Raw genomic sequence first — 144,179 nt, forward strand, 5'->3', positions numbered from 1 at the left:
TCTGTGTTGGTGCCACCTTTGTGTAAGGGAAGAATGAATGCTTTTTTCCAGATGTCTGGGACAAGGGATTCTTTAATTGATCTGTTAATGAGAATGCTGATGGGATAAACTATAGAGTTTGCTGCTAGCTGCAGGAAGTGTGGGGGTAGATTGTCAGGGGCCAGAGTACAGGGTTTTAGCTTAAGTAAAAGTTTTTTTATTGTGCTGGTGGGTATGCGGGAGAATGTTAGGTTAGGATTAAGGGTAGACTTTTTTTCTGGGATGATTTGGTCATCAGCTGTCTTGGTGGTGGTGCTGTTAACTGTAGGAAAGGTGGTGGTTAGGTTAGCTATGGTGTCAGTGAAGTAGGAATTGAAGAGGGTAGCAAGTTCAGTGGGAGTTTTTTGTGGGTCAGGGGATGGATTGCTTTGAGAGCCTGGGTGTAATAGTTGGCTGATGGAAGACCAGAATTTTTGGGGATTATTTTTATGTTGGCTTTGTAGGTGGAAGTAGTGGTCTTTTTTATCAGTGGTTATTAGACGTTTTGCCTGGTTACGGAGTTGCTTGTAATGTAGTAGAGTTGAGGGGTCTTTGTTTTTCTGCCATGATTTCCAGATTTTATCCCTTGTGGACATTACTTCTTTGGTGGATTTTGAGAGCCAGCATGCATGGTTATGTTTTATTCATTTTTGGCGGGTGGGTGCTTGCCTATTTAGGATATCTAGAAATGTTGAGGTAAAGAATTCAACAGCCTCATTATTTTTTTTTTATTTTTTTTATTTTACATTTGGTGACCGGGCTAGTCTAGCTGGACAAATATCCGTTTTCAGTAGAGGCCCGGGGAGAAAAGCTCCAATTACAAGAATTACAAGAATTAAAACAATCATTAACAATAAAAGATAATAAGCAACATAAAATAGGTACAAAGTTATACATTTGTATGAATTTAACAATAATAAAGCCAAAAAAGCAGAACCAAAATCTGTCAGAGAAATAGTTGTTTAACAGTCATGGATTAAGGAACACATACAGTTAGATACTAAACAACATTCAATATGTGCTAGAGAGAGAAAAAAAAAATGTTAGAGGCAATCTAAAGATAAGTCTGTCTACAATAAAAGTTAGTTTTATAGTGGGAAAGTTAGGAGTAAATGAAAGGGGGAAGTTGTGAGTAATTCAGAAGTAATTTCAGTCAGGATTAGTACAAGGACATAGCCATTGAGTTTTTAGATGTTCTTTGATATGTTTCTTGAAAAGGAATGTAGAGTCTAGGTTTGCTATTTCCTGAGGTAGTTGATTCCAGATTTTCCCTACAGCATTTGAAAATAATGAGTCTCCAGCTTTATTCTTTGATTTGGTTAAGGCTACAAGGAGTTTATTAGCCGACCGTAGTGTGGCTAGGTTTTTATAAGGTGAAATCAGTTTTGTAAGGCTAGGGGTAGCATCTGGGAAAAAGAGGGTCTTATGAATGATTATTAATTGTTGATAGAGTAAGTGGTTGTCGAGTTCTAACCAATCTAGTTGCTTGAGGTTAATACAGTGGTGGGTTCTAAAAGGGGTAGCAGTAATGAATCTAGTAATACTATTGTAGCAGGTAGAAAGTTTGGTGATGTTGTTTTTAGACAGGTTTGTATATATAGCAGAGGCATAGAAAAGGGTGGAGATCAGGTGGCTCTGGGCTACAGTTTTTCTAGCAGAAGGGGTAAGAAAGGGTTTAATTCTGTAGAGAGTACCGATTTTTTTATTAACTGATTTAATGGTGTTGTTAATGTGGTCATCAAAATTAAGATGATTGTCAATTGTTACACCTAATAGGCGAGTGGACATATCTGGACTAATACAGGTAGCATTGTTAGAGGAGATAGTGAAGAAAGGTGTCGGAGATTTGTGTGTAGGGGTAAAGAGAAGAAGTTTTGTTTTTTTGGGATTAAGTAGGAGGGAGAGTTCCATAAACCACTTTTCAACATTATGGAAGACTGTTTGGGTGAGGGACTGGAGGGAGGAAACATTATTGGCAGCACAAATAAGAGTTGAGTCATCAGCATATTGAATGCAGATGGCTTGGGGTATATTCAAGTGAAGGTCATTGATAAATAATGAGAAAAGAAGGGGACCTAGGATTGATCCTTGTGGAACCCCAATGTTTACTGGGAGTAAGGAGGATAGGTTGTTGTCCCAAAGCACTGCTTGTTGCCTATGTTGGAGGTAACTCCTGAACCATTGGAGAGTATGTGAGCCAAGTGAATAGAGATTTAGTTTGTCAAGAAGTATATTATGGTTAACCATGTCAAAGGCCTTTGACAGGTCTAGAAATAAAGCTGATGAGAAAAGATTGTTGTTTCTATTATTATTTATGGCATCAGAGAAGGAAAGGAGGGCAGTTGTAGTACTGTGGGAAGGTCTAAAACCATGTTGACTATTGGCTAGCAGTTTGTTTTGTAGAAGGTGGTTAAGAATTTGTTTATGTATGCATCTTTCCATAATCTTTGCTAATGGGGATAGTAAGGCAATAGGGCGAAAGTTTGTGAGCTCGATAGAGGAGCCACCTTTATGCAGAGGTATTATGTGAGATATTTTCCATAGGGTGGGTATTTTTCCTTCAGAGATAGTCCTATTGATAAGAATGGATATGGGGTAGTCAATAGCTTTTGCAGCAATTTGTAAGTATTCTGATGGGAGTTGATCAGCTGATGGGGTGCAAGGTTTAAGTTTCTTAATAAGCTTATAAATAAGTGATGTAGGCACTGGTTGTAAGTTAAAGACATTGGATGAAGTGTTAGAGGTTTTAGGTAAGGAGGTAGTAGAAGAGGGTAATGAATTAGCTAGGGTTTGAATGGTTTCTATAAAGTACTTGTTAAAGGCATCTGGGATCAGAGTGGAGTTATTGAGATTAAAGCCTGAAGGGATAGGAGTAGTTGAATGTCCTGGTTTAAGAAGTTTGTTAATACCTGACCAGAATTTTGAGAGGAATGCTGGCTAGTTCGTTGAATGTGAAGGTAGTAATTCTTTTTATCTGCAAGAGTATCTTTCTTAGTGGCATTTCTTAATTGTTTAAAGAGTAGGTGATCAGATGAACATTTGGTAGTTCTCCATTTAGCCCATATTTTATTTCTAAGGAGCATCTTTGTTTAGTTTGTTTAGTAAGCCATGGGGCTGATTTGGTCCTTATCCTAGTAGAGTGAATAGGAGCATGATAGTCAAGGATTTGTAGAAAGTTGGTATTAAAGTAGGCCACTGCTTCGTTTAGTTCAAGGGTAGTCATTGGAGACCAGTCACATGCTTTCAATTCTGCCAGAAACTTATCTGCGTTAAAGAATTTGTTTGAGCGAGACACCTTAACTTTATGGGTAGTTGGGTTATGCGACTTTTGTCTAATAACAAATGTGAGCATATGGTCACTAATATTATCAGGAAGAGTTCCTGGAGAGTACTTGTTTAGGTGGTTATTAGTAAGGATCCAGTCAAGAGTTGTTTCTTTATTTGTGGGTTTATGGATTCTAGTTGGAGTATTAATTAATTGAGAGAAGCCATAAAGATTTATATGGCTGGTGGGGTGTTGGGATGAACAGGTCATCCAGTCAATGTTGAAATCCCCAAGTATTATGGTTTCCTGAGGTAGTTGGCTAGAAAGTGAACTAAGTAAGTTTTCTAGGATATGAGTATTATTTCCAGGCGGAAGGTACATACAAATGAGATAAATTGATTTGTTATTGTTGATGCTTAGTTTGATAGATAATATTTCGGCTTTGGAGTCAAGTGATGGAAGTTCATTGTAGAGAGTGATTTGGAGATTAGATTTATAGAGAATAGCTATGCCTCCACCTTTCTTATTTATGCGTTAGCGTCTAAGTATATTATAGCCAGGAGGGTGATTTCCTGATCTTGAATAGAGGGTTTTAGCCATGTTTCAGTAAGACATAGTATGTCGAATGCATGTAAGTCAAGAAGAGAGTGTAGGTGATGAATTTTATTATTTAAACTTCTTATATTGAGTTGTGCTATTAGTAGGGAGTTAGGTGTTTTGGTACATGATGATATTATAGGTGATGTAATACTATTAAGATTAAAATTGTTATTAGTGTAGGGACCAGGATTAGGATGAATATCTCCATGAAGGAGGAGGTTTTGCTGGGAATTCACAAGGAATTTCAGGGATTTTGGTGAGTTGTAAGAGTACTTTTGTTTAAGTAGAAAGATATATGAGTTGTTCTATGGTATTTTGGGAGTAGAAAGTTAGAGTAACAGGTTATGTTACTATGAGTCAAGATATTGAAAAATGCAGTTGGTAAAGTTTGTGGGAGGTGAAGGTTTTGTTCATGTAAAGTGATATTTTCATAGAAGGTATAATAATATGGTATGGATAGGGAGGCTATAGTAATGGTAAAAAATAGGGTATATGTGGAATAAGCTTTGAGTATTGGAGACATGATAGAGAGTAAGTGTCAGGTAAATACTGCTTGTAAGAGAATGTGAGCTCAAGACTAAGTAGAGAAGAGCTTGGTTACAGAGAAGGGTAAAGGAGCAGCGAAGAAGAGCAAGGGGGAAAAAAGTAGTTATGTAGAGGTTATAGTTAACATTTATGAACTATAGAGAGAGTTACAATAGTGGAGAATGAGGTGGAGATAAAATAGATAGTTATAAAGTATGGGAGGTAGTGGTGGAGATAATGTTTGATGGTGGTTGGCTGAGAGAAATAGGGGAGTGTCTAGTGAAGTATAAGGGTAGGACCCCTGGGGGTGGGTGGGAATTGGGGTAGGGAGGGGAGCGGAGCGGAGCGGGGCCAGAGCAAGTAGAGACAGAGAGAGCGGAGACAATCAGTAAGCAGCAGGATGTAGGGAGGAGTAGCAGAGCAGGCAGTTCGCAGGTAAGGAGAGCAGAATGGGGAGTAGAGCAGAAGGAGAGTAAAACTATAAAGCAGTAGACTATTGTAGTAGATAGGAGAAGAGGAGGTAGAACATAGATATAGGGAGGAAGGTAGAAGTTAGGAGAAGTCAGGCTCCTAGGGAAAGGATGTAAAGGTATCAGGAGGAGAGAGATGTTCAAAGAGCAGATACTTTGAGGGAATAAGAAAGAGAGGTAGGGCACAGGCCTATTGTATACCGCCACCTAGTGGGCAGCGTTAGTAATAACAGCAGGTATCCAGGGTAAAGACACCATAGGTGAAAGGATATGGAAGGTAGCAAGGGGTATATCCTTCCAGAGGCTAAAGACAGGGAAGGATGGACTGGCTGCAAGCTTTCCTGATCCAGAGGCTACTAGTTTCTAAACATGTACTTACAGTTTAAATTATACAGATTGGCCTTCAGAACGGGTCAAGTGTAACAACCAGAGGCTACTAGTTACATAACATATAATTACAGTTTAAATTATGCAGATTGGCCTTCAGAACGGGTCAAGTGTAACACATACTTTGTAACTGTAGTACAAGCAGGTGGAAGCACAGGGCAGGAGAAAATAAAGGACGGTCCACTCAGGTAATGCTTGAGGTAGTTCAAGGTTCTTGGTGCAGTCAGGACACTCAATATAAGGTTGAAAGATAGTTAGCTAGGGGGGAAAAGGTAAGAAGAAGGAGATTAAATAAGTAATACAGTTGTAAAAATAACAGCCTAGAGTACATATGCAGAGAGATATCCCACCTAACACATCAGTCTTAAAGAAGCACAAGTAGTACAATGCAAAGTTTGACCAAGATTCAACAACTCTAATAAAAAACACTTCATAACACATTACTTCAAAGATACATTAAGAATAGCTTTAGCAAGACAGTTTAGCAATATAACACATTCAACAACTCTGGTAAGACACACTTAATAACACATTACCTCAAAGATGCATTAAGATTAGCTTTAGTAAGTCAGTATGGCAATATAACAGGCTATAAAACATCCTAAAAGTATAGAACATGTACAAATACCCAGAAACAATCGTCTATGAGTAAACCTGCCACTGTCCGTTTTAAACAAGGGGAAGATAGTAATCAAGTCTGATCTAGGGAATGTCGTAGCGCCAGGACGATCGTTTAACGATCTGCATAAAGCAAACGCTGGCCACGTGCAGGGAACCAAAGGTAGGTTCTTTACTACCCTACAATCACCATTCAGTTAAAAATACACATAGATGAGGATATAAAGCCCTAGTAAACTAATATAATACAGCAAAGTGTAGCGTATATCTCAATCTAAAACCACATTCAGTTGCATGCAGAGTGTAGTGCGTATCATACGCTACAGCTGATGTGGAGTGGGCAATGTGCTTGGATGCAGAGCTAATTCAGGCGGCAGGAAGACATACTATTGTTACTTGTGCTGCTAGCTGTTCAACGAAGCTAGGCAGGATACAGATTAAGTCATGCCTGTCTTACGTAGAAGCACATAAACCCGGTAAAGCAATTGTTACAAGTAGACAAATAGGAAGCGCTACCTTTAAGCAATAGATTATTATATGATATGTCCACAGAGAGGATTCCGGCAGAGCTGTGACAGTCGCAACTAAACACAAGCGACCCTAATGCTTTGTGGACGGAAGATACAATCCATACAGTCCGCCCAGCAGAAATAAAACAGTACGGCGAACAACAAAACCAAACGCTTCATTAAGCAGTGAAAGCCATCGCATGTTTTAGAAGCACAGACATAATGTGAGAAACACTTATCCATCAACAACTATCGAATAGTTTATACTTACAGTTAGTTAGCTTTGTAGTGTAGTAGCATATCCCAAGGTTCAGGGCCCGCAGCAGCCAGGTAGAATAGGGGAATGGTAAAGGAAGGCGCCAAAAAAGTTCAAGCACTATATGCCCTTGAGGCAGGAAGTGAGGTGAGTAGTGGGAGGGGGTAGCATAAGAGGGACAAATGAATAGAGGAGGGATTAAGTGATCCCTTTAGGGTGGAATAATACCAGTCAGCTGAGAGTACAGTAAGTACAGGATGGAAGAGCAAGTAGAGACAGACAGAGCGGAGACAATCAGTAAGCAGCAGGATGTAGGGAGGAGTAGCAGAGCAGGCAGTTCGCAGGTAAGGAGAGCAGAATGGGGAGTAGAGCAGAAGGAGAGTAAAACTATAAAGCAGTAGACTATTGTAGTAGATAGGAGAAGAGGAGGTAGAACATAGATATAGGGAGGAAGGTAGAAGTTAGGAGAAGTCAGGCTCCTAGGGAAAGGATGTAAAGGTATCAGGAGGAGAGAGATGTTCAAAGAGCAGATACTTTGAGGGGAATAAGAAAGAGAGGTAGGGCACAGGCCTATTGTATACCGCCACCTAGTGGGCAGCGTTAGTAATAACAGCAGGTATCCAGGGTAAAGACACCATAGGTGAAAGGATATGGAAGGTAGCAAGGGGTATATCCTTCCAGAGGCTAAAGACAGGGAAGGATGGACTGGATTTGAGAGGGAAGGGAGCGGAGTGAGTTTAGCGAACGGAGCAGGTTCACCCCACAGGGAGAAGACCTGAAAAAATTATCAGTTTAAATGTGAGTACTGAGCTTAAAATATCAGCATCTAACAAAAGCTTAATTGAAGTAGCTCTGAAATACTTTAAAACTGCCAAACAGCCCTGTTTATGTGCCTGTAGTGTAAATTAGAGAGAGTTGTGATTAGTCTAGAGACTATGCTGAAAGTAAAAGCAAAATTTACTAATGTAAATAGTAAAGGCTTGGGACTGTGTGTGTGTGTGTGTGTGTGTAAGGCTGATTCAAGGTATTGGCCCAATCTAGTGTCAATTGGCTGGAACCCTTCACTGATGTTGTGCATACACCTTTTAAGCCTTAAAACCTAACAAAAACTAAGTTGCAATTCACCTATTACAACAGAAAAGCTGTAGGGTGTCAGGTTCTTGCTTCCTGGAGTTTTATTTAGTTACGATAGTCACCTTCAGTGGATGAAGTGGAAAATGTGTATTGTAGTTAATCCCAAGTGGGGGTGGGAGTCACGCATGAAAGAAACCCATGCAACTGATAAATAAAATTAAATAAGGCAGAATTAGTGCAAAGGTTACAGAATGTGAAGTGCAAAGCATGCAAGGTATACAGATAAAAAAAAAACTGATTAAATTGCATACATTATCAGCATTAACATGCAGCCTCTGACTGATAACAGCTGTACAATCCAGCAGTGAATACAGACAGGATATATTGCACAAAGCAAGTATGGCTGTTCTAAGGCAATAATTTTACAGCTACGTTATACAATATGAACAGTAACATGAACTACACTCATTTAGCCTTCCATAAAAGCAATTAAAAGTCCAGCCTCTGAGCCTTCTAAGAGCAGTAGCATACAACAGGAATGCTTACAGATGCAGTCAGAACACAAATAAGATTTGCAAGCAGTTAGAAGGATGCCTGGCAGATATATAATTTAGCTCTACTATCATGAAATAATATAGACATACAAGTAGTTTGTCAGTTAATGCAATAGCTAGCTCTCAAAGGATATAGGAGTTCTGAACATCAGTTACAACTCAGCACCATCAAATGACTCAGCAGTTAACAGAAATAACCAAATAAGTCAGAAGTTAAACAGTAATGCATATCAACTCTAATAAATGTAGCACTGCTCTACTTATTAGCTGTGCATGCACAACAAACAGAGGAGCAGGGAACCTAAAGCAGTAATAGGATGGAAAATAAATGTGAGTTAGGTAAAAGTTGAGATGTACTTTCTTGTTAAAAGGAAAAGATCCTATTCATTCAGTCCATCTGATCCAACATATGGGTCATTGACCCCATGCTCAGATCCAATTCGGCCATATCAGTACTCCATCCTTCAGCCCTTCCAAACTCTTTATCCCATAGTGGTCTGCTTCCCCATGACTATCATTATTGTGTCAGCCACTGTTGTGAACTGTGGGAGGATTCTTCTTCTATTCATCCACTCAACAAGGAGTCTCAGCCCATGGGTAGACAAGGGAGGCAGGCTTATGTATTTAGTGCCTTCTGTGTTAGGGCTGTAACTATGCCTCTCATATGACCAGGTTCCAGGGAGATGTAGCACAATAGACTACTTCCGCTCTGAAAAACCTGTCAGGCCCGATTCTCAGAAACAGCTGTAGGCCATTCTATCAACCATGGCCAGTATTACTAATCTGTCCATATGCCTTCTTCACAATTTGGCAGATGAAGCAGTGATGGCCACCAGAGCAGGGGTAGCTATAAGGCACCATGCTTGGCAGACAACTTTAAAGTGTCCTTAACAAATGCCCACCTGAGCAAAGCTACCTGTTTGTTAAATCAGTTAAGGAATACACGTAGAAGTTCAAGAAAGATGGCAAGGTGCTCTTTGCAGTAGGAGTGAAATTTGAGGCACCACAGCATACATTTAGTGGGAACCAAAAGGGTGCTTGATCACTTTGGTTTCATAAGTTTTTCCATTAGATCTGATATTGTCATTCTCATTCATTCTTCAACTGATGGGTTCAGACTTGAGACCTGGATCTGACTTGGCCGCTTCTTCCAGAGTGTCGGATGCTAGAACACTTGAGCTCTTCCCTTTCCCCATAATGCCTCACAAATCTAATGTACCTCAGATCTCATTTGCTGCCAGTAGGTATGGATGTGGATTGTGACCTTGAGCATTGTGGTGCATTTTATTAATTTCTACCTTGTTAGCTTTTACGTGAGTCTTGCTCTTTTTCATATTCTACCTGTCTCTTTCCTCCTTCCCATAATATTCTGACCACTGCTCCTAATTACTGCTTTTTGGGTAATTTTTATAGCTATCCTTCATTGTTAAATTTTTGTACTCCTTAAGTACTCTTTCCTACCATAGTTGGTAGTTTTTATTCCTCAAAAAAAAAAAAAAAAAAAAAAGATTGTTTTGTTAGTTGATTAGGTACCAGGTTTTTTTTGGTGTTTGGTTTCTGCTGGTTTTAGTGGTGCTTAGCAATATGTTGGAAAAACCTTCGGGTTTTAAGAAGTGTATTTCCTTTGAACATAAAATCCCAAATTCTGATGTCCACAGTGAATGTGTTTATTGTTTGTACCTGGCTTGCTTGGTTATTGACCATGATATCTGTGCTGATTTCAATTCTTGGGCCCTAATTGATCACAAAAACAAACTGATTCTAAGGGGTCTCTTACCTTCTAAATCTTCTTCTTCAGTATCATGATAAACCTAAAAGTGATCCTCAATCTAAGGCCAGTGAAATTAGAAAAAGATCTCCTGACCGTCCTTCAACTTCTACCTCAGCTCCTTACATGGTGCCATCTGCCAAGGTCTTAAAAAACATTGGATCCATCTTTATTGGATTTGACTTCTTGTGCTGCAAGATCTCATACTCCTCCATGGCCATTGGAGTCTGTTCCAACCAAGCTTCCATGTCCATTTCTTGTGAAGTCACCCAGAAGGTATTCTAGACCCCCTTCCTCTATCTCCTCTCTTTAGTCCTCCAGAAGTCTTTCTGAAGCAGACATGGACAGGATGATGAGGAAGTTCCTCAGAAAACAGATGCAGATGAGAGTCCTTTCAGCTCCTACACCTTCCAGGCTTGAGAACTGACCACAGACCACTTCCCCTTTGATTTCTTCTTCTCCAGCCCGCACTTCTGTTTTGGAGCCATCAGATCCAAGATCCTTGGTGTTGTCTTCTTCAGATCAGAAAAATATTGTTTCTTTGACTCTGAGTTGACTGCCACTGGGCATCTCAGAGCCAGAAGACTCTCAGAGCCAATTGGCACTGGGTCCAAGGCCTTGGGGTTGACGCCAAAGCTTTCAGAGCTGTCTCTCCCCCTCAGAGCCTTGGTGCTAGATAGCTCAGGTCTGACTCCCTCCTTGGGTGGAGTGCTGATGGGGAAGCAGAGGACAATGATACAAAAAAGTTCAGTTTCGCATCCATCAACTTCTGTGTCTCCTAGGAGTTCCATGTTCGAGGTGGTGGAGAGAGTCTTCTCTATGCCTAGAAAACAGACATCCCTGTCTCATCAGATCAGACAACTTTACCTCATTCTGTTCTGTGTCCTGAGGCTTGATTATCTCTTCCACTGGGACAGCCAGCCCAAGCAAGCCTTCAGTCAGTCCATCAGTGTATTGTATTTCCCCAGAATACTCCACAGAGGAAGTTCCTCGTAAGAGAACATGCAAAAGGAGGCAGTTAGATTCCCTGCAGAAATCTTTCACTGAGGACACTGAACTGATTTTGATGATGGGGAGGTGTCCCCCAGATCACCACCTGATGGCATCTCCTTTGGAGATATCCTGGAGCTCCTCAAACAAAGAGGTGGGTGATCTTCTGATACTCTTTCCTAAGAGGAACTGGTGCTTCTGGAGGATTTCAGGACTGGTCTATCTACCTCCTGGGTGACCCCCCTCAGTCAATGTCCTTGTAGACCTGGTCTCTCTGCAGGCATAGAAGGAGCTGAACATGGCTGAGACAATTCCTAAGAGACCGCATAAGATTCTTTCCCCTCCTAAAGACCATGAGTATTGGAGTAAGGGAGTCCCTGCTGATGCCGTGATTGTTGCTGAGGCTACAAGAAAGGAACTAGTGGATGACAGGGAGTCTAGGGCGCTGGAAAGATTTGGGAAGTGTGTCTATACTTCAGTGACCTTCACAGTTAGGTGGCTAAATTATCTGACACATTTTACAAGACTACAAAGAGATTTGATCAAGGGGCTTACCAAATCTCTTTCAGGGTCCATGTCCTCTGAGGATGGGAACAGAATATCCTTGCATCTGGCCACCCTCCAGTCTGTCTCTAATTCATCCATGAAGTTGATCTCCCATGCTGCGGAAGGTACCTCATGGGTGGCGGGTTCAGGTATAGCCACTAGAAGACATACGTGGATTCCCTTATGTGACTTTATAGAAACATTCAAGTCTTCATTTGTCAATGCACCCTTTAACAGGTTATCACACACTGTCCAGGCATGAACAGGAAGGAAAGACCATGTCTGCTGTGTATGTACATTTTCCACCCCTCAAAAGCCCTACTCTAGTAACCAACGAGGTGGTAGAAAGATGTGGTTTAAAAAGTCTCAGGGTCCTTTCCAGGAGTCATGTGGAGATAATTCCCCCAGGGACAGAGCAAGGAACTCGAATGGAAGATGCCACTCTCGTGGCAGCAGTGGTTCACAAAACCAGGTATCTAGAGATTCTTTCTCAGATAGGTCCTGTCAATGTCCCTGAAAGGAGGCCTGACTGCCTCTCTTTGGAAGCACAAGAAAGCCTGGCTTACTATCACAAAAGACTCATGGGTGCAGAGGATTATATACAGAGGTTATATCATACCATTTCCCAACCCCCCATAACAATTTGGAAAAAAATCCCTGATGTTCTAACCAGTCAGAGAGAAGCAGCATCTCTAGAGATAAAAAAGCTGCTAGATAAAAGACTCACCCAAGAGGTCCCCCCAGACCAGAGAGGGTCCAGAACATAAGATTCTTTTTTGGTGCCAGAAAAGACAGAAAACTTGATAACAATTCTGGATCTCAGCAACTTAAATCAGTTTGTGCAGTATACAAAGTTTAAGATGGTCACAGTTCAGTCGATTCTGCCTCTTCTACAGAAGGACGATTGGATGTGCTTGACAGATCTTCAGGATGTGTACTATCACATCAAAATGAAAAGGCTCTGCAGGAGATACCTATGCTTCTATCTGAGAGCCAGTTGTTATCAGTTCAGAGCACTGCCCTTTGGTCTCACCATAGACCACAGGGTTTTCATGAACTGCATGGCAGTTGTAGCAGCACACTTGAGATTGCTGGGATTCCAAGTGTTTCCATATCTAGATGAATGGCTCCTAACCGCTTCAACCAGGCATGAACTGATACAAACAAGGGACTATTTACTCCAGCTGTGCTCCCATCTAGGAGTATCAGTCAATTACAGCAAAATCTCAACTCACACCAACACAGAGTCTGCAGTTTGTAGGTGCTGGTTTGGATAGCTTCTCTTCCCTCAGCTCAAATAAATATTCTACAATCCCAAGTTAAGAAAGTGATCCAGAATTCATCCCTTCCAGCCTGACATATACTTCAAGCTTTGGGTTCAATAACAGCAGTTATCAACCTTGTTCCACTGGCCAGGTTTCATATGAGAATTCTTCAATGGACCCTATCAACTGAATGGTCTGTTCTATATCATCTGTTATCCATGCCAGTCAAGATAACTTGAGAATGTAAAAGATACCTTTTTATGGCTGATTCACTCAAACTAGCTTCATGAAGACCGTCCCTTTGCTCTTCCCCTCCCCAAGGCCACGGTAACCATGGATGCCTCCCAGCTCAGGTGGGGGAAAGCAGTACTTGGGAAGGATGGTCCAAGGTAGATGATCTCCTGTAGAGGCTCAGGTGCATATCAGTGTCCTGGAGATGAGAGCAGTTCTCTTAGTGTTGCTGGCATTTCAAGGCATTCTCCCATCCACGGCAATTGCGGTATAGATGGCCAACATGTCAGTAGTCTGGTACATCAGCAAACAGGGGATAACCAAATCTTACCCTCTTTGTCTAGAAGCTATGAGAGTATGTCAGTGGGTAATCTCTTCCAGTCATGTTCTTATAGCAATGTACATTCCAGGTAAATCCAATGTGATTGTGGACAAATTACACAGGTCCATTCTGATGCCTAATGAGTAGCCTCTCACTGTCAACATGGCAGAGAAAATTTTCCATCGATAGAGCCAGCCATGCTGCAATCCTTTTGCTTCTCCCCTCAACATAGGTTCTTTGCCCTGATCCCTCCACCAAGGTAGTCACTGACAGATCCTCTGGTTCATGATTGGCCCTCTGGTCTCCTTTATGCCTTTCTACTCTTGCCTCTAATTCCCAAGTTTCAGTTTGTTGAAGAGTGCAGTTATCCTTATTACAACTTTTTAGCTTTTTAAGATTTGGTTCCCATTCCTCTGGCCTCATCTTCTACATCTACCCTGGATTCTGGATCCATCTCCAGACCTCCTGTCTCATCTGACAGACATGACTCACCTGGACATATCAAGCCTCTAGCTGACTGCATGGTTCCTCTAGTTCCACTGATTGCTTGACAGCCCAGGTTCTCCTCCCCCGTCCATCACATTTTTTTATCTTCAGAAAAGACTTTACTAGAAAGAGCTACAAGAATAAACAGAAGAGATTTGTCTTTTGGGCCCTCAGCAAAGAATTGGACACATTTTTCAGCACCTATTCCAGCTATCCATGAATTTTTAGCTTTGATTTTCAATGAAGGGGCTATTTTCTCAACAATTAAAGTTCAATTGACTGCCATTTCTAAATTTCACCTGTGTAAAAATAACGCTTCCTTAGCTTTTTCTAAACTTTCCAAAGCCTTTCTTAAAGGAGCTTTTCTGCTCAGAGCTCTATTTAAAGACCCTACACCACCTTGGCATTTAAATATAATGCTTCAGGCTTTAACTCAATCACCTTTTGAACCTTCTGTCAAAGCTGACATCAAATTTTTATCTTGGAAATCCATTTTTTTAGTGGCTATTACATCAGCTAGAATATTATCGGAACTCCAGGCTCTGTCTTCAAAGCCTACTTATCTAATTTTTCATAAGGACAGGTTTTCACTGCGGACTAGCGTGTCTTTTTTGCCTAAGGTAGCTTCTGAGGCAAATATTAACCAAATCATTAATCTCCCAGTCTTCTTTCCAAATTTTTCAAACAAAGGAGAATACTTCTTACACCTGTTGGACATGCGTAGACAACTTCTTTTCTACCTTCATAGAGCCAAAGACTTTAGGAAATCTGACAAGTTGTTTGTTTCCTTTTCTCTTTAGAGATTTTGCATGCCAGTGTCTAAAGTTATATTAGCCAAATGGTTGACTGATTGTATAACCTTTGTCTGTGGAAAATTGGGTTTATCTTTACCAAAACCTCCTAGGCATACATCTCAACCTCTTATAGCAAGAAATCTGGACAAAGCCATCAATAATGGGGGGAACAAAGGCCCAGAAATAGGGACACTTTTTAAATATTACTCTTACAAACTTAGAAAATTGATAGAATAACAGGTTTTGCTTTAGCATTATTTTTTTCAAGGGTATCATTTCTGAAACTCAAATGTTTGTCATTATTTTCTGACTTCAGCCCTCAATAATTTGCTAATAATTTGCCAGAAAACCACGATTTTATGTGAAATGGACCAAAAATATGAGGCAAAAATCTGGACATTCTGCGAAAATCTGTACAGTTGAGAGGTATACTCCTAGGCCCCATTCCACCAGATCTATGGCAGTTTCTTCAGCCTTTTGGTCTAGAGCATCCTTAGATGATATTTGTACAGCTGCAACCTGGGCTATTCACATACCTTTATTGCTCATTACAAGTTGGATCTGGTCTCTAGGAACAGAGCAGCTTATGGCTCAGCAGTGCGCTGGAATATCCTTCCTTAGAGTCCTCAAAGGGTTGTGGTAGCTGGGGACTCTGTCTCATCAGTGGAGGAATGAAAGAAAATTATAACATCAGACTAAAAAGTTATGTACTTTGCATAATGTTTCATCTGTGTTGTACATTTTCATTCTTCCTCAGCTCCGCACCCACCTACATCCTCCTTTTATATACATTTGAAGAGATCTAAGCTTTCTCTTTTTCTATTCTACCACTATTCTTTTACATCTAGGGGCAGCAAACTCGATCTGAGGTATTTTAGGTTGGTGAGGCATTATGGATAAAGGGAGGAGCTTGAGAGTTTTAGGATCCTACGTTCTGGAAGAAGCAGCTGAGTCAGATCTGAGTCTCTGATTCGAACCCATCAGTTGAGGAAGAAAAAGTGGACAACACAGATGGAACATTATGTTGAGTGCATAATCTTTTATTCATCTCTGGTTCTGACAGATGTGGCCAAGGGAAAGGAAGTCACTTCAATAGATGAAGGCCAAGAGGCTGAGGGTATCAGAAGAACCAGGGATCACATATTGTCAATTTTCATTCATTCCTTAACAGTTGGGTTCAGATCCAACTCTTGGATCTAACTCGGCTGCTTTTTACAGCTCTTGGATACTGAAAACTCTCGAACTCCTCCCTTATCCATAATGCTGTGGTCCTCTACCATACCTCGGATCTTGTTTACAGTCTTCACATATGGAAGTGGTAGCTGTTAGCTCTCGAGCTTTAGTATTTTTCTGGGGGATAAGTAAATAGTTTCTTTATTTGTTTGTTGTCTTTATATCTTTTTTTTCCTTTATAGCTCTTTTATTCCTCCCTTATTCTACACTTTTCTTAGAGTAATTTAATTACCATTGTTGGCATTATTTCTCCCTTTACCTTTCCTTTGTGGTTATTTCTTTAATTACCACCATTGGTAATTTTCCTCTTTTCTTTCTTTCCTAATTTAAAAATTCTTAGTGTTATACTGTTTTTTTTTAGATGGCTGAAAAACTTCCTGTTTTCAAAAGCGTAGAGTGTGGGCATAAGATCCCTCTGTTGGATGCCCATGACTCTTGTATTTATTGCTTGGGCTCAGCACACTTAAGGTGTCGTGTGAAATTTGCAAAGATTTTAATCCACAGACCTTAATTGACTGGAAAAAATAAGCTGGCATTGGAAGGTCTTCTACCTATGACCTTTTTTGAGTCTTTATCTGGGGCTCAAACCTCTAAACTTGACAAAAAGGAGTCCAGAAAGCATCTGATGGACCCTTCCAGATCCTCCACTCCATCTTCTGATCCGATCATAGAACCAACCTGTAAAATTTCAAAATGGTTGGATCCGAGACTAAATCCTTGGGTCCATCTATATCACATACCAGATCTGCTTTATCGGATCCTATACTTTTGGAGCTGAAACAGCTCCCTCAGACCAGGTATCTGTCCTCTCTAGACTTTGCACCCTTTCAGCTGCCATTATCCTTTTTAGAGAGACACTGCCATTCTAGATCCCCTTCAGTGGCCTGTTCTTGTTCCTCCAGGTGCCTGATGGAAGCAGATCTGTATAGAATGATGAAGAAGCTTCACTCAGCACAGATACAGATGGGAATTCTCCCAGCTCCTATGCCTTTGGGTCTGGAGACCTTTTCCAGTTCTACTTTCCATCTTGGCTTCTACTCCAATCCGACCTTTGGCTTTAGAGCCATTGGGTCGAGTTTTTTGGGACCGTTTGTATTGGATCTGAAGATTGTCTCATCTTTTGCTCCAATAACTTCTCTGAGTGAACCGACTCTGAGTGTGTTGGAGCTGGATGACCCTTAGAGCCATAGCATCATTGAAGGATCTGAGGTGTTAGAGTTGACCCCAAAGTTTCAGAGACAGCTCTGCCCCTCAGAGCCTTGGTGTTGGACAGCTCAGCTCTGACCTCTGCCTTGGGTGGAATGCCTTTAAGTCAGAGGGAGCTGATGATCCAGAAGCATATCTTCTTGGTTCTATTGGCCTCCTTTTCCCTGGAGCATTCTGCCTTTGAGGTGGTGGAGAGAGTGTTCTCTACTTCTAGAGAACAGATGATTCCACCCCTTCAGATCTTCCTTCTGAATCCCATATGCCTTTGTCTGTTGAGCCTCAACATTCTACTTCACAGGGACAGCCAGCCCAAAGTCTCCAGTCTACCCAGCAGGGTATACTTATTTCTTCTGATACTTATCCAGAACATCCCACCGAAAAAGTCCCTTCGAAGAGAATTGCAAGAGGAGGCACTTAGACTCTCCTCAAGAGTTGGTCACAGAGGATACCGATTTTGATGAGGAGGAAGGGTCCCCAAGATCACCACCTGATGATGTCTCCCTTTGAAACATCCTGAAGACCCTCAAGCAAAGGGGTAGTTGGTCTGCTGATACCCCTTCCCAAAAGGAATTGTAATTCCTGGAAGCCTTTGAGTCTGGTCTGTCTACTTCCTGGGTGACTCCACTAGCCAATGAGCTCATTGATTTGATGTCTAGGTGGTGTGGAAGGAACCTGATGGTGTTGAGCTGATCCCCAAGAGACCAAACAGGATCCAGGCACCACTGAAAGTAAGAGAAGTCTAGAGCAAAGGAATACCAATAGATGCTTTGGTCATAGAGGTGGCCAAGAAGAAGGAACTAACGGAACTGAGTTCATCTGTCCATCCTCCTAACAGGGAGTCCAGGGCTTTGGACATATTTTGGAAATGTGTATATAGTTGAGTTGTCACGGAATTATTTGACACGCTTTACCAGACTTCAGAGGGATTTTCTTAAAGATATTCCAAATCCCTCTCTGGGACCATTACTATTAAGGCAGAAAACTCTATTGCCTTACAGTTGGCTACCCTACAATTCTTCTCAAATTCATCCATGAGGCTCATCTCACATGCAGCTGAAGGTACCTCAAGAGCGGCAGGGTCAAGAATTTCCATTAGGAGGCATGCTTGGATGCACCTGTGTGATTTTGTGGAGCCTTTCAAGTCCTCGTTTGTCAATGCTCCTTTTGATGGATGTTCTTTGGCCTTAAAGTTAAAGACACACTCTCCAGGTGTGGGCAAGATAGTAAGACCTTGTCTGCAGTGACCGTATGTGTTTCATCTCCTCAAAGAACCTTCTCTAGGAATCAATGAGGTGGTCAAAAACTGTGGTTCAGAAAGTCCCAGGTTCCTTCCATTATCCATGTGGAGAAGTACGTCCAGGCGTAAAGAGGGGAACTCTAATGGAAGATGCCACCTGCGTGGCAAAGGATGCCTGTAGGGGTCCAGAGATTCTTTCTCGGACAGACCCTACCACTGCTCCTGAAAGAAAGCTAGATTGTCCATCTCTGGAGGCAGATAGGGGTTGTCTATCCCTGCACCAGAGAGCCTGGCTAGACATTACAAGAGATACATGGGTACAGAGGATTATCTCCAGAGGTTATATAATGCCCGTTTCCCTTCACCCCTTAACAGTAAACAAAATTCCCAATGTTCCACCCAATCAGAGGAAAGCAACAGCACTAGAAATAAAAAGCTGCTAGAAAAAAAAAGAGTCATCCCAGAGGACCCCCCCCCCCAGACCAGAAATAGTCCGGAACTTACTCAGGGGACTGGCAACCAATTTGGGATCTCAGCAATCTGAACAAATCATTTCAGTATACAAAGTTCCAGATGGTCACAGTTCTGTCCATTTTGCCCTTCCTGCACAAGGATGACTAGATGTTCTCACTAGATCTTCAGGATGCATACTATCACATAAAAATGAATAGACAATCCTGAAGATATCTGTGCTTCCAGCTGGGACACAGTCATTATCAATTCAGAGCCCTGCCCTTTGGCCTCACCACAGCCCACAGGGTGTTCACCAAATGTATGGCAGTAGTAGCAGCTCACTTGAGACTGCAGGGGTTCTGGGTGTTTCCGTTCTTGGATGACTGGCTCATAACCATTGTGACCAGGCATCTCCTGATAAAATCATGAGAGTATGTACTCCAGCCTTGCTCTCATCTAGGAATTACCATCAGTCACAACAAATCACAGCTAAAACCATCTTAGACATTAGAATTCCCAGGGGCCTTGTACAATATGATAACCGTGACAACATCCCTTCCCTTACAGAGAGTATAAACTATTTGATTTCAAGTCAAAAAGATAATTCAAAATTCTTCTCTATCAGCTTGATTGATTCTGCAATCTGTGGGATCAGTGTCCCTGCAATAGTTCTGTTTCCGTTAGCAAGATACCATATCCGAATTCTTCAATGGACTCTAGTAACTTAGTGGTCCATTCTGCACCAAACTATGTCCACTCAGATCAGAATAACTCAAGCATGCAAAAAATACCTCTGGTGGTGGACTCGATGAGATCAGATATTTCAAAGCTGTCCCTTCATTCTTCCTCAGCCCAAAGCCATAGTGACCACAGACTCTTCCCAAATGTGGTTGGGGGGGCACTTCTTGGGAAAGACAGTTCCCTGAAGAGGCCAACATGTATATCAATGTCTTAGAAATGAGACCAGTACTTCTAGCATTGAAGGCTTTTCAAGACTCCCTCCCTTCTGGGACTATTGCTATTCAGATGGACAACATGTCATTGGTCTAGTACAACAACAAACAAGAAAGAACCGTATCGTGTCCCATGTGTTGAGAAGTTGTCAGACTGTGGCAATTGGAGATCTCATCCAATCGATTTCTGATAGCAATGCACATTCCAGGGAAATCCAATGTGATAGCAGACAAGTTGAGCAAGTCCATGTTGTTGCCTCATGAATGGTCTCTCAACATGAGAGTTGTGGAAAGGATATTCCACTAATGGGCCAACCTTGCTGCAACCTCTTTGCATCTCTCCTCATTAAAAGTGTAGCAGGTTCTTTGCCCTGATCCCCTCATTGGAAGAATCACTGAGAGACTCTCTCCTCCATAATTGGCCCCCTGGTCTCCTCTGTGCTTACCCCAACCCCTCTAATCCCCAGGTTTCTACAGAAAGCATCTCGATTGAAGAGCAAAGTCATCCTCATTTGGTTCCCCTTTCTTTGGCCTCATCTCGGTAACCCTCTATGGGTTCTGAATCCAATTCCAGACCTCCTGTCTCACCCAACACACATGACTGACCTGGACATTTTAGACTTAAAGCTGACTACCGTTGATAGCTAGACAACCCAGGCTCCGCTTCCCTGTCTGTCAAATTCTTTTATCTTCCCATAAAGCTTCCACTAGGAAGATTTACAGAAGTAAATGGAAAAGATTTTTTTTTTGGGCATAACAGAAAGTCACTGACCCTTTTTCAGCACTAGTACATAAAGTTCTTGAGTTTTTGGCTACAATTTTTAATGAAAGGACTAGTTCCTCCATTATTAAAGTACAACTAGTTGCCATTTCTAATTTTCATATAGAAGTTAACAATTCAATCTTAGCTTCTTCAAAACTTTGTAAGGCCTTTATAAGGGGTACTTTTCTTCTGAGACCCCCTTTTAAAGATCCAACTCCACCATGGGATTTGAATTTAGTTTTACAGGCTTTAGCTCAATCTCCATTTGAACCATCAGCAAAGTGTGAACTAAAATATTTAACCAGGAAAATGATCTTTTTGGTAGCTATAACCTCTGCTCAAACAGTCTCTGAACTTCAAGCCTTATCTTCTAAGCTTCCTTATTTAATTTTCCATAAAGACAGTGTAGCATTACAACCAACCCATCCTTTCTTCCTAAGATGGTGTCCGAATCCAACATCAATCAGTCCATTAATCTTCCAGTTTTCTTTCCAAATTTCACGAACAAAGGAGAATACATGTTACATTTGTTGGATGTTCACAGGCAGTTAACATTTCTATTTTCATAGAACAGTGACTTTCAGAAAAATAGATCACTTATTTATTTTTTTTGCAGAATCGAAATTGAGCAAGCCAGTTACCAAAGTAATTATAGCCGAGTGGTTAACTGATTGCATTTCCTTTGTCTATAACAAATTGGGTTTGTCTTTGTCAAAACCATTAAGAGCCTACTCAACCAGGTCTATGGCAGCTTCATCAGTACTTTTATCCAAGTCTTCCATGGATGATATCTGATTGGCTGCAACTTGGGCTAATCCTCATACCTTTATTACTCATTACAAATTCAATCTGGTCTTGAGAGGAAGATCAGCCTTCAGCTCAATAGTGCTCAGGAATATCTTTCCTTAAAGAGTTCTTCCAGGATTCAAGTAGCTGTGGACTCTGTCCCAGTTGTTGAAGAATGAATGAAAATTGACATCAGATATAGAATTTATGCACTCACCACAACATTCCATCTGTTTTGTCCATATTCATTCTTTCTTAACTCCCCTCCCTCCAACCCCCTACTAGATGGTTTGTGACTTCTGGAAGAGCGAGAAGATAATAAAGAAACCAATGTTCCTGCCTTTGAGCTCCAGATATTGTTTTTTCATCTTAGTGCTGTTTCTGTAGTTCTAAGAAATTATAAGACTAGTAAACAAGATCTGAGGTATTGTAGGGGATGACAGCATTATGGTAAGGGAGAAGCTTGAGAGTTTTCAGTTTCCACGTGTTGTTAAAAGTGGCTGAGTCATATCTGAGGGTCAGATCCAAACCCAATTGTCGAAGAAGAATGTAAATGGATATTACAGATGGAACATTATGGTGAGTACATAACTTCTTTTTTCCAAGGTCCCTTTTCCAACAGGCCAGCTCAGAATCTCTGAAGGGGTGCCTGAGTGTCCCATGACAGGACATGTATATCTCTACCCTCCCTAATTGTTCACCATTACCTGAGACAGATGGGTAATAGGGGTAATATCCAGAGGTTAATAAATTTCATTTTTGGAAAAAAAAATCCCCCTTCATTCTTGTTGCCAGATGTCTCAACCAATTATATATGGGCCACTATGTCAGGGATTCTCTCTCTCTTACAAAAAAAAAACAGCTATTCAGGAGGTCCCACCAGCCCAGCAAATATCATGATTTTATTCTTGCTTCTTTTTGGTTCCGAACAAAACAAAAAACTCTGGCCAATTTTGGACCTCAGTTTCCTAAATTCTTACATCAAAAAGGCCTTCTTTCCCATGGTCTTGGAGCAATCTATTCTTCCATTCCTGCAGAAGAACAAATTGATGTGTTCAGTATATCTCAGTGATGCATGCCTTCACATAAAGATATAGAAGGGATCCAGCTGATTTATTCATTTCTGTCTGGGAGCCAGTTACTTCCAATTCAGAGTCCTGTCCTTTGCTCTCACCATAGCCTCCAGGGTGTTCACCATATGCATGGCAGTTGTAGCAGCTCAACTACATGTTCAGGGATTCAAAATTTTCCCATGTCTAGATAACTGGCTCCTGGCTGCCGTATCTGAGGAGCCCTTACAAAAGGCCAAGGATTATATCCTACAACTGTGTGTAATCTTAGGAATCATGCTGAACCTAAGTCAAATCCAATAACCTCTCAGTATATACTTTTTCTAGGTTGCCTTCTGGACACTACAATTCACCGGATCTCCCTAACATATGAAAGCATCCTGCCATTGAAATAAGTGGTTCAAGACCTCCTAAACTCTGACCATCCTCCAATACAACTGGTCCTGAAGGTGCTGGGCTTGATAGTGGTGTTGGGAGCTTCTGTCCTTTCCCATATGAATAACACCAAAATGTCGATCTCACCTGCAGTGGTGGCTCCAGTCTCCCTTCATAGCAGCAGGTAGACCTTTTCTAGTTGCTCCTTCAGTAGCTATTGTAACCATATGCACATCCTCCTTTGGGGGGTGGGGACATTGCAAAGGGAGAATGGTCCAAGGTACATGATCCAAATCAGAAGCTTCAGTGTTCTAAAAATGAGGAAAGACCTCCTTGTGTTGCAGGAATTTCAGGACTATCTTCCTGAAGGTGTGAAAAATATTGAAATAGACAACATGACAGTAGTCTGGTATATAAACAAGCAGGAAGGACCCAGATCCTACCATTCTGCAGAGAAGCCATGAGGGTGTGGCAATAGGCAATGGCCGCTCACCGGTTTATGACAGCAACACACACATCCCTGATAGGCTCAATGATCTTGCAGACAGGTTGAGCAGAATTCTTCAGTTTCTTCACCCATGATCTCTACATCTGGTGGTAGCAAAGGAGATCTTTGGCTGCTGGGGAGAACTCTGAGGTGATCTGTTTGCAACCTCACCGAATGCCAAGTGCAGTACTTACTTCTCCATCCTCCCATATGTGGGATTGAACCCTAGGGACTTTATGTCCAGTCCTTGGCTCCCAGAGCTACTTTATGCCTTTCGCCCTCTTCCCTTCATGACAAATTTCATACAGAAAGTGATTCTGTGCAAGGCCAAAGTTATCCTCATTGCTTCATTTTAGCCCAGATTTGGTTCCCCATCCTCAAGCCATACCTGAAAGAATCCCCTTGGTTCCTGGATCTGATTCTGGCTCTTATATCTCACCTGTCCAGACAACCTCATCCGGACCTTGCCAGTTTAAGACTAACCTCTTGGTTTCTCCAATTCCGATGATGGCATGGGATAAAACTGTTTTCTCTGATGTCTTACAAATCCTTACAGCTTTTCAGAAATCTATTACCTGGAAGGTATATCATGATAAATGGAAAAGATATTCTATATGGGCTGAGTCTCTTCACACAGACCCTGTTACAGCCCCAGTGGCAGACAACTTGCATTTCTTATCCTCCTTGTTTGCAGAGGCCTCTAGTTTCTCTGCCATCAAGGTGCAACTAGCTGTCATATCATTCTTTCATGTGTGTTTTTAGGATCATTCCTTGGCCTCCCACAGGTTGTGCAAAGCCTTTTTCAAAAGTTTTGTTATGTTTTGTTTAATCTGAGATCTCATGTCAAGGATCCACCTCCCCATGGGACTTGAACTTAGTAGTAGAAGCATTATCAAACCCTCCATTTGAGCCAGCCATTTCCATGGATTTAAAGTTATTTTCATGGAAAACAGTGCTGTTGTTGTTGGCTCTCACATTGGCTAAGAGGGTGCCAGATCCCCCAGCCTTTTTATCCATATATAGTTTTACACAAAGATAGGGTTACTCTTAGAACTAACCTCACCTTTCTTCCAAAGATAGCCTCAGAAAACAGCTCTTCTCAATCTATTCACTTCCCAGCGTTTTTGAATTATCAAAATAAAAAATACATCCTGCACACCTTAGATGTTCACAGGCAGCTCTATTTTTATCTTCATAGGACCGCCCCTTCAGGAAATATGAACAGTTATTCATTTCTTTTGTGCAAAACAGACTAGACAAGAAAGTGTTCATGGTTTTGTTGTCACGATGGATGTCAGACTGCATTGCCTTTATATATGCCTCCAAGAACAGGTCACTGTAAAGTCAAACCCAAAGCTCATTCTGCCAGAGCAATTTCTACTTCAGCAGAATTTTTCATATTGTTATCTATGGATGTGATCTGTCAGGCAGCCACTTGATTTTTAGCCCATACATTTGTCAAACATTAGAAGTTTTATTACTCCTTCAGGGCCAGGGTTTACTTTGGGGTTTCCATCCTGAAAGGTTGTCTGTCATGAGGCCACCCAGGTTTCCGGTATCTAGGGATTCTCACCCATATGTCAGAAACATAGGACTGGCTAAATAGGATACGAAAGTTATATACTTACCATAATGGTAGATCCTTCCATTCCATTCTGTCCAATATGACAATCCACCCTCCCTCTCTCTGTCATTATGCCTACCAGAAATTCTACCTTCTAAGTCCAAGACAGCATAGACATCTTCCTTAAAGGGGCTAAACTCGATCTGAGTTATTCAAGGGAAAGTAGGGCATTATAAGAAGAAAAGTTTGGAATGGCTCGAGGCTGGAGCACTGATAGGGCCAGATTGGACCACAGTAGGGGCTTGGGGACCAGGTTGGATCAGGGCAGGGGCTCAAGGATCAATACGTTGTATCAGGAGACTAGATAGGCAACAGGAGGAATAAGCTTATTTTGAAAGGCCTCCTTCCTACTTCAGCTCCATCTTCAGGGACTTCTTCTTCAGGAGCTGAAATCCCCTCTCAGAAATAGAAGGAGCCCAGGGAGCACTGTAAACACTCATCAGCCTTGTCTCCTTAGTCTATGCCTGCTTTAGAACCACCAAAGAAGGTTTTTAAGATCTTGGATCTGAAGCTTTCAGTTCCAGCACTGTTTACTGCTTCATCTCCTTGGCCAAGTGCTCCCAGGTTTTCTCTGAAGCTGTATCCTCAATATCAAGGTCTCCCTTTTTACAAGAGACTGCCAAGAAGTTGTCAAGGCCATCTTCTACATCCTCTTCCATTAGGTTTTTCCATAGTCTGTCTGAGTCAGAGGTGGATAGGATGATGAGAAAATTCCTCAAAACACAGATCTAGATGGTGGTTTTACCAGCTCTGTCTCCCATTGGATCCATGAGCCACCAAACTTCTTTCCAACCTGTAATTGCTGCTTCTCCAATCTGACCAGCCATTTTGGAGTCCTTGGATCTGAGTGTCCCGAAAATCGAACCATCATATCTGAAGGTTATTTCATCTTAACTCCAGCTACTTCCCTGATTTGACTGGCTCTGACTCATTGGAGCAGAACAGCTCTCGCAGCTGAAGCATTGGTGTTGGATTCGAGGGATTGACTTCATCTCCGAAGCTTTCTGAGCTATCGCTTCCTCTCAGAGCTTTAGCACTGGATAGCTCAGCTCTGATTCCTCCCTTGAGGTGGAGAGTTGGAGGGGTTCAGGGGTTGTCTGCTCCAGGATCCTCAGCTCCTGTAAGATTGTCCTTGGCTTCACCATATCCTTCTGCATTTGAGGTTATGGTGAGGGCATTCTCTCAATGCATAGTAGTTTCAAATCTCCCTTCTTTGGATCCATGCCCTATTCCCTCTTTGGGTACCATGTCTGAGTCCTTGCATCTTACACCTCAGGGACAGACAGCCCAGATAAGCTTCCAAGCAGTTCCCACCATGGAAATCCCAGTCTCTTCTGATACCTTTCCAGAACATCCCACTGAGGAGGTCTGTTGGAAGAAGGCATGCAAGAGAAGGCAATTGGATTCCCCACAGAAATCCCTCACAGAAGACACCAATTGTGATGAAGGGGATGGGTCCCCTACATCTCTACCTGAAGATATGTCATTTGGAGACATATTAGAGATCCTTCACCAGAAAGGTGGCTAGTCTTCCAATGCCCCTTGCCAGAAGGAATCAATGTTTTTTGGATGCCTTCGGATCTGGCCTGTCTACATCTTGGGTTACCCCCCCTGCAGTAGACCTTGTCTCCCACAGGTCATGGAATGAACTGGATTCTTTGGAACCTTTTCCTAAATGCCCCGACTAAGTCTTAAATGACCCTGCTGTCCAACCCTGTAACAGAACGTCTATGGCTTTGGACAGGTTTGGGAAGTGAGTCCTTCAGCAACATTTATCCTGCTATCGCTGAACTACCTGGCACATTTCACCAGATTACAGAGGGACTTGGTAAAGGAACTCTCAATTCTGCCCCAGGGTCCATGTCCACAGAGGAACAAAAGTCTTTTTCCTCATGAGTGACCACCCTAGAATCGATTACAAATGCGTCCATGAGGTTAATCTCACATGACATGGAAGGTACCTTGACACCAGCTGGTTCAGGCATAACCATAAGGAGACATGCCTGGATGAGATTGTGTGATTTTGCTGATCCATTCAAGGTGTCATTCATCAATGCTTCCTTTGATGTATCATCGTTTGACCCAACAGTGAAAGAAACTCTCTCCCACAGTGAACAAGAAAGAAAGACCTTGTCTGCCATTGGAATCCACTTTTCTACCCCACAGAGACCATTCTCTAGGAATCAACACAGCGATAATAAAATGTGGTTCAAAAAATCTGAAGGCTGTTCCAGGAATTATGCTGGGATTTTTCCCCCAGAGGCAGAGGGAGAAATAACTACAGTGGTAGATATCATCCAAGAGACAAATGGAGTCCGTAGAACCATTGATCTCTAGATTCTTTCTCGGACAGATCATTCCAGCATTCTTGAAAGATTGCCCAACTGTCCCTCTCTGGTGGCAGTCAGGAGATGCTTATCCTTGCACCTAAAAGCCTGGATAGCCATCACAAATTACTCTTGCAAGCAAAGGATCAAATCCAGAGATTATTTCATTCACATTTTACAAATTTCTGTAAAAACAAGGAAAATTCTGCCCAATGTTCCACCCAATCAGAGGGAGCTAGCAGCTCAAGAAATCAGAAAGTTGCTAGACAAAAGAGTCATTCAAGAGGTCCCTCCAGACAAACAGGATCTGAAATTTACTGAAACATCTTTTTAGTGCCAACAAAGACTTGGGACCTGAGACCTGTTTTGCATCTCAGTTATCAGAACCAGTTTGCAAAGAATTCCAGATGGTCATGGTTCAGTCCATTCTGCCTCTCCTTCAGAATGATGACTGGACATGCTCAATTGGTCTTCAAGATGCATACTATCACTTCAAAATGAACATGTGCTTGCAAAGTTATCTACATTGCTGGTTGTGAGCCAGTCATTATCAGTTCAGAGCCCCGTCCTTTGATCTCACCACAGCTTCCAGGGTGTTCACCAAATGGATGGCAGTGGTAACAGCTCACCTGAGACTGCTTGGATTCGGAGTGTTTCTCTATTTAGATGACTGGCTCCTTACCACACCAACCAGACATCTACTAGTAAAAGCCAAGGAGTATTTGATTCAACTATCACTCTCAGTGGAAATCACCATCAACATGCACAAATCTCAACTTCATCCAGTTCAAGTTGTGGATTTTATAGGAGCTCACTTGGTCACACTCAATTGTGTAGCTTTTCTGCCTCAAAACAGAGTTCTCACATTGAAGACACACATCAGGCAGATTCTTTCTCTTCCTTCTACCCCAGCAAAACTAGTCCTCAAAGCTCTAGGGTCAATGACTACAGCAATAACTTTAATTTCCACTGCTCTTTTCACATGAGAATTCTGTAACAGACCCTGGCAGTGCAGTGGTCTTTTAATCATCATCCCATAAAACATCCAATAAAATTGTCTCAGGCTTACAGAAAGTCTCTTCTTTGGTGGATACCCTCCAACAAGATCGATCAAGGTCATATATTTATCCTTCTTCTCCCCAGTGTCACATTGACTACTGACACCTCCCACTCCCAGTTGGAGTGGGGGTCATTACTTGGGACAGACTGTTCAAGGCACATGGCCCCCACAAGAGAACAATTTGCATATCAAGTCCTAGAGATGAGAGTGGTGCTTCTAGCATTGTAGGACTTTCAGGGCCTTCTTCCTCTAGGGACTATTGCAATACAAACGGTCAACATGTCAGTAGTCTGGTACATCAACAAACAGGGGGAAACCAGATCCTACCCCTATGTCACGAAGTAATGAGAGCATGACAATGGGCGATCTCATCCAACAGCTTTCTTGTGGTGATGCACATTTGAGGAAATCCAACATTCTAGTGGAAAAACTCAGCAGGACCATCCTCATGCCTCACGAGTGGTCTCTCAACCAATTAATGGCAAACAAGCTCTTCCTCAAATGGGGTTAACTTTCCTGTGACCTATTTGCCTCTCCCCAAAACAGCAAATAGAGCAAGTTCTTTGCCCTTATTCAACCTCTGGAACAGTCACCGAGAGATGCTCTAGTCCATGTTTGGACCTCCAGTCTCATTTATGCTTATCCTACCCTGCCTCTCATCTCCAATGTTTCTTCACAAAGCACTTCAGTTGCAGAGCAGTGTAATCCTTATTGTGCCTCTCTGCCCTCAACAGGTTTGCTTCCCCTTCCTTTGGTCTCACCTAGTACATCCTCCTTGGACGCTGGACCCCAGTCCAGACCTCCCATCTCACCCATTAGGGATTCACCCTTACATTACAGGCCTCAAGTTGACTGCATGGTTTCTTCAGTTCCACTGATGGCTAGATATTATAGGTTTTCCTCCCCAGTTAGAAATATCCTAATCTCTGCTCATAAACCTTTGACTAGGAGAATTTAGAAAAGTAAATGGAAAAGGTTTTCCTTCTGGGCTCATCAGAGAGAATTAGATCCCTTTACCACCATGCTTCCAGCTGTTCTATATTTCCTTGCCTCGATTTTTCAAAGCAGAGCAAGTTTTTCCATTATTAAGGTTCAATTCTCCTTTAGCATCATATAAATTATGTAAGACCTTTCTTAAGGGTACCTTTTTACTTACACCTCTATAAAGGACCCTACTCTACCTTGGGACCTCACTATGGTTTTGCAAACCTTAGTACTTTCTCCCTCTGAATCATCAGCTAAAATGGATCTGAAGTTTCTTGCTGAGAAAACTGTTTTATTGGTGGCTATAACTTCTTCAAGATGAGTATGTGAACTCCAAGCACTATCTTCCAAACACCATGTTTGATATTTCACAAAGATGGGGTTACTTTACACACAAATACTTCTTTCTTACCAAAACTGCATTTGAAACCAATATCAACCAAGCCATCCATTTGCCAGTTTTCTTTCCCAAATTAGAAAACAAAGAATACACCATTCATCTTCCTGATGTACATAGGCAACTTCATTTTTACCTTCACAGGGCCTGGGAATTTCGAAAAATTGGTAAATTATTTGCCTTCTTTACTAGCAAAAAATTGGGAAGACCAGTTTCAAAAACTACAGTGGCTAAATAGACAACAGATTGTATTTCCTATGTTTATTATTTGAGAGGCATAACCTTACCAAGACAAGCAAAAGTGCATTCAGCCAGATCAATATGTACATCAGCTGCCTTTTGGACAAGAGCCTCTATTGATGACATATGTGCAGCTGCCACTTGGTCTAATACCCATACATTTATTGCGTATTACAAATTGGACATAATTTCCAGAAATAGAACTACCTTTGGTTCCCCAGTTCTCTGGAACATCCTTCTATGAGGGCCACCCAAGGTTACCATAGCTCTGTCCCATTCATTGAGGAAAGAATGAAAATAACAACATAAGATAAAGAAGGTATGTACTCACCATAATGTTTGATTTGTGTTGTCCATTTTCATTCTTCCTCAACTTCTCTCCCTCCTTCCCCCTGTCCATGACTTTGGGAAAGACTTTACAGAATTGTTGTTAGGAACCATAGTTCCTGTTTGAGCTCCTGATCTTTCAGCTGTCACTTTTCTGTCATAGCATTGTTATTGTATTTTATTATTATAGTGCATATAATAGCAGCAAACTCGATCTGAAGTATTGTAGTGATCAGGGGCATTATGGGTAAGGGAGGAGCTTGAGAGTCAGATCCTAGAATCTTTAGAAAGTGGCCAAATCAGATCTGAGGATCAGAACTCATTTGTTGAGGAAGAATGAAAATGGACAACACAGATGGAATATTATGGTGAGTACATAATGTCTTTTTATGGTAAGTATATAACTTTTGTTTATATGTAAGTTGCACACATTGCACATTGTGATGTAAAAATAAAAAAAAAAACTATAAAAGTGCTCATGGCTTACATTTTGGTATCTTCAAAGTAATATAAAGTAGATAATACGTGGCAATTTCATTTTTGAAACATGTTTTTCGTCTGACCTATGTCCCATACCAGTGTATGTATGTTGTGATTTTGAGCCAGATACTCCTAAAAGTTTGATATATAACTTGTTGCAGGGCTGCTGCTGTGCATGAATGCCTTTTTCTACTTTTCTTAGAATTTGAAATGCAAAGTTCAGTATTGGGAACTGACAGAATTGAGTGAGAGAGATCAGAAGTTTTCTGGTTTGGTATGAATGCTGAAATGAATTTAGAAAAACAAAAGAAGCACTCCACGGCTTGACGGCAACTCTTTATTGTAGAATAAAAAAAACAGTAAGCGCTTTCACGTTACGATGAACGTTTCTTCAGACTTCAAAAAACACATACCCTGACTGCATTTAAATACCCTTCCATACACTTATTAACCAGCCACTACGAGCAAACTATTAAGCAATCAAGTAAATTAATTGTAAGTTGATTGTATCTTCAACAATTATATATGCATGCATCTAAGGGAAACTCTTATGACCTTATATAACAAAAAACTTCCTATCTATGTATTATGTGAACAAATGCTCCAAAATTCTAAGGATATTTCCAATGTTGTATCAATGTGTATTATGTTAAAAAATATACATATATATAAATAATATGAATATATGTACACCGTATAAATTTTATATTTTATAAATAGCAAATAATAAAATAAATAATTGATTCCATTGATATAAAGATGTAAATATAAATACATATATAGAAAAAAATGCATGAAATACACATTCTATGAATTCTATGGATAAAAATACTTACAATAAAATATCCCTATCTATAATATGGTATAAAACTACATTTCCAAACATATATACACATTCATATTTACATTCGTATCATATGAATGTATACAAAAAATATTCCTATAATAAGTCTTAAAACTCCTAAAATGTATACAAATATGTATACAAAACTAAAAATTAATTTCAAGACATGCTGATGTTACTGACATTATAATTGATATAAAGATGTTTGTAAGAAATTTGGGTTTGAAGTTAATGTTTGAGAATGATGAAAGAACTGTAGAGAATGTTTTTAGAAAACCTTCCATTTTTGTACCACAAGCAAATTCAATATTAGAAGCATTTGAGAAAGCATGTGAAAGGGACCTATTAGAGTATTATATGAAAGCGAATGAAAAACCTGAATTTTATAATTTGAGTCATAGTGAAAATGAAGCCTTAAAAAAGTTACAGGTTAATAAGGAGATAGTCATCAGACAAGCAGACAAGGGAGGTTCTGTCGTAATATTAGATAGATGTATGTATATAGATGAAATGAATAGTTTGCTAGGGGAAGTTGATACATATCAAGTTTTGAACAATGTGACATCAGATAAAATAATTAAAGGTATACATGAGATGTTATATGATTTACTTCTTTGCAATGTTATAGACAATGATTTGTATGTAAATTTTTTGGTTAAAGAACCAGTAATCCCCAGCTTTAGGGGGTTACCTAAAATACACAAAAGTCTGACTAATCCCCCCTTGAGACCTATAGTCTCCGGAAAGGGATGGGCCACGGAACCATTATCTATTTATTTAGAGAAAAAGTTTAGACCAGTAGTCAATGAAATTAAATCCATAATAAAAGATACAGAAGATTTTTTATATAGTTATGTGGATTATATTCATTCCATGAACAATAAGGAAGATGATATTCTAGTAACCTTAGATGTAGCTTCTCTTTTCACATGCATACCCAATCAGGTGGGCATGGAATATGTTAGGCTCTTACTGATAAAAAAGAATGTCCCTAGAGATCTCACCATGAGATATATGATGTTATTGGAGATAGTTTTGGAGAATAATGTTTTTACATATGATAACAAATATTTTCTACAAAAGAAAGGTGTAGCAATGGGGACACCATGTGCAAACTCCTATGCGAACCTAGTCATGGCATATTGGGAGGGCACATATGTGTTAAGAGATGCTCCATTTAAGGAGAATATAAAATTATACAAACGTTTTGTGGATGACGTTTTCCTTGTTTGGAATGGCACAGTGGAACAACTGAATGATTTCATTTTATACATAAATGGTATGACAGATTTTTTAAGGTTTGAACATACTTTTTCATCCAATCAGATAGAGTTTTTAGATGTACATATCAAAAAAGAGGGTAAAGAAATAGGTACAGATCTGTATAGAAAGCCTTGTTGGAGGAATAATTTATTACACCATAATAGTATGCATCCAAGACATATTTACCCTAACATAGTGAAAAGTCAATCCCTAAGGATATCCAGGCTAGTGACTGATGACAACAGATATGATGAGCAACAAAATATGTTGAGGAATAGTTTTTAGAGAGAGGCTATGACAGACAGGATGTAAATACCATTATCTCAGAAAATATCAGACACAGGAAGGACAAAGGGAAACCCTTTTTGTTCAGATGCAATAGAAGTGAACAAATGATAAGTAAGAAAAAATCTAATAACAAAATAAGTAGGTTAGTCATACCATATACGAATAAAAATAGTAGAATAAAATAAATTATAAATAACAATTGAAGAATGTTAATGGTAGATGATAAAATTAGAGAATTGGGAGGAGATAGACCAAATGTCACCTATAAAAATATGAAGTCTCTAAAAAGATTACCTTGCTATGAAGACAATAGGAAAGAGTTAATACATTCACAAAGGAAGGGTACTTTTGCATGTAGACATTGTAATCAATGTAGCTATATGCTCAATGGGAATGAGTTTGTACTCCCTGATAATGGAAGAAAGTTCACATTTGACAGATATGCTGATTGTAGATCTAGAGATTTGATCTACCTAGCTCAATGTCAAATGTGTGCATCATTTTATGTGGGAAAGACAAATAGGACCCTAAGAGAAAGGGTCAGAGAACATGTATATGCCATAAATAAAGAAAATGAAAATAATGCTTTGGCTAAACATGTTATTACAGTAGGATCTAGAGACAGTTTTAAATTCATGGCATTGGAAGTGATTTTAAAAACAGAGAGACTGGGTAACATTAGAAATTACATGGAAGAAAGAGAGAATAAATGGATAATTAGGTTACAAGCCAATAGAGGACATGGCTTGAATGAGAAAAGTTCACTCAAGCCTTTTCTAATAGCTAAACCATACAAACATTGAATTATCTCTAGGTTGTCATTCATGGAACATAACTTAATTATTTGCATCGCATATATATATATATATTTTTTTGACAGTTACAGATGTGTATAAGAGTTTTACATATACATATATATATATATATATATATATATATATATATATATATATATATATATATTTTTTTTTTTATATATACATTTTCTATATGTCTATTTTAAATGAATTTTTATTTTTGTATATATATATACATATATATGTATACATTTTAGGAGTTTTAAGACTTATTATAGGAATATTTTTTGTATACATTCATATGATATGAATGTAAATATGAATGTGTATATATGTTTGGAAATGTAGTTTTATACCATATTATAGATAGGGATATTTTATTGTAAGTATTTTTATCCATAGAATTCATAGAATGTGTATTTCATGCATTTTTTTCAATATATGTATTTATATTTACATCTTTATATCAATGGAATCAATTATTTATTTTATTATTTGCTATTTATAAAATATAAAATTTGCACGGTATACATGTATTCATATTATTTATATATATGTATATTTTTTAACATAATACACATTGATACAACACTGGAAATATCCTTAGAATTTTGGAACATTTGTTCACATAATACATAGATAGGAAGTTTTTGGTTATATAAGGTCATAAGAGTTTCCCTTAGATGCATGCATATATAATTGTTGAATATACAATCAATTTACAATTAATTTACTTGATTGCTTAATAGTTTGCTCATAGTGGGTGGTTAATAAGTGTATAGAAGGGTATTTAAATGCAGTCAGGGTATGTGTTTTTTGAAGTCTGAAGAAACGTTCATCGTAACGTGAAAGCGCTTACTGTTTTTTTTATTCTACAATAAAGAGTTGCCGTCAAGCCGTGGAGTGCTTCTTTTGTTTTTCTAAATTCATTGTGGATATTTTTCTTGAGAGGCACCTAACCCCAGGACTGGTTTGTTTTACTTGAATGAATGCTGAAATGTTTGGCATTTGTACCATGTGCTGTTATTCTTCCTGTGTATGCTACTCAGAAGGTTACATTTTTAATGTGTGCATTAGGGTTACTACCTGTCCCACTTTGTGAGGGACAGTCCCTGTATGGGCAGTTGTGTCCTGCAAAAAAATTGAAAAAATAGCAAATGTCCTGAGATTTTAGGACAAAATTATTTCCTATATTTCATGTAATAGTTGCATAAAACAGTTATTCTGTATCTGAAACACCTAAATGTTATAAGAAACAGAATAAGCAATTAAAATGCTACAAGAATAAGCTGTTATTTAGGCAAAAAAGTGAAGTTCTGTCCTTTGTACTGGCCGTGGGTATGTTTTTCCCTGCAAAATCTGACGTTTGTACCAAAAGTGTCCCACTTTGGGCATTTGAAAAGTTGGCAACCCTAGTGTGCATCATAGTTTCTTGACTGCTTTGAGCATATTACATTTTTGAGAAGTTGCAACCTTTATGAGTGAGACATGGTCCCTGAAGTCAATCATCACCACTTTCCCCTCCATGCTTTTGGAGTATAGTGGATTTGAAGAATGGTGCTTTATTCTGTACTCAGAATATGACAGAGTGATTGGCATCTGAGCGTACTTTGTGTTTTGGGTCACTGAAAGCCTGAATTGTGTACTGTGGTGGGGCTTTTGGATGAGAGCAGTCATATAAGCATGTTTTTACACTTCACTTAATGCTGCTTGGGAATGGGAGAAGAGTCACTTTATCACTGATCACTTTTAAGCATATAATCCCATTGAATTTTTGTGCTGGTTTTGTATGCAACATTCTGTGCAGCTATAGCTGTTTAACTGATGAGCTGATGTTATCTTTCTCTCTGTTCCTCAACAGGTGGGTCTTTGGTTCCAAACTTTGATCGGACTTTGGCCACTTCAAACCTTTGGATCCACAGCTCAGGCTCTTCCCCTTACCCATAATCCCCTACTAACAGTAACATTACCTCATATCTTGTTTACTGCTCGCTGAGTTCAAATGTAATTCATGGGCTCAGGCTTATTTAGCTAAGTTGATTTTTTGTCTTACATTTGTTCTTTCTTGAATCTGTATTGCAAATTTTATTTCCCTTATGTCTGTCATATTCTAATATATTTTATGTCTTATCTTCCCTTACCTAAAAAAATCTCCATACTTTTCTAAATCCATTTTTCTTCTCACCTTTATCTTTTCATACTCTCCTAGGGATAGTAATTTTAATACCATCATTGGTAGTTTTTATTTTAAGAAGATTATTTATTTATTCTTTCTATTAAAAGTGCTGCTATTGATACCATTGTTGGTAGCCCTTTTTGTCTTGTTGTGTGTTTAACCTTTTTGTTGAATGATCGAGAAGGCATTATGGCAGTTTAACAGATAGTTTATTGTACACCCGACATAGCTGCTTCTGCATATGCATTCTACATCTTACTTGTAACGCTTACTCAGGACAACTGGTGTAATACTGCCCCTCAACCAGGAAAATTCCTTAAACTACAGTGGCTGATAAGGTACAGAAAGCATAGCATAGCACACTGTTCTACATCCGTTCTCTTTACTTTATGCATATTGCGAATACATGTACAATTCTACACTGAAATTTCTTGAGACACTTTAAAGAATTAAACATTGTATAAATAATTCAACATTATCTATCTGACTACAAATGCAATTTATTGTACATATCTAGGATTAGGTTTGCAGACTCTTTCTGCCCTTATCACATGTAAATTTTGAGTATTATTAGAAACATGATGTGTCACAAGAGATTTATTTGACACAGAAACACATTTGGTATATCAGAATTATATGAACAAGACTGTCCACTTTCTGGAACTTGATCATTTAGAGATTTAGTCAAGGACCCAGCCCTGCTGAATCTAGCTTTGTTTGTATGCTTGTTTGCTTGTTATTTCCCTGAAACGCTAATTCCACCTAAAACGCGGCTTTTCAGCACTTCTGTGGATCCCTAGTGATATCTGCATTGCTTACTGTACTTATTTCCTTGTTTCACTTGAAAGAAAGTTACTGTTTGTCGTTTTTGCATTTAAGTTACCTGTAACATATTGCATTTAAGTTACCTGGCACTTGCTCACTAAAGCAATTATATAAGTCAGCACTAAAAAATTAAAAGCACTACACCCTCACAAACTCCCCTTGAGTACTTTGTTCCCCATTGGCCCTTTTTTTCAATTATAAAGGAATTCCCAATACTATTCTAGCATGTCCAAAGGTCAGTTGTCAATCTCCTCTCCGGTCCAGCTGGTGAATCTGGGAATCTTGAGGCAATGTTACAACTGCCTCATGTACACAGACAACCCTCTCCTCCTCCCAACAAATTCCAACACATGTGAGAGATGCAACCATATAGCCAAACTGGAGGCTAAGCTCTCTCAACTCAGTACTGACATAACCAGTCAGGAAGAGAAGGAAACCACACTCACTACAATTCCAGTCTCACATAGACCTACCATGACAGCAAACCAAACACATAAACACACAAAAACATACTCGAAGGCTCTAAATAAAAATCTGCCTAAGCAGCAGAGACCTCCAAAGCAGACACCCAAGCAACCGCTACCCCAAAACAAAACACGTGCAACACATAGCTCACAAAGCCAGTGTGCCGAACAGTCACAGCCCTTAAGGCTAAACAACACACCTGATACACTTGTAATAGGTGACTATCGTCAGGCACACTGATGTCCCGCTCACCAGGCTGAACAAGGAGAAGGTCACGGTGAGCTGCCTGTCGGGCGCTAGGATCCGTCACATAATACAAGCACTCAGGTCACTCCAAGGCAAGTACAAATATGACTCCGTCATTGTCCATGCTGGTGTGAATGACCTGAGACGTACCTCCCTGGACTACATGAAAAGAGACATAGAGGAGCTCTCTGAGCATGTAGCCCAGGCCAGTATGACCCTGACCTTGAGTAGCATCTTACCCTCACCAAGAATGATGCCACAATATGAAGACAAGATTATTAATTTCAACATTGGCTTAAGTATTGGTGTCATTCAAAGGGGATCCAATGCCTGTCAGCCTGGGATGACATGCTCGACAAGCCACGATGCTTCGCTAGGGACGGCTTGCACCTGTCACCCCTGGGCTTTCGGATATTGGCAAAGGCTCTTGCTACCCCCATAGTGCCTTTTTTAGGCAAGGCTCAAAAGACAAACCCACCTCCATAGGTATCACAAGGGATAAGAAACAAAGAGTAATGCTACTCAACGCCAGAAGTCTAAACCTCAAGATGCATGCACTCGAAACTCTCCTTAGCATGAAGAACATCGATATATGTGCAGTAACAGAAACCTGGTTCAAGGCTCCCGAGAGCACCCCAGCACTACCAGGTTATACCTCATACCATGCTTTTCGGCCCCAAAACTTGGACCGAACCAGAAAATGAGGGGGAGTATCAATATTCGTCAAAGATACCCACACCTCCAGGTTGGTGGCACAGCACGAAGCATCAGAGACTATCCATGTGCAACTAACAGTGGGTAAAACTGCCTTCCAGTTTATAGCCTGCTACAGACTACCCTCCTAAACCCAGGAACCCCACTCAGCCTTCCTGAGAACACTGGAAAATATGAAGGTCTCTCCAAACACCATTATATTGGGCGACTTCAACTACCCAAACATAGACTGGGAGCATTACTCTAGCTCCAACACCCTAGCTCAAAGGTTCCTAGAATTTATAAACTCAAATGCTATGGAACAACTTGTCACCACTCCCACAAGAGGGGAAAACATACTGGACCTGATCATCACCAATATGGGGACTCTATGCTCCAGACCAGAAGTGTATCCCTCACTGGTAAGATCAGACCATAAACTAATCTCACTGGATATTCCTATCCCGACCCCACCCCCTGCCCAGAAAACCACAGTGAAAAACTTCTCTAAAGCAAATTTCACACTCCTCAAAACCAAGGTGGAATCCTTCAAAGCCCCCGGGCCTGTGGAAAATACGGCCCAGACCGCAGAATCCTTTATAAACGCATTCTATGAACACCTTCAGGAATGCATGGATCATGCAATCCCAAATAAAACCAAGACCCAATCCTCCAAAGGCAGACGTCCTGTCTGGTGGACCCCAGCCAAAAACAAGCTATACAATAGAAGGAGGAAGCTACTACATGATAGAGCAAAATCCCAAAAAGGGAAGGCATCTCTGATCAGTGTTAGCAAAAAACTACGGGCACTCATAAAATCGTCTAAGGCCATCTTCGAGAGAAAACTTGCACAGGACACTAAGGATAATCACAAGGCTTTCTTTAGTTATGTTAGGAACCTGGGTGGGAATTCCCAGATATGCTCAGAATTAGTCCAAAATGACAAAAAATACACCGAACCTCCTAGCTGACAGGTTCAGCACAAACTCCCCCCCCCTCCCCACCAAAAGGGAAAATATCTATCCCAGCAGAGTGCTGCCCCCCTGACATCTCAGATGCTCAGGTAAGAGCCGCCCTCTCCAAAGCAAAAAACACAGCATCAATGGGACCAGACGGTGTCCCGGGCTGCGTCCTACATGAACTCCAAGAAGAGCTAAACCCAAACATAAAACTACTGTTCAATCTCAGCCTTACCACAGGATATGTACCCAAAGAGTGGCGTACAGCAACAGTGGTCCCTCTCCACAAAGGTGGTGCCTCAGCAGATCCTGGAAACTATCACCTCATAAGCCTGACTAGCTTGGTCTGCAAAGCTATGGAAAGGATCATCATGGACCTCATAAATAAAGATATTGGGGACCTACAGACACTGGATCCTACCCAGTTCGGCTTTGTTAAGGGCAGATCCTGCCTCTTAAACCTGGTCGATTTCTTTGAAACAGTCACCAAGGCCATTGACAAGGGGAAGGTGGTCCACACAGCCTACCTGGACCTTTCAAAAGCCTTTGATACAATACCCCACTTGGGCATTATAGATAAGCTCACCAGCTTAAATATAAACCCCTATGTCACTAGATGGGTTGCAAACTGGCTCAAGGACAGAACCCACATGGTTAGAATTGCTGGAGCCATGTCAGACTCCAAACCAGTTACAAGTGGCGTCCCACAAGGCTCAGTCCTGGGACCTCTCTTGTTCGGTATACATTTCTCGGAAGTACAGGCCAACACGGAAGGACTGTGGCTGACCAAGTTCACAGATGACTGCAAACTGGGCGCCATAATCGACTCTCCAGCCGACACAAGCATTCTCCAAAAGGGCCTCATAGAAACAGACAACTGGTGCCAGAGCCATGGCCTCAAGCTAAACGCCAAAAAGTATATAGTCATCCCCTTTGGCAAAAACAAAGTGCCCACAAATTACCACATAGGTGGTAATCCATTAAGTACGGAAGAAGTAATTAGGGACCTGGGGACCCAAGTTGATAGCAATCTCTCATTTGACAACCACGTGGCCAAAGTGGTTAGAAAAACATTTTATATAGCCCACCTAATCATGAAGGGATTCACATCTAGATCAGGGGAGGTCATCGTGCCTCTTTACTCATCCCTCATCAGGCCCATAATTGAGTACAATGCCCCTTTTGGGATGTACCTTACCAGACACCTGCAGCAACTGGAAAGACCCCAAAAGTACCTCACCAAGAGGATCAAAGGGCTCAAACAGATGCCATATGCTGCCCGGTTAAAGAAACTCCAGCTCTACTCAGTGGCATACAGCCTGCTCAGAGGCGATCTGTGCCTGATGTATAAAGCCATTTCCAATCCAGAATTAATGGACATGCTGCACCTCAGAAAATCCAAATCCCATCGAGCTACGCGCTCGAGAGACATGAACCTCAGCACTGAAATAAATAGGACATGCTGGAGGGACAGATTCATAACCCAGAGGCTCCCTTCACTCTGGAATAAAATCCCAGTCCAGGTAAGGCAGAGTCCCTCATTGACTCTTTTCAAGATGAATCTTGATGAGTGGATGGGGGATCGTAGGTTTACCCCGGGTATCACTTCCGTGTCACTGTTAGACAGAGGCACATTATACTAACCTCGAAAAAGGGCATAGCAAAATTAATTTAAAATGGCTGGCGAAAGCCAAACACACTCTGGCTAGGCTTATAAATGCCCTAGGGCAGATAGCCTAGTATGAACCTATGAACCTATGAACTGGAATCACTAGCACGCAGTCTGTTGTGTCCTTGGCTCTGGGTCAGGTAAAATGTGTCTGTGATTTCTTTTGTAATCAACACATTAGATTGAATTATGTAAGACCTTGGATCAACACAAATGTTTTTTACAATTTCCATGTAATTATTACCTTTCGAACTTTGCATTCAGACAACCTCACCTTGGAACAATGGTCAAAGAGGTTTACTAGTTTTTTTTTCGATAGTTGAGCTTTGACTATCTCATTGCTCTTTGCAATTGGCACTAACAGCCATTTGTTGACTGGAAGAGTTGTTCATGTTTGGCTTGACATCAGTCTTTGAACAGGTGAACCAAGCGTCTGGTCACGAGGAATGTTTAGAAGATTCAGTAAATTAAGAAATATATCGGTTCTTTCCCATTTGGACATTTCCGTGAAATTCTTTGCATGATGAACAGCACGCTCAGCTAAGCCATTACCTTGTGGATATTCTGGACTACTGGTTACATAAATGAAATCCCAAGATCTAGCAAATTGTTTAAAATGTTGATTAGTAAATTGTGTACTGTTATTTAATATAGCTTTATGCGGACTTCCATGAAATGAGAACTGTCTCTTTAGTTTCGTAATCACTGTGACAGATGATAAATTGCAAAGTAAGTCAATTTAAACCAACCAGAGTATGAGTCAACTAATACCAGATAGTGTTGACCATTCCATATGAAAATGTCTGCAGCAACTGTGGACCATGGCAACTCAGGAACTGGGTGCAGTTGTAGAGGTTCTTTCTGCTGATGAGGTTCACTACTGTTGCAACCTGAACAGGAAATTGTCTCTCTTTCAATATCTGTGGACATTGAGGGCCAAAACACAATACCTCTTGCCCTACTTTTAATTGATTCAGCACCTGGGTGACCTTTGTGCAGGATTATGTATTCCTTTTGCAATGATTTAGGGGCAACCACTTTTGGACCTTTCATAATGATACTATCCTCCATAATAATTTCATCCCTGTATGGGAAAAACTGTTGAATTTCGAGTGGCAAACTTGTCTGATGTGTTGGCCATCCTTGTTTAATAATGTTACTCAGCTTTTGCAGAACTGGATCTTCAGCAGTATGGTTTCTTAACTCATGAAGCATTGATGATGAAATACATTGACTTCCATAACTTCGAAATCTGCTGTCTCATTTTTATGCTGCTCAGACATCTTTCTGGGTGCCTGAGACAAGGCATCTGCAGGATACATGTGTTTACCTTTGTTGTAAACAAAGCTGAAACTGTAGTTTTGCAATTTTAAAATCATACATTGCAATCTTGCTGGAGCGACATGTTTGGTTTGTTCAAAATCGTTACCAATGGCTGATGATCTGTTTCGATCTTAATTGGTCTTCCTTATATACATATATATATATATATATATATATATATATATATATATATATATATATTTTATATATGTATATATAGCCATTGAATTTGGGACATGCAAACAAAACTGGATGAAGTTATTTTTTTATTTCTGCTTGTGCATTTTTGTTTGAATCAGAGTACAAGATGCATATGCAACTGGAATGCTTTCCTAAAGAAATTCTGCGCGAAAACCATCTTACGAAGCATCACAAGTGAGAGTCACAGTTTTATGAACATCACAGTATCTCAGTGTAGGCAGAGTGAAAATTATCCTTTTCATTGTATCAAACACTTCTTGATGGTGTTCATACCGGGACCATTTTACATGTTTGCGTGTTAACTCACGTAATGGTGCTGAAAGCTCACTAAGATTAGGAATGAACTTTCCCAAATAATTAATCAAACCCAGGAAATGCTGTAGGGATGTAACATTCTCTGAAACTGGCATTTCACTGATTACCATTACCCTCGGTGGATCAGGTTGAAGACCTGAACTTGTGAACATGTGATCAACATAGGGAACTTCTTTCAGTCTGAATTGACATTTCAAAGGATTTAGCTTGAGGTTGACCGTCAGGTGCACAATCTAGAATGTTCTGTTATGTTCTTTTTCTTCACTGCCTCTGACAATAATGCCATCAACAATAATGCCACAAGGATATCCAGCAAATATTTTTCCATGGCACGTTGGAAGACTTCAGTGGCAATACCAATGCCAAATGGCATACTCAAAAATCTGTATCTCTCAAATGGTGTGCTGAAAGTAGTTAATAAAGACAATTTGTGAACCAACGAAATTTGCCAAAAGGAGTTCTTAGCATCTAGAACTGAGAAAACAGTGGAATTTGGCATTAATGCTGCTACCTCCTCTACGATGAGGATGTTTAAGAGCATTACTAAAGTCAGGAGGATCAATACATATTCGAATATCATCTGAGCTTTTCTTATGGTCTACTACCATAGATGATACCCATTCAGTAGGTTCTAGCACAGGAATGAGAACACCAGAATTTACCATTCTGTCTAATTCTGCCTTAACTTTACTCTGCATTGCTACTGGAATGTTACGTGCTGGTCCAACAACTGGATTTACCTCATGGTTCAGCTTTATGGAATATGTAACTGGAAGCTTACCAAGTTTGTGTGTAAAGAGATCAGCAAACTCTTTGAAAATATGTTGTTAAAAAAACTACCATTGTCATTTGTATTTAAATGATGACCTTCTTTACTGAGCAAAATCAAACCCATACGTAAACTGTCTTCAAGGCCTAGTAATGACTATATGTCCCTGCAAACTAAATAAAATTGCAAGTTATAGCTAAGGACTACGGTGCCATCCATCTGAATTTCTTCACCACCATAAACAACTAACTTTTTACATTTTGTAGAATCAAAATATTCTCCAGCTTTAATTTTGCATAAGCATTTACTGGCTTGACATTGCATTTGGATCCAGTATCCACTTTGAGCTCTACTGGTTTCCCATTAAATTGCACAGCACAGAATATTTCACTCTTGGTTGACATGCATGAATTTACTGTGTTAAATGTTACACCAACCATAAAAACACTATCAACATAAAAAGATTCATCATTGCCATTTGAGCTTGTCACAGTCTCAATTTGATATACTACTTGCTTTGGATTAATCCTGCTATTAGCCAGTGCTGATTTGCAAAACTTTTTGAAATTATTCTACTTTTTGCATTTGTGACACTGCCAACCATAAGCTAAACATTTTTCTCGTTTGGATTCATGACTCCCCCCACAATTGTAACAATTAGCAATAGGAGTTAATCAGATAAAGCTCTTTGGCTTACACTTATGAGGGTTTGTCATTTTAAAATTTCTGTTGCACATTATTAACATTTGCAGTAGCAGTTACAGAAAATATATTCATATGTTTTTCTATGAGTTAATGTATCTGGCAAACTTCAATGACTTTGCTCACTGCTAATTCAATATCAAATAGTAGAATTTTCCTCAGCCTCCTCTAGACTGCATTCTTCTTTTCTACAAGAGAGGTCTGCTCAAAGGTTGTCTAGGTTCCCTTCTTCATTTTCTTCTTCTTCTTTCTTCATGAGGTCATTCAGGTCTTACCAGGAGCTTAAACAGAGGCTGACATGGATAGAATGATGAGGGAGTCCCTCAGGACCCAGATTCAGCTAGCTCCCAGCTCCATCTTCCATCAGACTTGTGAGGTTTGGATCTTCCCCCATATATGGCTGCTTCTACCCTAATCTGAGCCTCAGCGTAAAGGATTCAGGACTAGAGATGTCACCCAGAGTTGTCTGTGTTGGATCTGAGAATGTGATCACCCTTGATTCTGGCTTCCTCTCTGATCCCACTGGCCCCATCCATTTTGGTTCATATCAAAATGGACAGGCAATCCAGAAAGTGTCTTTGGTTCTGGCTGGGAGCAAGTTACTATCAATTTGAAGCCCTGCCTTTGGTCACACCACAGTTCCCCCCAGGTGTTCACCAAATGCAAGGCAGTGGTCACAGCTCATCTCAGACTGCAGGGGTTCCAAGTGGTCCCATACTTAGATGACTGGTTCCTCACTGCTCCTACCAATCTGAGCCAGGAATTACTTACTCCAATTTTGGAATCACAGTGAACAGGGCCAAGTTGCAGTTTAATCCATTTCAGGTATTAGAGTTCATAGGGGCCAACTTGGGTACAATGACTCAGATAGTGAGATTGCATAGAGTGGATAATTTGGTTCCTGGTAATCAGATCCTACAGCTGCGTTCCCTATCAGGCTGGATCTCCAACAGTTGGAATCAATGTCTTCTTCCATCACCTTAATCCCATTGACAAGATATTACATGAGGGTTCTTCAGTGGACACTGGCAGTTCAGTTGTCCACAAGACATCAACTCATGAGTTTCCAAATTCATTTGACCAACATTTGCAGGACTGGTTAATTCAGTCTCCAGAGGTGTCTCTGGGATGCCCATTTATTTTTCACCCTCCCAAAGCTACAGTGATCACAGATGCTTTTCAACTAGAGTGGGGGTCTATTACATAGGAAGAACAGTCCAAGGCACATGGTCCCCATCTGAGGCCAATCTTCACATGAATATCTTAGAGATGAGGGCAATCCTCCTAGCATTGCAAGCCTTTCAGATGTCCTTCCTCCAGAGATGATCTTGATCTAGGCAGACAGCATGTTGGTAGTCTGACATGTCAACAGACAAATCAGACAACTTCATCCGGACCGTGTTAGTTTAAGACTAACCTCTTGGTTTCTCCAATTCCAAAGATGGTATGATACAAATCTATTTTGTCTGATGTCTTACAAATCCTTGCAGCTTTTCTAAAATCTATTACTTGGAAGGTATATCACAGTAAATGGAAAAGATTTTTTATTTGGGCTGAGTGTCTTCACACGGATCCTATTACAGCCCCAGTGGCAGACAACTTGCATTTCTTATCCTCCTTGTTTGCAGAGGGCTCTAATTTCTCTGCCATCAAGGCTAGCTGCCATCTCATTCTTTCATGTGTGTTTTCAGGATCATTCCTTGGCCTCCCACAGGAGAATGCATCCTGCACACCCTAGATGTTCACAGGCAGCTCTGTTTGTACCTTCATAGGACTGCCCCTTCAGGAAAGATGAGCAGTTATTCATTTATTTTGTGCAAAACAGGCTAGACAAGAAAGTGTCCAAGGTTTCGGTGTCCCGATGGATGTCAGACTGCATTGCCTCTATCTATACCTCCAAGAACAGGTCACCGTATAAGTCAAACCCAAAGCTCATTCTACCAGAACAGTTTCTACTACAACAGCCTTTTTTGTTATCTATGGATGTGCTCTGTCAAGCAGTCACTTGGATTTAAACCCATACATTTGTCAAACATTACAAGTATTATTACTCCTTCAGGGCCAGGGCTTCCTTTGGGGCTTCTATCCTGAAAGGTTGCCTGTCCTGAGGCACTCAAGGTTTCCATTAGCTAGGGATTCTGACCCATATGTCAGGAAGAAAGAAAGGACTGCTAAATAGAAAATGAAAGTTATGAACTTACCATAATGGTAAATCCTTCCTTTCCAGTCTGCCCCATATGACAATCCACCCTCCTTCCCCCTGCCATTATGTCTATCAGAAATTCTACCTCCTGACTCCAAGGTAGCATAGATATCTTCCTTCAAGGGGTCAAATTCCATCTGAGTTAGTCAGGGGAAACTAGGGCATTATAAGCAGAAAGTTTTGGAATGGCTCAAGGCTGGAACACTGATATGGCCATATTGGACTAGAACAGGTTGAGTATGTTGTATGGGACAGACTACATAAGCGACAGGGGGAATAAGCTTATTTGGAAAAGCCTCCTTCCTACTTCAGCTCCATCTTCAGGCACGACTTCTTCTTTTTCAGGGGCTCAAACCCACTCTCAGAAATTGAAGGAACCCAGGAACCACTGTAAATGCTCACCTGCTCAGTCTCCTTAGTCTGTGCCTGCTTTAGAACCAAAAAAGAAGGTTTCTAAGACCTTGGATTTGAAGTTTTCAGATCCGATAGTATTTACTGCTTCATCTCCTTGGCTCTGTGCTCCCAGGTTTTCTCCGTAGCTGGTATTCCCAAAATCAAGGTCTCCCTTTTTACAAGAGACTCCCAAGAAGTCATCAAGGCCACCTTCCACATCCTCTTCCATTAGGTCTTCCTGTAGTTTGTCCAAGGCAGAGGTGGATAGGATGATGAGGAAATTCCACAGAACACAGATCCAGATGGGGGTTTTGCCAGCTCCATCTCTCATCAGATCCATGAGCCACCAAACTTCTTTCCAACCTGTAATTGCTCCTTCTCTGATCCGACCAACCATTTTGGAGTCCTTGGATCTGTGAGCCTTGAGAGTTGAACCATTGGATCTGAAGATTATTTCATTTTTGACTTCAGCTACTTCCCTGATCCAGTTGGCTCTGACATAATTAGAACATGACGGCTCTCATAGCAGAAGCATTGGTGTTGGATCCGAAGGGCTGACTTTGACTCCAAAAGTTTTGGACCCATTGCTTCTTCTTGGAGCTTTGGTGATAGATAACTCGGCTCTGACTCCTCTCTTGAAGTGGAGCATTGGAGGGGATTGGGGGTTGTTTGCTCCAAGAGCCTTGGCTCCAGTAGGATTGTCCTTGGCTTCTCCACATCCTTCTGCATTTGAGGTGGTGGAGAAGACAGTCTCTCAACCCTGAGATGTTTTCAGTCTTCCTTCTTTGGATCCATTCCCTGTTTGGATTCTGTGTCTGAATTCTTGCATCTTACACCTCAGGGACAGCTAGTGCAGATGAGCTTCCAAACAGTTTCCACCAAGGAACTCCCAGTCTCTTCCAATACCTTCCTGGAATATTTCACTGAGGAGGTCTGTCGGAAGACGGCATTCAAGAAGAGGCAATTGGATTCCCCACAGGAATCCCTTCAGAAGATACTGATTTTGATGAAGGGGATGGGTCCCTCAATCTCCACCTGAAGATATCACATTTGAAGACATGTTATATTTCCTTCAGCAGAAAGGTGGACGGTCTTCCAATTCCCCTTCTCAGAAGGAATCTGTGTTTTTGGAAGCCTTTAGGTCTGGCCTGTCTATGTCTTGGGTTACCCCCCCCCCCGTGAATGAGCTTATAGACCATGTCTCCCACAGGGCATGGAAGGAACCAGATTCCATGGAAACTATTCCCAAATGCCCCAACAAAATCTTAAGTGCCCCTGCTGATAGACAGTACTGGACTAAAGGAATTCCTGTAGATGCCATGTTTGTGGTGTGAGACACCAAAAAGTGCTCTCTGAACAAAGCTCCACTGTTCATCTCCGTAACCAAAGGTCTAGGGCTTTGGACACATTTTGTTTTCTTCAGTGACATTTGCCCTGTGATTGCTGAACTACCTGGCACATTTTTCCAGATTATAGAAGGACTTGGTAAAGGAACTCTCTAATTCTGCCCCAGGGTCCATGTCCGCAGAGGTACAGAAGTCTTTTTCCTCATGGGTGGCCACCCTATAATTGTTTAGAAATGTGTACATCAGGTTAATCTCACCTGCTGTGGAAGATACCTCAATGGCAGCTGGTTCAGGCATAGCCATAAGGAGACATGCCTGGATGCGATTGTGTGATTTTGTGGAACCGTTTAAGGCATCATTCATCAATGCTTCCTTTGATGGATCATCCTTGTCTGGCCCAGCAGTGGAAGAAAGACTCTCCCACAGTGAACAGGAAGGAAAGACTTTGTGTGCCTTTGGAATCTGCTTTTCTATCATGCAGAGACCTTTCTCTAGGAATCAACACAGCAGTAAAAAAATGTGGTTCAGAAAATCTCAAGGTCGTTTCCAGGAATTACATGGGGATTTTCCCCCAAGAGGCAGAGGGAGAAATAATTACAGTGTTAGACATCAAGCACTTGGCAGAGGGAGTCCACAGAACCATGGAACTCGAGATTCTTTCTCTTACAGATCCTTCCAGCATTCCTGAAAGGTTGCCCAACTGTCCCTCTCTGGAGGTAATCAGGGAACACTTATCCTTGCACCTAAAAGCCCTGATAGCCATCACAAATGGCTCTTGTATGCAAAGGATCAAATCCAGAGGATATTTCATTCCGTTTACAAATTCCTGTAAAGCCAAGGAAGACTTTCCCCGATGTTCCACCAATCAGTGGGAGCTAGCAGCTTAAGAGATCAGAATGTTACCAGACAAAAGAGTCATCCAAGAGGTCCCTCTAGACCAAAGAGGAGCCAGAATTTACTGAAGGTTCTTTTTAGTGCCAGAAAAGGCAAGGGACCCGAGACCTATCTTGGATCTCAGTTATCTGAACCAGTTTGTAAAGAATTCCAAACTCCAGATGATCATGGTTCAGTCCATTTTGCCTCTCCTTCAGAAGGATGATTGGACGTGCTCAACTGATCTTCAAGATGCATACTATCACATCAAAATGAGCATGTCCTCTCGAAGGTATCTACAATTCCGGCGGGGAGTCAGTCATTATCAGTTCAGAGGTTTGCCCTTTGGTCTCACCACAGGTCCCAGGCTGTTCAACAAATGCATGGCAGTGGTAACAGCTCACTTGAGACTGCTTGGATTTGAAGTATTTCCCTATTTAGACAATGCGCTCCTTACTACACTGACCAGGCATCTACTACTAAAAGCCAGGGATTATTTGCTTCAACTATCACTCTCGCTGGGAATCACCATCAACATGCACAAATTTCAACTTCATCCATTTCAAGTTGTGGATTTTATAGGGGCTCTCTTGGTCACAGTCAGTTGTGTAGCTGTTCTGCCTCAAAACAGAATTCTTACATTGAAGACACACATCAAGCAGATTCTTTCTCCCCTGGTGGAATTGGTCCTCAGTGCTCTAGGGTCAATGGCTACAGCAATAACTTTAACTCCCACTGCTTGTTTCACATGACAGTTCTTCAATGGACCCTGGCAGTGCAATGGACTTTTCATTATCATCCCTTAAAACATCCAATAAAATGATCTCAGGCTTGCAGAACATCTTTTCTTTGGTTGATTCATTCCAAGGAGATCAATCATGGTTGTCCATTTATCCTTCTTCCCTTCAGTGCCACATTGACTATGGATGCCTCTCAGTTGGGGTAGGGGGTATTACTTGGGACAGACTGTTCAAGTCACAAGGTCCCCACAAGAAACCAATTTGCATATCAAGTCCTAGAGATGAGAGTGGTGCTTTTAACATTGCAGAACTTTCTTCCCCTAGGAACTACTGCAATACAAACGGGCAACATGTCAGTAGTCTGGTACATCAACAAACAGGGGGAACCATATCCTACCCTGTTAATCATGAGAGCATGGCAATGGGCAGTCTCATCCAACAGGTTTCATGTGATGATGCACATTCTAGGGAAATCCCACATTCTACCGGACAAACTCAGCAGGACCATCCTCATGCCTCATGAGTGGTCTCCCAACCAGTTACTGGCAAACAAGATCTTCCTCAAGTGACCTTGCTGTGACCTATTTGCATCTCCCCAAAACAACAAATACAGCAGTTTTTTTTGTCCGTATTCCACCTCTGGGACAGTCACAGAGAGATGCTCTAGTCCATGTTTGGCCCTCTGGTCTGTTTAATGCTTATCCTCCCCTGCCTCTCATCCTCAAGTTTCTTCAGAAAGCAATTTGGTTGAAGAGTACTGTAATCTTCATTTTGCCTTTTAAGCCTTAACAGGTTTGTTTCCCCTTCCTTTGGTCTCACCTAGTACATCCTCCCTGGACATTGGACTCCAGTCCAGACCTCTTATCTCATCTGTCAGGGCAGATTCACCTGGACATTGCAGGCCTCAAGATGACTGTATGGTTTCTCCAATTCCAATGATGGATAGACATTCCAGGTTTTCCTCCTCAGTTAGAAATATCTCTGCACATAAACCTTTGACTAGGAGAATTAAGAAAAGTAAATGAAAAATGTTTTCCTTTTGGGCTCATCAGAGAGAGTTAGATACCTTTACCACCCTGCTTCAAGCTGTTCTAGATTTCCTTGCCTCCATTTTTCAAGGCAATGCAAGTTATTCCACTATTAAGGTTCAATTAGCAGCCATCACAAATGATCACATTGGAGATAATGCTTCTCCTTTTGCATCATCTAAATTATGTAGACCTTTCTTAAGGGTATCTTTTTACTTACACCTCCAAAAAAGGACCCTACTCCATCTTGGGAACTCACTATGGTTTTGCAAACCTTAGTACTTTCTCCCTTTGAATCATCAGCTAAGTAGATCTGAACTTTCTTTCTGGGAAAACTGTTTTTCTGGTGGCTATAACTTCTTCGAGATGAGTATGTGAACTCCAAGCACTATCTTCCAAACTACCATAGTTGATATTTCGCAAAGATAGGGCTACTTTATGACCAGTTGCAGTTGGTATAGAGTGATAAGCTATAACTCATAAGCACAAACACAATCTCACAGGACCCACAGACTTCTGTATTGAATAAAACCATGTCCAATAAAACAATTTAAGCTTTAATGACAATATTAAGCACTTTCATCCATTTATGTTGGAATTCATCAGAGTCTACTGAATTAACCCAATCCTTTTATATGAGTGGCAATTACTTTATGCTCAAACCCTTCTTTCTTACCAAACATTGCATTTGAAACCAATATCAACCAAGTCATTAATTTGCCAGTTTTCTTTCCCATATTGGAAAACAATGGACAGTACACCCTTCATCTTCTTGATGTTGATAGGCAACTGCATTTTTACCTTCACAGGACCAGGGAATTTAGGAAATTTTATCAATTATTTGTCTCCTTTACTAGCAAGAAATTGGGAAAACCAGTTTCAGAAAATACACTAGCTAAATGGACAACAGATTGTATTTCCTATGTTCATTGTTTGAGAGGCATAACCTTGCAAAGATAACCAAAAGCACATTTAACTAGATTAATGTCTACATTGGCTGCCTTTTGGGCTAGAGCCTGTATCGATGATATCTGTGCAGCTGCCACTTGGTCTAATATGCATGCATTTATTGCACATTACAAATTGGACATCATTGGACATCATTTCCAGAAACAGAGCTGCCTTTGGTTCCCCATTTCTCCAAAACATCCTTCCATGAGGGCCATCCAAGGTTACCATAGATGGGGACTTTGTCCTATTCATTGAGAAATGAATGAAAATGACAACATCAGATAAAGAAATTATGTACTCACCATAATGTTCCATCTGTGTTGTCCATTTTCATTCTTCCTCAACTTCCTTCCCTCCTTCCCCCTGTCCATTACTGTGGGAAAGAGGAACCATAGTTCCTGTACAAGCTCCTGATCTTTCAGCTATCACTTTTCCTGTCATAGCAGTGTTATTGTATTTTATTATTATAGTGCATATAACAGCAGCAAACTTGATCTGAAGTACTGTAGTGATCTGGGGTGTTATGGATAATGGAGGAGCTCAAGAGTCAGATCCTAGAATCTTTAGAATGTGGCTGAATCAGATCTGAGGATCGGATCCCAACTAATTCATTGAAGAAGAACAAAAATGGACAACACAGATGGGACATTATGGTCAGTACATAACTTATTTTTATGATAAGTATATAACTTTTGTTTATGTGTCAGTTGTACACATTACACATTGTAATGTAAACATTTTAAAAAAATTATAAAAGTGCTCATGGCTTACAGTGTCTTCAAAGTAATAAAGAATAGATATGTGGCAATTTCATTTTTGAAACATGTTTTTCTTCTGAATTATGTCCCATACCAGTGTATATACATTGTAATTTTGAGCCAGGTACTCTGAAAAGTTTGATATATAGCATGTTGCAGGGCTGCTGCTGTGCTTGAATGCCCTTTTCCACTTAGAATTTGCAATGCAAAATTCAGAATTGTGAACTGACAGAATTATGTGAGAGAGATAAAAAGTTTGCTGGTTTGGAATGAATGCTTGTTTGGCATTTGTACCATGTGGTGTTATTCTTCCTGTGTATGCTACTCAGAAGGTTAAATTATAAGTGTGTGCATCATAATTTATTGACTGCTTTGAGCATATTACATTTCTGGAAGGTTGCAGCCTTAATGAGTGAGACGCAATCTCTGAAGTCAGTTACCACTTTTCCCCTCCATGCTTTTGGAGTATAGTGGATTTGCAGAATGGTGCTTTATTCTGTACTCAGAATATGACAGAGTGATTGCCATCTAAGCGTACTTTGTGTTTTGGGTCACTGAAAGCCTGAATTGTGTACTGTGGTGCGGCTTTTGGATGAGAGCAGTCACATAAAAAGGATGCTTGTTTGTAGGTTCAGACTGGGCAGGTTTTTACTCTGCCACTTAATGCTGCTTGGGAATGCAAGAATTTATTTTTTTATTTTTATTTAACATTTGTTGACCGGGAAAGTCCGACTAGGTTCCACAGATCCTGTTTTCAGTGGAGGCCCGGGGAAAAATGCTCCAGAAGCATGTCTTTAGAATGTGGGAGGAAACCGGAGTGCCCAGAGGAAACCCACGCAAATGCAGGTAGAACATGCAAACTCCGCATAGAAGGCACCCCAGCCGAGAATCGAACCGGAGAACGTCTTGCTGTGAGGCGACAGCATTAACCGCTGCACCACTGCGCCGCCATTCAGTTTATCATTGATCACCTTTAAGCATATAATCCCATGGAATTTTTGTGTTGTTTTTTATGCAGCATTCTGTATAGCTGTAAATGTTTAACTGATGACCTGATGTTACCTTTTCTGTCCGTTTCTCAGCGGGTGGGTCTTTGGTTCCAAACTCAGATCAGTCTTCGGCCGCTTCAGACCTTTGGATCCACAGCTCAGTCTCTTCCCCTTACCCATAATCCCCTACTAATAACATTACCTCAGATCTCTTTTGCTGCTCGCTGAGTTCAGAAGTGATTCACAGGCTTGGGCTTACTTCAGCTAAGTTGCTTTTTTTTGTCTTACAGTTGTTCTTTCTTGAACCTATATTGGGAATTTTTCTTTCCTTTGTGTCTGTCATATTCTGGTATATTTTATATCTTATCTTCCCTTAACTAGAAAAAAATGTTCATACTTATCTAAATCCATTTTTCTTCTCACCTTTGTCTTTTTATACTCTCCTTGGGATAGTATTTATAATACAATAACTGGTAGTTTTTATTTTAAGAAGATTATGTGTTTTTTTTCTATTAAGATTGCTGCTATTGATACCATTGTTAGTAGCCCTTTTTGTCTTGTTGTGTATAACCTTTTTGTTGAAAGACGAGTGAAGGCCTGATGGCAGTTTAACAGATAGTTTATTGTACACCCGAGATAGCTGCTTCTGCGCATGCATTCTACATCTTACTTGTAACACAGGCTCAGTACAACTGGCTTAGTACCCCCCCCCCCAACCTGGAAAGTTAAAATACAGTGGCTAAGATACAGAAAACATAGCATAACACATTGTTCTACATCCTCCCTATTTACTTTGTGCCTGTAGCAAATACATGCACATTTCTACACTGACATTTCTTCAGACACTTTCAAGAATTAGACATTGTATAAACAATTAAAATTGATGATCCAACTACAAATGCAATTTACTGTACATATCTAGGATTAGCCTTGCAGACTCTTCCTGCCCTTATCGCATATTATTAGAAACACTATCTGTCACGAGAGATTTATTTGACACAGGAACATCATTTAGTATATCAGAATTATATGAACAAGACTGTCCATTTTCTGGAACATGATCAGTTAGTGATTTAGTCAGGGAACTGGAATCATTAGTACACAGAGTCTATTATGTCTAAGGCTCTGGGACAGGTAAAATGTGTTCACGATTTTTTCTGTAATCAACACCTTCTCATTCAATTACAAACGTCTTTTTTGATTCCTATGCGATTATGACCTTTTGAAGTTTGCATTCAGAGAACTTCACCTTGCAACAATGGTCAAAGAGGTTTACTGGTTTTGTCATAGTATACCTTTCATGAATAACGATTTTTTGATAGTTGAGCTTTGACTACCTCATTGCCCTTTTTGCTATTTGTCAACTGGAAGAGTTGTTCATGTTGTTTGTCTTGACATCAGCCTTAGATCCGATGAACCAAGTGTCTGGTCATAAGGAATGTTTAGAAGATTCAGTAAATTAAGAAATACATTAGTTCCTTCCCATTTGGACTTTTCCATCAAATTCTTTGCATTATGAACTTCACGTTCAGCTAAGCTATTAGCTTGTGCATATTCTGGACTACTGCTTATATGAATGAAATCCCAAGATTTAGCAAATTCATTAAAATGTTGACTAGTAAATTGTGTACCATTATCTGATATAACTTTATGCGGACATCCATGAACTGAGAAATGTCTCTAGTTTCATAATCACTGTGATAGAGGATAAATTGTGAAGTAAGTCAACTTCAAACCAATCAGAGTATGAGTCAAATAGTACCAGATAGTGTTGATCATTCCATTTGAAAATGCGTACAGCAACTGTGGACCATGGTAAATCAGGAATTCGGTGCAGTTGTAGAAGTTCTTTCTGCTGATGAAGTTCACTACTGTTGCAAACTGAACAGGAAAGTCTGTCTCTTTCAATATCTTTGGACATTGAGGGCCAAAATGCAATACCTCTTGCCCTACTTTTAGTTGATTCAGTGCCTGGGTGACCTCTGTGCAGGATTGTTATGTATTCCTTTTGCAATGATTTAGGAACTACCACTTTCAGACTTTTCATAATGATACTGTCCTCCACAATAATTTCATCTCTGTATGGGAAATACTGTTGAATTTCGAGTGGCAAACATGTCTGATGTGTTGGCCATCCTTGTTTAATAATGTTACTCAGCTTTTGCAGAACTGGATCTTCAGCATTATGGTTTCTTAACTCATGAAGCATTGATGATGAAATACATTGACTTCCATAACTTCGAAATCTGCTGTCTCATTTTTAAGCTGCTCGGACTTCCTTCTGGGTGCTTGAGACAAAGCATCTGCAAGATACGTGTATTTACCTTTGCTGTAAACAGTACTGAAATTGTTTGTTTGCAATTCTAACATCATACATTGCAATCTTGCTGGAATGACATGCATTGGTTTGTTCAAAATCGTTACCAATGGTTGATGATCTGTTTCGATCTGAACTGGTCTTCCTTATATATAGTCACTGAATTTGGAACATGCAAACAAAACTGCAAGAAGTTCTTTTTCTGTTTGTACATAGTGCATTTCTGTTTGAGTCAGAGTATGAGATGCATATGCAACTGGAATGCATTCCTGAAGACATCCTAAGCCAAGACCATATTGTGAAGCATCACAAGTGAGAGTCACAGGTTTATGAACATCATAGTATCTCAGTGTAGGCGGACAGGAAATTTTCCTTTTCAAGGTATCAAACACTTCTTGGTACTGCTCATACAAGACCATTTTACATCTTTGCATGCTAACTCATGTAATGGTGCTGAAAGCTCACTAAGGTTAGGAATGAACTTTCCCAAACAGTTAATCATACCCTGGAAATGTTGTAGGGATGCAACATTCTCTGGAACTGGCATTTCATTGATTGCCATTACCCTCGATAGATCAGGTTGAAGGCCTGAACTTGTGAAAAAGTGACCAACATATGCAACTCCTTTCAGTCTGAACTGAAATTTCAATGGATTTAGCTTCAGGTTGACCTCACGTGCACGATCTAGAACTTTCCTGAGGTTTCTGTTATGTTATTTTTCTCCATTGCCTCTGACATTAATTTCATCAACAATAATGGCACAAGGATATCCAGCAAATATTTGTTCCATGACACGTTGGAAGACTTCAGTGGCAGAACTGATCCCAAACGGCATCCTCAAAAATTGATATCTCTCAAATGGTGTGCTGAAAGTCATTAATAAAGATGATTTGTGAACCAACAAAATTTGTCAAAAGGAGTTCTTAGCATCTAGAACTGAGAAAACAGTAGAATTTAGCATTAATGCTGCTACCTCCTCTACTGTATGCATTGGGTAATGAGGACTTTTAAGAGCTTTATTTAAGTCAGGAGGATCAATACAGATTTGAATATATCTGATCTTTCCTTATGGGCTACTACCATAGACAATACCCATTCAGTAGGTTTTGACACAGGAATGTGAACACCAGAATTTACCATTCTGTCTAATTCTGCCTTAACTTTACTCTGCATTGCTACTGGAATGTTACATGCTGGCCGAACAACTGGAATTACCTCATGGTTCAGCTTCATGGAATATGTAACTTAAAGCTTACCAAATTTGTCTGTAAAGAGAACAGCATACTCTTTGAAAATATGTTGTTAAAAAACTACCACTCTCATTTGTATTTAAATGAAAAACTTCTATACTGAGCAAAATCAAACCCATATATAGACTGTCTTCAAGACCTACTAATGACTGTACATCTCTGTGAACTGTATAAAATTGCAAATCATAGCTGTTGCCTCCAGAATGGCAAGAAAGGACTATAGTGCCATCCTTCTGAATTTCTTCACCATTATAAGCAACTAACTCTGTACACTTCGTGGAGTCAAAATATTCTCCAGCTTTTATTTTTGCATAAGATTTTACTGACATGACATTGCATTTGGATCTGGTATCCACTTTGAGCTCTACTGGTTTGCCATAGTATTCCCTTAATAAAATTTCCCATAATATATCCCACAGAATATTTCACTCTTGGCTGACACGCATGCATTTATTGTGTTAAATGTTACAGCAACCACAGAAACACCATCAACATAAAAAGACTCATCATTGCCATTCAAGCCTGTTAAGAGTTTCAATTTGATTTACTACTTGCTTCTGATTAATCGTGCTATTAGCCAGTGCTGACTTGCAAAACTTTTTGAAATTATTCCACTTTTTGTATTTGTGACATTGCCGACCATAAGCTAAGCACTTTTCTCATTTGGATTCATGACTGCCCCCACAATTGCATCAGTTAACAATAGGAGTTAATGAGGTAAAGCTCTTCTGCTTACACTTATGAGGCTTTGTCATTTTAAGTTTATGTTGCACACTATCAACATTTGCAGTAGCAGTTACAGCAAGCTTATTTGTATGTTTTTTTTTTTTGTGAGCTCATGTATCTAGCAAACTTCAGTGGTTTTGCTCAGTGTTAATTGACTATCAAGCAGTAGAATTTTCCTCACTGTATCATTATTTATACCACACACAAGGTGGTCTTTAATTAATCATCTTGCAAGTCCCCAAATATACATGTTTTTGCTTTATTCTGTAAATCAGTGACATATGCTTCAATAGTTTCACCATGCTTTTGATTCCTTCCATTAAATTTATGCCCTTCCATCGTTATATTTGTCTGAGGCTTACACAGTTCCCTGAATTTAAGTTTTAAACAGTCAGGGACTTCCTGTGTTTCTGCTTGAGCAACAAAATGGTGGTTTTCTCCTTCTCCCACACAAACAGCAGGTGCTGAGCTGAGCCAGCTATATTGAGAAGTATAAATGCTCAGGTGTGTAAATCTTTATTGGAATGTGCAGCCTCTATGAAAATATATTGTTGTTCAAATACATGCCAGTTCTCTGGAACATTGCCATCAAACACCAAAGGTTTGGGTCTATGAAATCTGTCTGACATGCCTTTAAAGTATATGCAAACACCTTGCACACTTTTTGGTTTATGAAATTCATTTGATATGCTGTAAAAGTAAATGCAAGTACCTGTAGCACTTTAGACATTCAAATCACCATGGAGAGGCTTAGGTGACTTACTGCATACATTCGTTGCAGTTTGAAAAGGTTTGTACAACTTCAGACATTTCTTTGCACTTTGAAACGACTGAAACAGCTTGTAACACTTTACTACACTTGCAAGACTTAAACGACTTTGAAACCGGCTTCTGAGTTATGTTGACTGATGAGTGAAGGCATGATGGTAGTTTAACAGTTTATTGTACACCCGACATAGCTGCTTCTGCATACACATTCTACATCTTATTTGTAACACATGCTCAGTACAACTGGATTAATACTGCTCCCCTGCCTGGAAAGTTCCTTAAACTACAGTGGCTCATAAGGTACAGAAAGCATAGCATAGCACACTGTTCTACACTTTTGATTCTATTATGGCAGCTAAGCCTTCAGGTTTTAAGAAAATACCTCATTCAGATGCCAATCAAAAGTGCATCTACTGTTTACAACTCACAAACTTGGACAAGGAGTGCTCAATTTGTATGGTCTTTGGACACTGGACTGTTACTGAGTGACAAAACAAATTAGTTTTAAAGGGTCTTCTCCCTGCTTCTGTGGGAGATTCTTCAAAATATGCTTCTGGAGCCTCCTCTTCTGACAAAAAAATTGTCAAATAAGTATGGAGGGAAGAAGAATGATAAGCCCAAGTAAATGAGAAAGCAATCCTGTGACCTCTCTCCTGCTTCGGCTCCGTCTTTGGCACTAGTCTTCAAGAAACCAAATCATCTGATACTTCCACCCCTTTGGATCTGTCCTCAGGAACATCCAAAACTTTACACTTACCTGACCTGAGGTTCTCACCAGGACCAGTCTCCTCTAGACTATGTTCTCCTGTTTCTACAGGAGAGGTCTGCTCAAATGTCATCTTGGCCCCCTTCTTCTTTTTCTTCTTCCTTCTTGAGGTCATTCAGGTCTTACCAGGAGCTTAACAGAGGCTGACATGTATAGAATGATGAGGAAGTTCCTCAGGACCCATATTCAGCTAGGGGTGCTCCCAGCTCCATCTCACATTGGACCTGTGAGATTTGGATCTTCCCCCCTCACCTAGGCTGCTGTTACCCTGCTCTGACCCTTGGCTTAGAGGATTCAGGACCCAAGATGATACCCAGAGTTGCCTGTGTCAGATCCGAGAATGTGATCATCCTTGACTCTGGCTTCTGCTCTAATCCCACTGGCCCCAACCATTTCAGATAATATTAAAATGGACAGGCACTCCAGAAAGTATCTTTGCTTCTGGCTAAGAGCAAGTCACTATTAATTTGAAGCCCTGCCCTTTGGTCTCCCCACAGCCCCTCTGGGTGTTCACCAAATTCATGGCAGTGGTCACAGTTCAGCGCAGACTGCAGGAGTTTCAGGTGTTCCCATAATTAGATGACTGGGTCCTCACTGCTCCTACCAAGCCCTTACTAATCCGGGCCAGGAGTTACTTACTTCAGCTATTCTCCAGTTTGGGAATTACAGTGAACAGGGACAAGTCACAGTGTTCTCCAATGCAGATATTAGAGTTCATAGGGGCCCACTTGGGTACAACCGCTCAGATAGTGAGATTGCCAGGAATTAAATTGTCCACTCTATGCAATCAGACCATACAGCTGCTTTTGCTTCAAGTGCCTCCTATCAGGCTGGTTCTCCAGCAATTGGAATCAATGTCTTCTTACACCACATTAAATCCCATTGGCAAGATATTACTTCATAACTATCATAATGCCACCACTCTCCCTGACACTTTCAGTGATCATCACCCTACCTGTATTCAGCGTCACCTGTCTCAACCTCCTAAATCTCACAAATATAAGGACTGTCGAAATCTATCTGACTTTAACCCTGATATATTTAACCAAACACTGTCTTCTATAAATTGGTCTTTTCTGTTCAACCTCCCCCTCAAAAAATCTGTCATTCAATTCAACAGCATCTTTCTTAACACCCTCAACTCCCTGGCCCTTATCAGAAAGACTTGGGTTAAAGCCAGCTATGCTCCCTGGATAAGCAAAGAAGCTGTCTCCCTCATGCAAAAGAGAGACAATACATGGAAAATCTGGGATAAACTCAAACCCCCCACTAGTCTTCGAAACTATAGGGAACTATGAAACACCACAAAAAAGCATATCACCCTTGGCAAAAAAATCCTTTTATCTTGACCCACAAAGAAACCCCCATTCTAACCCCAAGAAATTCTGGAGTACCATCAATAAACTCTTACACACAGGAAACCCATCTCCTCCTAATCCATCCCCTAACAGCTCTCCACTCAAAACTGCCACTCTTCTGAACTCCTTCTTCATAGACTCCATACAAAACTAATTAAACCACACAAGGATACCTATCATGACACCCCCCCCCCACAAAACTCCTTTCTCAGTCAAGCCTGTCCCCACATCCATCATCAGATCTCTACTCAATAAACTAAAACCTTGCTCTCCTGCTAACAACCTGCCTCCTCTATACCTTAAACTTGCAGCCCCTCTATTGCCTATCCCGTCTCCATACTTATCAATAGGTCAATTCAGGAAAATTTTGTCCCTAACATCTGGAAAATGTCCTGTATTAAACCCTTACATAAAGGAGGTAATTCCACTGATCCCTTCCAATTTCAGATCTAATTCTATTTTATCCCCTCTTTCTAAAATTCTAGAAAAATGTGTACACAAGCAGCTCATCTCATATCTCATTCAGGAAAATCTCTTCATACCAACACAACACGACTTCCGGCCACATCATAGCACTACTACAGCATTACTTTCCTTCACTGATTCTATCGCTTCATCTCTTAATAATAACAAACTAGTGTCATCCCTCTTCCTTGACCTCTCCAAAACTTTTGACATTGTGTCCCACAACATCCTTCTCTCCAAACTTTCTTCCTTTAATCTCTTTACCTCTACTCTCTCCTGGTTCTCTTCATACCTATCAAATTGAACCCAATTGGTCAAATGGCTCTCTGTGACATCACCTTTCCTCTCCGTTCAAACTGATGTGCCCCGAGGCTCCATCCTGGGCCCACTACTATTTAACATCTTTACTAATAATTTCTGCCATTCCTGCACCACTCCACTCTCATACAATAAGCAGATGACTCCACCATCATCACAACCTCTGACAATCTACCCCACCTACTCTCCCTCACTCAAGACACCCTCCACTCAGTTGAAAGATGGCTCACAAATAACCAACTCCTACTTAACCCCAATAAAACAAAACTACTTTTCTTCCTTCCCAAATCCCTCCAACACCTCAAAGCCTCCTTCTCGGTCGCTTCTCTAAACAACACTGCTATTAAGGTTGAATCTCACACTAAACGTCTTGGGGGTCTTTATAGATGACAAACTTAAATTTGACATCCACATCAATAACTGAATCAAGAAGACACACCAAAAACTAGGACTGCTATACAGAAATAAAAAATTCTTAACACAAGAATCTAAACTGTCCCTAGCTCAGGCCTACCTACTACCAACTTACTATACGCCACCCCAATTTTCTCTCACCTCCAAATAAATTTGTCAACCAAACTTGAACTTACATGCAACAAAATAGCTAGATTTGCCACTAATCTCCCCTGCCACTCACATCACTGCATCTCCTTACAAAAACTCCAGTGGTTAGAATTCCATAATCAGGTCCTTCTGCCTCAGCTCCTTCTGACACATACTGTCCTCCATCAACTCACAGCCTATCCATCACTAGCAACCTTCATCTCACCTTATGTCCCCAACCGAGAACTTCATAGCTCTGACTGACACATCCTCCAAATCACTAAGACAAATAAATCCATAGGTAAAATGCTCTATAGCTACTCCATTACTTCCCTTTGGAACCAACTTCCTCTCCATATCAGAACTATACAAAACTCTGACAACTTCAAACTCACTATTAAGGAATATATGCTTAACTCCAGGACTTGCCTCTGTAATGATCTTACTTGAACTCTGCCTCCTCTTCCCCATCCCACCTTTCTACCCCTATTTCTTACAGATATCTATTCCTACTTGTATTTTATGTTCCCTGCTCTTTGACCTTGCCCCCTCTTTTTACTCCTATCTTCACTATATACCTCCACCTCCAATCTCTCCCTCCCCTTACAGTATTTATCCCTCCTTTTTCTTTTCCCTTTTGCCAGGACCTTCTATTCTGGCACTGCAGGCCTCACTACTCTTATACCTAGGTTAGCAATCTCCTATTCTAATAATGAATATGATGAATCTGTGATAGTTTGACACATAGTTCTTATCTATGTTCTAATTTTCTTTCTCTTCATACTTCATACATTGTATAAAATTAATCTGTTTTTGCTGTATTGTATCTCTTCATGATTGTATGCTTAAATACTTATTTGGTTGTAAAAAAAGTTTTCACTGCTGTAATGGAGCATTTCTCCATTGGTCTCTGCTGAAAAAGGGCATCTGCCCAGACAGACCAACCCAGTTAACAAATGGCAAATAAATAAATGATTTACATGAGGGCTCTTCAGTGGACACTGACAATTCAATGGTCCATAAGACATCAACTCATGTGTTTTCAAATTTATTTGACCAACATTTGCAGGACTCACACAGAGTGGTAGATTCAATCTCCAAAGGTGTCTCTGGGATGCCCGTTTCTTTTTTACCCTTCCAAAGCCACAGTGACCACAGATGCTTCCCAACTAGGGTGGGGAGGTATTACATAGGGAGAATGGTCTATGGCACATGGTCCCCATCCAAGGCCAATCTTCACATCAGTATCTTAGGGATGAGGGCAGTCCTCCTAGCATTGTGAGGCTTTCAGGATGTCCTCCCACTAGAGATGATCTTGATCCAGGCAGAAATGTTGATAGTCTGGTACGTCAACAAACAAGGGAGAACACGATTCTACCCTTTGGGTCCAGAAGTGATGACAGTGTGGTAATGAGTGATTTCTTCCAATTGCTTTTGGATAGCGGGGCACATACTGAGGAAGTCCAATGTACTAGAAGACAGGTTGAGCAGATCTATTTTTGCTGCCTCACAAATGGTGCCTCAACTCATTAGTAACAAACCAGATATTCTGCCAATGGGGTCAGCTGTGCTGCAACCTCTTTGCTTCTCCATTCAACTCCAAATTCGGCATGTTCTTTGTTGTTATCGCCCCAGACAAGGAGTCACCAGGGGATACTCAGGCATACAACTGGCCTTCCAGACTTCTGTACTCCTTTCCTCCTGTGCCATTAATTCCAAAATTCCTGCAGAAAGCATTACAGAAGAAGATCAAATTGATCTTCATTGCCTCTCTCTAGCTTTGTCTGGTGTGGTTTCCCTTTATTTGGCCTCAGTTGGTACACCCATCCTGGGTGCTGAATCCTGATTCGGACCTTCAGTCTCACCTGTCTTGAATGATTCATCCAAACATTCAAGCCCTCAAGTTGACTGCATGATTTCTCCACTTTGAATGATGGCTAGTCAGTCCAGGCTTTCTTCTCAGGTGATTCATATTCTCACTTCCTCCCAGAGACCATCCGCAAGGAAAATTTATAAGAGTAGGTGGAAACGATTTTCTCTTTGGTTATCAGAGGAATCTGGATCTTTTTCATCCCTGATTCCAGCAGTATTGGATTTTCACACTTCCATATTTCATAAAGGGGCTAGTTATTCTATTATTAAAAATTCAATTAGCTGTCATTTCAGATTTTCACATGGGACAGAATCATGCCACTTTGGCTTCCCTTAAGTTATGAAAATTTTTTTTGAGGGAACCTTCTTTCTCAGACTCCCTGTTAAGAATCCTTCTCTACCATGGGACATGACTATTTTACTCCAAGCCTTAACACAGCCACCTTTTGAACCTGCTAATAAGGTGGACATAAAATTTCTAACACAGAAGACACTGTTTGTAGTGGCCATTACTTCAGCTCAAAGAATGTCAGAATTCCAAGCCCTGTCCTGCAAATCTGTGTGCATTATCTTTCACAAAGATACAGTTTCATTAAGCACTAATCCCTCCTTTTCCCCTAAAGTCACTAAGGAAACTTCTCTTAAAGCATCGGTCAGTCTTCCTCCCATAATTTACAAATAAAGGAGAGTATATGCTCCATTTGTTGGACTTACACAGACTATTGTGTTTCTACCTTCACTGAACCAAATATTTCAGGAAGACAGATCAGCTGTCTCCTTTTTTTAAATTAAATTGGGTAAAGGTGTTTTGTCTGACTGACTGCATTTCTAGTGTCTATAAAGGTAAAGGTTTGTCATTACCTAAACCACGAAAGGCACATTCATCTAGATTTGTTTCTGCCTCCACTGCCTTCTTTTCTATGGCCTTAATTGATATTTGTACTGCTGTCACATGGTTAAATGTTCACACCTTCATCTCTCACTGTAAGTAAAACTTGTCTTCTAGGAATAAGGTGGCATTTGGTTCTGTCTTCCTCTGGAGTATCCTTTTATGAGACCACCCTGATGGCTAACTAGCTGGGAATTTTGTCCCATCTACAGAGGAATGGACAGAAAAGACAACATCAGATATAAAAGCTATGTACTTACCATAACACTAGATCTATGTTGCTTGTTTCTTTCTTTCCTCATGTCCCCTCCCTCTATCCTTCCCCCTTTCTGCTTGTGGAAGTACTTATGTTATGAGCTCCTGGTACTACGATATGCACTGCTTCATGAGCCATGTCTGATGCCCGTGCACAATCAAGGAGCCTTAATACTCACCACTAACACCAGTGAGGGGTGTCCATATACGGGAGGACAACAATATACACACAGTAAAGTACAATTTCCCTTAAGAGCACACAGAGATCACAGTCAGTCTGGATCTGGTTTCTCCCTTTCTCTCCATATCCCCAATAAGACTCCCCACTGGCATCGCTATATGGTTCAGATCTCAGCCTAGTGGGCCAGCTAAAACCTCCAGCATCCTCTCTGTCCAACCAGTGCTTTGTGTCCCTGCCCAAGTAGCTGACACACACACACACACACACACACACACACACACACACACACACACACACACACACACACACACACACACACACACTTTGAGATATGAATTATAAACAACCACACAGATACTCCTGGGAAAGGCTGCTACAGATTCTCCAGTTGTGCCCCCTTTCTGCCCAGTCTAAAAGGTAGTACCAGCTGCCACCACCCACTAATATCAGCTACTACAAAGTCCCTTAACAAAGGGTGACCAATTATTACTGTGCAATATTATTATCCAAATGGTAAGTGTGACTGAACAGCAAAGCTTATTGGAGTGACTTGGACAGTATCACTATATGTACTCTAGAGCTTAAATTATCTCTACACAAAACATCCACAGTTGACAGGTTTAAAAATATTTAATAATAAATAATAAAAACACAAGACAATACGTCTTACTACACAGTGCTAGTCAAGAGTTCAGAGATCACAGAGAAATGCTTAAAATAATACAGTAGAAAAGTTCTGACATCAATACAGAAAAATACTAATCTAATCTTCCTATTTCCTAGCTATATCTAAGAGAAAACACAGTTCTAAAATAAACTTACATATAGACCAAGACAGTGCTGGTGATGTTGGATGTTCTCAAGACAAATGCTCAATTCCCCTCATTCTCTCTGTCCCTAAATTGATAACACAGTACCACTGATTCATTTCAGATTACATCATTTCTTTCTGGTTCCCAGGCTAACAGAACTCAGAGGTTAATAGCCCTTTTGATCTTGCAGTTGGTCAGGAAGCCAGAGCAATAAAATAAATTATACATTTAAATTAATTAACTCTGGCCTCAAAACAATAGGCAAAATGCCTCCCTCTAGACATTTTGGCTCCGAGTTTTAGATCAAAGAATTTCACAATGCTTGACTTATCAGCTTTGTTACAGCAGGGTGCACTGTTGTTACATTTTTGCAGTTCCACATCTAACAGCATTTTCTTCCATTTAAGAGAACAATCTTGTGGCTTATATTAATATTTACAAATGACAGAATTAGCTACAAAATTCTATCTAACTAGGCTGGCAGCCTTCACCTATCTTCACACCATGTCTTATCCTCTTCTAGCTCCAGAGCAGATTAGCTTCTATTTACTAATCCTGAGTTTCATTTGTATTGCTATCATGATTATTTTATAATTCTTTATGGAGTTGCAGGCAAACTCAATCTGTGGTAATGTCACTGCTAAGAAGGAATTATGGGTAAGGGGAGGAGCATGAGCTGTGGATCCAAAGGCCTGAAGTGGCTAAAGTTGGATCCGAGGTCAGATCTATATACACACACATACATACATATAAATATGCACTCACACATGTTCAAAGTTAGATTACTGTTGCAATAGCCTAAGCTATTTGAGTCCCATCCCCTGATACCTGGACAGTTTTTCAAAGCTTAACGGCACCCTACATGTGCCCTGTCAGGAGCTCAAGCAAAGTGCCATATATAAAGACAGAGTGCCAAAATATTCAGAGCTTTCTTGCTGCCAAAATGTGCTCCTTCAGCAGGCTTCATGAAACTGTCAGTCAGCTGGCAATGTCGACCCTTCAAGGTGGGCAGATAAGTCCACCCTTAGGGAAAAACGTACACATAATTATTTTTCCTGTGGAAAAGTTGTTTTTTTTTCAGTGAAATTATTGGTGGTGTTGGCTAAGAAATTTATATCTCTAGGACTATCTCAATTCTCAGGATTATATACTCTCTGAATGCTTTTGTGAAGTAACTGTAAAAAATCTATTTTTGACAGTTTTCATACATATTTATACATGCTTTATCTGCTAGGGATAGTAAATTGTGCTTTTGGGGACAACCAGTGCATTTCTTACCTCAGAGTCATCTTTTTGCTGTGATTAGGTTTACCAACTCACTCAAGTTCTGCTACCCAGCTTCGGTGCTTCCTTCTCAGCTGAACCTATAGAGCAGTACTAGTCTCACTGATTTTTCCTTCCTCTGTTACAAGATGAAGAAACTTGTCAGGGAGTCTATGAGTGTGAGGTCAGCTCTTTTTGTGCCTCAGCTGCTGATGAGTGACTGTGCTGTAGCCAGATTTGGTTCCTTCTGACTGGTCATTTTTCCTTGCCCCTCTGGTGTAGCACTGAAAGCCACTAAGGACTGGGGGGACAGACATCCTCTGCAGGTTTACCCTCCACATGCAAGGGAGAGCCTCTCTTGTTGGTTTTGGGAGAAGAGGCAAGTGGAGGTCTACTGTGTAGCTGGGAAAGGGAGCCTGAAATCCGGGACAGTATACCTGATTTGAGACAGTATTTTTCCATGGAGTTTCTCTGAAAAAGAAAACAAAAAGAAAAGAAAATGACATGTTCTGTTTCTACTTCTATGGACTGGGAGGATTTGCTAGGAAGCTAATTTCTGCGTTTACTTGACCTACTTCTTCTTTAGGAAAGAAAACAAAAAGAGTTCTCTCACTTTCTGATTCTGATTTTTAGTCAGAAGAGCAGGACTCAGATGGAGAATGCTGTGCTTCAGGATTTTCTTTTCAACCTGAAGATTTGGATTCCGAGGAAAGTGCTGCTTCAGATTTCCCTCCAGGAGACCTTTATCTTAAACTTTACTTAAGGTGAGACAAGTTTTTAGTGGGATCAGAATACAATTTCTATTGCCCAGCAAATATATTATAGTATATTCAAAATTAGATAACTTTTGCAGTAGCCTAAGCTATATGGGTCCTACCGTCTGCCACCAGCCAGTTTTTCAAAGTTTAGGTTGCTGTTCATATGGTCTAACTGCCAGGAGCTGAAGAGGAACTCCAATTAAAACATAAAGCATTAAAAACCTCAGAGATTTCTTGCTGCCAAAGTATGCTTCTTCAGCGGGCTTCATGGAACTGTCGGTCAGCTAGCAATTCTTCAAGGATGGACAGATAAGTTCCAAGTTGAGGAAAACCTTCTACAAAGCTTGTTTCTTCTGTCAGATGTTTTTTGCTAGGAAACTTATAGATCCTATTCATCTCATCTGCCCAGTACAACTGTTTAGTCCTCAGGATGTTCCAGCGTTGAGCTCCTTTAAATATTTTCTCCCATAACACAGCTGCTCCCCTCTATACCTCAAATCGTCCCTATTGCCTAACTGTTCAGAAGCAGATCTCCATACTTAAAGTTAAGTGGTCCAACTCACTAAATGTTTAGCTTTACTAAACCCTTTTTAATTTACTTCTTTGCAATGGCTTATAGAGCTCCTTTTTTCATATAAAACTATTCTTTTTCTCACATTAGCTATTCAGATTTCTATTATTGTAGCATTACACAAGCCCCTAGGCTGCCAAAGTGTGTTGTTAAGTAGAAAGGTAGACATTTATACATACAATCCGATATTTTTCTGTCCATTCCTCAACATCTGGGTCTCAGATCTGTGTTGGATCTGCCTTCAGCCACTTTCAAGCTTTTGGATACAGTGCTCAGGCTCCTCCCCTTACTCATAATCCCTAATGTTAACTAAAATACCTCAGATCTTGTTTGCTGCCACAATCAAAAGATGGATTTGTTAGTGCTTAGGAAGTAAATGTGATAAATCTTCATGTATTTTTTCTAATTTTTGGCTCTTTATACCTCTGGTATATACATTACATTATAATATTTCTGGTAGAATAGTTTTTTTTTCTATACCTTACTCCTCCCCTGAAATTTTTTTTCTCATTCTGGTATTTTTACTTCCCCCCTCCCAAAAATCTTGTTCTTTTGGCTTGTTGTTTTTTTCATTTTTTACAGCATCTCAGATAAACCATCTGGTTTTAAAAAGTGTGTGGCTTGTTCTCACAAGCTACCCAACTCAGATGCACATTTCAAATGTGTTTATTGTTTGGGCCCTTCACAGCTGGATACATCCTGCTCCATCAGTGAAGTTTTTGGCCAGATAGCCACAGTTGAGAGAATGAACAAACTGATCTTGAAAGGTCTTCTCCCAGCCCCTGTGAGAGAAAGTGCTCCATCTGTGTCCTCAAAACTTTACTCTTCTTCTCTTTCTTCTCCCCCCCAAAAATAATCCACTGAAAAAAGAACAAAATAAATAAAAAAAAAAAAAAAAAAAAAACGGAAAAATAAAAAGACAAAGAAAAGGAGAAGTCCAAACACTTGAGGACAAGGACTCCGGATCATTCAACTTCTTTACATTTGGCATCAATTATTACCGAAACACTTGCACCCAACACTTTTCATGGATCCAGTTCTTATCGAATACAATACTCCACTGAGGTTTTCTCCTAAGCCTGTATCACCTATACTCTGTTCTCTGATCCAGCAAGAGAAATGGTACCATCACTCCAGACCTCCCACTACTGTATCATCTTTCCAGTCAGCCAGGTCTTCCAGGGCCTAAGCAAAGCTGATGTGGACAAGATGATGAGGAGATTCCTTTAGGCCCAGATCTAAATAGGAGTCCTCCCAGCTCCGGCCTCCCCTGGAGTACAGGGAATGATTTCTTCTCCAAACTCAGTAGTTTCTACTTCTCTAATCTGACCTTTCAGATCAGGGTCAATGGCTCCGACTTCCACCTGGGCCAAGTCTGCATCAGAACCTAGGCCTAGTTCCTCAGGACAAATGAGTTCTCTGATTTGGTTAGTTCTGACTGATTCAGAGTCATCTGAATCTTGAAACTCAACAGTCGGCATTGACTGATTGAGGGTAGGTTCGGATCTGAGATCTTCAGAGCCATTTCTCCCTATCAGGGCTTCAGCGTTAGATAGTTCTGCTCCGACATCAGCCTTGGGGCAGAACTATCTAATGCTGAAGCCCTGAGAAGGAGGGTTTCAGCATTAGATAGTTCTGCTCCAACATCAGTAATTTATCCTAGCAATGCAGTATCACAGGTTGAGCCTCCCTCAAGGACTTCATCTCCTAGGGCTTTGCTCCCTGGACCTATTTTGAGCTCAGCTTTCGAGGTAGTACATATGTAATTTTTTATCTCTTATCACTAAGAAATCTCAGTGTATATTCTCCCATAACTGTCCTTTACACTATCTTCTAGAGACTGTCACTCCACCCTCTATCTACTTTATTGCCTCCAAAACTTCCATTTCCCAGATAACCACCACTACCTTATTTTTCTTTAATGAAGGTCTGTACAAGCTCTCTACCTCAATCAACCTAATGTTTCATAAAACTACTTTTCTTATGTTCTGCCTCCTACTAAATCCCTTGCTGCCTTTGCTACCCTTCTCTGTACCTCCAGCCGATAAGTACATTGCATAATACATCCACTGTCTGTGTAATTTCTTTCTAACCAACTACCTCATGAAAAAATGCATTTCCTTAAAGTCATAGGCTACCATATGTTATATCATGTGTTCTAGATACACTCATATAATTGTGTTTTCATGTAAACAATTTTTCAAAATGTCATTCTCTTTGTTCTGGCTTTAAATGTACTCATGTAGTATGTGGAGCTTTTCTCCCTAGGCCTACATGGGAAAATGGGATAAACACCAGTTGAAACTTTCTGGTAAACAAAGAAAAATAAATAAGTAAATAAATAAATAGTTTTTCATTTCAGAGAGCTCCATCACTCCCACAAAGGATCTCCCATGGTCTGGATCCTAATCTTCTTGTTCTGTCAGGACAGCCAGTGGTCAAAAATCTTGCACTGGCTCTTATGGGAGCAGACCACCTCAGCTTCAGAGTCCTCACCAGACTATCCCACTGAGGAGATTCACAAGAAGCACTCATGCAAAAGGAGGCCCCTAGATTCTTCCCAAGAGTCTGTCATCACAAGTACTGACTTAAGGAAGGAGGAGGTTCTCCCAGATCCCCCTCTGAGGATGTGTCATTCAGAGATCCTTGAGTTATTTAGATAAAAATGGAGATGGTCTTCCCAGCTGCTTTCTCCAGAAGAGTCAGTTTTCAGTAAGGCTTTTGGCTGCAGCCCATCTACATCTTGTTTTGTCCTGTCCACAGATGAGAAGATAGACCTGATCTCCACTTGGGCCTGGAAGGAGCTGGACACAGCTGAACTCATTTCCAAGAAACCAGACAAATTTCTTATCACACCTAAAGACCACCCCCATTGGAGCAACAGCTTGGCTGTAGATTCTATGGTGGTGGCAGCAATCACCAAGAAGGAGCTAGCAGAAGAGATTTCCTCTGTCCACTCACTGAACATGGAGTCTCATGCATTGGGCATATTTAGGAAGAGATTCTATGCCTCATATACTTTCTTTGTAACAGATTTAAACTACATGGCACATAATACATGATTTCACAGAGATTTGACCAAAGAAATCTTCAAATCTCTCCATAGTACCATGTCACCAGATCAAAGGAATTCCATTGATGTGCAGCTGGCCACCCTTCAATCTTTGACAGATATCTGTATGTGCCTTATCTCCAACACAATGGAATGTGCATCTAGAGCAGCTGGCACAGTTATATCCATTAGTAGATATACTTGGGGTGAGGCTCTGTGACTTTGTAGAACATTTCAAGACATTCTTCATAAATTTCCCCTATGATGGATCAACACTTTTTGGTCACAAAGTGAAGGATACAGCCTCCAGAAGTGAAAAGGAGGGAAAATCCCTGTCTGCTTTAGGAATCAAATTTTCCTCACCTCAAAGGACCTTTTCTAGGAATCAATAAAGAGGCATGAAAATTTAATTCTGCAAGTGATAGGGATTTTCACAGTCACATCTGGAGACAGAGCCCTCCCATGTCAGAGTGAGGAGCTCTTATAATGGGTATTACCCTAGGGGCTGAGGTGGTCTACAGAATCAAGGCTTTAGAGGTCCCTTCTCTGAGAAGCCTTTTTCAGGATTACTGAGCACTTGCCCAATTGCTGCACTTTGGCAACAATTGGGGCGCTCCTATTCATGCAACCTGGATGTCCATCACTCAAGTCAAATGACAGCAGAGGATAACAATAAAAGGCTACTTCATTCCCTTTTATATCATTCTTTCAGCCCCAAAAAGACACCCAGCATTCCACCTTCTCAAAGAGAAGCAGCAGCTTCAGAAATAAAGAAACTTCTAACGATCAAGTCATCCAGGAAGTCCCACCAGACTAAAGAAGATCCAGAATTTACTCAAGATTATTTTTAGTGCCAAAGAAAAATGGAGACCTCAGGCCCATTTTGGATCAGTTTTGTAAAGAAAATGAAATTCCAGATGGTCAGGGTACAGTCCATTCTCCATTTTCTGAGAGAGAACAACTGGATATACTGACCAGAACTTCAGGATGCATACTACCATATAAAGATGGACAGACACTCCAGGAAGTATCTTCACTTCTGGCTGGGATCCAGCCATTTTCAGTTCAAAGCTGCCTTGTGGTCTCACCACAGCTGTCCTGGGGGTTTACGAAGTGTATGGCAGTAGTTGCAGCTTGTCTCCAGCTGCAAGGATTATGAGTGTTTCTTTAATTAAGATGACTGGCTTTTTACTGCCCCTACCTGGATCTATTCATCCAGGCCAGGGACTCCTTGCTTTACCTCTGTTCAGACCTGGGTATTATGGTTAATCTGGCAAAGTCCAAACTTTGCTCAACTCAGTCCTTAGAATTCATAGGAGCCCAGCTGGACACAAGACTTCAAATTATAAGACTTCTACAGACAAGAATTGCAGCCATTTGCCATCAAGATTTAACAGTCCTGTCCTTTCAGAAGCTATCAACAAGAATGATTCTTCATCTCCTAGGGTACATGGCAGCATCAATTACCTTGATTCCCCAGCCAGATACTATATGTGAGTTCTACAGTGGACTGTTGCAGTTCAGTGGTCGATAAGACAGCAACTGATGTCCTTTCAAGTATTCTTAATGATTCTTACGCAAGTAATTTTTATTTTCAAAAAATAATTTGTAAATTAATGACATAGTATTATATGTATCAATTTGAATAACTATATACAATATTTACATTCAGCCTGACATAAGTAAAGAAATTAAACAGATATAAATATAGTTAATAAATTCAAATATACAGAAATCAGAGAGAGACTGGATCCAATTGCATAGTTTCAATCAATTGCAAAACTTTTCTCCAAAGGTTATTACCTAATGGCTTAGGGTAAGTTCTGAATTCTTTCTCTATCAATGCCATCTTCTTCAGCAGAGATAAAATGTCTTCCATATTAGGCGATGTATTGGAGTTCCATCTTCTTGTTATGCATTTCTGGCAGTTGCTAATATTGTCCAAAGCAAATACAAATTTATTTTACTCAATTGGGGACCTTCATTTACATTTAATAGTATTAGAGCTTTAGATAAAACAAGGGATTCTGTAAATATAGCCTGCAATAATTTGTTAACATTACTGCAAAAAGTTTTATATCAGTACAGTTATAAAAGACATGATACCAGTCAGCTTTAGATGTTTGCTGACATCTCCAACATATCCCATTTCTGAAGGAACTAATTTTAGCAATTTTATCAGGCATTAAAAAAGCTCTATGTAAAAATTTCCAATTGAATATTCTCCAATATTGTGAGTTGGATGTGAGTTTAACATCAAGTAAAATATTTGATTTGTTTTCTGGTGATAAATATATGGAATAACATTTGGCAATATGTTACCAATAGGTTGGTTTGGGTATTGTTTTATAGGTTATTATCTCTTTATATAAATTTGAAATAGCATTCTTCATATTTTGATCATTGTAAATGATTCCAAACATCCCATTTATGAATGTTGGAATATTCTTATAAGAAGAATTATTAATTATTCTACACAGAGAGTAGGGAATATGATAAAAGTCTCTGAAGTACTAACCAATCTTGAGATGTTAGTCCATAGAATGTCTTTACATATTGAATACCCAAGACCTTTATATTGTTGATGCATTGTTGCCAGCAAAAAAAAAAAATCCTGTGTTCGCAAGATATGAGGACTTCTCTATGTACCCTATCAGGAACGTTCTTTGTAATGGTAAAAGGAATTCATAGATCAAACCAAAGTTTTATATCCATATTTATATTAAGAAACTTTTTGAAAATGTTAAAAAGATGATTAATCAAATTTAATTTAGTTAGTTTTGTTATATTATATTGCATATTAATGCCTAGTAAATACCATAGTTTATTGACTTTGTCTGTTATGGAGAAGTTTTTGATAAGGTATTTTCATTTGGTAGTATAACAGAATGTAACAATTTCCAGTTAGAGGAGTAACTGGGATTTATCCAATCTGTGACAGTTTTAAATATGGAGGCCTTTATGTAAGATTTAATATCAGGAACGTTTAGTCCTCCCTTTTCCATGGTCTAATGTGATGTGAGAAAACTACTCTATTTTTTTTAGGATACCTTAGAAATTGCAATAAAGGTTATTTGCTTAAGAAGATGTCTCTCAGGAAACAGAATTGCTTGAACTACATATAGTAATATTGTTTAGTAATGATATTGGTCTATAAGAACTACAATAATTGGGATCTTTGTTTTCCTTTAAAATTGGAGTAATTAAAGAGTATTTCCAAGAAGGAGGAATTATTGCTTGTGATTGAACTTCAAGTATTGTTTTGTGGAGAAGAGAAGTTATAGATTCAGGAACAAATTGTACATTTCTATTATTGTGCCATCCATTCCCGAATGTTTATTAGGTTTGCTTTCCTTTATCTTGTCTGTTACTTTCTTATATGAAATCGGTCTTTGAAGATCTAATTTTAATTATTCTGGAATGTTTTTTTAGTTTAGTAGTAATTGCTTTCAGATTCAATTGATCAATAGTGTTCTACATAATGATGTATAAAGGCATCAAGAATATCACCTATATCTGAAACTTTCTTTCCATTCCTTTCATGTAAGATGTTAATGATATTAGTAGCATTGGACTGCATTTTAATCCTCATGGATAAGTTATGCAAGTGTTTAGGTGAAGTTGCACAAGTGTTTATTTTTAATCTTTCCAGTGCTAGATTAGTTTTGTGAGATAAAATTTCATTATATTTTTTATTATCTTCAATTTCCTTTTTTTGACTAAGGAGTCTGAGGATTTTTTAGTTTTGCATACCATATGTTTAGATTGCAATTTTTGTAGTTCTGAATCCCAATCTTTAATTTTGTTTTTAAACTAGCTAAGTGTTTTGCCATATATATATATATATATATATATATATATATATATATATATATATATATATATATATATATATATAGGCTTTTAGTGAACCCCATAGCATAACTAAATTAATCTCTGTTGTATAATTAACATCAAGAAAAAAATTTGAGTTCTGACAATAACCACGGTCTGAATTCTTTAATTTGTGTTATACAAGATGGAATTCTAGATGTGAAAGTTAATGGTTTGAATCCAGTTTGTAGTTTCAAAACAAGAGAATTATGATCAGAAAGTGGACATGGGACTATTGAAAAAGTATCAACTTTTGAATATAGGTCTTGAGATCTATCCTTGTTTGAGTGTCAAATATATAATCTTGATGAAAGAATGTTAACAAGTTAACTTCTTTAATATTAAATGTATCTATTAATTTAAATGTCTCAGTCCATTTTTAAAGAGTTTTGCACTGGAAGACAAACAAAGACATCTTTTATTAGTGGTTTCAGATATGTCCATAATGCAAGTAAAATCTCCTCCTATTATTAAATTGCCTTTGTAGTTGTTAGCGACAAGATCTGAATGTTTTTTTAACAGTCCCTACAGCAATGCCAGGGAACCAATATAAATTTACTAGTGTACATATCCTGTTATTAAATTTCAATGTAATGAGAGCTATAAGACCATCCTTATCTTCATATTTATAAATAATTTCAGGGTTAATAATTTCTTTTTCCATAGGATTGTCACTCCTCTGGTCTTAGATTTATAAGAGGTCTGAACTAGAGTGGTGTATTCATTAGGATTCCATATATATTTATCATTTATTTTAAAATGAGTTTCTTGAAGAAAAACTACTTGTGCTTTATTTAAATATCTTAACAGGTTTGACCTTTTGCTTGGATTACTTAAGCCATTAGTATTTAAGGATAGCAATGTCAGATCCATAACAGATTGCTGCTAAAAAGTGTCTATTTTATAAGTTGTTTGTAACACACAAGCCTCTCTCGTTAACAGTGATGATGTATTAATTTGTAATGTTTTAGATAGTATAGTCAAGCATATTTTCTTTTTGAATGAAAGCAAAATAAGACTTAAGTCAGGCTTAAAAAAAGAAAAAAAAATCTTAATAATAATATGCTTAATAAAACATTAAAATAAATATTATCCCATATTAAACATGGAATGAAAATCATTCGTAATCTGACAGATAATTATAGATCTGTCAGATTATCCATCATGATTAAACTTGTCAGTTTATCTGACTACTAGAGGAGACTAGTTTGTAAAAGAACATAAAGAAATTTTTGTGTTTTAATTACTTATCATACCAGGATGAAATTATCTTCTTATATATTTATGTTAGAGTCAAAGATGACCTATTAACTGGGTGTATTATGCATATGTATGCAATTAACTTGATATGCAGAATAGATATAAAGAACTCCTACCTCAACAAATTATGCTTATGAAAATAATAGTTACCTAACAAGTTAAACCAGTTAAAAGATTATTATTCAAATTATTAGTAATAACTATATACTGCATACATCTTCATCAGTCAATCAATGTAATATATGTGAGGTATTAGGGATTTACACTTAAGATATTCAGTATCTTAGTCTATAATAATATATATTTTAAACCAAGCATTCAAATATGTATATCAGAATTTCTCAGACTTTCTTTCTGTATGTAATTTCCACTAGAAAGCCAGTATTATAAAGGTTAACAGGTAGTGAACCTTTTCTTGAAAACATGCAATAATAAATAATAAATCTGAAGTTAAAAATGTAAGTGGTCAACTAAAAAAGTGAGACATGCAGAAATTCCAGTTTAATCAGTCTAATAGGTAGTAGTTATTAACATATCGTAAAAGGTCAACGTTTTTATACATGTTTAGCTTATCTACATTATCAGGTAGAGAACACAATGATCAGTTTGTTGATGACTTCTATATTGTTGTATTTAATCCTGGAAAGTTGAGAACTTTCAGTCCGTGTTGATATATGATAAATTGTACTCTGTATAAAAATGCAATGATGTACTTTCCAGTGGTAAGGGTTTCTGCAGACCCTTATTAACTGAGAAGAAATAGAAGTCTATATAACAGGTTAAGGAGTGAGAAGTTTAGTGTTAGAAGATAACTTCATTTCAATATTATAGAGGGTACTAAAATGTCATATACTTGTTTCACATGACATGCATGGTAACATCTAAAACAAAGTATTGAAATGACATATTCTTTATGTACACTGCATGTTCCATTCTGCTTAACTAATTACTGCTGACCAAAAGAATCTCAAATTTCCTTTCTTCTGTAAAAGGTTACACTACCTGTTTCCTTTCTAATTTGGATGTGAAGGCCACATGTTTCAACCTGCTAAATATGAACATTAATTATCAACATTTATTAACACCTAAAAGAACTCTTAAATGAAATTGTTCGCTCTCATTATAAACCACAGTAGTTAGGTGAATCCTTGGCGTCCTTTACAATGCTTAGTTGATGTGGACATCTCAAGAAAGCTATAAAGTATAGTAATTGATTGCTAATGGTATGTTGTTAGTCATCATTTACATAAAAGGCTTTTCTTATACATCAGAGATTAAAAATCACCTTTTAATATCATAGCTTTCATGCAATGGTTCAGATAGAGTGCCAAATTCATTGCAAGGTATAATTAGCAGAATAAAATAGTCCAAGCAGTCTAACAGAGTTTAAATCGGTGAGAAAAGTGACAAGCACCTAATTTCTAATATTACTACCCTCAATCATGCTTGAAGTAACAAACCTTACTTACCAAACAACTTATTTACAAAATATCATGACTCAGTCGAACTAGATACATAAACCCAAAAGCCAGAAAATACAAGAACCTAATAAATAAACTCCAAAAACTTATATTTAGAATATAACACAACCTCATAATAAGATGGAGACATTCATCCAAACCCTGGACCAGCCACTACCAATAACCCAATCCCTAACACTACTATTCCCTCTAACTTACAAACCCTAAATAGACCTCTCAACTCGCTCTTGATCAGCCAACTGAACATTAGAAGTATAAATAATAAGGTTCCCCACCTGCATGCCCTCTTAGATGTTCCTTCTGTAGACATATTATGTCTTACCGAAACATGGCTAAAACCAACAATACAAGACAATAAAGTAATACCACCCGGTTACAACAATGATACGACTTGACTGCAAAGCTAGGAAGGGAGGAGGGGTAGCTGTCTTATATAAATCTGGCCTACAGGTGACCACGGAAACCTCTCAACCACCCCAAGTCAGTAATGCTGAAATTCTTGTTATTAAGATACAAATCAATAAATGTAAATGCATATGTATAATCTGTGTCTATATACCTCCAGGTAATAATGTTAACACCCTTGAGGACATCCTATATTGGTTGTCAACTAACTACCTCAAGAAACTATAGTCCTTGGTGACTTTATCATCAATTGGAACAGCTGTTCCTCTGAACATCCTACTATCCCTGTTGACCTGTATGGGTTTACTCAGACCAGTACCTCCCCCACCAGGATCAACAAACCCAACAACAAAGAAAGTACCGTAGACTGGATCTTCGTTAACAGTCATCCCCAAATATGCAAGGCAGGGACCCTCCCTGACATTATAAGCGACCACTTTCTTACCTTTATAATTAGGCATAAGGCTGACATTCTTAACCAACCCACCTATAAGACAGTGAGGAACAATAAAAACTTCAACCCTGATAACTTCTAAAATTAACTAAGGTTATATAATTGGTCAGTCCTAAACTACCTGTCCCTGGAGAAAGCAGTAACACACTTTAATACTAAATTCCTAACCATCCTAAACTACCATGTGCCAAAATGTTCAATTAGAACTAAAACAAAAAATGCCCCATGGCTCATGAAAGAAACCAGACAAAAAAATGCAACTTAGAAATAAAGTATGGGCCAAGTGACGTACCACAAAAACTCTGCAGATCAAATTAAATATAGATAACTAAGGAATGACACAAAAAAAATCCATTTTGTCAGATTAAAAAAAACTTTTACTACCAACTACAGCAAACCCACCAAAATAAACCTCAAAAGTTCTGGGAAGGTATCAATAAACTACTGCACCCAGAAGAATCCACCAGTCCAACCCCCTCAGGCATGAACCACAATAGTCCTGAAGAAGTTGCCAATACCTTTAACAATTTCTTTACTGAAATCATCCATTCTCTAGCCTACCAGCTATCCCCTGATGGCTCAAGTCCTATCACTTTTACACCCAGCTTTCAACACTCTTTTTACCTTCAACCTGTTCCCATATTCCTTGTTCGAACCCTTATTAATAAACTTAAACCAACCACCCTCTCTGCTGATCTCTTACCAGCAGAATATCTGCAAAAAGCTGTGGATGCCATAGCCTATCCCATCTCCATCCTAATTAATAGAACTATAACCGAAGGCTCCATCCCCTCTATCTGGAAGATATCTCATATTATTCCTCTGCATAAAGGTGGTAACTCCAATGAATTATCAAATTATAGACCCATAGCCATATTATCACCCCTGGCTAAAATCATGGAGAAATGTATACATAGACAATTGCTGAGCTATCTTATCCAAAATAACTTGCTCGCCAACTCTCAACCTGGTTTTAGACCATTTCATAGCGCTACCTCTGCCCTCCTGTCTTTTTCTGATGCCATTAACAAAAATCGCAATAATAACATTCTTTCCTCAGCCCTCTTTATTGATCTCTCTAAAGCCTTTGACATGGTAAACCATCAACTACTAATAAACATACTTAGATCCTTTTCTCTAGATAATCTGGCTATACAATGGTTCCAATCTTACCTAAATGATAGACAAAAGGTTGTCCTTTGGCAAACTAAGATATCAAGCCATCTTCCCATTACCCCGGTGTTCCCCAAGGTAAAATATTAGGACCTCTCCTATTTTCAGTCTTTATTAATGACCTGCACTTAGTCATTCCACATGCTACCTGCATTCATTATGCAGACAATTCCACATTAATTTGCTCAGATACTTCCCCCCTCTGATCTACAGACCCTAACCCAAAAACTGGCTCCTTAACCATCGACTCATATTGAATTCTAAGAAAACAAAATTACTACTATTCTCTTCTACCCATAGGTCCTCTGCACTTACCTTTACTGTTAAGTCAAACAAAGGCACCATCATATCTCCTGATCCCGCCACCAAACTGTTAGGGGTATTGATTGATAACCTGAAATCTGAGCTACATATTAACCATACTATAAAAACAGTCAATAAAAAACTTGGCTCACTATAAAGGATTAAGCCCTTCCTTACACCTATAGCTAGGATTGTTACTGCCTGTACCCACTTACTCTCTACCCTCCTTTAAGCCTCCCCCATATTTACAAACCTGAGTAAAAATTACCTCAATAAACTGGCAAGCTCCTATAATAACATTGCTAGATTTGCCACTAGAGCCACATACAGAACTCACCACTGTCATAACTTGAGCCAATTAGGATGGTTAGAATTGCCCAACCAACTACAATACAATCAAATTATAATTGAACATAAAATACTTTACCAACTTGATAACACTCCCAAACCTAATAACCTTATCACCCCATACAACAACCTTAAGACCCTATGCTCATCCAACAGGCTTCTAGTACAAATAGCTAAAACAAACAACACAGCTGGTGACTCCTTGTTCTCTAACTCCATTGGCAAAACCTGGAACTTACTGCCTACTGATTTTACTTTGATTTCTTCCATAACCGTATTCAAAAATAACCTTAAACAGTACTTCAAAACATGCTGGCTATGTCCCTGTACTTGCCCTGACTAACTCTCTCCTATATCCCTAGGTTCAAGGATACTTTTTGTTATACTATGTTTGAATGTTTCTGTTAGCCCATGAACTGTGTATGCTTTAAAATATCAGACGTTATGTCATTGTTCATGTCAGTCTTGCGTATTTTCTAATGAATTCACTACTTGTATCTTTCATGTATAAATGTAATGTATAGTCTATGTCTATGGTTAGAGCTTTTCTCCCCGGGCCTCTGCTGAAAATAGGCATATATCCAGTTGGACTAGCCCGGTCAACAAATGTAAAATAAATAATTAAATAAATAAATAAATAAAGTAACCTCCACATCCCAAATGTACTTGTCTGCAACATATTACAAAGAACTGTGGCCTTATTACATTGTATATATTATTTTGAGAATGATTATACTTTCTTATGTATATATATTTTGTTTATACAAATATTATAATAGTAGGCAAGGTACAAATGATGTTACAATGTTTGAAGTATGATACTTTCCTCTTGGGTTTACATTCCAGATGAATCTTTGCCAGGTTAGACTTTCATAATAAACAGATGTAAGTAAACTAACAAAAACAGGTACTAAATAACTGACTAAATGAACATATACTGTTACCAGGATAACGAGATGACATATACTGAGCAATAGCTATTCATGTTTCAGCTTCTTTACTCAATGTCGACATTACTCAGTCTACTCAGAGTAGACACTATTCAGTTTGAAACACACTACATGCTAGGGATAGTGCTTGACTAGCCACAGCCTGGTGCTTTTTATCCCTTTCAGGTTGATCCAATTATTTTATTCATATAATTTAAATTGGAAAACATGTAGATGTCACTGCTGTTACACATAACCAAAGAGAAGTGCACAATATCCATACATCTATAAATTATAAATACAAGATGAATACAAAAGAGAAGAAAAAAAAAGGTCTGAAACCCAACTTGTCAGCACACACTGGACACTTGATGCAATCCTAAACAACAATAAAAGGTAACAAAGTCACTTTAAATATATTTCCTAGCGGCTGACAACAATTCAAAAATGCTTGTGTCCCTGATATCAACTCCACGTCACAATCGTATAATCTGCATAAATCTGTGAGATTGCACTTACCTGTTTAACAGCATTAAGAACAACAATATAGTGCATCTTCAATGCCCCAAAGACAATGAAAACTTCCATGTTCTTATAGCAACCATTCAAAGCCCTGGTCATAAAGAAGAGAAGCTTCCCTCCTCGGCAAACAGGAAATTCCTTGGGAATAACTATTACCTCACTTCCTATAACCATAGTAACTAGGTTACGGATTCAGACCTGGTGGAAAGATTATCAGTGCAATGTGAGACTGTCATTATGCAATATTAGAACACTGTAGCCTCCAGATGGCTGCACCACTAGCCTCTGCCCTCTGCACTCTGCCAGCAAAAACAGTGAAATAAGATGCAAAAGGAAACAAACCCATATCTCGTGCCTGCCACCCCCTCCAAACCTGCAAAAGCTCTCCTCAAAAGAACTATACCAGCGTATTTGCCTCATTCACTATCACAAATTCCTTCATTCTCCTTATAATACAGGCATCTCCCATCACTTCCCATGATGGCATGGATTCTTCTCCTGGTTCTTCATTATCCAAGAGTTTCAACAGCTCATCATTTTTCAGTCCTTCTTCTTCACATTCTGTTATCTGAATATCCTCTCATAATGCATCCTTATGCAGATAACCATTAGTCATATCCACTGAATCTCTGTCAGCTTCCTTGCACATCTCTGTTGTACCATCAGCAAATTTCTCATCAGGCAATACAATATTTTCCTCCACTGTTTTCTCCAAACTGTACAAACTTCATTCCATGCTAGTCCTTTGCTTAACTAACTATACATCAGAACTGGAGATTATGTTATGTAGCTTTACAAAAAGAGTCTGGGAAGTTCCCTGATGCTCTAGCCAAATTTCCTCAAGTACTACAAATACCATCTTGTTTTTTTCCTGAAAGGAGACCATTAGCCTAGGGAGACTAACCCAGTCAGAAAATGATAAATAAATAAACTTGTTTAGTTAGACATTAACTTAAACGTCAAGTTTCAAACAAACTTGTTTAACCAGATATCAATGTAAGTGTCTTATGTCATTCCACCTGTATATAATACCAATTGAGATGGAGGAATATTCCCATATAGATCCAAAAAATATTCTCTCATTCACCGTGATCTCATTACAAATAATGAATTTGCTCCAAATCTTGCCCTGTTTAACACTATTATTTACAGTAGGAAACTCACAGTCCTCTACTACAACAAAAAAATTGTCATTATTCAGACTTGCAGGAAAATCTCATTATAATCAACTTGTTTAAATCAAATAAGCCATTAAAAGTTATAATACACACACAACCACCTATAACACAGTGTGACATATCTATATATATATATATATATATATATATATATATATATATATATATATATGGGTCTACTTGATATGGTTGACAGTTCATATGGTCGAAACTCATTTGGTCGACTGCTCATTTGCTCGACAACCAGTATTCAAGGCACTTAACAGGGATTTGCCCCCTCCCAAAAGTTGTGCAACCCTGGAGTTGATATATATAGTTGGGGGGGTGTGGGGGGCACATTTGTTTAAAATGTTTAGTTTTTGTTGTATTTTCATGTTTCAAACGACTATTAAATGAATATTAGTGGGGGGCTTCACCCCCCACACCCCCCATTTCGAATAAGTGCACTTTCGCGTAACTGAGCAGTCTACTGCTCTTTTTTGAATACATGGTATTCATTGAAAAGCAGTAAACCCATATATATGTGTATATATATATATATATATATATATATATATATATACACGCACACACACACACACACATATATATATATATATATATATATATATATATATATATATATATATATATATATATATATATATATATATATATCCCTAATGCTATGTTACCTTGAGTATTAAGAATTTAGCTGTAGCGTTAGAGTAAGTTCCACTTTAACCATATTATTTGACTTAATGACTCAAGGACTGCTAAACTGTCCCCACCGGTTCTTTATCATATAATACTCACTTTATTAAGACTATCTTTGTGACCTGGGCTAATGTATTAATACAGATGAAGAGCTGAATAGTATTATGGTATATCTGACAGACAGTCACAAAACACCAAAGTGCATTCTATCATGTGGAAAAATGCAGACCTTCTATCCATTATTAATTAGTCAAGGAACAGCTAAATATTTTTCATTCCTTCCTTGATCTAACAGATCATCCAGTTCAGCTTTCAAATAGTTTAATTTTGAAATATCTTCTTTTGAATGCCATTAAATCAAAAATATCAAATAGCAATTGCAGCATTTCTCATACTCTATCAATTTCTGATTTTGTATTAGTAGATAGTTCCATACCAGCTGGAAAATTTTTATCTGATGTTGACAATTTTCATTCATTCCTCAACAAGGGGGTTCAGATCCGACTCGGCCACTTTTTACAGCTAGCTGGATACTGGAAACTTTCAAGCTCCTCCCTTGCCCATAATGCTCTAGTCTCCTACCATACCTCAGATCTTGTTTGCTGCCTTCATATATGGACATGGTTGCTGTTAGCTCTTGAGCTTTAATGTTGTTCTTTGGAGTGAAGTAGGATATTTAAATTTAAATTTATTACCTTCTACAGTTATTCATTATATTATATACTTCCTTTACCTTGCCTACACTTATGAGTGTAACTTAGTCTACCACTGTTTGGTAATCTTTTCTTTCTTTTACTATTAATACCCTTGTTGTAACTTCTTAATTAATATTGTTGGTAATTTTTCACTTTCTTCTTTTCTTACTTAAAAAAAGTTTTTTCTTTCTATTTTTACAACTGTATTTTGTCTGCAATATGGCGGAAAAACCTTCGGGTTTTAAAAAAATGTAAAGATTGGAGGCATAAAATCCCTCTTTCAGATGCACACAATTCCTGTGTGTACTGCTTGAACCCTGCTCATTTAAAAGAGTCTTGTGACATTTCTAAGGCCTTTAATCCACAGGCCTTAGTGGACCATAAAAATTAACTAATTTTTAAAAGGTTTATTACCGACTTCTTTTTCAGAGTCTATCTGGAGCTCAAACCTCCAAGAAATTATAGAAAGAGGAGTCCAGAAAGCATCCATCAGGCCCTTCTGAATCCTCCACTCCTAGCTCTGATCCTACTCTTGAATCTTCTCTCCATAAGTGCTTGGATCTGAGTTCCTCAGATCTAAAGACTATACTCTGAGATCCAACACCTGCTGATAACCGATCTACATTGTTGGATCTGACACATTCAAAACTGATGAAACTAGGACCTGATATGCATCATCTGTACATCCTGTTCCTTCTCATTTTCTATTGCCCTTCCTAGGGTCATTGTTATAGGACTCCTTCAGTGGCCTCTTCTTCTCATTCTTCCAGGAGTCTAACAGAAGCAGGGGTGGATAGAAAGATAAGGTAATTTCTCTCAGCACAAATTCGGATGAGAGTTCTCCTGGCTGTTCTTCCATCAGGTCCTGAGACCTTCACCAGTACTATTCCACCTGTCTTGGCTCCTTCTCCAAACAGACCTTTGGCTTCAGAGCTCCTGGATCCGAGACTTCTGGAACCATCCTTGTTGGATCTGAAGATTGTTGTATCTTCTGCACCTATACCTTTTCTGAGTGGATTGGCTGTGAGTGTGCAAAGCCAGATGACTCTTGGAGCTATAACACTGCCATATCCAAAGTGGTGGAGTTAACTCCAAAGTTGTTGGAGCCATCTCTGCCCCTCAGAGTTTTAGCTTTGGACAGCTTAGCTCTGATCTTTGCCTCAGGTGGGCTGCCATTGGGTTTGAAGGAGCCAACAGTCCAGAAGCATGTATTTTCAGCACCACTGACATCCTTCTCCATGGGACATTCTGCTTTTGGGGTAGTGGAGAGAGTGCTCTTTACTTCTAGAGGAAGGATATTCTCCCCTACCAATCTCATATGTCTTTGTGTCTGGAGTCTCAACACTCTACTTTACAGGGACAGGCAGCCCAAAGTCTCCAGACTACCCAGTAGGATATATTCATATATTCTGATACTTCTCCAGAACAGCCCACCGAAGAAGTCCCTAGGAAGAGAAAGTGTAAGAGGAGGCACTTAGACTCCCTTCAGGAGTCAGTCAGAGAAAATACCGATTTGATGAGGGGAAGGGTATCCAAGATCAACACCTGATGATGTCTCCTTTAGAGACCACCTGGAGATTCTCAAGGAAAGGGGGTGGTTGGTCTATCAATAATCCTTCCCAGTAGGAATTGGTATTCTTCGAAGCCTTTGGGTCTGGCCCATCTACCTCCTTTGTAACTATACCCACTGAAGACCTCATTGATTTGATCTATAGGCAGGTGTGGAAGGAACCTGACTCTGTTGAGCCGATCCCCAAGAGATTAGACAGGATCCTGGCACCACTGAAAAGAAGAAAATTTTGGAGCAAAGGAGTACTAGTAGATGCCATCATCATAGCAATGGCCACAAAGAAAGAACTCACAGAACGGTGTTCATCTGTCCATCCTGATAACAGGGAGTCCAGGACAATGGACAGATTTGGGAAGTGTGTATATGCTTCAATGAATTTTGATCTCAGGTCACTGAATTATTTGACACACTTCACCAGACTTCTGAGGGATTTTATTAAACAACTGTCCAAATCTCTCTCTCTCTCCAGGCCCATCCCTTCTGAGGCAGATACCTCTATTGCCTCACAGTTGGTTACCCTACAGTCCACTTTGAATTCATCCATGAGGCTCATTTTGTATGCAGCTTAAGGTACCTCAAGGGTGACAGGTTCAGGCATTTCCATTAGGAGACATGCTTGGATGTGCCTGTGTGATTTCACGGAGCCCTTCAAGTCCTCCTTCATCAATGCTCCCTTTGACGGAAGTTCTTTGTTTGGCCCCAAAGTAAAAGACACACTATCCAGGTGTGAGCAAGATGGTAAGACCCTTTCTGTAGTGGGAGTATATTTTTTGATTCCTCAAAGAACCTTCTCTAGGAATTAATGAGGTGGTTGGAAAATGTGGTTTGGGAAATACCAAGGTCCTTTCCCTGACATACGTGGAAATAGTTCCCCCTGGGGGGGGCAGGGAGGGGACAACAATGGGAGATGCTGCCCACATGGCGGAGGAGGCCCGCAGACTCAATAACAGATCCTACCAGCACTTCTGAAAGGAGGCCCAATTGTCCACCTTTGGAGGCAGTCGGGGGTCATCTATCCCTGCACCAGAGAGCCTGGCTAGGCATTACAAAAGATACATGGGTGCAGAGGATTATTTCTGGAGGTTATATAATATCCATTTCCCCCTTAACAGTAAATAAAATTTCCAATATTCCACCCAATCAGAGGAAAGCTGCAGTACTAGAAGTAAGAAAGCTGCTAGAAAAAAAGAGTCATCCAAGAGGTCCCCCCAGACCAGAAAGAGTCCGGAACTTACTCAAGATTCTTTTTAGTGCCAAAGAAAACAAGAGACTGGAGACAAATTTTGGATCTCAGCAATCTGAACAAATCAGTTTGGTACACAAAGTTCTGGGTTGTCACAGTTCAGTCCATTTTCCCTTTCATGTGCAAGGATGACTGGATGCACTCAGTAGATCTTCAGGATGCATATTATCACATAAAAATGAACAGACAATCCAGAGGACACCTACACTTCCAGCTGGGAGCCAGTCATTACCAATTCAGAGTGCTGTCCTTTGGCCTCACCACAGCCCCCAGGATGTTTACCAAATGTATGGCAGTAGTAGCAGCTCACTTGAGACTGCACAGATTCTGGGTATTTCTGTACTTGGATGACTGGCTCATAACAGGTCCAACCAGGCATTTTTTGATAATAATAAGAGATTATGTACTCCAGCTTTACTCTCATCTAGGAATTACCATCAATCACAACAAATATCAGCTAGAACCCTCTCAAATATTAGAGTTCATAGGGGGCTTATTCAATACAGTATCAGTGACAGCCTTCCTTCCCTTACAAGAGCACAGTCTATTCAATTTTAAGTCAAAAAGATAATTCAAGTCTTCTCTATTAGCTGTATTGATTATACATGCCTTTGGATCAATGTCCGCTGCAATAGTTCTGGTTCCGTTAGCAAGATATCATAAATGAATTCTTCAATGAACCCTAGCAACTCAGTGGGCTATTTCCAGATCAGAATAACTCAGGCATGCAAAGAAGTACCTCTTGTGGTGGATTTATTCAGAACAGATATTACAGGTCGCCCCTTCATTCTTCCCCAGCCCAAAGCCATAATGACCATGGATGTTTCCCAGATTGGGTGGGTGGGGGGCACTTCTTAGGAAAGACAGTCCAAAGCACCTGGTCTCCCGAAGAGTCCAACATACCTATCAATGTCCTGAAAATGAGAGAAGTACCCCTAGCATTGCAGGCCATTCAAGACTCTCTCTCTCTTCTGGGACTACTGTGATTCAAATAGACAATAGAGTGGTTACTACCTAGAAGCTGTAGTTTTATTGGCCATTTTGGGTCATTTCTAAACTCCTTGATCTCTCTCTCTCTCTTAAAACCCAGCTGCCTCGTGGTTTTGGCATCTTTTCAGGCTTGCTAGTTGTTGTTGAAGCACCTACCAAGAGGAGAAAACGCTGAGAGAAGAAAAGGAGCCACTTTTGTGATTTTAAGTATTTTCTTCTCATTTTTTGTTAAGTTTTACTGCTTTGCCGCCTATTTTTTGGCATTTTCTGGCTTGCTAAAGTTTATATCTGTAACAGTAACAGTACTTGGAACACATCTAGAGCCTGTTTACTGCATTTCCCGTGTTGCACTTAATTTAAAATCGTTTTTTTCTCTAAAACTGCATTTTACCTGATTTTGACCTAGCGCTCAAGTGTGGGGTCATTTATTGCACTGTTGTGATTATTTTTCTGCTTGTGTATCTCTGCTACCTTTAAACTACAACAAAAAGAAAAAAAAAATCTTGCTTTTTCCCACTTTCTGAAAGTTAAGAAAGTTCAGTTACAGATTTGCTGTTCTGAACTGTTTGGAAGTTTCTAGAAGGCCAGTGCTTGCTTGGGCTAAAGGGAAGTCTCTGTGTTCACCAGTGGGAGTGGTTAACACTGAACAGCCTGCCTGTCCCTGGAGGAGTGGTTACTACCTAGAAGCTGTAGTTTTATTGGCCATTTTGGGTCAATTCTAAACTCCTTGATCTCTCTCTCATAAAACCCTACAACTCTCTTTTTGCGTGGTTTTGTGCACTGAGCAGCGTCGGGCAGCGCCGCCTAAACAGGTTTAAACTATTCCAGGCTCCACAAAGTCTGCTCTTCACTTTTTCCCTTAGAACTGTTCAAACTCTCAAAGTAATCACTCTATTCTCTTTCTAAAGCCCTGCACTTGCTCAGCTGTTATAAGGAAACACTAACTAACTAAAGCACTACACCCTCCTTGACTTCTCATAAATATTAGGCTCCCGATTGGTCCTTCCTGATCAGATGAAAAATCAGTTCCCTTCCCTAATCTGATCAGTAAAAAACCAGTTCCCTATACTAATCTGGTATGTCCAAGGATCAGTTTCAAGGTTACTCTCCAGTCCAGCTGGTGAATCTGGGAATTTTGAGGCAATGTTACAATTGCCTTATGTACACAGACAACCCTCTCCTCCTTCCAACAAACTCTAATACATGTGAGAGATGCAGTTACACAGCCAAATTGGAGGCAGAGCTCTCTCAACCCAAGACTGGCAGTCAGTCAGGAGGAAAAGGTAACCACCCACACCACAAATCCAGTCTCACACAGACCTATTGCATCTGCATACCTAACACATAAACACACAAAAACATACTCGGAGGCTCTAAATAAAAATCTGCCTAAACAGCAAAGACCTCCTAAGCAGATATCCAAGTAACAGCCGCCCCTCAACAATACCCACGAATCACATATCTCACAAAATCAGTGTGCCTCACAGTCACAGCCCTTAAGGCCAAACAACACACCAAATACACTTGTTATAGGGGACTCTGTTGTCCGGCACACTAACGTCCTGTTCTCCAGACTGAACAAGGAGAAGGTCACTGTAAGCTGTCTGTTGGGTGCCAGGATCCACCACATAATGCAAGCACTCAGGACACTCCAAAGTAAGTACAAGTATGACTCCGTCATTGTCCATGCTGGTGTGAATGACCTGAGATGTACCTCCCTGGACTACATGAAAAGAGACATAGAGGAACTCTCTGACCATGTAGCCCAGGCTGGTATGACCCTGACCTTGAGTAGCATCTTGCCCTCACCAAGAATGATGCCCCAGTATAAAGACAAAATGATCAGTTTCAACAATTGGCTAAAGTATTGGTGTCATTCAAAGGGGATCCAGTGTCTGTCTGCCTGGGATGACATGCTCGACAAGCCACGTTGCTTCGCTAGGGACGGCTTGCACCTGTCACCCTTAGGCTTTCGTATACTGGCCAAGGCTCTTGCCACCCCTATAGTGCCTTTTTTAGGCAAGGCTCAAAGGACAAACCCACCTCCATAGACAACCCAAGGATAAAAAAAAACTAAAGGTAATGCTACTCAATGCCAGAAGTCTAAACCTCAAGATGCACGCACTCGAGGCTCTCATCAGTATGGAGAAAATCGATTTCTGCGCAGTAACAGAAACCTGGTTCAAGGCTCCTGAGAGCACCCCAGCACTACCAGGTTATAACTCATACCATGCGTTTCGGCCCCAAAACTCGGACCGAAGCACAAAAGGAAGGGGAGTATCTATATTTATCAAAGATACCTACACCTCCAGGTTAGTGGCACTGCACGAAGCATCGGAAGCCATCCATGTGCAACTAACAGCGGGCAAAACTGCCTTTCAGTTTGTAGCCTGCTACAGACCACCCTCCCTATTGCAGGAACCCCACTTGGCATTCCTGAGAACACTGGAGAATATGAAGGTCTCTCCAAACACTATGTTATTGGGTGACTTCAACTACCCAAGCACTGACTGGGAAAACTACTCAAGACCAAACACCCTCGCCCAATGGTTCCTTGAATTTATAAACTCTAACGCAATGGAACAACTGGTCACCACTCCCACAAGAGGGAACAACATATTGGACCTGGTCATCACCAACATGGGGACTCTATGTTCCACACCAGAGGTAAACCCCTCATTGGTAAGATCAGACCATAAACAAATTTCCCTGGACATCCATATCCCGTCCCCATCCCCAGCCAAGGAAATTACTGTAAAGAATTTCTCAAAAGCCAACTTTGCACTTCTCAAGACTGAGGTGGAATCCTTCAAAGCCCCTGGGCCAGAGGATAATACAGCCCAAGCCGCAGAATCCTTTACAAATGCATTCTATGAGCACCTGCAGGAATGCATGGATCGTGCTATCCCAAATAAAACCAAGACTCACTCCTCCAAAAACAGGAGGTGGACCCCAGCCATAAATAAGCTATACAACAGAAGAAGGAAGCTACTACATGACAGAGCAAAATCCTAAAAAGGGAAGGCATCTCTGATCAGTATTAGCAAGAAACTTTGATCCCTCATAAAATCATCAAAAGCCAGCTTCGAAAGAAAAATTGCCCTAGATACTAAAGATAATCACAAGGCCTTCTTTAGTTATGTCAGGAACATGGGCGGAAACTCCCAGATATGCTCTGAATTGTTGCATAACGGTACAAAATATACCGAACCTACAGACATAGCCAACATCCTGGCAGATAGATTCAGCGTAAACTTCTCCTCCCCCTCCCCCCCCAAAGGAACAAATGCCTATCCCAACTGAATGTAACCTCCCTGACATCACAGATGTACAGGTGAAAGCTGCCCTCTCCAAAGCAAAAAACACAGCATCTATGGGACCGGACGGTGTCCCAGGCTGTGTCTTACACGAGCTCCAAGAAGAACTGAACCCTCACATTAAGTCACTGTTCAAACTTAGCCTTAATACAGGATATGTACCCAAAGAATGGCGTACAGCAACAGTGGTCCCACTCCACAAAGGTGGTGCCACAACGGACCCTGGAAACTATCGCCCCATAAGCCTGACTAGTCTGGTCTGTAAAGCTATGGAGTGTATTATCATGGAACTCATAAACAAAGACATTGGGAGCCACCAGACACTGGACCCAACCCAATTCGGCTTTGTTAAGGGCAGATCTTGCCTCTTAAACCTAGTTGATTTCTTTGAAACAGTTACCAAAGCCATAGATGAGGGTAAGGTAGTCCACACAGCCTACCTGGACCTCGCAAAAGCCTTTGACATAATACCCCACTCGGGCATCATAAATAAGCTTACCAGCTTAAATATCAACCCCTATATCACAAGATGGGTTGCAAACTGGCTCAGAGATAGAACCCACATGGTCAGAATCGCAGGTGCCATGTCCGAATCCAAACCAGTTACAAGTGGTGTCCCACAGGGCTCAGTCCTGGGACCTCTCTTGTTCAGTATATACTTCTCTGAGGTTCAGGCTAACACGGGGGGATTATGGCTGACAAATTTCGCAGATGAATGCAAACTGGGGGCCATAATCGAATCTCCAGCTGACACAAGCATCCTCCAGAAGGGTCTCACAGAGATGGATGCTTGGTGCCAGAGCCACGGCCTCAAGCTAAATGCTAAAAAGTGCATAGTCATCCCCTTTGGGAAAAACAAGGTGCCCACAAATTACCACATAGGTGGTAATCCATTAAGTACGGAAGAAGTAATTAGAGATTTGGGGACCAACGTAGATAGTAATCTCTCCTTTGATAATCACATTGCCAAAGTGGTTAGAAAGACCTTCTATAAAGCCCACCTTATCATGAAAGGGTTCGCATCTAGATCAAGAGAGGTCATTGTGCCCCTCTACTCGTCACTTATCAGGCCCATAATTGAATACAATGCCCCTTTTGGGATGTACCTTACCCAACACCTGCAGCAACTGGAGAGACCCCAAAAGTACCGCACCAAGAGGATCATGGACTACAAACAGATGTCCTATGCAGCTTGACTAAAGAAACTCCAGCTCTTCTCAGTTGCTTACGGCCTACTCAGAGGCGATCTATGCCTGACGTACAAAGCCATGTCAAACCCAGAATTAATGGACATGCTCCATCTCAAAAAATCCAAGTCCCTTAGAGCTACACGCTCCAGGGACCTAAACCTCAGCACAAAAATAAATAGGACATGCTGGAGGAACAGATTCATTTCCCAGAGGTTCCCCTCACTCTGGAATAGAATCCCAATTCATGTTAGACATAGCCCCTCGCTGACCCACTTCAAGCAAAATCTGGACGCGTGGATGGGAAATCGCAAATTCACCCCTGGGATCTTTTCTGTGTCCCTGCCAGACAGAGGCACAGTAAACTAATCTTAAAAGGGTACCTTCTGTGACCTACTTTACAGAGGCACAGTAGGCTAATCTAATAGGGAGGCAGAAGCCAATACACTCTGGCTAGGCTTATAAATGCTCTAGGGCAGATAGCCTAATATCTACCTATGAACCTATGAACCTATATGTCAGTGGTATGGTACATCAACAAACAAGGAGGAAACAGATCTTGCCCCTTGTGTTGAGAAGCTCTGAGAGTGTGGCAATGGGTGATCTCATCCAATCTATTTCTGATAGCAATGCACTTCTTGGTGTAATCCAGTGTGAAAGCACACAAGTTGAGCAGGTCAATTTTATTACCTCATGAGTGGTCTCACAACATGAAAGTGGCAGTAAAGATATTTCACCAATGGGGCCAACCTTGCTACAACCTGTTTGCATCCCCTCTCATCAACAAGTGCAGCAGGTTCTTTGCCCTGATCCCCCACCAGGGGCATCACCGAGAGATGCTCTCCTTCATGAGTGGCCCCCTTGTCTCCTTTATGCTTACCCCCCAACCCCTCTAATTCCGAAGTTTCTCCAGAAAGCATCTCGAATGAAGAGCATAGTCATCCTCATTGCACCTTATAGGCCTCATCAGATTTGGTTCTCCTTTCTTTGGCCTCATCTAGTTCTCCCTCCTTGGATTCTTTATTCAATTCCAGGCCTCCTGTTCACCTGACAGGCATGATTCACCCAGACATTTCAGGCCGAAAGTTGACTGCATTGTTTCTCCACTTCCATTGATAGCCAGACAACCAAGGCTTTCCTCTCCTGTACATCACATTCTTTTATCTGCCCGTAAAGCTTCCACTAGAAACATTTACAGAAGCAAATGGAAAAGATTTGTTTTTTGGGCAGAACAAAAAGACATTGACCCTTTTTTAGCACCAGTACCTAATGTTCTTGAATTGTTGGCTACAATCTTTAATGAAGCAATTTCCTCGACTGTTAAAGTTCAATTAGCTACCATTTCTAATTTCCACAAAGGAGTAAATGATTCCTTCTTAGTTTTCAAAACATTGTAAGGCCTTTATAAGGAGAACATTTCTTCTTAGAGCCTGTTTTAAAGATCTGACTCTGCCATGGGATTTGAATTATATATTGCAAGCCTTAACTTAGCCTTCATTTGCACCATCAGCAAAGTGTGAACTAATTTTTTTAACCTGGAAAACTATCTTTTTAGTAGCGATAATTTCTGCTCGAAGAGTCTTTGAACTTCAAGCCGTATCTTCTAAGCCTCCTTATTTAAGTTTCCATACAGATAGGATAGTGTTATGAACCAACCCATCCTTTCTTCCTAAGGTGGTGTCATAATCCAACCTCAATCAATCAATTAATCTGCCAGTTTTCTTTCCAAAATTCTCAAACAAAGGAGAAAACATTACATTTGCTGGATGATCACATACAGTTATGTTTCTATTTACATAGAACAAAAAAATTGAGAAAAACATTGATTATTTGTTTCTTTTGCAGAATCAAAATTGGGCAAGCCATTTACCTATCTATACAAATGGTTAATGGATAGCATTTCCTTGGTCTACAACATATTAAGTTTGTCCTTGTTGAAACCTTTAAGAGCACATTCAACCAGGTCCATGGCAACTTCATCCGTATTTTTGTACAGGTCTTCCATGGATATTTGTGAGGCTGCAGCTTGGGCTAATCCTTATACCTTTATTACTCATTACAAATTGGATCTGGCCTCAAAGGAAAGAGCAGCCTTCAGCTCAACAGTGCTCAGTAATATCCTTCCTTAGAGTCCTCCTGGGATTCAGATTGTTGGGGACTCTGTCCTGCTTGTGGACGAATGAATGAAAGTTAGAAACATCAGAAAAAGAAGTTATATACTCACCATAATGTTCCATTGTGTTGTCCATTTTAATTTTTCCTCAACTCCCCTCCCTCTAACACCGTACCATTTGATTTTGTGACTTCTGAAAGAACGAGAAGCTATAAGGAAACAATGTTCCTGACTTTGAGCTCCAGGTATTGGTTTCTCATTTTATAATTATTTCTAATTTTTTATGAAGCTGAAGGACCAGCAAACAAGGTCTGAAGTTTGGTAGGGGACTACAGCACTATGGGTAAAGGAGGAGTTTGAGAGTTTCCAGTACCACGATCTATAAAAAGCAGCTGAATCAGATCCAAGGGTTGACTCTGAACTCACTTGTTGAGGAGGAATGAAAAGAACAACATAGATGGAACATTATGGTGAGTGTACAGGGCTTCTTTTTTAAACTGCTGGAAGTCTGTTTGTATCTGACTTTCCACCTTCTACATTTCCTCATTGAATTAAGATATCTCTTTTGAAGTAATGACCAAGAAATTTTGATTCATGAAAACTGGTTGACCTTTCACTATATATTTCTTTCCTGGTTGCTGAGTAGACATATATAAACTGAGATAGAATTGCCCTAGTTTTACCATACTGCCACACAGGGCTGGGAAAAGTAACCTGTATGCTTTATCTACACCCTTGAACTTCTTGCTGAATTCGGACAAGAGCACTAGCTTATGTTTTAACAAATTCAAGATAATCCACACTCTTTTTACCTTCTAGAATACCACTTAGTCTTAAATTCATTCCACTCACATTATCTTTCTTTGAAACCAGTTGTTTCTCCATTTATGCTGTTTATCATATATTTCCCTGCCTTATCTCAAACTTTACCAGATTTTTGTTTTATAGGTTCATAGGTAGGTACTAGGCTATCAGCCCAAGGGCCTAAATAAGCCTAGCCAACAAGGTTCCCTGGCTTACGCCACCCAAGAAAGTTATTTTCCTGTGCCCCTGTCGAGCAGAGCCACAGAAGTGATCCCCGATGTGTATCTCCTATTTCCCATTCACTCATCAATATTTTTCTTGAAGAGTGCTAATGAGGAACTTTGCTTGAAATAGATGGGTAGCTCGTTTCAGAGTATGGGAAGTCTCTGGGACAGGAATCTATCCCTTCAGCATGTCCTGTTTATTGTGGTGACAAGGTTTAGGTCCCTAGAGTGCGTAGCTCGGAGGGATTGGGATTTCTTTAGGTGTAGCATGTCCAACAGCTCTGGGTTTGACATAGCTTTATATGTTAGGCAGAGATCACCTCGGAGTAGGTGATATGCTATGCAGTAAAGTTTTTGAGAAGGTCAGTGTAGGGTATCTGTTTGAAGCCAGTAATCCTCTTTGTGAGGTACAACTGTGGCCTTTCCAGCTGCTGCAGATGTCTTGTGAGGTACATTCCAAAAGGTGCATTGTACTCTATAATGGGTGTAATGAGTGTCGAGTAGAGGGGAACAGTGACCTCTTTTTTCCTGGATGAGAACCCTTTTGTGATGAGGTGTGCCATGAAGAAGGATTTACTGACTACAATGGTGATGTGATTATCAAAGGAGAGACTACTGTCCACCTGGGTCCCAAGGCCTCTTATCACACATTCAGCATTAAGTAGACTGCCACCTCTGTGGTAGTTCATGGGTACAGAGTTTTTACCAAAGGGGATGACAATGCACTTTTTGGCATTGAGCTTGAGGCCATGGCTCTGACACCAGGCATCTGTCTCAGTGAGGCCCTTCTGTAGGATGTCCACATCATTTGGGGACTCAACTATGGCTCCTAGTTTGCAGTCATCTGCGAACTTCGTTAGCCAAAGGCCTTCTGTGTTAGCCTGTACTTCAGAGAAGTAAATACCAAATAGGAGAGGTCCCAGGAGTGAACCCTGTGGTACTCCACTTGTCACTGGTTTGAAGTCTGCAACTTTTACAGTGTGGGTTCTGTCAGTGAGCCAGTTGGCAACCCATCTTGTGACGTAGGGATTTATACCTAGTTTAGTGAGTTTAGCTATAATTCCAGAATGGGGGATGGTGTCAAAAGCCTTGGCGAGGTTAAGATAGGCTGTGTGAACCACCTTACCCTCGTCTACAGCTTTGGTGACTACCTCAAAGAAGTTGATCAGGTTCAGGAGGTATGATCTGCCTTTCACAAACCCGAACTGCGTGGGGTCCAGAGTTTGGAGGTTACCAATGTCTTTGTTTATGAGTTCCATGATGACAAGTTCCATGGCCTTACAGACCAGGCTCATCAGGCTAATAGGGCGATAGTTCCCATGATCAGTGGTGGCTCCCCCTATGTGGAGTGGGATAACTGTTGCTGTGTGCCATTCAGTGGGCACAAAGCCTGACGTGAGGCTATGATCAAACTTGGTGCTTAGGTGGGGAGCCAGTTCGTTCTAAAGTTCATGTAAAACGCAGCCTGGGATGTTGTCCGGTCCCTTGGATGCTGTGTTTTTGGCAATAGAAAGTACATCTTTTACCTGTGTAGTTGTGATTACAGGGACTCTGCATTCTTCCTGTATAGATATGGGCCCTTTAAGAGTGAGAGGGGGGTAAAGTTAGCACTAAACCTATCTGCCAGGATGTTGGCAATATCAGTTGGTTCTGTAATTTTCATGCTGTTGTGCTGTAACTCAGAGCAGATCTGGGTGTTTCCATTGAGATTCTTGACATAGCTATAGAATGCTTTGTGGTTCTCCCTAGAATCAGTTGCAATTTTGTTTTGGTAGCTCGCTTTGGAGGATCTTATAAGGGATCTCAGCTTCTTACTGAGGCTGACCAGGGAGCTCCTTCACTCTTGGGATTTTACTCTCTTTTGCAACAGTTTCTTCCTTCTGTTTTAGAGTTTGTTTATGGCAGGAGACCACCAGATTGGCTTCCTTTTTTTGGAGGATAGCGTCTTGGTTCTGTTTGGGATAGCACAATCCATGCACTTGTGTAAGTGCTTATAGAGTGCATTTGTGTAGGATTCAGCAGTCGTAACTGTATTGTCCATCTGCATGGGTGTCATCAAGTTTGACACTTCTGTCTTAAGAAGCATGAAGTTGGCTTTGAGAATTTTTTTACCGTGGTTTCCATAATGGGGGGTGTGGGTGAGATGTGGATATCTAGGGTGATTAGCTTATGGTTGGATCTGACCAACGAAGAGTTGACTTCAGGTGTGGAACACTGAACACTCATGTTGATAATGACTAGATCTAGGATATTGTTGCCACTGGTGTGGGTGTGGATAAGTTGATCCAGGGCATTGCGATTTATGAATTCCAGAAAGTGTTGAGCAAAGGAGTTGGTACATGAGTAGTTTTCCCAGTTAATGGTGGGGTAATTGAAATTGCCCATTATTAGGGTGTTTGGTTGAACCCTAATATTTTCCAGTATATCAAGAAAAGAGGAGTGGGAATCATGGGGCATGGTGGGAGATCTGTAGCAAGCTACAATTTGGATTGCAGTTTTGCCCAGAGTTAGTTGCACTTGGATAACCTCGGATGCATTATGCTGAGCTACTAGCCTGGAGGTGTGGATATCCTTAATGAATATGGACACACCTCCGCCTTTGGTGTTCTGGTCCAGATTAGGTGGCCAAAAAGTATGGTATGAGTTATAGCCTGGTAATGCAGGGGTGCTCTCTGGAGCCTTGAACCAGGTCTCAGTCATTGCACAGATATCGATGTTCTCCATTTTAAGGAGTGATTCAAGGGAGTGCATTTTGAGATTTAGACTTCTAGCACTGAGTAGCATTACCCTCAATTTTTGCTTGCCTGTTCCTGTTATGCTGGTGAATGTGTCATTTGAACCTTGCCTAAAAAAGGCACTATAGGGGTGGCAAGAGCCTTAACCAGTATCCGGAATCTCAGGGGTGGCAGGTGTAGGCCATCTCTGGCAAAGCGTTGTGGTCTGTCGACCATGTCGTCCCAGGCAGACAGATACTGGATCCCCTTATAATGACACCAGAAGCTTAACCAATTGTTGAAGTCAATATTTTTGTCCTTGTACTGCAGTATCATTCTGGGTGATAGTAGGATGCTACTCAGGGCTAGGGTCATACCTGCCTGGGCTACAAGATCGGAGAGCTCTTCTATGTCTCTTTTCATGTAGTCCAGGGAGGTACATTTCAGGTAATTCACACCAACATGGACAATGACAGAGTCATATTTGTACTTGTTGTGGCGTGACCTGAGTGCGTGGCTTATGTGGCAGATCCTGGCCCTCGACAGGCAGCTGACAGTAATCTTCTCCTTGTTTAGCCTGGTGAGTGGGACATCAGTGTGCATGACTATAGAGTCACCTATGACTATTGTGTTGGGTACGTTGTTTTGCCTTGTGGGATGTGGTTGAGTGGCACACTGAGTCTGTGGGCCATGTGTCATTTGGGCTGTGTTGAGGGGTGGAGGTTGCTTGCGTTTCTGCTTTGGAGGTCTCTGTTGCTTGAGCAGATTATTATTGAGAGCCTCTGTGAATGTTTTTGTGTTTCTATGTGTGGATTTTGGTGGTGTAAGTTTAGTGGGACTATGTGATGAGTGTGGTATGGTGCAAGTATTTGCCTTCTCCTCTTGACTGTCAAGCTCAGTCTTGGTTGAAGAGAGCTTTACCTCCAGTTTGGCTAGATAAGTGCATCTCTCACAGGTTGTAGTGTTGGGTGGTAGGAGGTGAGGGTTGTTTGTGTACATGATGCAATTGCTACATTGCCCCAAGATGCCCAGATTCATCAGATAAACAGGAGAGAACACTGGGAGCTGACCCTTGGACATGCCTGAATAAAAAACTATTTTCCTCTAGACAAGTGAGGAAAGTGAGTACAAGAGCTGTTTTTCTCTAAGCAAGTAAAGAAAGTAAGTACAAAAACTGTTTTCCTCTAAGTAATGAGGAAGGTTGAGTGCTGTAGTAATTTGTAGCTTATTTAATGCTTATGACAAGTTTTGAACAAGTGCTGAGCACGAATAAGCAAATTCAAGTGCTAAAACTAAGAATCTGTATCTGAACTAGACTAGTTACAGGAAAGAAACAAGTGCAAATGCGGGCTTTTAAATCAGAAAGTTGAGAGAGATGGAAAAACTGCCCAAACTGCCAATGACTACAGTTTCTGGGCCAGAACCACTCCTTATGTGGTAGATAGGCTACCTAGTGCATATCACTCCCACTGATAAGCTAGAAGGCTTCCCTCCAACACAGGAAGGCTTGGGGGCCTCAGGAGCTTACAAACAGTCCTGGATACAGCAAATCTGTATCTGGACTAGACTAGTTACAGGAAGGGGGGAAACAAGTGCAAATGCGATCTTTTAAATTAGGAAGCTGAGAGAGATGGAAAAACTGCCCAAACGGCCAGTAACTACAATTTCTGGGCCAGAAACCACTCTTTATGTTGTAGATAGGTTACTTAGTGCTTACCACTCCCACTGATAAGCTAGCAGGCTTCCCTCCAACACAGACAGGCTTGGGGGCTCATAAGCTTACAAACAGTCCTGGATATAGCAAATCTGTATCTGGACTAGACTAGTTACAGGAAAGGCAGGAAACAAGCGTAATTATTTTTTTTGTTACAGTTAAGCAAAACACGGGAATTCTAGCAAAGTTTTTTTTTTGTAAAGGAAAGGGAGAGAGGAGAAGCAGAAGATAATTCAAGGTTAGGAAACTAAGTGGGTTGGCCCTTTCAAATGTTCTCTCTGTATTTGGTAGAATGAGCTAATGACACTAGACTGGGAGGAGTGTCCCAGATCAAATTTACTGTAGGGGCGGGCAACTGCAAAGCCACCAAGTATAACAGCAAGACACCAACAGGGAGATAGGGTGTGGAACAATACTAACGCTACTATCCTACACTCTTATAGATAGTAAACACTACAGAAATGTTTATCACAGCAGAAGAACAGCAGTGAGCCACAAAATGAAAGTTTTAAACAGATAAAGGAGCAAACAGACTCTACAGAATGCTTTTAACTGCAAACAAATCAGTTATATGATACACTCCTTGGCAGGAAATCAGAACAAACAAATAGGTGCTTAACAAGTAGAGAAAATTTCCGTTAATACCTTTCACACAGTGAAACTAGCTAAAAGGCTTTACAGACAGTGTGACAGTAAATACCATTTATCAGGCCCTGTAAGGGTTAATAGCAATAAAATACAGTAAAAAGTATGCAGCAGGCAATAAAAAAGTGCTACATATAAATTGCTAGAAGCAATAACTAATAAAAATAATAAAAAAAAAACAGAATACTTATTGTTATATATCTCAGATCAGAGTTATAATCAATGCCCCTCCTCCACTCGACGCAGTGTGTATAGGCATTAATGGCAATATGACATTATACTTCTTCAGTAAGTCACAGTCATCATTATGAAACATTTCTATTTGTTGGCATTACAAGACCAAAATCCTTGATAAATGTTTGAGCCATGCATTATCCACTCCAGTGCTGCACTAACATCTTTCAAGCAAAGTCTTGTGGTAGCATTTTTTTTATCTTTGTCTTGTTTTTTAGATTGGGTATTATTTACTTTTTCACCTTCCATTATCTGCCAACATCTTTCAAGCAAAGTCTTGTGGTAGCATTTTTTTATCTTTGTCTTGTTTTTTAGATTGGGTATTATTTACTTTTTCACCTTCCATTATCTGCCAACATTTTTCAAGCAAAGTCTTGTGGTAGCATTTTTTTTTTATCTTTGTCTTGTTTTTTAGATTGGGTATTATTTACTTTTTCACCTTCCATTATCTGCCAACATTTTTCAAGCAAAGTCTTGTGGTAGCATTTTTTTTTTATCTTTGTCTTGTTTTTTAGATTGGGTATTATTTACTTTTTCACCTTCCATTATCTGCCAACATCTTTCAAGCAAAGTCTTGTGGTAGCATTTTTTTAATCTTTGTCTTGTTTTTTAGATTGGGTATTATTTACTTTTTCACCTTCCATTATCTGCTTTATAACCAATTCTTCCATTTTTATTTTAGCCAGATCCACTGCCATCATCATATTTATATCACTGTGCTTGACTGTTGATATCTATTTCACCAAGTATTAGCAACTTTTATGCATGGGATCACCTCAGATTTCATCTTTGTCAATAGATCGACCAGGTACGACAGGCATGCACTTAAAGCATGTAAGATCTCCTCCTCTCAAAATGTTTGAATACCAAAGCAGTTCAAAGCAAACCAGATCACGATATTTTCTCATTTTACACCCAAATATCTTTATTGGTTGAACCTTTCAAACATACTGTTATAATATCATCATGCAAGTTCCACAGGGGTCCAAATGGAGAGAAAGTAAGTCAGCAAGCAAAGGAGAGTAGTATTTCTGAAATTGAATTCATCCTCATGTCTTGGTGAGTACCTTCACAAGGTGGACCTTGGTTTTCACAAAATCTCACCATCTCACCAAGATGACACTGATATATAGACTGTATTTATATAGCATATATCATGGACAGAAGTGGGTCAAAGATTAAAAAAATTAAAAAAGATAGCTGGGTGCACAAGACCCAGGATAAAAAGTGCCCAATCCTGGTAGGCGCACTGGTGCCAGGACTGGAAAAAGATGACAGTGTAGAATCCTGAAAATATGGAAACATTCCTACAATGAGGCCAAGCCAGGCCAGGCTCAGAGGGAGTATGGGCCCCCTGTTGTAGAAGGATGTAGCAGTCCACAAAAATCACAAAAAATGATAGGCCATAGAAGAGTCACAAAGATGATAGCGTGGACTATTGAGGATAAGAAAGAAATTATGTATTGTTACTATTATGCAAAAAGCCCAGAATTTTCAGACACAAGATATACAAAAAGATTAAGAGAGAAATTAGAGGAAAAAAATTCTTCCACAAGAAAGACTGTCAGAAGCCTCAAATAAAAAAAATATGTTCATTAATGCAACAGATTTGTGAAAAACAGTATATAGACCAAGAAACTTTGATCTGTTTGGAAAAAGAAGCATCTGAGGATGTATGAAAATATAAACAACAAAACCTTGAGATTTTTGAAAAGCATATAATAGAAATATGGACATGGGAAAGAAAGAGAGATTTGATATGGTGCAATATTTATGCAAAGGCGAAAGCCATAATAATCAATAGAAAGAAGGCAGCCCCAAAGATATTCAAAGAGGAATACAGGCAGAGACATCCAGATATAGGAAATTTCACAATAAAAAATAATATCACAAAGAGGGAATGTAGAAAAGAAGATTAGTAAAGAAAAAGTTAAAAAAATAGAAGTTGAAGTTATGGAGTGCCTGCGAAGTGAAGGATTTGGTGTAGAAGGTCTAACACAGGTTACATCACAGCATGATGGAACGAGTCCCCAAAGTAAGGAGAAACAGGAAGATGTGCCATGCAATCAAAGCCCTTAAGGCAAAATAACATACCCAACATACTAGTAATAGGTGACTCTATAGTCAGGCACACTGATGTCCCACTCACTAGGCCGAATAAGGAGAAGGTTACTGTTAGCTGCCTGTCGGGTGCCAGGGTCCGCCAATTAACACAAGCACTCAGGTCACTTCAGAACAAGTACAAATACGACTCTGTCATTGTCCATGTTGGTGTGAATGACCTGAGCCATACCTCCCTGGACTACATGAAAAGAGACATGGAAGAGCTCTCTGATCTTGTAGCCCAGGCCGGTATGACCCTGACCATGAGTAGCATCCTGCCCTCACCAAGAATGATACCACAGTATAAAGAAAAAAATATCAATTTCAACAATTGGCTAAGTTTCTGGTGTCATTCAAAGGGGATCCAGTGTTTGTCCGCCTGGGATGACATGCTCGACAAGCCATGCTGCTTCGCTAGAGACGGCTTGCACCTATCACCCTTAGGCTTTCGAATACTGGCCAAGGCTCTTGCCACCCCCATAGTGCCTTTTTAGGCAAGGCTCAAAAGACAAACCCACCACCATAAATAGCACAAGTAACTAAAAACTGAGGGTGATGCTACTCAATGCCAGAAGTCTAAACCTCAGAATGCATGCACTCGAGGCACTCCTCAGTATGGAGAAAATCGATATATGTGCAGTAACAGAAACCTGGTTTAAGGCTCCGGAGAGCACCCCAGCACTACCAGACTACAACTCATACCATACATTTCGGCCACAGAACCCGGATTGAAATACAAAAGGTGGGGGCGTATCCATATTCATCAAGGATACCCACACCTCCAGGTTAGTGGCACTGCACAATGCTTCAGAGATCATCCACATGCAACTAACAACGGGCAAAACTGCAATTTAAATTGTAGCTTGCTACAGATCACCCACCATGTCCCAGGACCCCCATTCCGCTTTTCTGGAAACACTGGGAAATATAAAGGTCCTACCAAATACCCTAATATTGGGTGATTTCAATTACCCAAACATTAATTGGGAGAACTACTCACGTACTAACTCTCTTGCCCAATATTTCCTAGAATTTATAAACTCAAGCGTCCTGGATCAACTGGTCAACACTCCCACCAGAGGTGACAACATATTGGACCTGGTCATCACCAACATGGGTGACCGGTGCTCCACACCGGAGGTCAACCCCTCACTGGTTAGATCTGACCATAAACAAATCACTTTGGATATCCACATTCTGCCCTCACCCCCAGACAAGGAAACCACCATGAAAAACTTTTCAAAAGTAAACTTCACGTTACTTAAGACCGAGGTGGAAAGTTTCAAAGCCCCCATGCTAAAGGATAACATTGTCCAAGGTGCAAAATCCTTTACTAATGCATTCTACGGGCACCTACAAGAATGCATGGATCAAGCTATCCCAAGCAAAACCAAGACTCACTCTTCCAAGAAAAGGAAACCAGTCTGGTGGACTCCTGCCATAAACAAGCTGTACAACAGAAGGAGGAAACTAGTACAGAAAAGAGTAAAATCCCAAGAAGGGAAGACATCCCTGATCAGTATCAGCAAGAAACTACGATCCCTCATAAAATCATCCAAGGCGAGTTTTGAAAGAAAAATTACCAAGGACTCCAAAGATAACCACAAGGCATTCTTTAGCTATGTCAAGAATCTAAGTGGCAATGCTCAGATCTGTTCGGAGTTAGTGCAGAATGGAACAAAATACACTGAACCGACTGATATTGCCAACATCCTGGCAGACAGGTTCAGTGCAAACTTCACCCCCATCTCAACCCCAAAAGGGCCCATAACCATACCAGAGGAATGTAGAGCTCCTGAAATCACAGACACTCAGGTTAAAACAGCCCTCTCCAAAGCCAAAAACACAGCATCAATGGGTCCGGACGGAGTCCCAGGCTGCGTCCTACATGAGCTCAAAGATGAACTAACCCCTCACCTAAACACACTGTTCAAACTCAGCCTCTCCACAGGTTATGTACCCATAGAGTGACGCACAGCAACGGTTATTCCGCTCCACAAAGGTGGAGCCACAACAGACCCTGGGAACTATCGCCCTGAAAGCCTGACTAGCTTGGTCTGCAAGGCTATGGAGCGCATCATCATGGAACTCATTAACAGAGACATTGAGAACCTCCAACCACTGGACCCTACCCAGCTCGGCTTTGTTAAGGGCAGATCATGCCTCCTGAACCTGGTGGACTTCTTTGAGACAGTTATCAAGGCTATAGACATGGGAAAGGTGGTACACACAGCCTACCTAGACCTTGCAAAGGCCTTTGACACCATTCCCCATTCTGGTATTATAGACAAGCTCACCATCCTGAACATAAACCCTTACATCACAAGATGGGTTGCCAACTGGCTCATGGACAGAACCCACATGGTAAGAGTTGCGGGAACTAGGTCTGACTCTAAACTGGTTACAAGTGGCATTCCCCAGGGCTCAGTCCTAGGACCCCTCCTGTTCGGCATATACTTCTCAGAGGTACAGGCAAGCACAGGAAGACTATGGCTGACCAAGTTCACAGATGACTGCAAACTAGGGGCTATAATTGACTTTCTGGCTGACACAGACATCCTCCAAAAGGGTCTAACTGAGACGGACACCTGGTGTCAAAATCATGGCCTCAAACTAAATGCCAAAAAGTGCATAGTCATCCCCTTTGTAAGAAAAACAAAGTACCCACAAACTACCACATAGGTGGTAGTCCCCTAAATACTGAAGACGTAATAAGGGATCTGGGGACCCAAGTAGATAGTAAACTTTCCTTTGATAATCACATTGCCAAAGTGGTTAGAAAATCCTTCTGTGTGGCACACCTTATCACAAAAGGGTTTGCATCCTGATCAAAAGAGGTCATTGTGCCCCTCTACTCATCGCTCATCAGACCCATCATAGAGTACAACGCCCCATTTGGGATGCATCTTACAAGACACCTGCAACAGCTGGAAAGACCACAGAAGTACCTCACCAAGAGGATCACTGACCTCAAACAGATGCCCTATGCAGCTCGACTGAAGAAACTCCAGCTGTACTCGGTTGCATACCACATACTCAGAGGTGATCTCTGCCTGACATACAAGGCCATGTCCAACATACAAGGCCATGTCCAACCCAGAACTGATCAACATGCTCCACCTAAAGAAAAGCTTATCTCCTCGAGCCACATGCTCTAGGGATATAAACCTCACCACAACAATAAATAGGATGTGCTGGAGGGATAAATTTCTGTCACAGAGGCTTACAATGCTTTGGAACAAGATTCCAATCTACATTAGGCAGAGCTCCTTGCTAACACTCTTCAAGAGAAACCTTGATGAGTGGATGGGAAACAGAAAGTTTACTCCAGGGATCACTTCAGTGGCTCTGCTGGACAGAGACACAGGGAACTAATTTAAGGGGACGGCGAAAGCCAACACATTCTGGCTAGACTTATAAATGCCTTTGGGCAGACAGCCTAGTACTTACCTATGAACCTATCAAGAGACATCTGATGAAGAAATATGGTTATGGGAGAGAAAAAGAGCTTTAATATGATGTAATATCTATGCAAAGCAGAAAGCAAAACTAATCAATACAAAAAGAGTAGCTTCAAAGATATTTTAAGAGAAATACAGGCAAAGGAATCAGGACATAGAAAACTTTACAATACAAAAAATAAGAAGACAAAAGGATAAATAGAAAAGGAGTTAGTAATGGAGAAGTTAAAGAAATAGAAACTGAGGTTATAGAGTACCTGAGAAGTGAAAAAATAATTGTAGAAAATCTAATTTAGAAAGCATCACAACAGGATAGAGCAATGGCGTCCAAATTAAGGGGAAAACCAGTGGAATGGGAAGAATTGGTCAGGTGCCATATGAAGATGTTTTGGAACCTTTCACAGGAAACCAGTATAAATGTTCACTTGAAGCTGGACAGCAAGGGAAGGAAATGGAAACTGTGGAAACTCTGATGCAGTCAATGTTGAGGAGTGATAGGCTAGTGAGTTCCCATATTACAGAACAATGGATGGCACAAGATGAAATTGAAGAGAATGTGCCACAGGAAGATGTTATAGAACTTTTTATAGAGTTTCCACGGGAAATGAAAAACAAAAAAAATGAGCCTTCAGTTTAGAAGAAAATGAACTAAGAGAAGAGTTGCTTGCTTTAATAGAGATAGACAGACATATTAAGATCAATGAAAGAAATAGACTGCAGAAGGTCAATAAAACCCAAAAAGTCAGAAGCTGATAAAACAAATGAACACAGAAAAATGGGACTGTCCATAGAGATACATGCGATATAACAGAAGTAAATGGATGGAAGCCACGGTGGTACGGCAGTAGCATTGTTGCCTCACAGCAAGAGGTTCTCCTGTTCGATTCTCGGCTGGAGTGCCTTCTGTGTGGAGTCTGCATGTCCTCCCCACGGTCGAGTGGCCTCTGAAAGACATACGTGAATAGGCGTGCCTTCGCTGAAGGTTAGGCGTCGGGCTGCCAACTTGGCACCATAAAAATCAACTGCCAATCATTAGCAGACCAGAGTTCCGCTGTGGCGACCCATAACTGGGAAAAGCCAAAAAGACAAACAACAACAGAAGTAAATGGATATATTACTGTGCAGCTAAATTAATAACTGAAAATGTTCTACTACAAGAACACAGGGTATTGAGGGAAAGGAAGGGAAGAAATTGAATACCATCATGGAAGTATCAAACAGAGAAAACTATAAAGCAATAAAGACAAGAAGTGTCATTGTTAGAAGAGTATAGAAGAGGGAACAGATCAACAAAAATACTTAGAAAGATAGACTTGACAAAAGCAACGCACAGTATTAGAACAGTTTAGGATCTATCATGCACTATCGCAAATAAACTAAAAATCTCAGCACAGGCGGAAAAACTTTGAAGATACGCAGATAAATATAAAGGAAAAGTACAAAATAAGCAATTTATTGATGACCCAAAAAGTTTTATAGAGAACTGGGAAACAAGGTAAAAGGAATTGAAAGACCACCAAAAAAAGAAAAAAATAGATACATTTTGGAAACATATTTATAAAGATCCTGTGACATATAACAAAGATGCTAAATGGATAGAAGAAGTCAAAGAAAGAATAAGAAGTTCAAAGGCACAGGGTATGACATGGGATGAAATAACAGCCAGAGAGATTGAAACAAAGTTAAGAAAAACCTCTAATTGGAAAACCCCAGGCCCAGATACAGTACCTAACTTCTGGTTAAGAGTATTAAGATCTTTGCACAAAGATTTAGCCATGAATAAGAAATATTTATATGTGCAAACAGACACCAGCCTGGCTAACAACAGGAAAATCAATGCTCTTACTTAAGAGTGAACCTGCAAGCTGCCCTAAAAATTATAGACCAGTAACTTGTCCTCCGATGACATATAAACTATACATTGGAATTGATGCCAGCAAAGTTTATAGTCATTTAGAAGAAAACTCAATTATGGCAATAGAACAAAAGGGCAATAAAAGAAAGTCATATGGAACAAAGGATCATTTGTTGTTAAATAAAGTCATAGTGTAGAACTGTAAAAAGGGGAAGAATCTAAGTATGGCATGGATTGACTACAAAAAAGCATTTGATAATATCCCACATTCATGGATAAAAGAGTGCTTAAAAATGTATAAGATCCATCCTACACTGAACGACTATGTTACAGTAACCATGAAATAGTGGCAGACCACTTTGCAATTAAGCCATGATAAAGGACAAAAAGGGATAAAAATTCAAAGGGGGACATTCCAGGGTGACTCTTTGTCACCGCTACTATTTTGTCTTGCCCTTAACCCATTAAGCTGTCAACTTAACAGCTTAGGCCATGGCTATAATTTGGCTCCTAGAAAACAACAATGTGTAAAGACTTCTCATTTTCTCTGTGTTGATGATTTAAAACTGTATAGCTCATCATATGAGGAACTGAAAGCACAACTGCAAGTTGTCAAAACTTTTTCAGATGATATAAGAGTGTTAGTTGATCTTCATAAATGTGCAAAAGCAACCTTTAAAACAGGAAAACTGCAGCACCAAGAAAACATCAGTTTGAGATAAGAATGCGATATAAAAGAACTTGAGCAAGAGGGAGTGTATACATATTTGGGAATTGATGAAGGATCAACAATAAAACATGCACAAATGCGAATAAAACTGAGTAAGGAATACTTTAGAAGACTTAAATTAATCCTGAAAACAGTGTTGGCATCCAGGAACAAAATTCAAGCTATAAACTAATTTGCTCTTCCTGTCCTAACTTACAGTTTTGGAGTGGCTGGCTGGCCCCAAAACATGTTGGATAGATTAGAGAGGAAAACAAGAAGGATGCTTCATGGTCACTAAATGATTTATAAAAATCAATGCATACCAAACTTATATAATCCTCATTCCGAAGGAGGGATGGGCCTCCTTGAAATTGATTACATGTATAGATCTGCAGTCATGGGATTATACACATATCTGCTGACCTCACAAGACCAAAACATAGCGAAAGTTTTGAAACATGAGGAGAATAAATCTAAGATGACTTCTCTGCTTAGTGTAGCACAGTGGTGCACAACCTTTTTTGTGGGGAGGGCCACTACACAAATTCTTAATACATCTGCGGGCCACCTTAAGTCATTACGAATTAACAATAGGTACAGGTGACTGGCATTTTTACTTAAGACAGCAGTCATGAAATTGGCTGTTTTCTATATCAACTTTGCATTTAACTTTATTCGGGCTTGCAGCCATGACTTACTACAAACTCTTCCAGACAGTTACTACTGTTTACACACTACAAATTATAAACAACAAAGAATAGTTACTTCTGCAGCTAAAATTAGAGGTGTGCGCAACTGCAGTTAATTAGGTAAGTAAGCACGTACTGGAAAGTTTGCTTGACTGGAGTAAGGCATAGCATTTTTTCACTTTTTTAAAAAATTTTTAGTTACTCTCTGGGGGCCAGATGGTGTTGTATTGAGGGCCGGATTTGGCCCCGGGGCTGGACATTGTGCACCACTGGTCTAGCAGAAGCATATCAGTGTCAAGCAGGAATTGAAATCAAACCAGAAGCAGATAAAAATCAGGCAGCAACTGTATGTGCCAAAAAAACAAAAGAAAGAATATAAGGTGAAGGACCAGATGAGAAGGTAAGAAATGTGAAAAATGCATAAATATAGTTGCAAGTATAGAAAACTAGAAGAACCTCATGTTGAGCAGGAATGGTTAAGGAGAGGCAAATTCAAACCAAGAAATGAATGGTTAATACTGGCGGCCCAAGATAGTGGGCTATGTGCACACTGGTTTACAAAATCCATTGAACATGTGGGAGAAACAGAAAAATGTAGGTTTTGTAAAACAGAACTGGAAACAGCTGTACACTTCCTTGCTGGTTGTGACATACTAATGTCAGAAGGACTGCATACTGAAAGGCATAATAACATGGCAAGACTGTTGCATTGGGGACTGTGAAAACATTATGCTATTGAAGTGGCTGAAAAACACTGGAAATATGAGTCACAAAGCATAATAGAAAATGATGAAGTCTACATCACATGGGATCACCCATTACCAACAGTGCAAAAGACAGATGCTAGAAAACCAGACATAGTGGTCTATGAAAAGAAGACAAAAGTAGCATTGATCATTGCAATCGCCACACCCTGGACTACAGTGTCTTGCGTACAGAGAGACACAAAGTCATAAAATATCAGAATTTGCAGGCAGAAATGAGAGCAATGTGGAAGAAAGATACCCAGACAATTCCAAGAGTAGTAGGAACAATGGGTCTTATAAAAAAGAATCATATTTAGATAAGTTACAAATACATGCAACCCCAGACAAATTGCAGAAGGAGTCATTATTGGGCACATTGCAAGTGCTGTGAAGAGCACTTCTGACTAACGTCAAAGATTGAAACAATACTAATTTCATGAACTTTAATCGTACTTTGACTTAGGAATGGGGTCCATTTCTGTCATAGAATTGGAAACCCAAAAGACTTGGAGAAATTAAAAAAGGAAAGAGAAATACAACTAAAGATCTTCAAAATGACTGTTACTCTACTCTTTCCCCTTCCTCTCTCACAGTACCTCAAGGAGGTAAATTTCAGATTTACTTAAACCATGAACTTAGTGCAAATATTGATTCTTTTATTTTTTCAGTACATAAAGAATGGACTCTTATTTGGGTAGAGATAACAAACTTACCTATAAGAATTTTATTAATTTCCCTATCAGAGATTTGATATTTAACAACAGTCTCTTCAGACTAGGAATTGGAAATCCTAGTCAACAATTTATCACTCCAGGGCAACCAGTCTCCACAGAAGAAGCATGGATTTAAAAGAATTAAAAGCAATGCACAGATCTTTGATGGTTTCTCAGGGTAGTTTTCAGCCAGGATATACAAATCAGGACAGACAGCTCTACAGAGTTGTGATACATAAAGGAATAGGGAAGAAGCATATTTTTCAGTTGTTCAAGGAAGCAGTCAAATTCTGGAAGAAAAAGCAGCCAAAATCTAGGAGACAGTTTTACTGTTCAGCCTGCAGTTTCAGCAATTCATATTCCAGATGTACGGAATGAGTCTGTGAATTGCCTGAGCAGAATATTGGCTCATGAGTGGAAATTGGATCTATAAAACTGCCAAGCGATTGTACGAACATGAAGAATCCAAAATGTGCATATTTTTGCCATGCACTACATCAGTCAAGACAAAACATTTTGTTATCTCATTTTCCATAGTACAGCATGGAAAATGATACCTTCTTCAAATTTTTTTTCAGGTCATAATATCTGTCTCACTCTTCCTTCCTCAATCTACAAACTACATAAAACAAAGTAGACCAGAAGTAATTTATTCTGATTGTTGATTCTTGTCTAAGACAACCATTGTGTTTTCTACTGAAGTCACCTGACCAATACCTTTACAAAATATTTTATTGACTTTTTAGCAAGGCAAAAATCTACATTGCACTTTCAAATCTCTGAAGCTATCAGTTTGGAAGATATAATTTTAGTCTCTAACATAACCTCATATTACTCTCAGATATTACACATATCAAAAGAGCAAAGAGACTGAAAAGCAAAAAAAAAATCTTGCATGTAAAAATGGGAACGATTTGTTCCTTGGACTGTGTTAAACATGGCTTGGAACCTTTGTTTTGTTTTGCTCCATTCCAGGATTGCTGAATTACTTGACTTTTATAGCTGAGTCAGTCTTAAGCATATTCATTCTTTAAGATCGAAGTAGTGCCACCATTTGATTGTTTACCAGTTTTCCCATTGGTTGCAGCACACTCAGGTGTAAAAGCTTTTCTTAAAACAGCTGTACGTATAAGATCCCCAGAGGGATATTTCTTCCAGGTGTGACTTACATGGAAAAATGATTGCATTTAAAACAGCTGTCAGTGAAATTACAACAGCATAGTGCCTCTTTCATAGGTGTGATGAGTTATTAAAAACTTCATGACAGGCTGACACATTAAATGACAGGGTACAAGGCCTCTAAAGACAAACATTTTTAAACTGTAAAAATGATAAAATTTTAGATATAACATGTAGGAGTGAAACATTCATTAATGTCGTGTTTGAATACTGCTAAATGATCCTACATTTGACATAAATACAGACAAAGCAGTTGTGAATATATGCAAAGCCTTCTAAACTCTGAACTGCACTGAAGTTTTAGTATTTAAAACATTGCGCTTGCAACTGAAAAGAACATGTAAAGTAAAAAAAAAAAACATTTCATTCTCAAGAAAAGATAAATGAAGCATTGCTGTGACCTTAAAGTTTAACCATGTGAAACTGTGTGCAAGGTTAGTTTAATTGTACTCAGTAGGTACTTTTTCATTTCATTCATTCATTTTCAACAGCCATTTTTTAATATCATTGGTATTTGCTCCACAAATTCTAAATCAGTCTTTTTTGGTCAGGAATGTGTACCTTAGTACTCTATTGGTTGCTATAACGATTATCTTAAAATAAAGGTCACCTCTAAATGTCTTTATTTTTTCCATACCAGGATTCTGTGAGTTCTTTTGTGTGAAGGAGAACAAAAGACAAATTATTAACTTGTTAACAAAACGCATGCAAAACTGATTTTGCAGCTTCTTAATTACTTTACTTGTCTGCAGATGTATTTTTTGTTGTCATGCTATTGTTTGTATGTTGTTAAATGATGCAGAACAATAAACTAAATAAAATAACTTTACTCTTGATATTCTGTAATGTTTTACTTCTCCCTCAGATGGAATCAATAGTCTGGACTTAAACCAAGATCTCAGTGCCCACGCATACTCACACACACACACACACACACACACACACGCACGCACGCACATACGCACGCACGCACACACACTATCTCTCTTACATACACACACACACACACACACACACGCATGCATGCACACAGGCATACACATAGAGCAGCTAGTTGCTTTACTCTTTGTTTTATCTAGTAGTGCTGAGAGTATATTATTTTAATGACACACATAATTTTAACAATTACATCTTTTAAAGAACATTACAAAATAAGCTGTAACAAGATAGGAATTTAGCCCACAACTAATTGATAAAAGCAACATAAAGCATCGCTGTCTAGTGGTGCTTTAATATTGGGAACAACAGCGTTAGACATTATTATATATGATAAAGTTGATACAGAAGTATAGTTTTACCAGATGTTCACACTAAATATTATTGTAGACAATAATAATACACTTTTTTGTAGTGAGCGTAATTTTTAAACAGTATAACAAAACAAGTATGTTTTACATATTACAAAGCAATTTACTTTTTTCTTCTTTGCTCTTGGCTAAATCATGAAAAGCACATCAAACTCATCCATTCTATTTAGTTAAATGTTAAGTACAAAGTACGGAGTTCATAAATATTGCTTAATGTTTTCAAACATGGCCTGCAATGTGTAAGACTGGAATACTGAAGAAATCCCATAGCAGAACCCCTAGATATTTCACAAAACATAGCTAGATAAGGACCACATGCAGAAGTCCTGTCATGTACCTGAAACACCCTAGTTACAGAGCAAATGGGCAACTGAAATTAGCCAGTAGGAAAATACTACTGGCCATGACTCACACACATAAAAAGAATCCACCAAGGGAGGCAACGTGGCAGCATATTACTTGGAAAAAATGCACATAGTATCAGATGCAAACACTAAACATATACAAGTAATTCCTTTTAAATACTGAAATGTTTATGAATTTATTTTACATTTGTTTACCAGGAAAGTCCAACTGGGCAGAACCCATTTTCAGTGAAGGCACGGGAAGAAAAGTTCCACAAAAAGTGACAGTACATACAACATTAGTAACAGTAAATACAGCACGGCAAACAAAATATACAACATAAGTTATAGTATATACAGCAAGTCTAATAGCTACAACATCAGACATGGAACTTAACAGAGATATTAACATAGAATTTATGAATATTAATTTACATTTGTAAAGGGAAAACAATTCTAGATTTATCACACAATTAAGAATAAAAGTAAAAATAGATCACTGTCCAAGAGACAGGCTGAATAATTAATGGAGAGTGTACTTATGATAACAGGAGATCGGCCAGGAGTGTTGCATGAGCAGAGCCAAGTGTCAGATATTTTTTTCTGGTGTGTGTTGCAAGTGGTTCTAATATTATGGGGTAGGGAGTTCCAGGTTTTTGAGATATAGGAAGAGTATAAGGAGTCTCCTGCAGTGTCATTAGTTTTAGTGACTTGTAGTAAAGATTTATTTGATGATCCTAGTGTTCGAGTGTTAGAGTAAGGTTATAGTAAGCTTTGGAGAGCTGGAGTTTTTTTGGGGTTACAGAGTAATTTGTGGGCCATGATTAATTGGCTGTATGCAAGAAGATGAGGTAGTTCAGGCCAGGATAGTTTTTTGAGGGCTAGACAGTGATGTGACCTGTGTAATGATTCAGTAGCAAATTTAGCTATTTTGTTATAGCATGTATTCAGTTTACCTAAATCAGTTTTTTTAGGTTGATAAGGATGTGTGAAGTGTATACTAGAGTTGCTAGTAGGTGGATTCAGGCTATGGCAGCTTTTGAGGAGTCTGTTAAAAATTTTTGGTTTCTGTAAAGGATGCCCATTTTTTTGTGGACTTTTTAAAATTGTTTATGATATATGCAAGTCAAATCTTAGCTTATCGTCTACAGTGACTCCTAGTAGTTTGGTGCATGGTTCAGGTGTAATTATTGTGTTGTTATTAGCTGTTATGAGGAACTGTGGGGGGTGGGAATCAAGTGGTCTGGTAGGTTGAAATATATGTTACTCAACATATGTTGACCAGCATATCCAACTTTACAAACATGTCATCATCCACAAAAATGTGAAATCTAGTCAATAGCATGTCACATCAAAAGGTATTCCTAGCCCAACCCTGCAAATATGTGAAGCACAAACAACTAGTCACTAAAGCCCCTGAGAATGTCCCCCTTGAAAAGTGTTATGCAAGTGTGAGATGGTCTAGATATATGACCAATACTGTGAAAAGTTTTACAAATGGCATAGCTAATGCCTGCAGGTCAGCTGTATAAAAACAGTGATTCTGTTCCATTGCTTTGCTATGAACTCATAAATCCTTGTCCTGTACTGCACATTGCTCCATTAGTACATATAGCACTATGTCTGGTATAGTATGCAGTATGAAGGAACACTCAATGTCAGTCACCACTGAACAACACAAGAGCAACTTTTATTCTAAGATGGCCATGCATACAATGTACCACTGACCTCCCAAGTGAAAAACACTGTACACAGTCATTCATGTGCTACACACAACAGATGAGGTGATGAGCAGGTGCATTGTCTTCAGCAGTTAGCCACCACATACAAATGTGGGCTATTCATATGAGTTCCCTGTTTTGAGGACTTTTGTTGTGAATATATTTTACAACAGTACATTTCCCTACCACCCATCCACAGAGATGGCACAGCAGATCATTCTACATGAGAAAGGGTTCATACCTGTCATGGTACCCAGAAAAGAGTACTGCACACTGTTAAACAATGGTATCTGCTACATATAGATGTACAGCTGCAGAATAATAATCAGTGCATGACACAATAGTGTGACGAAGACAGATGCAAAAAAAAAAAGAAAGAAACAAAAGGAAAACACGCTCATTATTGTATGTGTTTTGGGTTTTCTTTAACATGAAGCAATAATAGTCTGACCACAACCAATCAAAACACCCATGTGTCAAAGATGGCAAAGCCACAGTATTGTGTGCATCCTCAGTCACAAACAACATGAACCACAGCAGGAAACATACATTTATACAACAGGTCATACTCCACATAATAATCCCATACAGTGTAGGTTAGACTGTGATGTGGAGTCCAAGATGCTAATCTCTGTTTATAGTGCATATATGCAAATGTGAAAATTTGGTCAGCTGTGCAATCACAGCACGACACACTATACTGTGAAGTCAGGAGGCCCATCCAGTAAGTGGTGTAATCCATATGGGCTGTTTGCATTATGTAAGACACACAGAGGGAGCTTACACAAATAGTGAACACGTGTGCCCTCTTTTACTTGATATCATTATTACATGTTGCTCTCTATTACAGTTTTGACAAAATGTGAAGCAGCTCATATACATATATGAATACGTGTGTTTCTTGTCTTCAAAGTAGCAAATCAGAAGCATACTTATCTTGTGACTGCCTTCATAACCTCACAGATGTGTGACCTGCCATTCCCTAAGTCAAAAGTTCCTATATTGTAACAGTTTTTGGCCTATATGACTCATGTATGCATACATATGGCTTTTAGGTCAAATACAAATGGATCTACAATAAGCAATTTTATATGACTATCAGAGAGTGACTCTTTGTTGCCTGATGTACAAGTCTCGGACACTACCTATCCATCAGTCTTAGCTGTGTGACTTGCAATACAGATGAGCCATTCGTCAATTACTGAATGTGAAGTGAGATTCAGTGCAGGTGTGTAGTATGCACAGGTGATCCATTAAATCGAGTGACACATTTACCTAAGTAGGCACTGTGGTCCTGTAAATGTAAAACATCTTTTTATAAGGTGGCCTCTTTGACTAATCCCATATGAAAGTACAGGTCATATGCCATTGCCAGAGTACTCATGTGTAAAGAACTGCAACTTGCTACTGTGATGGACACCCAGTGTGCAGTCTATTTCAGAGCTCCACTTTCATCTACCATATGAATTAATTCAATCTACTTTTTATACAGTGTACCACTAGGAACAAACCTTTCATGAACTGGGATTCTGTGCTTACCATGTATGAAACAAGGTCTGTACTAGGAAAGTTATTTGGTGTGCATGGTCTGTAAATCTTCCTTCTAAATTTTGGTTTGAGTCTCTTTATAAACCAGGACTAACATTCCTGCTTGGGATTTTAACTCATATTTCTACATTTATACAAACTCAAAGCAAACAAAAATGGTGTTTAATCATATTGTGTTTCTAACAAGAAATCAAATGGCAGCTTTTAGATTTAGACATAAAGTTTACATTATTCCTTGGGAAGCTTCATGTTTTAATCGCATATGAACTACACTATATATTTTGTTTGGACATTTGTTAGTGTCTGTGAGGGTGCATGCCATCAGTTCATCAAATGCACAGTTTAAATCTACAGATGAAGGAGCCTAGGATACAGAAGAGAATTGGAAAGACATTGGTATTACACAAATAATGATAGACTGCATATATGTACATCTATCTATATCTATCTATCTATCTATCTATCTATCTATCTATCTATCTATCTATATTGTGACATGACATTTGCACCTGGATGACAGTCAGAGGTATTTTCAGCTACACATACATTGGGGTGGTGTTTTGCAGAGGACAGGTTGTAATGTGGAGAGTTCTCTAGTTCAGAAGGAGGAATGTCTCTTAGGCAGCAGCCTGCATTTAGCCACTATTAAAAGCACTAGCAATGTGGACTGGACTACAGGAGTATCAACAAGCACACACGGGTAGAAATGTGTAATTACAGAAGTCAGAAAGTGTTTCCTGGCATCAGGAATGAAGTCTGTTGGTTGCCTAATATCATTGACAGGGTCTATATTACATCAACGAATGATTAAATGTTTGAATCTGTAAAGGTCGACCTTTACAGTTCAAGCATTTAAATGTTTGAAGATGTAATAAACTAAAAGTAAAAAAAAAAGTAACAGTAAAGGGTTTTAACAGGGGGCAAGCCCCCCTGCACCCCCTACACCACCCGCTACTTAAATATACCAACTCCGAGATCGCACACTGCGGAAATGGGAAATTTCCCATTCCCTACACTGTAGCGTGATGTTGGAGTTGGTATATTTAAGTAGTGAGGGTGTGGGGGTGCAGGGGAGCTTGCCCCCCTGCTTACACCCTGTAGGTTTTTTTTGTCACTTTGTTTTTTTTTTTTAATTTTTAAACATTTTCAAACATTTAAATGTTCGATCTGTAAAATCGTTGATGTAATATAGACCCTCATTGACATTAACGTTGATGGACTGAAATGAACCACTTCAAAACTATGATTCTGTGATATTGCCTTTAAGCTGGAAAGAATATATAATTGCTGAACTTGCTAACTTCCTGTAAACACTATTTTGTTCCTTTCAACTATATTGTGACACAAATTAGACTTTTGAAGTAAAAGCGAATTGTGTGCCATGTTTTGTTTTTCTCCACTCCTCAAGTCCAAAGATAGAGATTTTCTTCTTTTATGTTATTTTTACAAAGTAAATCCAATTGCAACCTTAATAATTGACTATGGTGATTGTTTTCTTCCTTTCAGTTTACCTTTGTCACATTGGTGGAGAATGGAGGCAGAAAATTAATTTCCTTACAAACTTAATCTGTACAAGATTCATGTCTGCCTGCACTGTATTTAAGTTGATCTTCCTACCTATGAATGGATTACTGGTTAATGAGGGACTGATCACAGGATAGATTAAGGCCTACTTTTTTGGTTGTTTATTCCTCTAGGCCCTTTATATGAATATTTTTTTAGAGTATTATTTTGTAACCTTGTACCAGTATGGAAAAGTGCTATCATAGCAGGAGGAAAGATTAATGGAAAATTACTTTACTAGACTAAACACTGCTACTAATACAATAACTCATGTCAACCAAAAGGATTTTCATGACAATGAAATGATTATTAATAAAGACTGACCTCTAAGTCTGTATACTGCAGCTGCTAGGATTGGAATATATCTGTGCTACCACTACCCTACCTAACATCTAAAATGGTAACAGATGTTGATTCCCTAGCAAAAGCTGTTATAGCTAGGCACAAATGTCTAATCAGCATGTAGGAAATAACTGACCAACATGTATTAAGTCTGCAAAAACAGGTATGGTGAACCGATCCTCCACCTGACTTAAGCAGATGTGAGAAAAAGATGACGTAGAGGCCTATCTTGTGACTTTTGAAAGAAATATCAATAGGGAAGGATGGCCACAAGCTGAATGGACCAGAATTTTCTCATAATCTGACTGGAAACCCCATCATATAGATCTTGGAGACAGTGGTGTACATTACTATATGAAACTAACAAAAGAAATGTTGGCAAGAGTGATTACCTCATCTGAAGCACAGGCTATTAAGTACCAGGACTGGATATTCCCCTATTGAAAGACCACTATGGTCCCAAATTGCTGACTAAATACATATTTCCAGAATATGGTTAGACCTTAATGTGAGTGATGTCTATTCAATTTTGAGAATTCCAGCTATATATAAATTTAAAAAAAAGAAGCCTCTATTAGTTTAAGAAAGTATGTATTTCAGGATGATTTTAAGAGCTTTTCTAAGCAATTAGTTGTTTTAGTTGAAAATTTGTTGTTACATGAAACTGACACCCTCAATGCTAACTTGCCTGTACCAATGACTAGTAACAAGAACTCACCTAAGCATGTAACAATGTCTGTAAACAAAAGTACTGTCATCTCATGCAAGGTTGATTTAAATGTTCTAAGATGCCATATAGCAAAGTATTGTGGTGCTAATGTTAGCAACTTTGTACCTGTAAAATCTAAAAATACTAGTCGGCAAGCAGATAAACAAAGTATGCCTGAACATCTAGGAATATGGCATCTGCATTCTGTAATTGTGCTGTTATAACATGCCTTACATGTACTATTACAGTAGAAAGATTGTTAGACCTAGGGAGCATAATTATATTAGTTAAATCACAACATGCGTGTGCATATGAGCAAAACTATTAGCAACCAGCAAATTTAAGTACTGTAGGTACACTCAAGGGTACAGAAAAACACTAAGTGGGTTCAGCAAATAATAGCAGCTGGTGATAGTGCCGCATCAAGAGGGACAGCTATAATAGTCAAGAAATCATTGAAAGGGAACATCATTAAACATAGTATTGATACAAAAGGTAGATGGTGCTATTTAACATATTTACATCCAGCATACAACAAACCATTATTACTTTATAATATATATGGGCCTTGCAACTATCAGCTTGATTTTTTTTAATTGAAATCTATAACTTATTATTAAAGCACCCAGAACATCTGATTATAATTGGCAGAGATTGCAACATAACAATAAATCCATCCAAAGATAGATCAAATAAAAATTACACTCAGTCTTCTCATGCCACAACCTTTCTATTAGAACTAATTGATGACTTCAACTTAATAGATCCCTTTGAACTGAACAACACAGACAGTCTAAGTAATAGATACACATATTTCTCCCCATACCATAAGACCTGGTCTAGAATTGACATATTTCTAATTTCTCAAACCTTTGCTCTTTATGAAGTACAATATAATCCAGAACCTAGATCAATATCAGATCACTCAAAAATAAATTTAACAATTACACAAAATAAAGAGATATGCTACCCACAATACCTCCAACTGGACTTTAAACTCAAACCTGCTGAAAATTAAAGAAGTGGAACAAGAGATTATAAACTCTATTATTCATTTAAAAGAAAACCTTGTAAATAACGATACTCTTCTGGATATTCAATGGGCAGCCTTTAAAGCCATGACTAGGGGTATCTTCATCCAAAAAGCATCATTCTACAAAAAGCAAAATAGTGAAAAAATAACTAACATAGAGGGCAAGCTAAAACAAATCAAAATAGAATTACAAAGAAACCACACTCCCACTCTTGTGAAGGAAATGGCAAGTCTACCAAAATGATTAAATGAGATCCTAATGTAACAATATACATTTACAGAATTAAGGATGCTATATAAATATGCGGAATGGGCTCAGACTCCTTCCAAAATGCTAGTGAGATTTATCAATGTAAAGAACCCTGCATGTAAAATACAAAAAATAAAATATAAAGACAAAATTCATAACTCAGATAATGAAATAATACGGGTATTTAAAGAAATATTTCAATCCATACATGTCCCACAAGATCATATTAATGACAACCTTTTCCAAATCTTTGTGGATAACTTAGACTTCCTTTAGATCAATGACACAATAGAATAGTCTTAAAAGTCCATTGACAGAAGAGGAAATAAATAAAGCAAATGAGAAGTTAAAATCTGGGAAAGCTCCTGGTCCTGATGGATACATGGCAGAATTCTATAAACATTTTAAACAACAATTAACTCCAGTACTTTTAAAGCTATACAATTATATAATTGAAGCTGGGCTACCAGGAAGAGAGGAGGAAGGTTAGGAGTGTAGTACTGAGGGTAGGAACTTTGAATGTTGGCAGTATGACTGGTATAGGGAGAGAGCTAGCTGATATGATGGAGAGAAGGAAGGTTGATATATTGTGCGTGCAAGAGACCAGATGGAAGGGAAGTAAGGCGAAGTGTATAGGAGGTGGGTTCAAATTGTTCTATCCTGGTGTGGATGGCAGAAGAAATGGGGTAGGGGTTATCCTAATGGAACAGTATGCCAAGAGTGTTTTGGAGATGAAGAGAGTGTCTGATAGAGTGATGTTTATGAAGCTCGAAATTGATGGTGTAATGATGAATGTTTGGCCAAGTGTACTTGTTGTTCTGCCTTCTATGTAGGAAAAACTGAGCGTAGGCTCAGAGATAGAATATATGAACATATTTACGCTATTAACCACAAGAAGGCCGACAACGCACTGGCCAAACATATTAATTTTTATACTGACCATTCATTTAAATTTATGGTTATTGATAATATAGAAGTAATCCTAGAGGTGGTCCATACTCTTTAAAACTATTGGAACTAGAATTAAAATGGCAAGTTAAATTAGATGCAGGTAGGTTCCCTGGTCTTAATGACGCTCTGTCAATAGGTGTCCTTCTGAAACTCAAAAGTTTGGAGAGATAGGTTTTTTAATATATTTTTTTATACATCTTTATTGTTTTACATATATATATTTTGACATAACGATTTACATTAAATTTATTCTAACATATTTTTATTAATATTTTAATTTAAACTAAGTTAAACATACTATAACTATAATTCATTTTTATGTAGTATATTTTTGTTTTGAGTTCAACTGATGAGAAATTATCCACGTGCACTTTAATTGTTAAATCTCTAATTTTAACACTTAATTGTTTAACCAGGTATTAATTATTAGGATTTTGCACCTTTTTTAGTTTAAAAAGGATGTTGAAACCTATACTTATTTGTTCTGATGAAGGCTAACTATTGTAAGCCGAAAAGCGCTTTAACTTTGTTATTAAAAGGTTCACTGCAGGTTGGCCGTGTTTTTTTCATTTTTATTAGTAATGATGAATGTTGTTAGTGCATATGCTCCACAAGTTGGGTGTGCGATGGATGAGAAAGAAAAAATTTGGAGTGAGTTGGACGAAGTGGTGGTGAGTGTACCCAAGGGTGAGAGACTAGTGATTGGAGCAGACTTCAATGCGCATGTTGGTGAAGTGAACAGAGGGGATGAGGAAGTGATGGGTAGGTATGGTGTTAAGGAGAGGAATGCAGAAGGTCAGATGATTGTGGATTTTGCGAAAAGGATGTACATGGCTGTGGTGAATACGTATTTTAAGAAGAGGGAGGAGCATAGGGTGAAGTACAAGAGTGGAGGAAGATGCACACAGGTGGATTATATCCTATGTAGGAGGGCCAGTCTGAAGCAGATTGGAGACTGTAAAGTGGTGACTGGGGAAAGTATAGTTAAGCAGCATAGAATGGTGGTCTGTAGGATGATGTTGATGATCAAGAAGCGGAGGAGGAGTGTGAAAGCAGTGCCAAGGATTAAATGGTGGAAGTTAAAAATGGGTGATTGTGAGGTGGAGTTCAGGGAAGAGTTAAGACAGGCACTGGGAGGCAATGAAGAGTTACCGAATAGCTGGGTAACTACAGCAGAGCTAGTAAGGGAGACTGCTAGGAAGGTGCTTGGTGTGACATCTGGACATAGGAAGGAGGACAAGGAGACATGGTGGTGGAATGAGGAAGTACAGGAGAGTATACAGAGGAAGAGGCTGGCGAAGAAGAAGTGGGATTGTCAAAGAGATGAAGAAAGTAGACATGAGTATAAGGAGATGAGGTGCATGGCAAAGAGAGAGGTTGCGAAGGCTAAGGATAAGGCATATAGAGAGTTGTATGAGAGATTAGACACTAAAGAGGGAGAAAAGGACCTGTACCAATTGGCTAGACAGAGGGACAGAGCTGGGAAAGATGTGCAGCAGGTAAGGGTGATAAAGGACAGTGAGGGAAGTGTTAGAAAAATATGTATTAACATATGTGTGCAATGCTTATTTTAAATAAGGGAAGATTAACACGTTTTTATTCTATATGCAGTATTAGTTCTATTTGAAACTGAAAACATGCTTTTCTGAAATTGTGCTTTCTGACACTGCAAGATGCACTCTGACCTAGTTTTCTAGCACAGCAAAATACATGTTTATGCCTTGGAAATGTACTGGAAAGCAGGTGATTTTCTGCTAGGTCAGGAAATTAAATGGAGAATAATAATAATTTCTGTAGATCCATTCATTATGGACAATAAGCTCTGTTCGTGCTAATGAAAAAGTGCACAAGCTGCAAGATAGTTATATACTATAAACAATGAACTGCTTCAGAAATCTGTACTTGCATTGTGCTTGAATTAGCCATAGTGCCTAGACTTGTAACATCACATAGCAAGAAAGTTATAATTGACCGGTGGTCGTCAAGGCCATCCTGTTTACTGAAAAAATCTTTTTTTAAACTTTGAAGAGTCAGCTAGAAATGTGAGAAACATCTGTAAAGTAACAGAATTGTGAACTGGTGATCTACTACGTCAGTCGTAGTGGGCAATGTCTTGAAAGAAAGGTATAATAATTGTGACACTTCCTGATTTAGTCAGACAAACTCTGTAACTGCATTTTTTGCCTCCTTGCACAAGAATAAAGATATCTGAACTGTACCTTATGCTTTTGGTATTTTGAAGTATTTTTCTCTAACATTTTTTGGTCCTTCGAGCTGGATACCCTCGTTTAGCCTGGGATCAGATTGGCCAGGTGGCATGAAACTGCGCAGGGAAGATACCACATCGGATCTTCTTCATTGAAAGACCTCCGACTGAATTGTCGTGCAAAAGAGGCCAGCCACTTTTCTGATCTACGACTGAAGGCGGGTTCCGTTTGAACAATGAGTGACCAATCGCTGAGGCTCGGGTAAGGTGAATTTACTTTTTTCTGTTTTAGATCAGGGACTTGATTGTATTTGTTCTGTGAGAATTTTTAAAAATTCAGGGACAGAAATATTGCTATCTTGTCATAGATCAGGGAAACAGAATAAGTAGGCAGGTAGTCTGAAGAGACTGTAAACACTTGGTGGTACCACATTAAAAAACAAAAGGGTTACGTAACATTTAAAAGGTTAGAACAAAATGGGTAATACGTGCACAAAAACGAAAAGACCCCAAAGCCCACCGTTAACCAAAGACGCAAAATATATGCAATCACAGCACACCGACAACGTTAGATAGTATACTAAATGGGTTAATAAATATGAATTTGATGGGAAACTAGAAAGATCCTTGCTTATCAAACTTATTAGACAGTTAAAAACTGATTCTAAAGGTCGGGTTAAAAAACAGCATAAATTAGGAGTTCCTCAGGCACACAGGTGGATTGAGGAAGCAAACCGAAGAGAACAAAAGAATAAAAATTCAAAAGCAATGTTTCTAGATAAAGAGGATAATAACTTAGTTATAGTATCGGCCCCTCTGCCCTCTCCGGTTCCGGTTCCCTTACCAGCTCCCTTACCGGAATATGAAGCAAAGGAACAAACTGACTCACCTCCACGATATCCAGTTATTCCTATAAAACCACTACCATTTGTTAGAGATCCTATCGAGACTAGGTCTCGAACACGTAATTTAAAAGGGGATATTGAATTATATCAAATGAATGGAAATTCACGGGCTATGAGTGAAGAAGAGATATGTCCACTCATAGAAGTACCAAATCCTCAGGCAGGACAAGAAGGGCAGGACCCAACTCTCTTAGTACACAGACCGTGGACACCGGAAGACATCCGGAAAGCCACAGAGGGAATTCCCCATCCAAAAGTTAATTTTAGAAAGTTCTTAGAAGACTTACAGGGCATGAGATTAAGTTATCACTTAAATGGAGAGGAAGTAGAAAAAGTAGTCAGACAAATAGTAGGTCCAGATTGGCACATGATCAGTGGCAACTGGAATCCCCGTGACGCTGCACATAGGCCCCTCCCACATAGCAGCGCAGAACTAGATAACAGAGTGAAAGGTCTGACAGACCAAATTTCTGAGAAATGGAAGCCTAGGGCAGACTGGACTTGCATTAATCAATGCATCCAACAAGAAAGTGAAACTCTTGATAGATATTTTGCCAGATTATTAGAATGTTTTAACAATCACTGTGGAATGCAGGTGCCTGAAGATCAGACACAAGATTCCCCATATGAGCAGCAGTTAAAGAATGTATTTTTGAAAGGCAGTATTGCACCCATAAGTAGTTTCATTAAAAAACATATGGTAGACCATCGGACAAGCAGATTACAATCACTGCTTGAATATGCTAGACATGCCAAAAGGCATTTTAATAACAAAAAGAAAAAGAAAGCCCAAGTATTTGCTGTGGAAGATAGAGAAGTTTATTTAGTACAGTCCGGACAAAAGGGAAAAAAGAATGCCCAGGGAAACAACAATCTGATCAGCGATCAGAGGACTTTGAAGGGAGAAAGAAAAGAGGTGAGTGCTTCAAATGCGGGAAAAAGGGACACTTGGCAAGGGGTTGCAGGAAAAATAAGAAGGCAGCAGTGAAAGACAAAAACGATGAGGGTGAGGACTGACTATATGAAAGTCAAGAATCACCAGATAGGAGTAATAGAGAAAGGACAAATGAGAATGTGATAGAAGGAGCAGAGAATGTGATAATAGAGGAAGTGCAGGAAACTACCGATAGTGAAGAAAACTAAATATTAGACCTAGCCTTACTGAGCTTAGAGCTCTATCTAGCTGACATAAAACCAGAAGTGACACTCCTGGTAGAAGGGAGCCAGAAAATTCAGAATCACATGACTTTATACTAGTAAAAGCAGCTAATGGACAGCTGTATCGGGAGCCTCTCTCCCATAACATTACAATAACAGATCCTGTTTCAGGATTAACCCAGAAAAGCAAAATTGTTTCTGCAAAATGCCCAGTGAACATTTTGGGCAGAGATCTTATGCAACTGTTAGGCATAGCAGTAGTTCCAACCATGCAGGGTATGGAAGCACAATGACAAACTAATACTTTTGCAGTGCAAACGGAAGGTGAGACATTTTACTGGTACAGCCAGGACTTAGTTACGACTGGCCCTGGAGCAGTAACTGAAGAGTTAATGAATGTAGCTATCAGTAAATTCCCCTCCCTTTGTATTGACGTACAACACCTGTTGCACTGTACTCTGTATTATTGTAATACACCAGGACCTGACAAAGAATATGAATAAGAATTGTTTAGAAATCATGCAAACAGATTAGTACTGTGTAATTTGTACTGGGACATGAAAGGGAACAGTGTAGTTAGCTGTTCATTACCCCAGGAGTTCTTTTCACTTTACAAATCAAATCTAATACCACGTTAGTTTAACTAAAGAAGAAGATTTAAAATGGATAGACCTAGGAGAAAAAGTCACAAAATGGGAAAAACAGACAGAATCAGAACTGTCAGAACAAGGAATACAAAGACAGAAACTGAACTGGATAACACAAACACATCCAACTGTACACTTGCAGTCCAGCAAAGACAGCTGAGAAGCTCTCTTATTAGAAGAGGAAGAAAAAGCTTTGTTAGACATACCAGAAACTCTCTGGTCAACAGGAAAGTCAGACGTAAGACTTATTCGCACAGCAGGACCAGTTACTATCACGCCAAAGTCAGCATTTAGACCACAGAAGAGACAGTACCCCTTGAGAAAAGATGCAGAGGCAGGTATTAAACCTATCATAGCAGCTTTACTTAAGAAGGGAATACTGGTGGAATCTCCTGATTCGCCATGTAACACACCCTTATTCCCAGTTAGAAAAGCAAACAGAGAATGGCGTATGGTCCAAGATTTACAAGCTGTAAATGACGCAGTAATACTAAGAGCACCTATGGTGCCAGATCCACATACCTTGTTGAATGATTTAAAACCTCAACAGAAGTATTTTTCTGTGGTAGATATCAGCAATGCATTCTTTTCGATACCGATACACCCTGACAGCCAGTATTGGTTTGCATTTACATTTCAGGGGAAGCGGTATACATATACGTGACTACCACAGGGCTATAGTGAAAGCCCAATGATATTCTCACAAGAGATGGCAAGTAATTTAGCGGGATTTATCCCACCGAGAGGTAGTCAAATTTTACTTTATGTTGATGACATCCTGCTGGCCGCCCCTACCCAGCGAGATTGTAAGGAAGATACTATAGCATTATTAAAATTCCTAGCAGTTGAAGGACACAAAGTAAGCAAAAATAAATTGCAGCTTTGGAGAAAACAAGTGAAATACCTTGGATATGTAATATCCAAAGATGGCAGAACATTAGATTAAGACAGAAAAGTAGCGATCTTACAAGCACCAAAACCCACAACCAAGAAGGAAATGATGTCCTTCCTGGGTACAACTAATTTTTGTCGGAGCTGGATCCCAAACTATGCTTTGGAATCTGCACCTTTAACCAACCTGATTTTTAAGAAGCCTATGGCAGCACAAGATTTAATACAATGGACACCAGAAGCAGAATTAACTTTCTGCAAACTGAAACAATTGATAGCATCATCATTAGTTTTAGGATTACCAAACTATCACAAACGTTTTTTCCAAACTGTTAATTGCAAGCAAGGTTATATGACATCAGTACTGACTCAACAGCATGGGGACAAACAATGCTCGATTGCTTATTATTCATCACAACTGGACCCAGTGGCGCAGTCTCTACCCCATTGTGTACAACCAGTAGTTGCAGCTGCAATGGCAGTGCAGGCTTCAGCCTCAGTAGTGTTATTCCACCCTCTCACATTGAGAGTGCCTCATGCAGTTGCAATCATTTTACTGCAAGAAAAAGTAGCATATCTTTCCCCTGCTAGGCATATTTCTTGTATGACTATATTGCTGAGCCAACCTCATATGACAATTGAACAATGTACTACTTTGAATCCGTCTACCTTGCTCCCAACTCCTGTGGATGGCACACCCCATAACTGCCTGCAGGTAATTGAGCAAAAGACACTGCCTAGAAAAGACCTCACGGATGTTCCCCTGGATGATGCCAAGGTGACATATTACGTGGATGGCTCATGCAAAAGGAGTCCTACAGGTTATGCAGTAGTTTCTGATACTGAGATTGTAGAAGCGAAACCTTTACCACATAACTTATCTGCACAAGCAGCAGAGTTGATTGCCTTGACACGGGCATGTACCTTAGCGAAGGGTAAAAGCATAAACATTTTTACAGACAGCCAGTATGCTTTTTCTACTGTACATGTTTTTGCACAACAGTGAAAGAATCGAGGAATGGTGACATCTACTGGCAAACCGATTAACCATGCACAGTTTATTTTAGATTTGTTAGATTCTATTCAGTTGCCTTAGAAAGTAGCTATTTGTAAATGCATAGCTCATACAAAACAACAAGATAGGATTTCAAAAGGCAATGCGAGAGCTGACACAGCTGCAAAACAAGCAGCCTCAGAAGCATTTCTTTTGAACGAGGAATTACAACCTTCTGAGATTTTAGACTTAGAAATGTTGAAAACAATGCAGACACTTACTACACAAGCTGAAAAACAAAAATGGAAAAGACGAGGAGCAATTCTCAAGGAAGGGCTGTACATCTCCAAAGAGGGAAAACCGATATTACCGTCTAATTTATTTAGATATGCAGCTTTGTTGAGCCATGGGCAGAGCCATGTCTCAACAGGGGGGATGGTACAGTTAGTGAATCGGGTATTCGCTACGTACGGGTTTACAAACTACACTAAAAAATTTTGCCTGTCATGTCACACTTGTAATAAACATCATGCACAAGGGGCATTAAAGCCCAAGCAAGGGAGTTTCCCTACACCACCGTATCCATTTCATACGATCTGTATGGATTTCATAGAATTGAGCAAATGTGAAAACAAAAAGTACTGCCTTGTCATTGTGGATATGTTCTCCAAATGGGTGGAGTCCTTTCCGACTAGTAAACCAGATGCAGCCACTGTTGCAAAGACCCTAGTTAAAGAAATTATTCCTAGATTTGGCATACCGGAAATGATCTACAGTGACAATGGTACACATTTCGTTAACCAAACTATACAGCAGTTAAGCCAGTATTTTGGGATTTCTTTAAAACATCACTGTGCATATCACCCTCAATCTGTAGGGTTAGTAGAGAGGCACAATGGAGTTTTAAAGAATAAGCTTAAAAAACTTATGGTAGATTCACAGAAGAACTGGGTGTACTGTTTGCCCCTGGCACTGTTGAGCATGAGAACTGTTCTGAATGCAAAAGGATTGACACCTTTCGAAAAGATTTTCGGAAGAGCTTATTATATACCTCAGTGGAAACCTCTCATGCCTGCAGACCAGGAATCAGATTGGACACTTGCAGAGTATATGAGGAGTATGCTGAATAACAAACATCTTTTACAGTTTAATTCTGTTTCAGATAAAGACCAAATTAAACCATTCAAAGTAGCAGTAGCCCCAGGCACTTGGGTCTGGGTGAAGACAATCAAAAAGAAGAATTGGACGACACCAAAGTGGAAAGGTCTGTATCAAGTACTGCTGAGCACACCCACAGCAGTCAAGATTGCGGAACGTTCATCTTGGATTCATTTGACACACTGTAAACTAGTCAAAAACTTTGAACTTGATAAAACTCTTGCTAACACACAGCAGCAGTAAAATGACAAGACCCAGAGACAATAAAAATACTGAACGACTTCAGCAGTGTATTCAGCAGTGTTGCATAATCATCTTAATAACTGCATTAGTGGCAATGTTCTTTTTGCTGTGGCTTTTGCTGTGGCCTTTCTTTTCTTCAGCCACACCAGCCAGATTGAACAAACGTGATTCAACACTCATAGACTGGCATCCGAACTTTAACACTTACCAAGCAATCAAATATGTGTATGCTGAGACTTTTAATATTTCGAATTGTTGGATTTGCACAGCTATACCAACAGCATACGGGGGGTTATTGATGGCTGCTGTCCCCCTAGAGGTCAATGAGACTTGGGAAAACTTGATTTTTGAGACTACACCTGTGAAATCTAGAGACAAAATTGCATTATTTCTACCTGTTACACAAACAGGAATTGTATGCTTTTTTAAGAATGACACTATTCAAGTAGGTTGGAGTAAATGTAATGTGACTGTTACTTATAAATATTATATTAAACCTAAAAATGCTAAAAATACAGAAACAATTTGTGATGCAGATTATGACTCATACTTTGAGTCCTTGCATAAAACTGTCAGTGATATACAACATAATCCTGTTCTTTTAAAGCAACTGTCTATTATAGATAAGAAAATGTTTCATGCAGGGAAGGTGTATATCAATACTAAGGTAGAAAATTGTTATTTCATATGTGGGAAAAAGGCATACAAATGTTTGCCTGAGAATTGGTCCGGTAGTTGTTTTTTGGGTTACCTGGTCCCGGCCATACGAGACACTGCAGCAGTGTCTTGAAAGAAAGGTATAATAATTGTGACACTTCCTGATTTAGTCAGACAAACTCTGTAACTGCATTTTTTCTCTCCTTGCGCAAGAATAAAGATACCTGAACTGAACCTTATGCTTTTGGTCTTTTGAAGTATTTTTCTCTGACAGGAAGCATACTCACAAGTGAGGAGAGTATGTTGAGTAGATGGAAAGAGTACTTTGAAGGGCTGATGAATGAAGAGAATGAGAGAGAGAGAAGGTTGGATGATGTAGGGATAGTGAATCAGGAAGTGAAGCAGATTAGCAAGGAGGAAGTAAGGACAGCTATGAAGAGGATGAAGAATTGAAAGGCTGTTGGCCCAGATGACATACCAGTGGAAGCATGGAGGTGCTTAGGAGAAATGACAGTGGAATTTTTAACCAGATTGTTTAATGAAATTTTGGAAAGTCAGAGGATGCCTGAGGAGTGGAGAAAAAGTGTTTTGGTACCTATCTTTAAGAATAAGGGTGATGTGCAGAGCTGCAGTAACTACAGAGGGATAAAATTGATCAGTGACAGCTTGAAGTTATGGGAAAGAGTAGTGGAAGCTAGGTTAAGAAGGGAGGTGATGATTAGTGATCAGCAGTATGGTTTCATGCCAGGAAAGAGCACTACAGATGCAATATTTGCTCTGAGAGTGTTGTTGGAGAAATACAGAGAAGGCCAGAAGGAGTTGCATTGTGTCTTTGTGGACTTAGAGAAAGCATATGACAGGGTGCCTAGAGAGGAGTTGTGGTATTGTATGAGGAAGTCGGGAGTGGCAGAGAAGTATGTAAGAGCGGTACAGGATATATACAAGGGTAGTGTGACATTGGTGAGGACTGCAGTGGGAGTGACAGATACGTTTAAGGTGGAGGTGGGATTACATCAAGGATCAACTCTGAGCCCTTTCTTATTTGCAGTGGTGATGAACATGTTGACAGATGAGATTAGACAGGAGGCCCCATGGACTATGATGTTTGCAGATGACATTGTGATATGTAGTGAGAGTAGGGACCAGGTTGAGGAGACCCTGGAGAGGTGGAGATATGCTTTAGAGAGGAGAGAATGAAGGTCAGCAGGGCTAAAACAGAATATATGTGTGTAAATGAGAGGGAGGGTAGAGGAATGGTGAGGATGCAGGGAGTAGAGTTGGTAAAGGTGGATGAGTTTAAGTACTTGGGATCAACAGTTCAGAGTAATGGTGAGTGTGGAAGAGAGGTGAAGAAGAGAGTACAGGCAGGGTGGAATGGGTGGAGAAGAGTGTCAGGAGTGATTTGTGACAGACGGGTACCAGTAAGAGTGAAAGGGAAGGTCTACAAGAGGGTAGTGAGACCAGCTATGTTATATGGGTTGGAGACGGTAGCATTGACGAAAAGGCAGGAGTCAGAGCTGGATGTGGCAGAGTTAAAGATGTTAAGATTTGCACTGGGTGTGACTAGGATGGACAGGATTAGGAATCAGTATATTAGAGGGTCATCTCAGGTTGGACAGTTTGGAGACAAAGCAAGAGAGGCGAGATTGCGTTGGTTTGGACATGTGCTGAGGAGGGATGCTGGGTATATTGGGAAAAGGATGCTAAGGATGGAGCTGCCGGGTAAGAGGAAAAGAGGAAGGCCTAAGATAAGGTTTATGGATGTGGTGAGAGAGGACATGCAGGTGGTTGGTGTGAAAGAGCATGATGCAGAGGACAAGAAGAAATAGAAACAGATGATCCGCTGTGGCGACCCCTAATGGGAACAGCCAAAAGAAGATGATGATGATGATGACCCAAAAGGTACAAGAATTAGCTATAATAAACTAATACTATCAAAAGAAAAAAGAGGGCTCAGCCTTCCTGATTTTCAACTGTACTACGAAATTATTAATGCTAGTTGCATCATGCAAATAGCAAACCATGACCCAATAGGCAACGAATGGTATCCACAATGGATTAAATTATTTCCCCAAAATATTACAACATCTAAAGTTAACCCAAAAGCGATTCCCTTCTTAAATCAAGATATCCTTAAGACAACAAAAATTCACCCAATCTTAATTAATAGCTGTAAAATTTTCAAGAAATTACTGATATCAATAAATCTTAAAGACACGATTACTCTGCTGCAAACAATACATAACAACCCAGATATAAAATTAGCAAACTCCATGGTAAACTTAGATAAATACCTATTAATAAAAATTATACAATATGGGACTTCTACCAATTACAAAACCTCTCAATGGAAAATATAATAAACCTACTTAGACCAAACAATAATTATAAACTGATAATTAAACAAATCCTATACTTAGTATAATAACCAAATATATCAATGTAATTGAGATGTCAAATTAGCACAACAAATTCAAAAATTGATCTTAAATAAAAAAAAATGCTCTCAAATACATATAAATTAATAGCAAAAATTAAATATCAAAATACAATACTTTTCCTCAAAGTTTTGGGAAGGAAAAGGTAATACCATAACAGAGAATCAGAAGGAATCAGCCACTAGCAATACTATGAAACTGATGCCATATAAAAACTTAATATACACCCAGATCATGATTTTTAATAATGCATACCTTACACCTGTACACCTAAACAAATTCAATTCATCTAAGTCACCGTACTGTCCCTTCTGTCCTAATAAAGAGGCAGATATCCTCTACATCTTCTGGAGCTGCAAAACAGTTTATAAACTCTGGTGCTCACTAAGATTACTCTTAGAGAAATCAGGCTATTCAAAATTCACTTTGTCATGGGAGCCAGCAATACTGCATATATTCAAAAGCAAGAATAATAATTTCTTTAATCACATAACAATAACACTATGCACCCTATTAAAATTTTGCATAGAAAAGAACTGGATAGACAGATCAAGACTAACCTGGTCAGAATACAAAAGCAGGGCCAAAAAACATATATTGGCTAAGAAACTTTATACAAAAAGTCAAAAGAACCAAACATATTATCAGAATTACTGCAAAACATTAATTGATTTAGTATCATAAATTGCAAGACAAATGCTAATAAAACAAAGATAGTAAACACATCTCTTAGTTGGGAGTAGTAACAGCATTATCTAAGGCGACAATTTTTGTAAATATCTATATAAGGTTTAGTAGAGTAGACTGATTTCTTTGTGTAGGTTGGTGTTATACTTCTAAATATGGTCTCATTTGTCACTATAATGTACACGTGAAATGTTAAAATAATATTACCATGACTTACATGTAACATAACCATTTTCTTGTGTTTATCCAGCACTGTATTCTTAGCAAAGTGTGTATTATCTATTGAATAACTTCCTCCTGTTCAACATTCTGTAACATTCAACTGTACCAGTTACATCTTGTTTATCTCTCTACTTGTATTTTATGTGAGAAAATATTCATTAAAAATTATTTAAAAAAAAAATAATGTAGGTACACTGAGGATAGAATGGGTATCATATAACACAAACAGAAATGCAAACTGTTATAGGCAAAGTATTGCATTCAGTAGCTTTAGTGGCTAATCTAATGTATGATCTTATAATTGGTCCAGACATTCCCCAGTTTAAAGAGTTGTGGACATGGGTGGGAGTCATACCTGTCAACTTAGCACAAGAAATCCGGACAAAGCCAAAAATAATGGAAGGGAAAAAAGCCCAAAATAGGGCCAGATTTTTAAATTTTATTCTTATAAACTTATAAAGTTGCTAGAATAAAAGATTTTATGTTAGCATGCATTTTCTGAAGGATATGAAGTCTAAACCACAAATGTTTGACATTGTTTATTGACTTCATTCCTCAAAGATCTGCCTGAAAAACATAAATTTTATGAGGAACAGACTAAAAATATGAGAGCTATGTTGGGAGTTCAATCCGATGAGTCGTCAGAGATATACCAAGCAAGATAAAACAAGCTGTGCAACTAAAAGCTTCCCAAGGTTCTAAATTTTTGTTTAGGTTGGAGAAAATGATAGAATTGATTCTGGTATTCCAGGGGTCAAAACTGCATAAAAAATCAACATGGGAACTGATACAGAAAGGTCTATAGTTACATAGAAAGAAATATATTTAGGAAATCAGGAAGCTGAGCAAAGTATTAAGTATTGTCTGCTATGCTAGAGCAGAGAGCCAAGCAGATACTAAAGCAAGACTCAAAGGCTAGGACAAATGTGAATAATACTAAGTAAATAAAAAGAAAATGTTAGTGTTTCAAGTAGGAGAAACTTTTATTTACACTTTTTCAGGAGTAGTTGGGAGAAGAGGAGGAAGGAGTACCTGTTTTATGGGAGAAGAGGCTATACCCTCAACTTCTATCAGTATCCTGAGGAAAGATACACTGACCTGGAAGATCTCAAGATAAACCATGCTAATTTTATAAAATCCTGATGGGTGGACACTGAGCTGGGATAGAGAGAATGTAGCATAATTGGAAGGTTAAACAACTGACCAGAACATCTTAATTTCATATTATTACTGTACACTAAGAAATTATTTACTGTACAGGGTAACCAAAGAAAAGAAACAAACATTAAGTTCTTTGCTAGTGTTGAAGCTTTTCAGAACAATTGTAATAAAGTTGGCTGATAGCCACATTCTCTTGGGGGGAATGGGGGATGGAAAAGACTAAGGCTGGAATTCTGTCTAGATCTTACTGTTTATACCAACCAGGCTTTAATACTTTTTTAGTGTGCCTGGCTGAATATGTTCTTACTAGTAACGTATTCTACTTCCAGGACCAATGTTTTTGGCAGGTCAAAGGTACAGCAATGGGTGCCTCCTTTACCCCCATTTATGCAGACCTTTTCATGGCCTATATTGAAGAGGTTATGATTTATGACTGTTGTCATAATCTATATATGGATGAATTAGATATTTAGAGACGATATCTGGATGATTGTTGGTTGGTGTGGAAGTCGGAAACAACCTATCTTCAAGAATTTATTGGCTATCTCAATGACAATGTATGGGGAATTGAGTTTAAAGTAAATTTCCATAAATCGATGATTGTTTTTCTTGATGTTGAGGTTAGCAGGAATCCTGATGATACCCTAGCCACTCGGGTTTTCAGGAAATTTCCTAAATATAACTCACTTTTACGTGCTACAAGCTTCCACCCCCGACATATCATCCAGAATATCCCCAAATCACAATTCCTCAGAGTCAAAAGGGTTTGCTCAAGCCAACAAACATTTGAGAACACCAGAGATGATTTAATATACAGGTTTTGTGAAAGGGGTTACCCCTCTGGTACTGTCAGCACTGCTTGTCATTGGGCTTCTAACCAGAATAAAACTGACTTGTTACGATACACGGACAAACATAAAGACTTATCTAATTCTCTGGTTCATCTGGTGACCACATATGGACGCAACACACGTGGGTTTATGAATATCATTAATAGACACTGGAACATTTTGATGGCTGAGGAGAGATTACACATTTTTTGAGGGACAGATGCTCTTTTTCTTTCAGAAGAGGTCGGACATTGGGTTCCCTGTTTAGCCACTATAAGAGGGTGTGTCCTAGTTCCATTGTTCCTACTCAACATACACTGAGAGGTGGCCCAGTGTTGGGTTGTATACCATGTGGCCACTGTACTTATTACAACAAAGTCCAACATACGAGGGAATTCAGTAGTCGCAATACGTCTGAAGTTTTTAACATCAAATTCTGGGCTAACTGTAGTACAGAGTGGGTCATCTGTCTAGTCACATGTTCATGCTCCTCATTCTATGTGGGACAAACTTCCAGACCTTTTCGCCTCAAGATTGGGGAGCATTTTAGTGACATTAGAAACAAGCGTCCTAACAATGCCCTGTTTAAACATGTCTGTAAACATAATTCTGCTTCTTTTTATTTTACTGTTATTGATTGCATTGCATGTAAATGTAAGGATAAATCAGGATGGCATGATTTACTTAATTTCAAGGAAAGAAAATGGATCATTAAATTAGGGGCTTTATTCCCACCTGGTCTTAATGACCAACTCTAATGCACCAATGAACTGCCTTTATGTTACTATATATATAAATACACTTATATGAATGGATATTATGTGTTTTTGTCAACTCACTGAAGAAGGCTATTACAGCCAAAACCGGTTTGAGACAGGTAGTTGGGCTTATTACCCTCTACCTAGCTGTGTGCTTTTTACATTAAATTCTTTGTATTCCACCTCTTCTGCTGACTATTTTTGTACTCCTATGTGCTGACTTTACAGCCGTGCAGTTGCCGTACATGCACCACGTTGCTTCCTAGATCTTATTTTGTGCCACCTGCCCAGAATGTCCAAAGATAGCAACACACTCAGGGTTTAGGGACCTATTCACACCCCTATTTGTAATAGAAGTCCCACTGTGGAGAAATCTTAGATATACTTGTGAAGTCCAGTAAGGGTCACCTGTACATACTAGTAATCATTGACTATGTAACCACATTTCTTGAAGCAGTACCTTTATGAAGAGTGAATGCCAAAGCTATACCACAAGAACTAGTGTTACTTTTTTCTAATGTAGGAGTGCCCCCCCCCATATTCTTACTGATTAGGGAATCCCTTTCATGTACTGTATAAAGTAATGTGTGAGGTTTACTTGTTCTTTAAGGTGAAACAGCTAAAGACATCTGTATACCACCTCAGACAGTTGGTCTAGTTGAACATCTTAATGAAGCCTTACATTCCATGTTGAGGAAAGCTATAGAAGAGGATTCATTTATTTATTTATTTGTTAACAAGGGTAGAGCACTGATACAACTGGACCATTTTCAGGCTTAGCCCAGGGACAGGGCCGGCCTTAGCTGAAATGGCACCCTAGGCGAAGTACTGCTCTCGCCCCTTAAGCCCCACCCACACCATATTCAAGCCACACCCCTATCTGAGCTACACCCACATATTGGCCACTCCCACAAACCCCACTCCAGTTCTTTCAATGTTTAAATGCATGAAAAAAACAGTCATACTGTGACACCTTAAGACTGCAATTGAAGGCTGAATGCTCCTTAATAAACCTGCATGATCTGTTGCTAGTGTAGAGTTTCTCTACAGTCATGAAAGACTGTATTAACTTTTTTGCAAGGTGCACTTAAAAAGAATATATCATAACTGATTGCAATACAGAGTTCCATAATACTGACAGTGAATGCACCCAAAAGAACACCAACATAAATCTCAATGCCTATCTCTAGCTATATGTCAAAGACATGCATCTGGAGCATTTCTCGTCAGGCAACTGAAAGTTGGTCTCATTCCAAGTCGGACCATGTGTAAACAAAGGTTTAAAAACAAAAATCACCTCTAGATACACCTCTAGATACACCTCTGCTGCCCAAGCAGTGTAGAAAACACTGAAAAGGATTAACCATTGACGAAAGGAAATGGGGATGAAGTGACAGCAAACTGCAGTACCTATACATCCATCCATATGATGGACTGCTTTGTATTCTGTGTTACAGCAAGTGAAAATTCAGTAAATCCATACTCTGGAATCAAAATCATAGCGTACAGAAATTAGAACACACTTTTCATTAAGTCTCACTTCATTTAGCAAGTGCAAGTACCAATTTCAAGTGTGATACAAGACTGTATGGCTAACAGTCAAAAGCTACTAAAAGATCCATCCAACTGCATGCATCTTTTGCAGACCAGCAAAGCATTTCTAACACTGAGAATAAAAGTTACCAACTACTTTGGCAATGACTTGAGATATCAGGTAAAAGGTATAAGTTTTGTATTAAAGCACATAAAACTAAATCAAACATTGCAGTGCCCTTAGTTTGGTCATACATTCAGCATACAATTACCGCTGATTAAAACAGACCTGAAACGCGAGCAGGAAGATTGGGGTCAACATGCATTTTAATTTCAAATTGTAGATTTTGCCTAGAACTGTTATATTATGCACTCATATGTATAATGGAAAAAAAAAAACAGATACACATCAGTTTAATATTTTCAGTTACTAGCCAAAATAAATAAAGTAGTAACAAAATAGTATGTGCTACACAAAAAGTGGAAACTTTTCTGCTTTAGAGCAAAATTCACTGTTTTAAATACTGCCGCTTGAAATTCTTCTACAGTCCTTTCTGCCTCAAAAATAGAACTACTGTACCTGATAAATATTTGAACCACACTTTTTGCATACATATTCTACATAACAAATATATAAAATGATATACCAGTGACAGCAGAATCCAAGCTGTCTCATGTAACCCGTTAACTCATGACTATACTAGCTAAACTTATTTTCCACAGCATGTAACAGAAATTAATCACTATATTACAAGATTCCTCCTCTAGAAAACTGTAAGGAAGAGGAAAGAAATGTACTCATACTTTTAGTGATCTTTTTTCATAACACTGTTATGCCCCCTAGAAAATATATCACTCTGGCCCACTTATTTCACATGCCTTAGGTTCCCCAGCCCAGCTCAGCAGTCCAAAGAATTCACTCTCTCCACTAAACCTCAACTTCCCTGTCACAGACCAGTCAAAAGTGTGATCTCGGCCACTTAGCCTTTATACTACTTGCTATACAACCATAATGCACATCCAAGTTAAAAATATAAATGCTAACATTTAAAACATTTTTAAAAAACATCTGTTTGAAATGTTAAAACTTCTATCTGCCTCATGCTTAAAACAGTGGTTTAACAATAAATCGAATGTGAATGAATAATTATTAAATGCTACAGAACAAACTACTGGTGCGATCCATTAACTGATGCATTGCATTCCCTAAACATCTGGGCAGGAAACAAGTTGCCAGCCAGGAATGCTGCACACAGTTTCTTCACAATTAACTCTTCTCAGCGCTGAAGAAAAAGCTGTAAATAAATCGCTATCCAAACATTTCCCTTTCATAACAAATATTCTTCTCCTGGTCAGTCGTTTGGTTACAAGTAAATAACCTGCACACGGATTTCCCCCTCACCAGGCTGGATAAGGACAAGGTTACATTTAGCTGCTTATTAGATGCCAGGATCAGTCAAGTCACTCAAGCACTTACCACAAGTACCAGTATAATTCAGACATAGTCCATGTGGGTGTGCATGACCTGAGACATAATAACTCACTGAACTATATGCATACAGATATGCCTGAGCTCTTAGATTGTGTATCTCAGGCAGGTATGAGCCTATCTTTGAGCTGCATTTTGCCATCACCAAAGAGGATGCCACAATACCAACAAAAAATGATTGATTTTAACAACTGGCTTAACTTCTGGTGTCAGTGCAAGGGGATCCAATATCTGTCAGCCTGGGAGGACATGGTTGACGGACCACACTGCTTTGCCACAGATGGTCTTGCACCTGGCTCCTCTATGACTCTCTCAAGCTACTCCAAGTCCAATTAACAATAGGCAAAATCCCCTACCACATCTTCACTAACTACAGATCCATCACAATGAACAAGAAAAAGGATTCTGCATACCTGGACTACTGGCGTCACTTACCATGTAGCCCAACACCATACTCACTGGCAATTTTAATTATCCTACCATCAACTGGCGAAAATACATGACCACAAATCTGCTTTCTCCATGGTTCTTGGACCTTGCCAGTGCAAATGCCCTGGAACAGCTAATCAGCACACCAGAGAGGGGCTCAAATGTTCTGGACATAATGCTCACAAACATGGGGGAGCACGTATTATATAGGTATTATAGACAAACTCAGTCAATTGGGAATAAACCCTTATGTCACTGATGGGTAGCCAAATGGCTCACCAACAGCACACATACTGTCAAAGTGGGTGAATTCACATCTAGCAAGAGTGTCGTACCACAGGGTTCTGTGCTGGGCCTTTTACTGTTCAGAATTTATTTCTCAGAAGTCTAGGCAAACATGGATGGCATGTATCTGACCAAGTTCACCGATGACTGCAAATTGGGTGCAATCATGGAGTCCCCCAGTGGTACTACAAAAAGGATTAACACAGACTAATGAAACTAAATGCAAAAACATGTGTAATTATTCCCTTTGGGAATAGCCAACATCCCTGCTATTTACAATACAAACAGCATCCCCCCCCAAGAGTAGAGTACGAGACCCAGGTACTCAGGCTGATAATCTGAACTTCGACCACCATGTTACCTACAGTGGTGAGGCTTTCCTATGTGACACATTTCATAAGTAAAAGCTTGGCATCTAGATGCAAGGACATTATAATTCCATTATACTCATCCCTCAGACCATTACAGTACAATGCAGCCTTTTGCATGTACCTCACCATACAGATACAAAACCACGTTGTAAGTGGAAAGACTGAAAGCCCTATCACTGGATTCTGTCTCCTACAGGCTACTAAATTGTGATCTGTGTCTTGCTTACAGGGTAGTCTCTGACCTGACCCTGATGGAAATTTTACACATTCACAAATCAAGCCACATGAGGGTCACTTGCTCTGGGAATATTAACCTAGGCACGTATATCAACAAATCATGCTGGAGAGAGATACCTCCCCCTGAAACTACCCATTCTCTGGAACAAGCTTTCCATTCATGTGAAACAAAGCCCCTCTCTGACCCTCTTCAAGCACAACTTAGATCAATGGATGGGTAATCTCAAGTTCACTCCTGGGGTCATGTCCATTTTTTCATGGACATAGGCAGGCATTAGGCTCATACCTCCATGAACTTCACTCACCTATGTATTGCTAATTGGGTTAACTTGGGATAAACATGCCTATGCTTGTAAAGGTTCTTGGGTCATTAGCCTAGTAACCACCTATGAAACTATGACACAAAGATAGCATGGTTAATGGCTTACCATAAATGAGAAGGCTCTTCCCATATGATAAATTACAGCAGTATACCAGCATTAATTTAGGACAGAAGAAAAGCAAACATTAGTTCAAGCTGGGTAGCATGACACAATGGGAAAATAAATTGCTTTCGAATATGGTCTCTAAATCCTGAAATATGACTGGTTAAAACTAAAAAGTATCAACCTCATAATACAGTTCGAAGCCTGATTATAAGAACAGACAAAGCAGATGACCTACTACTAGAAAAATAATTCACAACTGTCAGTAGCCATCAAGTCTCAGGACAACTATGCAATGAAAACATCTCTTTTTTTAACATTTTATTCAGCATCTTTCCTTATTTGTGTGTCAGTCTTATTTCTGCTGCAGGCAACAGTGCTGCATGTGGGGCAATTGGGTCCAGAATAATACCACCAGAGTCCCCCCTCCCCAACCCAAGCTAATGAGGAAAAAAAAAATACGTTCCAAGGCTGAGGACAAAAAAAGATGATGAGTTGACAATACAAGAGCTGCCCCCCCCCCCCCCCAACACACACACACACACACACTTACTTCAGTCTTTGAAATAATTTAAAAGCTGCAGTATTACAATGAGGCTGCTTAAATAACTACAACCAGTAATCCCACTTCTGAATTGCAGGGAACAGTCAAGTACCTCTTTAACAGTGACCAATCATAACACCTACCAGTTAGTACCCTGGGCAGCCAGTAATCCCCTCTGCTCTACTCTACTCTACCCTACTAAAATTATGCGGAAAACATTATCCGCAAATTTTGTCAACAGTCAGGCCTTCAGAACTCACACACAGTCACAGCTTAAGAAAAAAAAAAACGTATTTGACCTGCCTGCTCTGTTTCCAGTAGCAATACAAGAATAATTGCTTTGTATTCAATATACTCGGTGGTACATCACCACATACCTCTCAACCCCTTTCTAGACAAAGCCTAAAATAAATAAACAAATGCATGAAAACATATTAAAGAAAACTTTTAATGTCCATCTTACCATTGACTGTGAAGCGTGCTAGACTTGCCTTTCCAATGCCAAACTGTACACTGCCTGTCACGTTGCAATGGGTCTTTTTGAAAACAAGGCTATGAACAGTGTCATCCTGATCAATTTCCACATCTCTACAGGCCTGCAGCAGTTCTCCATTTAGACTCCACTTAGGAGGCTTCACAGAATGAACTGAGATCTCACATTCAAACCTGGCTTCAGCTGGTTCAGTCACTTCTGTATCACACAGGTGTCTGATTATATTGATAGTCTGTTCTGTTAAAGAAAAGGCATAATAACTATCACTGTTCATTAATTTCTGCCTTTGCAATTACAGTGACAAAGTACTTGAGAAGTTGAGTCTTGATCCACGAGTCTGATGCTTATTATAATCATAGCAAGAAAGCAAATTTAGGGATTGCAAAAGTACTGATGCACATACCACATGTTGCTGTAATTATACAGATGACCTGACCTAGAAGCTGAAATTAATCACAACATA

The sequence above is a fragment of the Protopterus annectens genome, chromosome 11.part0, assembly GCF_019279795.1.
Source record: "Protopterus annectens isolate FY-2018-M chromosome 11.part0, PAN1.0, whole genome shotgun sequence".
Classification (NCBI taxonomy): domain Eukaryota; kingdom Metazoa; phylum Chordata; order Ceratodontiformes; family Protopteridae; genus Protopterus; species Protopterus annectens.